The 144,179-nt window shown below is 42.9% G+C and overlaps 1 protein-coding gene across 1 annotated transcript; it reads right to left on the bottom strand.

Moving 5' to 3' along the window:
• Positions 1–62,666: 62,666 nt before the first annotated feature.
• Positions 62,667–135,611, bottom strand: TMEM182 (transmembrane protein 182). The gene is made up of 5 exons (XM_069757629.1): positions 135,332–135,611; positions 135,131–135,233; positions 116,999–117,097; positions 95,993–96,130; positions 62,667–67,596 (listed from the first exon to the last, which is right to left on the bottom strand). Exons 1-5 carry the CDS (start codon positions 135,464–135,466, stop codon positions 67,373–67,375), a joined length of 699 nt encoding a protein of 232 aa, XP_069613730.1. The 5' UTR covers positions 135,467–135,611; the 3' UTR covers positions 62,667–67,372.
• Positions 135,612–144,179: the final 8,568 nt, after the last annotated feature.

Raw genomic sequence — 144,179 nt, 5'->3', positions numbered from 1 at the left:
CTGTGCTCATCCTGGTTTCATTCTGTGTATGTCTTTTCCCTCTCCACTCACAGTCATTACTTGTGGGGGGCTATCTATCATTTGGGGATTTTCTCTGAGGCAAGATAGTTTTCCTGTTTCTATCTTTAGGGGTAGTTAGATCTTAGGCTGTGACGAGGTGCCTAGGGAGTGTCAGGAGCATCCCACGGCTACTTCTAGTGTTGTGTTGAGCTTAAGGACTGCGGTCAGTACAGGTACCACTTCCTTCAGAGCTCGTCCCATGTTGCTCATAAACCACCAGATCATAACAGCTATGCCACCTGTTTAGTCCTGTTACCAATTTTGAACTGCATTTAGCCTACTTTATTATTTGGGCCTACTAACTGTGTCTGACACTCATTACAGTTGTTCTCCACTGAACAAAGCAATGCCGCCTGTTTAGTCCTGTTACCAATTTTGAACTGCATTTAGCCTACTTTAGTATTTGGGCCTACTAACTGTGTCTGCCACTCATTACAGTTGTCCTCCACTGAACAAAGCAATGCCGCCTGTTTAGATACCAATTTTGAACTGCATTTAGCCTACTTTATTATTTGGGCCTATATCTGTGTTTCCTCCTCATCCTGCCCATTGCCCAGCCACTGCTAGATGAGTCTGCTGGTACATTGACCCAGACCACTGCATTCCCCTTGCACTCTACACAGCCAGAATTTGACCCTGCTGAAAGTCAGGTTCCCCTTCCCACATACTATACCACCTTACACGGGGACAAAGAGGAAGGTGCAGATGAAAGTGCAGGTTCCTTCATCAGGTGGGGGGCATACTTGTTGGCGACATCACTGGCACAGGGCCCCTCATAGTACGCAAAAGTGTCTCTGCCAGTGGGAGGCGCCACCCGCCGTCAAACACGCCGCCGTACTATGAGGGGTGTTATGATTAGGTGGCCTTGGAGCAGCATGAAAACCACTGGAGTAAGTGGTAACTATACTGACCGCGAACCCTGATCTTATCACCACAACTAGAAGTAGCCGTGGGGTGTGCCTAACATCACCAGTGTGACGGACTCAGTGCTACAGGACCCTTGCAGACTTCGCCTACTCCAGACTGCTTCTGCACCTTTTCTACCCTCCATTAGAAGTGTGGTTTTGACAAAGACCAGCCTTGGTCGAAACTTTAACCGTAACTTAAAGTATCCGTCATTTTCTCTGAACACTAATAAGCATTTGGTGATGCCTGTACTAATAATAAAAAATACAACTTTCACGTAAAAACCTGCAAGTCTTGAGTGTGCGGCTGTTTTTTCTATAGACACTGTAACAAAACCTAGACACCTCGACACAGCCGGAGGACTAAATTCCCCTAAAGATGGAAATAGGAAAACTTTCTTGCCTCAGAGTAGACCCCCAAAGGATAGGCAGCCCCCCACAAATAATGACTGTGAGTTGGAGAGGAAAAGACACACACAGGCAGAAAACAGGCTTAGCAAAGGAGGCCAATTCTAGCTAAATAGAAAAGGACAGGACAGGATACTAAGCGGCCAGCATAAAAACACTACAAAAATATCCACAGCAGAAAATACAAAACTCCACCACCTAACTAAAGATGTGGAGAGTATATCTGCAACTCCAGAGAATCCAACCAGACTGAGAAAAAACTACTGACACAGTCTAAGCTGGACAAATAGAAACAAAAGATCAGCACTGAAAATAAGCACACAGCATATGTGCTTCAGAAAAAGAAACAGACACTTATCTTGCTGAACTGACAGTTAAGCAGGAGAGGCCAGGCAGAGATCCAATACTTCCAAAGAAACATTGACAACTGGAAAGGGCTAATGAATCCTGCACACTTAAATATCCCAGTCAGAACAGCAATTAGCAGATACACCTGGCCAGGACTGTGACTCAGAGACAACTACATTCCCACCTACAACCACTGGAGGGAACCCAAGAGCAGAATTCACAACAGAGGGGCCCTGTGCCAGTGCCAACGAGCGGGCCCCCCCTGCTTGCTGAGGATCACAGCACCTGCAAAGTTGAAATACTTACCTCTCCCTGCTCCACCGCCGTGATGTATTTCGCGCTTCCTGGGCCCCCGAAAATCTTGAGCCAGCCCTACCCCCCACAACTTTAGCCAAATGACCCCCAGTTTTCAATGCTTAACTATTATTATAAAGTAAATTAAGATTAGCAAGCTTAAGTAATAAGAATTTATGTTTTTGGCATTAAATTTGGCACTGTAGGTGTTTCCTGTCCTCCACACACTGCTGACTTTGATTCCCCATTGACTTGCATTGAGTTTCGTGTTTCAGTCGGCCCCCGACTTTTTGCAATAATCGGCCGATTTCACCCGACCCGACTTTTGACAAAGTCGGGTTTCGCGAAACCCAACTTGATCCGGAAAAAGTAAAAGTCGCTCAACTCTAGTGGACGGCTGCAGTGACATTTGACTTTGTGGAACTTTCTCCCATCTCCCTACTGCATCTCTGAAGCTCAGTCACAGTCATCTTGGGGTTCTTCATTTACCTTTCTCACCAAGGCTCTTCTCCCACAATTGCTCAGTTTGGCTGGACAGCCAGGTCTAGGAAGACTTTTGGTGGTCCAAAACTTCTTCCATTTAAGGATTATGGAGGACATTGTGCTCGTAGGAACCTTGAGTACTGCAGAAATTCTGTTGTAACCTTGGCCAGATCTGTTTCTTGCCACAATTCTGTCTCTGAGCTCCTTGGCCAGTTCCGTTGACCTCATGATTCTCATTTGGTCTGACATGCACTGTGAGCTGTGAGGTCTTATATAGACAGGTGTGTGCCTTTCCAAATCAAGTCCTATCAGTTTAATTAAACACAGCTGGCCTCCAATGAACGAGTAGAACCATCTCAAGGAGGATCACAAGGAAATGGACAGCATGTGACTTAAATATGAGTGTTGAGCAAAGGGTCTGAATACTTATGACCATGTGATAGTTCAATTTTATTAAATTTGCAAAAATTTCTACATTTCTGTTTTTTGTTTGTTTTTTTCAGTCAAGATGAGGTGTGGTGGGACGCTGGGTCAGCTGCAGGTAGATATTGCATTGGTTTCTGGTTTTGCACATGTCTGTAATGGTTACACTATATGCATGCTAAGGCTTGGTTCATATTGCGTTAATGTGACTGCGCTAACGGACAGCGTTGCACAGCGAAATTAACGCTGTGCAACGTGTCCGTTAGCGCGCCCATTAACAGCAATGGGGACGCGCATCACTAGCGCGTGCAATTTTTGGCACGCGCTGGCGATGTGCCGGTGTTTTGTGGCGCGCCCGAGGTCCATTCCCCGCTCTCGGAGATCTGCGAGAGCGGGGACGTTTAACGCGACCCCATAAAACAACATTGCGTTAGCGCAATCTGCTAGCGCTAGGCGCTAAACGGATTGCACTAACGCAATATGAACCTAGCCTTAGGCAGCTAATGTGGATTAATACCGGATTAATGTAGGACTCTGTATTTACTACCTTGCATCATATGCTTTTAGCAATATATACTACTTGGCCTCCCATTTCTTGTTAAGGTGCTTGTGCACTATGGCACTGGATATAATTTTTGTTCCGTAATAAATAGTGTTGAGCGATACCGTCCGATACTTGAAAGTATCGGTATCGGATAGTATCGGCCGATACCCGAAAAGTATCGGATATCGCCGATACGATACCCGATACCAATACAAGTCAATGGGACACCAAGTATCGGAAGGTATCCTGATGGTTCCCAGGGTCTGAAGGAGAGGAAACTCTCCTTCAGGCCCTGGGATCCATACTAATGTGTAAAATAAAGAATTAAAATAAAAAATATTGATATACTTACCTCTCCGGAGGCCCCTGGACATCACCGCTGGTAACCGGCAGCCTTCTTTGCTTAAAATGAGCGCGTTTAGGGCCTTCCATGACGTCACGGCTTCTGATTGGTTGCATGCCGCTCATGTGACCGCCACGCGACCAATCACAAGCCGCGACGTCATTCTCAGGTCCTAAATTCCTAGAATGAGGAGTTTAGGGCCTGAGAATGACGTCGCGGCTTGTGATTGGTCGCGTGGCGGTCACATGAGCGGCACGCGACCAATCAGAAGCCGTGACGTCATGGAAGGCTCTAAACGCGCTCATGTTAAGCAAAGAAGGCTGCCGGTTACCAGCGGTGATGTCCAGGGGCCTCCAGAGAGGTAAGTATATCAATATTTTTTATTTTAATTCTTTATTTTACACATTAATATGGATCCGATACTGATTCCCGATATCACAAACGTATCGGAACTCGGTATCGGAATTCCGATACCGCAAGTATCGGCCGATACCCGATACTTGCGGTATCGGAATGCTCAACACTAGTAATAAAGCCTTATTTTAATTTCATACTGGATCTCTTCGTTTCGGCTATCTGTTAGGTTAGACTGAAGGTAGTGAGTATGTATTAGGAAGTGCCAGCTTTATGATATGGACATTGGTGGTTAAATACATACCATGTAATGTATCATTTTTCTTGTGATGAAGCAAAAACAATAACCTAAATAAAAAGTTTTCATTATCTGAACCATATATTTAGGGATATTGGACCATTTATGAACAATATGGATATGGATATTCTGTAAGGAGAAGAACCGGACCAGGCGTACCTTCTCTGTTGTGGATTCGGAACTGTTGGGGTTGTCACCCAAGTTGCACAGGGGAAAGCTTAATACCCTGGACTGACCTTTGCACTCAGTGTTAGGGGCGTGGTTATGCAAAAGAAGCTGCAGTGCGCAGGGAGCAGGGCAGACTTCGTGGGAACGTGCAGTGTGCAGGAGGACATAGTCAGGGTTCTGACCAGTGTGCAATGGGATCGTGCAGGCCCAAGCCTAAAGGGCCTCAGATCCTCAATCAGAGACTGCCTACAGAAACCAGCAAAGAATAAGCTGACACCGGAGACCGTAAGCCCCCTGTCGGGACTTAGACGCGCGTGTGCTGAGACAAGAACGCCGGGTGACCCGCTGTGATCTGTATCCTGATACACCCGCTTGCATCTGCCAAGTAACATCCTACTCTGGCAGTGTTAGAGACTATGACGGTACCTCTACTCTGTCTTCTGGACTCAGGACCCCTGTCAGGACAATGAGGATTCACTGCCACCACCAGGACCCCCATCAGGATGACAAGGATTCACCACCACCGTTAGGAGCCGGAACGCCATCTTCCTCAGGACGCCGCCGGACCCCTTATGCGCCAAAGCCTTGGTGCCACCGCTTGATTACAAGATTCCAGATTCTGACGTCATCGGACTGATAAGTGTAACATTACTGAACTTCTCCTTTAAATTGCCCACACCTCTTTTATTCCAAGTTAACATTTCCTGCTCAAATCAGTTTAACCCCTTTTCTCCCTGCGTGGAGAATCCACTGTTAAATAAATTCCACGTTAACCCTTCCTCTGCCTCCAGTCCATTACTGAATCCCACAACCTGCTCACACTTCAACCCCTGATTAAACATATATAGTGGGTACAGTAGGTAATTGTTTCACTCTTTGTTTCATTGCAGCCATTTGGTAAATTCAAAAAAGTTTATTTTTTCTCATTAATGTACACTCTGCACCCCATCTTGACTGAAAAAAAAGAAATGTAGTAGTTTTTGAAAATTTATTAAAAAAGAAAAACTGAAATATCACATGGTCATAATTATTCAGACCATTTGCTCAGTATTGAGTAGAAGCACCCTTTTGAGCTAGTACAGCCATGAGTCTTCTTGGGAACGATGCAACAAGTTTTTCACACCTGGATTTGGGAATCCTCTGCCATTCTTCCTTGCAGATCCTTTCCAGTTCCATCAGGTTGGATGGTGAACGTTGGTAGACAACCATTTTCAGGTTTCTCCAGAGCTGCTCAATTGGGTTTAGGTCAGGGATCTGGATGGGCCAGTGAAGAATGGTCACAGAGTTGTTCTGAAGCCACTCGTTTGTTATTTTAGCTGTGTGCTTAGGGTCATTGTCTTGTTGGAAGGTGAACCTTCGGCTAAGTCTGAGGTCCAGAGCACTCTGGAAGAGGTTTTCATCCAGGATATCTCTGTACTTGGCTGCATTCATGTTTCCTTCAATGACAACCAGTCGTCCTGTCCCTGCAGCTGAAAACCACTCCAAAGCATGATGCTGCGACCACCATGTTTCAATGTTGGGATTGTATTGAGAAGGTGATGAGCATTGTCTGGTTTTCTGCACACATATTGCTTAGAAATATCACCAAAAAGATCTATCTTCAACTCATCAGACCAGAGAATCTTATTTCACAGTCTGGGAGTCATTCATGTGTTTTTTTGCAAATGCTATGCGGGCTTTCATATGTCTTGAACTGAGGAGAGGCTTCCGTCGGGCCACTCTGCCATAAAGGCCCGACTGGAGGAGGGCTGCAGTGACAGTTTACTTTGTTTAACTTTCTCCCATCTCCCTACTGCATCTCTGAAGTTCAGTCACAGTCATCTTGGGGTTCTTCCTTACCTCTCTCACCAAGGCTCGTCTCCCACGATTGCTCAGTTTGGCTGGACGGCCATGTCTAGGAAGACTTTTGGTGGTCCAAAACTTCTTCCATTTAAGGATTATGGAGGACATTGTGCTCGTAGGAACCTTGAGTACTGCAGAAATTCTGTTGTATCCTTGGCCAGATCTGTTTCTTGCCACAATTCTGTCTCTGAGCTCCTTGGCCAGTTCCGTTGACCTCATGATTCTCATTTGGTCTGACATGCACTGTGAGCTGTGAGGTCTTATATAGACAGGTGTGTGCCTTTCCAAATCAAGTCCTATCAGTTTAATTAAACACAGCTGGCCTCCAATGAACGAGTAGAACCATCTCAAGGAGGATCACAAGGAAATGGACAGCATGTGACTTAAATATGAGTGTTGAGCAAAGGGTCTGAATACTTATGACCATGTGATAGCTCAATTTTATTAAATTTGCAAAAATTTCTACATTTCTGTTTTTTGTTTTTTTTTCAGTCAAGATGGTGTGCAGAGTGTACATTAATGTGAAAAAATTAACATTTTTTCCAAATGGTTGCAATGAAACAAAGAGTGAAAAATGTAAAGGGGTCTGAATACTTTCCATACTCAGTTTACGAGTGCTTCTCACTAAATTAGAAAATCATCAAAAAGTTAATTTATTTCAGTTCAAGAAGTGAATCTCTTATATAAAGTCATTACAAACATTGTGATCTATTTCAAGTGTTTATTTCTGTTAATGTTGATGATTATTGCTTAGGCTAGGGTCACATTGCGTTATGTAACTGCGTTAAACGGACTATGCTACACCACAGCAAAACGCGGTGTAACGTAGTCCGTTAACGCCGCCATAGCCTGTAATGGTGAATGCATCGCTAGCGCACGCCCACATTGGGCGTGCGCTAGCGATGTGCCGTCATTTGAGTGGTGGACCGCGAACGCTGCTTGCAGCTTTCGCGGTCCGTTCCTCGCTAGCGCAGATCGGGGATCTGCGCTAGCGTGATCGGCTAACGCGATCCCCTTTGGGACATTGCGTTAGCGCGGTCCGTAGTACTATGCACTAAACGGACTGCCCTAACGCAATGTGACCCTAGCCTTACAGCCAATGAAAACCCAAAAGTCATTATCTCAGTAAATTAGAATACTTTATAACACCAGCTTGAAAAATTATTTTAAAATCCGAAATGTTGGCCTACTGAAATGTATGTTCAGTAAATGCACTCAATACTTGGTCAGGTGTTGTGAATTCTGTGGCAGAGCTCCCTCCTGTGGTCACAAGTGGTACTTCGGCTGATTCTGTCTGTGAGCTTCCGTTGGTGGAGGAGAGTGGTACTGCGGCTTCTGAGTTTCCTTCCTCAGGTGATGTGGTGAAGTCGTTAGGTGCTGCTCTATTTAACTCCACCTGGTGCTCTGATCCTGGCCTCCAGTCTATGTTCTAGTATTGGACTTGCTTCATCCTGGATCGTTCCTGTGGCCTGCTGCTCTGCATAGCTAAGTTTTGCTTGAGTTATTTTTGTTAGCTGTTTTTTCTGTCCAGCTTGCTTATTTGGTTTTTCTCGCTTGCTGGAAGCTCTGGGACACAGAGGGTGTACCTCCGTGCCGTTAGTCGGTACGGAGGGTCTTTTTGCCCCCTTTGCGTGGTTGTTTGTAGGGTTCTGTGTTGACCGCAAAGTTACCTTTCCTATCCTCGCTCTGTTCAGAAAGTCGGGCCTCACTTTGCTAAATCTATTTCATCTCTACGTTTGTCTTTTCATCTTAACTCACAGTCATTATATGTGGGGGGCTGCCTTTTCCTTTGGGGTATTTCTCTGAGGCAAGGTAGGCTTATTTTCTATCTTCAGGCTAGCTAGTTTCTCAGGCTGTGCCGAGTTGCGTAGGGAGCGTTAGGCGCAATCCACGGCTGCCTCTAGTGTGGTTGGAGAGGATTAGGGATTGCGGTCAGCAGAGTTCCCAAATCTCAGAGCTCGTTCTATGTTTTTGGGTTATTGTCAGATCACTGTATGTGCTCTGACTTCTATGTCCATTGTGGTACTGAATTACCTGATCATAACAGTCAGGGCTCCTTTTGCATCAATCGCTGCATCAATGCTGCATGGCATGGAGGCGATCAGCCTGTGGCACTGCTGAGGTGTTATGGAAGCCCAGGTTGCTTTGATCACAGCCTTCAGCTCGTCTGCATTTTTGGGGTCTGGTGTCTCTCATCTTCCTCCTGACAATACCCCATAGATTCTCTATGGGGTTAAGATCAGGCGAGTTTGCTGGCTAATCAAGCACAGTGATACTGTTGTTTTTAAACCAAGTATTGGTACTTTTGGCAGTATGGACAGGTGCAAACTCCTACTGGAGAATGAAATTTCCATCTCCAAAAAGCATGTCGCAAGAGGGACGCATGAAATGCTCTATAATTTCCTGGTAGATGGCTGCGCTGACTTTGATAAAACACAGTGGACCTACACCAGCAGATGACATGGCTCCCCAAACCATCACTGATTTAGTGAGAAGCACTTGTATATAGTTATATTGGACCTTTGATGAGCCATATATATATAGGGATATTGCACAACTGATGCACTACATGTATGAGGAAATTGGACCACTGATGAACTATATGCATATGGATATTAGACAATTGATAAACTATCAGTTTAGGGATATTGTATCATTGATGAATCATATGTACAGGAACTTTGGACCACTGATGAATCTTTCATATAGAAATATTGGATCATTGATCACCCATATGTATATATATGGATATTGGTCCATTGATAAACCATATGTATATTAATATTGGTCCGTTGATGAACCATATGCATATGGATATTGGCCCATTGATTAACCATTTGTATAGTAATATTGGCCTATTGATGAACCATATGTATATGGATATTGAAGATTTGATGAACCATATGTATATGGATATTGGCCCCTTGATGATCCGTATATATATTGATATTGGCCCATTGATGAAACATATGCATATGGATATTGGCCCATTGATTAACCATATGTATATTAATATTGGCCCATTGATGAACCATATGCATATGGATATTGGCCCTTTGATTAACCATATGTATAGTAATATTGGCCTATTGATGAACCATATGTATATGGAGATTGGAGCATTGATGCAACATATGTATATGAATATTGGCCCATTGATGATCCGTATATATATTGATATTGGCCCATTGATGAACCATATGCATATGGATATTGGCCCATTGATTAACCATATGTATAGTAATATTGGCCTATTAAACATAACATAGTAACATAGTTAGTAAGGCTGAAAAAAGACATTTGTCCATCCAGTTCAGCCTATATTCCATCATAATAAATCCCCAGATCTACGTCCTTCTACAGAACCTAATTGTATGATACAATATTGTTCTGCTCCAGGAAGACATCCAGGCCTCTCTTGAACCCCTCGACTGAGTTCGCCATCACCACCTCCTCAGGCAAGCAATTCCAGATTCTCACTGCCCTAACAGTAAAGAATCCTCTTCTATGTTGGTGGAAAAACCTTCTCTCCTCCAGACGCAAAGAATGCCCCCTTGTGCCCGTCACCTTCCTTGGTATAAACAAATCCTCAGCGAGATATTTGTATTGTCCCCTTATATACTTATACATGGTTATTAGATCACCCCTCAGTCGTCTTTTTTCTAGACTAAATAATCCTAATTTCGCTAATCTATCTGGCTATTGTAGTTCTCCCATCCCCTTTATTAATTTGTTGCCCTCCTTTGTACTCTCTCTAGTTCCATTATATCCTTCCTGAGCTCCGGTGCCCAAAACTGGACACAGTACTCCATGTGCGGTCTAACTAGAGATTTGTACAGAGGCAGTATAATGCTCTCATCATGTGTATCCAGACCTCTTTTAATGCACCCCATGATCCTGTTTGCCTTGGCTGCTGCTGCCTGGCACTGGTTGCTCCAGGTAAGTTTATCATTAACTAGGATCCCCAAGTCCTTCTCCCTGTCAGATTTACCCAGTGGTTTCCCATTCAGTGTGTAATGGTGATATTGATTCCTTCTTCCCATGTGTATAACCTTACATTTATCATTGTTAAACCTCATCTGCCACCTTTCAGCCCAAGTTTCCAACTTATCCAGATCCATCTGTAGCAGTATACTATCTTCTCTTGTATTAACTGCTTTACATAGTTTTGTATCATCTGCAAATATCGATATTTTACTGTGTAAACCTTCTACCAGATCATTAATGAATATGTTGAAGAGAACAGGTCCCAATACTGACCCCTGCGGTACCCCACTGGTCACAGCGACCCAGTTAGAGACTATACCATTTATAACCACCCTCTGCTTTCTATCACTAAGCCAGTTACAAACCCATTTACACACATTTTCCCCCAGACCAAGCATTCTCATTTTGTGTACCAACCTCTTGTGCAGCACGGTATCAAACGCTTTGGAAAAATCGAGATATACCACGTCCAATGACTCACCATGGTCCAGCCTATAGCTTACCTCTTCATAAAAACTGATTAGATTGGTTAGACAGGAGCGATTTCTCATAAACCCATGCTGATATGGAGTTAAACAGTTATTCTCATTGAGATAATCCAGAATAACATCCCTCAGAAACCCTTCAAATATTTTACCAACAATAGAGGTTAGACTTACTGGCCTATAATTTCCAGGTTTACTTTTAGAGCCCTGTTTGAATATTGGCACCACATTTGCTATGCGCCAGTCCTGCGGAACAGACCCCGTCGCTATAGAGTCCCTAAAAATAAGAAATAATAGTTTATCTATTACATTACTTAGTTCTCTTAGTACTCGTGGGTGTATGCCATCCGGACCCGGAGATTTATCTATTTTAATCTTATTTAGCCGGTTTCGCACCTCTTCTTGGGTTAGATTGGTGACCCTTAATATAAGGTTTTCATTGTTTCTTGGGATTTCACCTAGCATTTCATTTTCCACCATGAATACCGTAGAGAAGAAGGTGTTTAATATGTTAGCTTTTTCCTCGTCATCTACAACCATTCTTTCCTCACTATTTTTTAAGGGGCCTACATTTTCAGTTTTTATTCTTTTACTATTGATATAGTTGAAGAACAGTTTGGGATTAGTTTTACTCTCCTTAGCAATGTGCTTCTCTGTTTCCTTTTTGGCAGCTTTAATTAGTTTTTTAGATAAAGCATTTTTCTCCCTATAGTTTTTTAGAGCTTCAATGGTGCCATCCTGCTTTAGTAGTGCAAATGCTTTCTTTTTACTGTTAATTGCCTGTCTTACTTCTTTGTTTAGCCACATTGGGTTTTTCCTATTTCTAGTCCTTTTATTCCCACAAGGTATAAACCGCTTACACTGCCTATTTAGGATGTTCTTAAATATTTCCCATTTATTATCTGTATTCTTATTTCTGAGGATATTGTCCCAGTCTACCAGATTAAGGGCATCTCTAAGCTGGTCAAACTTTGCCTTCCTAAAGTTCAGTGTTTTTGTGACTCCCTGACAAGTCCCCCTAGTGAAAGACAGGTGAAACTGTACAATATTGTACCATGAACCATATGTATATGAAGATTGGAGCATTGATGCAACATATGTATATGAATATTAGCCCATTGATGAACCATATGTATAGGAATATTAGGTCATTGATGAACCATATGTATAGGAATATTGGCCTATTCATTAAATAACTCTATAGGGATATTGGAGCAAAAGTGAAGTCTTTATATTTGGTATAAAACCAGTTTGGCACTTCAAGCCCCTTCCCCTCCACTAATGCAAATTTGGATCTGCATTAGAACTTTCTTTAACGGCTGTCAGACTATAAAGCATTCCAGATTAGAGTGACAGACAACGTGATTCTACTTTAGTAACTAGCTAATGTACACATGCATAACTAGTATACCAATAACAGTTAAAACAGGATTATATTAGCATCATAAAATGTGTAATTTTATTCAAAGTATCTCACAAATTACAACTTCCTTCCTGATCCATTGCTTTTCATTTAAAAATGTCTTTTTTATTATATATGACAGGTATAAAAGGAGCGCTACTCAGTCAGGCACACGAATATACATTTAACAATAGTGACAGTTAATAATTTAACTTTGAGATTACCTGGCAGGTACACCATGAAGTAATCATACTGTAATTGGAATAGACAGTGTCTATCCAACAAAGAAAAATAAATTAAAAGAAAGATAAGTGAAGAAAAAAAACACCACTGATTGCCCCACGACAGAATTTCCATCTTGACTGAATAGTAATAAATCTGTCATTATTTTATATATAAAACTTATGATTGGGGAAGTCAGTTAATGTATTACTTGTTAATGCAAAATATTACATTTGTCTTTTTTTAACAAGTGACTGGAAGGAAGGAGTGAACTGAGACGCACACTGTTAAAATAGGATGAGAATGATTATCACTTTGATGCTATGTATCATACGCCATGCAAACGCAAATATTAAGTTCTGCAGAAAGATATCAGAAATTAAATATGGAGCCATAAAGTAACAAGATGACACCCTGTTCTTTCTTTTTAACAGGTGATATAAATATAAAAAATTTCTACAATATCTGCCACAAACTGTGAAGCTGAGAGGCCAGTCCACCATAATGTTTAAAGATTGTGACATCCTACTTAATCCACCATGCTGTTATCATTTCTGCTGCAATTAAAAGACAGCAGCCGTAGCTCTGGAGAAGTATCTTACGCTCTGGTATTTTTTATTAAAAGTCTTGCATTCTCACTTATATAAAAACTATTTTTCTTTTTCAGATACAAATACAGTGCCAACCACAGTGCCTGACAAAGAACCCCTATATAAAGTGCCCAACAATACCCAATGTAGAAATTCACCGATATACCCAATAGGACATGGACAGACAAAGATTAAAGAGGGCCCCTGTGCAGAAACACCACATGGGTCACTGCAGTCCATTGGCTCATCATAAAGAACCCCTTTATGTGTTTGTGACAGAAGCTGTTTACTGCTTTGATGGTAGAAGTGGCCCCCCTTACCTCTTAGGCCCCTGTGTGGCGGCACAGGTTGTACCAATGGCATGTCTGCCACTCCAATAGGAGCCAGCCATAGACAAACTACTACAAAATTCTCCAACACACAGGGCCATATTACAGCTGCCCCTACCCCTGTATATAATACTCCCCTCCATGCAGAAAAGATTCACCCTAATCATTGGCCCTGGTTGCATGATATTTAGAGTATATTTGTTATTATTATTATTATTATTATTATTATAGTGCATTTTCACCACAAAAGAAATAAATATTATGACCGCAACCTGTGACTACAGCCATAAGTTAATAAAACCTTTACGTACTAATGGCATCCATAAACATTAAAAGACAAATATATTTTTGTGGGAAAAATGTGATTTTTTTTTTATTTTCATGGCTTAATGTTATAAACTTCTGTGAAGCACCTGGGGGTTCAAGGTGCTCACCACACATCTAGATAAGATCCCTGTGGGCTCTAGTTTCCAAAAGGGTGTCACTTGTGGGGGTTTACTCTGTTTAGGCACATCAGAGGCTCTCCAAATGGGACATGGCATCTGCTAGATATTCTAGCAAATTTTAGATTAAAAAAATCAAATGGTGCTCTTTCCCTTCCGAGCCCTGCCGTGCGTCCAAAGAGTGGTTTTCCAATACATTTGGGGTATCGGCATGCTCAAGAGAAATTGCTCAACAAATTGTATGGTGCAATTTTTCCAATTACCCTTATGAAAATGCAAAATTTGGAGCTAAAAATCATTTTTGTGGGTAGATGTGATTTTTTTATTTTCACTTTATAAAGGAATTTTTTTGTGAAAAATTAAAAGTTTGAAAATTGCAAATTGTTCAAAATTTCTGATTTTTTCACAAATAAACTTGTCACATCAAATAAATTTTACCACTATCATGAAGTACAATATGTCACAAAAAATCTCTGATGATCCCTCAGAGCACCATCAAATCAATTATCATTAAATGGAAAGAACATGTTACCACAGCAATTCTGCCAAGAGAGGTCTGCCCACCAAAACTCTCAACCCAGGCAAGGAGGGTGTTAATCAGAAAGGCAGCACAGATACCAAAGGTAACCCTGAAGGAGCTGCAGAGTTCCAAAGTAGAGACTGGAGTATCTGTCCATGTGACCACAATAAGCCATACACTTCATAGAGGTGGACTTTATGGTAGAGTGGGCAGAAAAAAGCCTTTAATTACTCACAAAAATTGTAAGGCTCGTTTTGAGTTTGCCAAAAGACATGTGTGAGACTCCCCAAATGTATGGAGGAAGGTGCTGTGGTAAGATGAGACCAAAATTTATCTTTTTGGCCACCAAGGTAAACTCTATATCTGGCTCTAAATCAACACAGCTCATCACTCCAAGAACACTATCCCCACAGTGAAGCATGGTGGTAACTGCATCATGCTTTGGGGATGTTTTTTTGGCAGCAGGGACAGGAAAAATTTTCCGAGTCAAGGGGAAGATGGATGGTGCAAAATACAGGGATATTCTAGAGCAAAACTTGTTTTAGTCTGTTGGTGATTTAAGACTTAAGAATGAGGTTCACCTTCCAACAAGACAATGACAGAAAGCATACTGCAAAATCAAAAAATCTGTAGTCAGACTTGAAGATTTCTGTTCACCAGAGAAACCATCTAACTTGAATGAGCTGGAGCAGTTTTGTCTTTGGAAATGTGCAAAAATCCCTGTGGCAAGATGTGAAAAGACAACATGAAAAAATTGTTTGATGCATTTGTCGTAAATAGTGTTGAGCATTCCGATACCGCAAGTATCAGGTATCGGCCGATATTTGCGGTATCGGAATTCCGATACCGAGTTCCGATATTTTTGTGATATCGGGAATCGGTATCGGGATTAAGATTCATGTGTAAAATAAAGAATAAAAATAAAAAATATTGATATACTTACCCTCGGACGCGCCCTGGTTGTCACCGCTGCAACTGCCATGCTTCCGTTCCTAAGAATGAACGCGTTAAGGACTTTCGATGACGTCGCGGCTTGTGATTGGTCGCTGAGCGGACATGTGACCGCTCACGCGACCAATCACAAGCCGCGACGTCATCGAAGGTCATTAACGCGCTCATTCCTAACAAGCGGTTAGAAGAAGGGAAGCATGGCGGTTGCAGCGGTGACAACCAGGGCGCGTCCGAGGGTAAGTATATCAATATTTTTTATTTTTATTCTTTATTTTACACATGAATATGGATCCCAGGGCCTGAAGGAGAGTTTCCTCTCCTTCAGACCCTGGGAACCATAGAGGATACCTTCCAATATTTGTGTCCCATTGACTTGTATTGGTATCGGATATCGGTATCGGTGCTATCCGATATTTTTCGGATATCGGCCGATACCATCCGATACCGATACTTTCAAATATCGGACGGTATCGCTCAACACTAGTCGTAAATCAAAAAGTCACTAATTGAGAGATATACCAACCAAATAACTCGTGGAAATGTAATGATTAATCAAGCCCTATGTTTCCCTGCACATTTGACTTTTATGTAGTCTGTGGTAATAAATCAGCGGAGATGAGCTCAGAAAAAGACAGCTAAAAGAGTTCAAATTGACTGTCATAGCAGGCTGACATATTTTCAGTTAACTCATTCAGCAGCCAGCAATAGAATGTGCAACACAAGCTAATGTAAAGCAAACGGTGCAAATTTTTAAACGGACCCATTTGTAAAAGTTTATTTTTAGCCCCAATTACCTGTATTTAAGTAAAACAAATTGTCCCCGAAGATCAGCAACGTCTTTTGATGATGGCTGATATTCGAATTATGTGAACAGAATCTGCTCGACTATAACTTCCAGTGACAGAATATATGTTGTTAAAATGAATGAAAACAAACTAAACACAACTTACACATTGCACATAATGAAATATGATCCTTGCTAATAACATCTGATAATTAGGCTATGTTCGCGGAGCGTTTTTTCTTTTTTGCTATGTTTGATATTAGAGCATACTCCTTATATACCCATAGGCTCACACTCTACCTTTGGACTCCATCGGCTTAGAAATAGAATGCTTCAGCAAACCTTTTTCTCTTTTTCTTTTTGTATTTGAAAGAGAAGCAGACAATTCTTTTCAAACCACTGCAAAAAAAAATGTCTACGGCACGATATATGGTGTTAAACATTAGCAGCTATAGGCAATGTAGTCCTCTGTATACTATATACGGTGACATAAATTTGTAGATTTCTTCTACTTCTTTGGAGCCTTGTTTTTGGTGTTTTCTTCCCTAGTGATTTAAATAGCAATGATTAGTAGGGGTAAATTCAAGGCTTAGCCTCTTCTGGGTCACTTATGACACATCCTCAGTGGGAAGACCCACAAGTGTCTTAAAAATTGAGTCTCCTGCCATCAAATATGGAGAGGTGGCAACTAATGATGAGTGAATATGCTCGGATAAGGTGTTATCCTAGCACGCTCGTGTACTAACTGAGTGTCTTTGGAGTGCTTGAATACTCTATTCGAGTTGCCGCGGCTTCATGTCTCGCGGCTGTTAGACACCTGAAACACATGCAAGGATTGCCTGTTTGTTAGGCAATTCATCTATTTGTTGCGACTGTCAAGACATGGAGGCGCGGTGAATCGAACATAGTATTCGAGCACGTCGAAGATACTCTTATTACCACATGAGCGTGAGCGTGTTCGCTTATCACCAGTGGCCACAAATCTATTTTTCTCTAGTGACTTTTACGGAAGTTCTAAAAATTGCAGAGCAAGCGTGCTTCAAAATGTTCAGAACTCCCTTATAAAAATGCTATGCCACCTCTACGCTCACACCTGGACCTAATGTCCGAGATAGATGCGAGTCCCAGCAGTGGGAACTACATTTATCGGAGAATTATGTCATGTCTTGTAGATATGCCTTAAATGCTTCAGATGTACCAGGTAGTGTTCAGCTTCTAATCATTGCTCAGTAAACCTCTTGAAAGAAAATATACCGTAAGCAAAACATGAATCAAAATATTGGTCCTCCCATTAGTATCAATAACAATGTTTCAGTATCCAGTCTAATTTTCTTTCTTATAAAAGCTCATACATCCTACCTGCATGTTATGCTATGTCTTAAACACAGATCATAGGGCTGCCATAAACAAAAGTAAAGAAATAGAACTTTAACAAAGGAACATGATTTGGAAGAAACGACTTAATTGAGTAAACTGTTTAAAAATTGGATTTTTTAAGACGAATGGTCATATCTACAGAATGTAAAGCGCTCAATCTATTTCTCTTAATTCACCCAGAACATTTTAAAGAGCTATGTGCAACGAACCTTCTCGCTTTATGTGCAAATGGGAAGTAAAATTACATATGCATCAAAATTAGTAATGGCAAAAGTTCTGAAATGTTAAAACCGTGTTATTTTATGACTCTACTGATGTATATTCGGAGAAGGAATATCCATGGTTTATGGTTCAAAACCCATCACTCCAATCAGCGTACCAAAAGGTTTTTTCATCATGCAAGTGTGACACCTAGAGGCCAAACGGAGAGTAACGCACTGATCATTTCACCGGTGATGACACTGAGTAACTTTTATGTTTTAGAATCTAATTTTTCATATTCTTAATAAATTTTAACTGCATAGAGGACTAACAAAATTACATTTAGGTGCATTATGTTTATCTTTGTATAATCTAATGAGCTAACAGTGAGATTAGTCAGATGACTATTAGGAGCAGCACGGTGGATTTATTAAAATCAATATCTCCAGATTGGTAAAAAAAGCAAATTCAACTGGAGATATCTACAAATGTATTTATGCGCACTATAACATTGTGGCATTTATGGACCCTGTAACATCTGATGGATTAGTAGTCTCGGTTTGGCAAATGCCAAGAGAACATTACCTGCCAACTTGCCACATTACAGTGGGCCAACTATAAAAATGTGACGGAGGTGGGATAATGCTATGGGGTTGTTTTTCACAAATTGGCCTACGCCCCTCCGTTCTAGTGCAGGGAAGTCTTAAAGGAGTTGTCCGGCTTTAAGGTGCTAGTCTGCAGTAAGTCTACGCAGTAAGGCCATGTTCACATGATCCTTTTTTTCATGCGGAATTGCCGCGATTTTCCCGCTGCGGGTCCGCAGCTGTTTTCCATGCAGGGTACATTACATTGTACCCTATGGAAAACAGGAACTGCTGTGCCCACAATGCGGAAAATCAAAAAAAAAACGCGCTGAATAGCTGCGGGAAAAAAGAAGTACCATGTCACTTCTTTTTTCGGAGCCGCAGCGGTTCTGCACCCATTGACCTCCATTGTGAGGTCAAACCCGCAGTAAAACCCGCAGATGAAAAAAATATCTGCGGGTTTTACTGCGGTTTGTGGTGCAGAACCGCTGCAGCAGGAAGTGCGGGGAAGCGGGCGGAAGTGCGTGGGCGGAGTGTGGCTGCCCCCCCGTGCTCCGATCCCGCCCCCCCCGTGCTCCAATCCCACCGCCCTGTGCTCCGATGCCCCCCCCAGTGCTCTGATGCCCCCCCCGTGCCCTAATCTCCCCACCTTATACTTACCCGGCGTCCCGGTGTCCGTCCGGCCGTCTTCTCCCTGGGCGCCGCCATCTTGCAAAATGGCGGGCGCATGCGCAGTGCGCCCGCCGAATCTGCCGGCCGGCAGATTCGTTCCAAAGTGCATTTTGATCACTGAGATATAACCTATCTCAGTGATCAAAATAAAAAAAAAATAGTAAATGACACCCCCCCCCCCTTGTCTCCCCCATAGGTAGGGACAATAAAAAAAAATTAAGAATTTTTTTTTTCCACTAAGGTTAGAATAGGGTTAGGGTTAGGGGTAGGGGTAGGGGTAGGGTTAGGGGTAGGGTTAGGGGTAGGGTTAGGGGTAGGGTTAGGGGTAGGGGTAGGGTTAGGGGTAGGGTTAGGGGTAGGGTTAGGGGTAGGGTTACGGGTACGGTTAGGGGTAGGGTTAGGGTATTTTCAGCCATTTTAAAAACTGCATAAAAAAAAGGATAAAAAAAAGGATCAAAAAAAGGATCAAAAAACGCATCAAAAAAGGACAAAAAAAGGACCAAAAAAGGACCTGCGTTTTCTGCCAAGAGCTGCAGTTTTTTAAAAAACAGTCCTGAAAAAAAAAGGATGGAAATCAGGAACGTGTGAACATACCCTAAGACTGCAGATTGAGAATCCTCACATCTCGCACATTCTCAGCCGCCTTCTTCACATCTCTCCACTGGGTCCAGGTCAGGCAATTGTAATGGCCTCTTCAGAAACTTCCAGCACTTCTTTCCTAGAAGATTCTGGAGCGGCCATCCCCTCATTTTGCTGGCAGACCACTCTGCCTTTAGAAAAACAGAAGGGGGTTTTCAGAGTAAATGATGAGTTCATGAAACGGATGGTGTGGGAAGCGTGTTTCCTATAGCTGCCTGTACTAATGATTTATGTTCTGGTTATTGAAAGAACAGTTTCCATATAATAAGTGATTTATAGAAGGACCTGTCACTTGGTCAAAAATAGTAAATTTTTGCTCTAAATGTATCCCTGCTGATACCAAGTATCCCGTTTTTGTTTTTACTTTAAATCCACCATGCGGTAAAAGATATTGGCCTTTTTATATGTATGTAATGTACTGTAAGTGCATTAATATACTCAACATACTGTATGCCAACTTCCCTGGTATCCGTGCCACTCCTGGGTTTATTTGTGATCCGGAAGTGGTTTTTACAATGTAAGTTTATGGAGTGTGAGAACGAGACTCCATAGGTTTATATTGCAAGGGTGACATCCGTCTCACACGTAAAGCGCAGTGTGATCCAGTGAGTGAAATTTAGTGACATGAGTGAGGAGAAGACTGGAACAGATCATCAAGTACATTAAAGAGGACCTGCCATGACGATTTTGCACGGGAAAGTAAAGGAATAGCCATAATGGCGCTGTTATACAAATTAAACAGATACCTTTAGTGAAGAAATCGGCATCCTTGTCTTTGTTAAATCAGCATTTGAGGTGTGGGTGAAATACATTTCAGTGCATTGGGGTGGGACTGTGGGTATGGCCCTGCCCCTGCCTCTCCGCTGCCTCTGGTGTCCGTATCTTCCTCCCATTTCAAAGTTTGCGCCATCGCTATCCTTGTCGCAGGTGATACTTTCACAGACTGATTTCTTGGCAGTCTTCAGTAAAATGTTACATAAATACAACTATTACATCAGTACAAAAGCTGGGGATAATTGTAGAAAACAAAATGTGCTCATTTGTTCATTACAAATTACAAATTGCAAGGAAATGTACAGCAGATAGTGACAGCTAAGGCTACGTTCACACTAGCGTTGTGCGCCGCTGCGTCGGCGACGCGACGCACAACGCACCGAAAAACGCTGCGTTTTTCGATGCGTGCGTCGTTTTTTGACGAAAATCGGACGCAAGAAAAATGCAACTTGTAGCATTTTCTTGGTCCGACGCTAGCGTAAAAAAAGACGCACATGTCGGAAAACGCAACAAGCAAAAACGCATGCGTCCCCCATGTTAAACATAGGGGCGCATGACGCGTGCGTCGCCGCTGCGTCGCCCGACGCTAGCGCGACGCACACTAGCCGAACGCTAGTGTGAACGTAGCCTAAATAATAGCTCAAAGCTCAAATAATATTTAACTTTAACCCCTTAATGACCAGAGGTATTTTTAATTTTGTATTTTCATTTTTTGTCCCCCGTCTTCCAGAGCCATTACTTTTTTATTTTTTGGTCAAAATGGCCATGTGATGGCTTGTTTTTGTGGGACGAGTTGTACTTTTGAACCACACCATTGGTTTTACCATGTTGTGTACTCAAAAACTTTCAAAAAATTCCAAGTGCTGTGAAATTGCAAAAAAAGTGCAATCCCACAGTAGGTTTTTTTACCATGTTCACTAAATGCTAAAACTGACCTGCCATTATCATTCTCCAGGTCATTACGAGTTCAGAGATACCTAACATGTCTAGGTTCTTTCTTTATTTAAGTAGTGAAAATAATTTCCAAATTTCACCCCCCAAAAAATTGCATATTTTCCGATACCCGTGGCTTCTCCATTTTTCATGATCTCGGGTTAGGTGAGGGCTTATGTTTTGTGTGCTGAGCTGAAGTTTTTAATGACACAATCTTTTGATCGCCCGTTAAATGTTGTGGTGAGCAAAAACCCCCCATAATTCTGACATTTTGACTTTTTCTCATTACGCCGTTTAGCGGTCAGGTTAATTCTTTTTTTATATTGATAGATCGGGCGATTCTGAATGCGGCGATACTAACTATGGGTATGTTTTGCTTTTTATTGTTTTATTTTGAATGGGGCAAAAGGGGAGTGATTTGAACTTTTATATTTTTTATTTTTTAAATATTTTTAAAAACATTTTTTTTTTTTACTTTTGGCATGCTTCAATAGTTTCCATGGGATACTAGAAGCTGCCATAATCCAATCGGCTCTGCTATATACAGGCGATGATCAGATTGCCTGTATGTAGCAGAAATGCTCACTTGCTGTGAGTGCCGACCACTAGGCGGCACTCATAGCAATCCGGCAGTGACAACCATAGAGATCTGCTGGAGACCTCTGGTTGTCATGCAAACCCATCGGTGACCCGCGATCACATGATGGGGTCACAGATGAGCGGAATTTCAGGCACACTTGCCGCAATCGCGAGTTAAATGCCGCTGTCTGCCAAATGCCAGAATTATGAGAGAGAGCAAGAGAGAGAGAGACAAAATCAAAAGACCTTGTGAAGATGATGGTGAAAGCTGCTAAGTTTGTGTCAATATCCACAGTGAAACGAGTACTGTATCCAAAAGAAACATAAAAAAGCAAGATTAATGATTGCAAATGCACACAGGAACAAAGATCTTAATTTCTGGAGATATGTCCTGTGGTCTGATGGAACTAAAATGGAACTTTTTGGGCATAATGACCATCGTTATGCTTGGAGGAAAAAGTGAGAAGCTGGGAAGCCTAAGAACACCATCCCAACTGTGAAATACAGGGGTCTCAGCATCATGTTGTGGGGTTGTTTTGCTGCAGGAGGGACTGATGCACTTCATAAAATAGATGGCATCATGACAAAATAAGATTATGTGGCAATACTGAAGCAACATCTCAAGACATCAGCCAGGAAGTTAAAGCTTGGGTGGAAATTGGTCTTCCAAATGGATAATGACCCGAAGCATACTGCCAAAATGGTAACAAAGTGGCTTAAGGATAACAAAGTCAATGTTTTGGAGTGGCCGTCACAAAGCCCTGTTCTTAATCCTGTTTAAAATTTATGGGCAAAGCTGAAAAGGCAGGTGTGAGTAAGGCCACCTACAAACCTGGATCAGTTACTCCAGTTTTGTCAAGGGGAAAGGGCTGAAATTCTGACCAACAATTGTCAGAAGCTTTTGGAAGGATATTCCAAACGTTTGAACCAAGTCATTCAGTTTAAGAGCAATGGTACCAAATGCTGATGAAATGTATGTAAACTTTTGACTTTGCAGTAAGTAATAAAAATGCCTTAAAACATTCTCTCTCTCATTATTCTGGCGGTGGACAGTTTTTAATCATTAAGGTAATCCTAATTAATGTAAAACGGGAAAGGTCTATTCTGATTTTATGTCAGATATTGAGAAAAACATGCATAGGTGTCTTTTTATATAGTGTATGTAAACTTCTAGTTTCAACTGTACATTTTGTGAGTGTGTCACTCAGGATGTTAACCTCAGTGATATGAACCATGAAAAAATGCTCCAACATACTAAGTGCTGAGAGCGGTCAATCAGCCATGTCAAGGGCTGGGTTTTTGTTAACTGAAGGTACCAAAACCCTGAGCTTTGGACAGAGGGGGAATGGTATGTGAGAAGGTCACTGTTAATATACTGGAGAGAAGATAAGCTTGGCCATCAAATCGGCAATTGACACTGTGAGGTACTACCAGCTAGGCAGAAAATTCAGGCTAGTGTTAGACCATGCACCCCTGAGATGGATGAGATAGAGGTATCAGAGGGTCTAGGGTTCCTTGGGGAGGCAACCCACTCCATACTGGGGGTCCCAACAGGGGGCTGAGGCCCAAAAGGGGGGTGGGGCATCCAAGGTCCAAAGGGTTAATGAACGTAGCACCAAAGGTCCCATATTATATGCTGGAGATGTCTCAGCCTCCCAATGCTCCTGGACCCTGACCTCTGAGCAGATGGACTGTAGACTGGGATGCCGCTGTTCATACTATGGGTATCTGACCTGCAATGTGAAAGGTTCACCTAGCGAAGGGCAACAGCTTTGTCTCCTTAAGGTGAATGGTCAGAAATTGACTGGACTGCTAGACTCAGGTAGTTTGGTGATCTCATGAAGGCCACACATCATCTTAAGCTGATTTCTGGGAAGAGGGTTGACGTCCACTGCAACCATGGAGATGCTAAAAACTACCAGTGGCTACAGTGGATATTAAGTACTGAGTCCCATGAGGTCAGCGTGGTTCCGGACTATTGTACGCTATTATCATAGGCCAGGACTTTTGTTTGTTTTAGGACTTGTAGGGTAAGGAGACAGAGCTTGGTTACCTAGATAAGAGACGGGTCACCCCTAGCAGTGTCCCCTGAGGCTGATATTCCTGAGTTAGTGAATCAGTGATCAGTGAAAATTTGGGACTGCTCAAACCAAGGACCTTACATTAAAATGGGTATTTGATGATGTTACTGTTCTAAATGGGGTTGCTCAAGAGCCAGGGGCCCGCCACCAGGTTTCTATACTTTGCAGTAAATGAGGACTTGCTCTGAGTTACTAAACTGAGGGGGGAGGTAATAAGGTAATAGAGCAACTGTTAGTACCAGAAATCCTATAGAAGTAGGGTGGCAGACCTGGCCCATTCTCATGTCAGGGTGGGCATCGACAAAACTCAAGAGTGGTTCCTTCAGGGGTTCTACTGGCCTGGACATCACCAAGAGATTGTAAACTACTGCCAGTCCTGTCCCACCTGTCAACTACCTGCTCCAGTTTCTCACTTCTGTACTCCCCTAATGCCATTACCCTTTATACAGGTCCCATTTGACCACAATGCTATGGATCTTGTCAGATCCCTAGTTAAGTCCACCAGAGTGCACCAATATATCCTGGCGGTCATGAACTATGCAACATGGTACTCTGAGGCAGTGCCACTGAGACACTTCTCCGCCTGGATTATAGCCTGAGAGCTAGTCCATATTTTTTTGTAAGGCCCTCCTGATTACGTAACTCAGGACATTGGTGCACCATCCGCAGACAACCTGGTGCACAGGTTCAACAAAACCTTGAAGTCAATGCTCAAGAAGGTCTAGGAGAAGGATGGCCAAGACTGGGAGTGCCTAGTCCCATATCTGGTGTTTTCTGTTAGGGAAGTCCCACAGGCCTCTACAGGGTTTTCTCCATTCAAGCTGCTGTACAGTCCGCACCATCGTGGACATCTGGATATTGCAAAGAAGACCTGGGAAGCAGAAGTTACATTCTACTGTAGTATCATCGAGCATGTGGCTCAGATGCAGGAAAGAATCGCAAAGGTGATGCTGATTGTGAGAGAGCGTCTTTCAGGCACAAGAGGCCCAGGCACGAGTCTATAATCGGTCGGCGAGGCTGAGAAAGTTTAGACCTGGATATCGAGTGTTAGTGCTGATTTGCACTGTCAGAAGCAATGTCAACTACATGGTCCATCTACCATGGATAAGAAATCCATACTAAATGAAAGGCGTCAACCTGCTTAAGCCACGGCAAGACAGGGAACTCGTGGAAGGCTGTTCACCATATCTCCACACCAGGGTGCGGTCCAAAAGGTAAAAGTGGAGCCTTTGGACTCAGTCAGTGTCCTGTGTGTCTGGAGATGAGATAACCAGAGCTGTGCTCATGCTAAAAAGAACTAAATCAAGTGTTTTTTTCCCTGATTGGATGAATCCCCATAGCTACACATAGTGTACTGTACGCTATTTTGTTTTTCCCATCATGCCAGAAGGTTCTTGTTTAGTTACTTAACTTTACACTGGTTTATAGAGTATGTTTTAATAAACCAGTTGAAAACTTAAATGGAAAGTGTTCCTGTGACTACCTTTTTGAACAGTTGAGTGAGCCGATTACCACAATATATATGCACTGCTCAAAAAAATAAAGGGAACACTTAAACAACAGAATATAACTCCAAGTAAATCAAACTTCTGTGAAATCAAACTGTCCACTTAGGAAACAACACTGTTTGACAATCAATTTCACATGCTGTTGTGCAAATAGAATAGACAACAGATGGAAATTATTGGCAATTATCAAGACACACTCAATAAAGGCGTGTTTCTGCAGGTGGAGACCACAGACCACATCTCAGTACCAATGGTTTCTGGCTGATGTTTTGGTCACTTTTGTATGTTGCTTGTGCTTTCACACTCGTGGTAGCATGAGACGGATTCTACAACCCACACAAGTGGCTCAGGTAGTGCAGCTCATCTAGGATAGCACATCATTGCGAGCTGTGACAAGAAGGTTTGCTGTATCTGTCAGCATAGTTGCCAGAGGATAGGGTGCTACCAGGAGACAGGCCAGTACACTAGGAGACATGGAGGGGACAATAGGAGGGCAACAACCCAGCAGCAGGACTGCTACCTCAGTCTTTGTGCAAGGAGGAACAGGAAGAGCACTTCAAGAGCCCTGCAAAATGACCTCCAGCATGCCACAAATGTGCACAAACGGTTAGAAATCGACTCCATGAGGATGGTCTGAGTGCCTGACGTCCACAGATGGGGGTTGTGCTCACAGCCCAACACCGTTCAGGACACTTGACATTTGCCATAGGACACCAGGATTGGCAAATTCACCACTGGCGCCCTGTGCTCTTCACAGATGAAAGCAGGTTCACGCTGAGCACATATGACAGACGTGACAGAGTCTGGAGACAACCGTGGAGAGCGATCTGCTGCCTACAACATCCTTCAGCATGACCGATTTGGCAGTGGGTCAGTAATGGTGTGGGGTGGCATTTCTTTGGAGGGACCCACAGCCCTCCATGTGTTCGACAGAGGTAGCCTGACTGCCATTAGGTACCAAGGTGAGATCCTCAGATCCCTAGTGAGACCATATGCTGGTGCGGTTAGCCCTGGGTTCCTCCTAATGCAGGACAATGCCAGACCTCATGTGGCTGGAGTGTGTCAGCAGTTCCTGCATGATGAAGGCATTGAAGCTATGGACTGGTCCGCTCCTTCCCCAAACCTGAATCCGATTGAACACATCTGGGACATCATGTCTCGCACCATCCACCAATGTCATGTTGCACCACAGACTGTCCAGGAGTTGGCAGATGCTTTAGTCCAGATCTGGGAGGACCGCCTCATCAGGAGACTGCCCAGGCATTGTAGGGAGGTCATACATGCACATGGAGGCAACACACACACAACTGAACATCATTTCCTTGTCTTGAGGCATTTCCACTGAAGTTGGATCAGCCTGTAATTTGATTTTCCACTTTGATTTTGAGTATCATTCCAAATCCAGACCTCCATGGGATATTCATTTTGATTTACATTGATAATTTTTATGTTTTATTGTTCTCAACACATTCCACTATGTAATGAATAAAGATTTTCCAACTGAAATATTTTATTCAGTGATAACTAGGATGTGGTATCTTAGTGTTCCCTTTATTTTTTTGAGCGGTGTATATTCCCCTTGGGCATCCCAATCCTTTTGTTTTCTTGTCCTGTCTACTTTCATTATTTGTTTTTACTTCTTCATGTATGTCCTCTTTTATCTTTTTAATATTAATTGTACCACATACAGAGTGTTGTCTATTTACAATGCTATATTCATACTCTTCTCCAGATATTTCAGGTTTCATGGCTGGCATTATGTAACATTGAGTTTCAGCTCCCGCCAAAGATTTTCTATTGTGTTCAGGTCTGGATACAGGCTAGGCCACTCCAGGACCTTGAAATGCTTCTGACAGAGCCACTTCTTAGTTGCTCATACTGTGTGTTCTGGGTTACTCTCATGCTGGAAGACAGAGCCAAGATCCATCAATGATTTTACTGTTGGAAGGAGGTTGTAGTCCAAAATCTCGAGATACATGACCCATCCATCCTCCCTTCAATATGGTGCAGTCATCCTGTTCCCAATGAAGAAAAGAACCCCCATGGAATGATGTTTTCCCTCCCATGCTTCACGGTTGGGATAGTGTTCTTGTAATTGTACTCCTCCTCCTTCTTCCTGCAAACACTGTGAGTGGAGTTGATACCAAAAAGTTTAATTTTGGTTTCATCTGACCAAGTGACATGACCTTCTTCCATGCCCCCTCTGGATCATCCACGTGGTCATTGGTGAACTTCGAACGGGCCTGGACATGTGCTGACATGAGCAGGGGGACCTTGCGTGCCCTGCACGATTTTAATCCATGACCGCGTAGTGTGTTACTAACAGAAATGCGGTCCCAACTCTCTTCCATTTATTGACCGGGTCCTTCAGTGTAGTTGTGGGCTGATTCCTGATCTTCCTCAGAATAATCCTTACCCCACAAGGAAAGATTTTGCATGGAGCCCCAGACCAAGGAAGGAAGATTGCTTGTCTTCTTGTGTTTCTTCCATTTTCCAATAATTGTGCTAACTGTTGTTGCCTTCTCACCAAGCTGCTTTGCTATTGTCTTGTGCAGGTCTCCTATTTTGTCCCTGGTGTCATTAGACAACTCTTTGGTCTTGGCCATGGTGGAGAAGTTGGAGTGTGCATGAGTGTGTGAACAAGTGTTTTTTATAAAGGTAACAAGTTCAAACAGGTTCAATTAATACAAGTAATGAGTGCAGAGTAGGAAGGCTTCTTAAAGAAAAACTAAAAGTTATTAAAGGGAATCTGTCACCCCGAAATTGGCCTATATGCGGTGGCCTCCGGCATCAGGGGATTATCTACAGCATTCTGTAATGCTGTAGCTAAGCCCCCGATGTATCCTGAAAGATAAGAAAAACAGGTTATGTTATACTCACCAAGGGGCAGTCTCAAGGCGGTCGCGGTGCGGTCCGATGGGCGTCGCAGTCCGGGTCCAGCGCCTCCTATTTTCATACGATGACATCCTCTTCTTGTTTTCCTGCCGTGGCTCCTGCGTAGGTGTACTTTGTCTGCCCTGTTGAGGGCAGAGCAAAGTACTGCAGTGTGCAGGCGCCGGGCCTCTCTGATCTTTCCCAGCGCCAGCGCACTGCAGTACTTTGCTCTGCCGTCAACAGGGCAGACAAAGTACACCTGCGCAGGAGCCACGGCAGGAAGAAAAGAAGAGGACAACATCGTATGAAGATGGGAGGCGCCGGACCCGGACTGCGACGCCCATTGGACCGGACCGCACTGGGACTGCCCATGGGTGAGTATAATATAACCTCTTTTTCTTATCTTTCAGGATACATCGGGGGCTTATCTACAGCATTACAGAATGCTGTAGATAAGCCCCTGATGCCGGTGGCTTTAGTTTATAGGCCAATTTTGGGGTGACAGATTCCCTTTAAAAATTAATTAAAAATTCTGCATGTAATTCTATGCAGCTGAACTCTCCGGTCCAACCCACCGGCGGCAGTGCCGGGTATTGAGGCGAGAGACTCGCATTGCAATTGCAAGTGGGATACCGGCCTTAGATTCTGTTTCTCACAGTTCAAGTGTGCCTATGATAAAAGTTACGAGCCTCTCAATTCTTTGTAGGTGGGCAAACTTGCAAAATCGCCAGTATATCAAATACTTATTTCCCCACTATATACAGTTAGGGCCAGAAATATTTGGACAGTGACACAAGTTTTGTTATTTTAGCTGTTTACAAAAACATGTTCAGAAATACAATTATATATATAATATGGGCTGAAAGTGCACACTCCCAGCTGCAATATGATAGTTTCCACATCCAAATCGGAGAAAGGGTTTAGGAATCATAGCTCTGTAATGCATAGCGTCCTCTTTTTCAAGGGACCAAAAGTAATTGGACAATGGACTCTAAGGGCTGCAATTAACTCTGAAGGCGTCTCCCTCGTTAACCTGTAATCAATGAAGTAGTTAAAAGGTCAGGGGTGGATTCCAGGTATGTGGTTTTGCATTTGGAAGCTGTTGCTGTGAGCAGACAACATGCGGTCAAAGGAACTCTCAATTGAGGTGAAGCAGAACATCCTGAGGCTGAAAAAAAAGAAAAAATCCATCAGAGAGATAGCAGACATGCTTGGAGTAGCAAAATCAACAGTTGGGTACATTCTGAGAAAAAAGGAATTGACTGGTGAGCTTGGGAACTCAAAAAGGCCTGGGCGTCCATGGATGACAACAGTGGTGGATGATCGCCGCATACTTAATTTGGTGAAGAAGAACCCGTTCACAACATCAACTGAAGTCCAGAACACTCTCAGTGAAGTAGGTGTATCTGTCTCTAAGTCAACAGTAAAGAGAAGACTCCATGACAGTAAATACAAAGGGTTCACATCTAGATGCAAACCATTCATCAATACCAAAAATAGACAGGCCAGAGTTAAATTTGCAGAAAAACACCTCAAGAAGCCAGCTAGCTCAGTTCTGGAAAAGTATTCTATGGACAGATGAGACAAAGATCAACCTGTACCAGAATGATGGGAAGAAAAAAGTTTGGAGAAGAAAGGGAACGGCACATGATCCAAGGCACACCACATCCTCTGTAAAACATGGTGGAGGCAACGTGATGGCATGGGCATGCATGGCTTTCAATGGCACTGGGTCACTTGTGTTTATTGATGACATAAGAGCAGACAAGAGTAGCCGGATGAATTCTGAAGTGTACCGGGATATACTTTCAGCCCAGATTCAGCCAAATGCTGCAAAGTTGATTGGACGGCGCTTCATAGTACAGATGGACAATGACCCCAAGCATACATCCAAAGCTACCCAGGAGTTCATGAGTGCCAAAAAGTGGAACATTCTGCAATGGCCAAGTCAATCTCCAGATCTAAACCCAATTGAGCATGCATTTCACTTGCTCAAATCCAGACTTAAGACGGAAAGACCCACAAACAAGCAAGACCTGAAGGCTGCGGCTGTAAAGGCCTGGCAAAGCATTAAGAAGGAGGAAACCCAGCGTTTGGTGATGTCCATGGGTTCCAGACTTAAGGCAGTGATTGTCTCCAAAGGATTTGCAACAAAATATTGAAAATAAAAATATTTTGTTTGGGTTATGTTTATTTGTCCAATTACTTTTGACCTCCTAAAATGTGGAGTGTTTGTAAAGAAATGTGTACAATTCCTACATTTTCTACCAGATATTTTTGTTCAACCCTTCAAATTAAACGTTACAATCTGCACTTGAATTCTGTTGTAGAGGTTTCATTTCAAATCCAATGTGGTGGCATGCAGAGCCCAACTCGCGAAAATTGTGTCACTGTCCAAATATTTCTGGCCCTAACTGTACATATACAGTGGGGAAAAAGTATCTAGTCAGCCACAAATTGTGCAAGTTCTCCCACTTAAAAAGATGAGAGAGGCCTGTAATTGACATCATAGGTAGACCACAGTTATGAGAGTCAAAATGAGAAAATAAATCCAGAAAATCACCTTGTCTGATTTGGCAAGATTTTTTTGCAAATTATGGGGGAAAATAGGTATTTGGTCACCTAAAAACATGCAAGATTTCTGGCTCTCCCAGACCTGTAACTTCTGCTTTAAATGGCTCCTCTGTCCTCCACTCATTACCTGTAGTAATGGCACCTGTTGGAACTTGTTATCAGTAAAAGGCTTTGTGCACACATTCTGTTTTTGCGCGTTTTTTGGCAGTTTTCCGCTGCAAAAATGCATAGAAGGACCTACCGACAATCTGCAAAGACTTTGAAGAGTTGGGGAAGAAAGTAAAGGAACTGGATGCACAGGTAGTTTTTTCTTCTATCCTTCCAGTAGACGGGCATGGCACCACGAGATGGAACAGGATCCTTGATGCAAACAACTGGCTAAGACGATGGTGCAGACAACAAGGATTCGGATTCCTGGACCACGGTGTGATTTACTTGTACGATGGACTCCTCGCCAGAGACGGACTACACCTCAACAAACCTGGGAAACACACATTCGCCAGAAGACTCGCTACACTCATCAGGAGGGCGTTAAACTAGAAGAAGAGGGGACGGGAAGAAAAACATTAGACTTGAACAAAGAAGATCCAGGAAAACATACTCAGAAGGGAGGTAAGAACATTTCTAAAACAATCCACAGCGAGGAGATTGGAACAAAACAAAATCCTCTAAACTGCATGCTCGCAAACGCCAGAAGCCTGACAAACAAGATGGAAGAACTAGAAGCAGAAATATCTACAGGTAACTTTGACATAGTGGGAATAACCGAGACATGGTTAGATGAAAGCTATGACTGGGCAGTTAACTTACAGGGTTACAGTCTGTTTAGAAAGGATCGTAAAAATCGCAGAGGAGGAGGGGTTTGTCTCTATGTAAAGTCTTGTCTAAAGTCCACTTTAAGGGAGGATATTAGCGAAGGAAATGAGGATGTCGAGTCCATATGGGTCGAAATTCATGGAGGGAAAAATGGTAACAAAATTCTCATTGGGGTCTGTTACAAACCCCCAAATATAACAGAAACCATGGAAAGTCTACTTCTAAAGCAGATAGATGAAGCTGCAACCCATAATGAGGTCCTGGTTATGGGGGACTTTAACTACCCAGATATTAACTGGGAAACAGAAACCTGTGAAACCCATAAAGGCAACAGGTTTCTGCTAATAACCAAGAAAAATTATCTTTCACAATTGGTGCAGAATCCAACCAGAGGAGCAGCACTTTTAGACCTAATACTATCTAATAGACCTGACAGAATAACAAATCTGCAGGTGGTCGGGCATCTAGGAAATAGCGACCACAATATTGTACAGTTTCACCTGTCTTTCACTAGGGGGACTTGTCAGGGAGTCACAAAAACACTGAACTTTAGGAAGGCAAAGTTTGACCAGCTTAGAGATGCCCTTAATCTGGTAGACTGGGACAATATCCTCAGAAATAAGAATACAGATAATAAATGGGAAATATTTAAGAACATCCTAAATAGGCAGTGTAAGCGGTTTATACCTTGTGGGAATAAAAGGACTAGAAATAGGAAAAACCCAATGTGGCTAAACAAAGAAGTAAGACAGGCAATTAACAGTAAAAAGAAAGCATTTGCACTACTAAAGCAGGATGGCACCATTGAAGCTCTAAAAAACTATAGGGAGAAAAATACTTTATCTAAAAAACTAATTAAAGCTGCCAAAAAGGAAACAGAGAAGCACATTGCTAAGGAGAGTAAAACTAATCCCAAACTGTTCTTCAACTATATCAATAGTAAAAGAATAAAAACTGAAAATGTAGGCCCCTTAAAAAATAGTGAGGAAAGAATGGTTGTAGATGACGAGGAAAAAGCTAACATATTAAACACCTTCTTCTCCACGGTATTCACGGTGGAAAATGAAATGCTAGGTGAAATCCCAAGAAACAATGAAAACCCTATATTAAGGGTCACCAATCTAACCCAAGAAGAGGTGCGAAACCGGCTAAATAAGATTAAAATAGATCAATCTCCGGGTCCGGATGGCATACACCCACGAGTACTAAGAGAACTAAGTAATGTAATAGATAAACCATTATTTCTTATTTTTAGGGACTCTATAGCGACAGGGTCTGTTCCGCAGGATTGGCGCATAGCAAATGTGGTGCCAATATTCAAAAAGGGCTCTAAAAGTGAACCTGGAAATTATAGGCCAGTAAGTCTAACCTCTATTGTTGGTAAAATATTTGAAGGGTTTCTGAGGGATGTTATTCTGGATTATCTCAATGAGAATAACTGTTTAACTCCATATCAGCATGGGTTTATGAGAAATCTTTCCTGTCAAACCAATCTAATCAGTTTTTATGAAGAGGTAAGCTATAGGCTGGACCACGGTGAGTCATTGGACGTGGTATATCTCGATTTTTCCAAAGCGTTTGATACCGTGCCGCACAAGAGATTGGTACACAAAATGAGAATGCTTGGTCTGGGGGAAAATGTGTGTAAATGGGTTAGTAACTGGCTTAGTGATAGAAAGCAGAGGGTGGTTATAAATGGTATAGTCTCTAACTGGGTCGCTGTGACCAGTGGGGTACCGCAGGGGTCAGTATTGGGACCTGTTCTCTTCAACATATTCATTAATGATCTGGTAGAAGGTTTACACAGTAAAATATCGATATTTGCAGATGATACAAAACTATGTAAAGCAGTTAATACAAGAGAAGATAGTATTCTGCTTCAGATGGATCTGGATAAGTTGGAAACTTGGGCTGAAAGGTGGCAGATGAGGTTTAACAATGATAAATGTAAGGTTATACACATGGGAAGAAGGAATCAATATCACCATTACACACTGAATGGGAAACCACTGGGTAAATCTGACAGGGAGAAGGACTTGGGGATCCTAGTTAATGATAAACTTACCTGGAGCAGCCAGTGCCAGGCAGCAGCTGCCAAGGCAAACAGGATCATGGGGTGCATTAAAAGAGGTCTGGATACACATGATGAGAGCATTATACTGCCTCTGTACAAATCCCTAGTTAGACCGCACATGGAGTACTGTGTCCAGTTTTGGGCACCTGTGCTCAGGAAGGATATAATGGAACTAGAGAGAGTACAAAGGAGGGCAACAAAATTAATAAAGGGGATGGGAGAACTACAATACCCAGATAGATTAGCGAAATTAGGATTATTTAGTCTAGAAAAAAGACGACTGAGGGGCGATCTAATAACCATGTATAAGTATATAAGGGGACAATACAAATATCTCGCTGAGGATCTGTTTATACCAAGGAAGGTGACGGGCACAAGGGGGCATTCTTTGCGTCTGGAGGAGAGAAGGTTTTTCCACCAACATAGAAGAGGATTCTTTACTGTTAGGGCAGTGAGAATCTGGAATTGCTTGCCTGAGGAGGTGGTGATGGCGAACTCAGTCGAGGGGTTCAAGAGAGGCCTGGATGTCTTCCTGGAGCAGAACAATATTGTATCATACAATTATTAGGTTCTGTAGAAGGACGTAGATCTGGGGATTTATTATGATGGAATATAGGCTGAACTGGATGGACAAATGTCTTTTTTCGGCCTTACTAACTATGTTACTATGTTATGTTAGATTAAGCATCCCATCAATTTAATGCATTCTGCAATTTTTGTGCCCATTTTGCTTTTTTCCGTGAAAAAAACGCATTGTGGAAAAAAAACCAGCATGTTCATTAATTTTGCAGATTTTTCGTGGATTTGCCACTATATTATTGCATTGGGAACCTCCGAAAAAATCAGCAAAAAATCCGCAAAAAAAAAGCGCAAAAAACACGAGCGGATTTCCTGCAAAAGTAGTCCGGATTTGATCAGGAAAATTATGCAAACTTTCCTGAAAGTGTGCACATAGCCTAAAAGACACCTGTACACAACCTCCAACAGTCACACTCCAAACTCCACTATGGTGAAGACCAAAGAGCTGTCGAAGGACACCAGAAACAAAATTGTAGTCCTGCACCAGGCTGGAAAACTGAATCTGCAATAGGCAAGCTGCTTAGTGTGATGAAATCAACTTTGGGAGCAATCTTGGACTCCACGCAAGATCTCACCCCGTGGGGTCAAAAAGATCATAAGAACGATGAACAAAAATCCTAGAACCACAGAGGGGGACCTAATGAATGACCTGCATAGAGCTGGGACCACCGTAGCAAAGGCTACCATCAGTAACACACTACACCGCCATGGACTCAGATCCTACAGTGACAGATGTGTCCCCCTGCTTAAGGGCAGTCCCACACGTCCAGATAATTCCAATACCGGAAAAATCAGTACCGGAATTATCCGTGTCCGTGTGCCCGTGCGTTTCTGTGGCACATCAGTGTGGCACACGGGCGGCACACGTGTGCCGCCCGTGTGCCCACTGGGTACCACACGCACCGTGCAGGAGACAGCACTAAAGTTTAGTGCTGTCCCCTGCATCTGGTGCTGAAGCCACGATTCATATCTTCTCTGCAGCAGCGTTTTCTGTAAAGAAGATATGAATAATCTTTTTTTTTGTTTCTTATGTTTAAAATAAAGGTCCATGTCCGCAACCCCCTCCCACCCCCTGTGCGCCCGCCCGCTGTTCTTAAAATACTCACCCGGCTCCCTCGCTGGCTGGCGCTGCTTCCTGTCCTGGCCGCACCTTCTACTGTATGAGCGGTCACATGGGGCCGCTCATTTACAGTAATGAATATGCGGCTCCACCCCTATGGGAGGTGGAGCCGCATATTCATGACTGTAATCGGCGGCCCCACGTGACCGCTCATACAGTAGAAGGTACGGCCAGGACAGGAAGCAGCGCCAGCCAGCGAGGGAGCCGGGTGAGTATTTTAACCCCTTCCCGACCCATGACGCCACGTAGGCGTCATGAAAGTCGGTGCCATTCCGACCCATGACGCCTATGCGGCGTCATGGAAAGATCGCGTCCCTGCAGATCGGGTGAAAGGGTTAACTCCCATTTCACCCGATCTGCAGGGACAGGGGGAGTGGTAGTTTAGCCCAGGGGGGGTGGCTTCACCCCCTCGTGGCTACGATCGCTCTGATTGGCTGTTGAAAGTGAAACTGCCAATCAGAGCGATTTGTAATATTTCACCCATTATAACGGGTGAAATATTACAATCCAGCCATGGCCGATGCTGAAATATCATCGGCCATGGCTGGAAATACTAGTGTGCCCCCACCCCACCCCTCCGATCGCCCCCCCACCCCCCCGATCTGGCCGGTACACTGCTCCGGCTCCCCTCCGTCCAGTGCTCCGCTCCCCCCCCGTGCTCGTGTCCGCTCCCCCCGTGCTCCAATCACCCCCCCATGCTCCAATCACCCCCCCTGCACTCCGATCCACCCCCCCCCCGTGCTCCGTTCCACCCCCCCGTGCTCCGTTCCAGCCCCCCCGTGCTCCGTTCCACGCCCCCCGCGCTCCGTTCCACCCCTCCCGCGCTCCGATTCCCCCCCCCCGTGCTCCGATCCCCCCCCCCGTGGTCCCCCCCCACCCCATCATACTTACCGATCCAGCCGTGGTCCCGTCCGTCTTCTCCCGGGCGCCGCCATCTTCCAAAATGGCGGGCGCATGCGCAGTGCGCCCGCCGAATCTGCCGGCCGGCAGATTCGTTCCAAAGTGCATTTTGATCACTGAGATATAATCTATCTCAGTGATCAAAATAAAAAAAATAATAAATGACCCCCCCCTTTGTCACCCCCATAGGTAGGGACAATAAAAAAATAAAGAAATTTTTTTTTTTCCACTAATGTTAGAATAGGGTTAGGGGTAGGGTTAGGGTTAGGGTTAGGGCTAGGGGTAGGGTTAGGGTTAGGGTTAGGGGTAGGGTTAGGGGTAGGGTTAGGGTTAGGGGTAGGGTTAGGGTTAGGGGTAGGGTTAGGGCTAGGGTTAGGGTTAGGAATGTGCACACGTATTCTGGTCCTCTGCGGATTTTTCCGCTGCGGATTTGATAAATCCGCAGTGCTAAACCGCTGCGGATTTATGGCGAATTTACCGCGTTTTTTTCTGCGCATTTCACTGCGGTTTTACAATTGCGATTTTCTATTGGAGCAGTTGTAAAACCGCTGCGGAATCCGCACAAAGAAGTGACATGCTGCGGAATGTAAACCGCTGCGTTTCCGTGCAGTTTTTCCGCAGCATGTGTACAGCGATTTTTGTTTCCCATAGGTTTACATTGAACTGTACACTCATGGGAAACTGCTGCGGATCCGCAGCGTGTGCACATACCTTTAGAATTAGGCTATGTGCACACGGTGCGGATTTGGCTGCGGATCCGCAGCAGTGTTCAATCAGGTTTACAGTACCATGTAAACATATGAAAAACCAAATCCGCTGTGCCCATGGTGCGGAAAATACCGCGCGGGAACGCTGCGTTGTATTTTCCGCAGCATGTCAATTCTTTGTGCGGATTCCGCAGCGTTTTACACCTGTTCCTCAATAGGAATCCGCAGGTGAAATCCGCACAAAAAACACTGGAAATCCGTGGAAAATCCGCAGGTAAAACACAGTGCCTTTTACCCGCAGATTTTTCAAAAATGGTGCGGAAATATCTCACACGAATCCGCAACGTGGGCACATGGCCTTAGGGTTAGGGTTGGAATTAGGGTTGTGGTTAGGGTTAGGGGTGTGTTGGGGTTAGTGTTGTGGTTAGGGGTGTGTTGGGGTTAGTGTTGGGGTTAGGGGTGTGTTGGGGTTAGGGTTGTGATTAGGATTATGGCTACAGTTGGGATTAGGGTTAGGGGTGTGTTGGGGTTAGTGTTGGAGTTAGAATTGAGGGGTTACCACTGTTTAGGCACATCAGGGGTCTCCAAACGCAACATGGCGCCACCATTGATTCCAGCCAATCTCGTATTCAAAAAGTCAAATGGTGCTCCCTCACTTCCGAGCCCTGCCGTGCGCCCAAACAGTGGTTTACCCCCACATATGGGGTATCAGCGTACTCAGGACAAACTGGACAACAATATTTGGGGTCCAATTTCTCCCATTATCCTTGGCAAAATAGGAAATTCCAGGCTAAAAAATCATTTTTGAGGAAAGAAAAATTATTTTTTATTTTCATGGCTCTGCGTTATAAACTTCTGTGAAGCACCTGGGGGTTTAAAGTGCTCAATATGCATCTAGATAAGTTCCTTGGGGGGTCTAGTTTCCAAAATGGGGTCACTTGTGGGGGAGCTCCAATGTTTAGGCACACAGGGGGCTCTCCAAACGCGACATGGTGTCCGCTAACAATTGGAGCTAATTTTCCATTCAAAAAGTCAAATGGCGCGCCTTCCCTTCCGAGCCCTGCCGTGTGCCCAAACAGTGGTTTACCCCCACATATGAGGTATCGGCGTACTCGGGAGAAATTGCCCAACAAATTTTATGATCCATTTTATCCTACTGCCCATGTGAAAATGAAAAAATTGAGGCGAAAATAATTTTTTTGTGAAAAAAAAGTACTTTTTCATTTTTACAGATCAATTTGTGAAGCACCTGAGGGTTTAAAGTGCTCACTAGGCATCTAAATAAGTTCCTTGGGGGGTCTAGTTTCCAAAATGGGGTCACTTGTGGGGGAGCGCCAATGTTTAGGCACACAGGAGCTATCCAAACGCGACATGGTGTCCGCTAACGATGGAAATAATTTTTCATTCAAAAAGTCAAATGGCGCTCCTTCCCTTCCGAGCCTTACCATGTGCCCAAACAGTGGTTTACCCCCACATGTGAGGTATTGGTGTACTCAGGAGAAATTGCCCAACACATTTTAGGATCCATTTTATCCTGTTGCCCATGTGAAAATGAAAAAATTGAGGCTAAAAGAATTTTTTTGTGAAAAAAAAGTACTTTTTCATTTTTACGGATCAATTTGTGAAGCACCTGGGGGTTCAAAGTGCTCACTATGCATCTAGATAAGTTCCTTGGGGCGTCTAGTTTCCAAAATGGGGTCATTTGTGGGGGAGCTCCAATTTTTAGGCACACGGGGGCTCTCCAAACGTGACATGGTGTCCGCTAAAGAGTGGAGCCAATTTTTGATTCAAAAAGTCAAATGGCGCTCCTTCCCTTCCAAGCCCTGCCGTGCGCCCAAACAGTGGTTTACCCCCACATATGAGGTATCAGCGTACTCAGGACAAATTGGACAACAACTTTCGTGGTTCAGTTTCTCCTTTTACCATTGGGAAAATAAAAAAATTGTTGCTAAAAGATAATTTTTGTGACTAAAAAGTTAAATGTTCATTTTTTCTTTCCATGTTGCTTCTGCTGCTGTGAAGCACCTGAAGGGTTAATAAACTTCTTGAATGTGGTTTTGAGTACCTTGAGGGGTGCAGTTTTTAGAATGGTGTCACTTTTGGGTATTTTCAGCCATATAGACCCCTCAAACTGACTTCAAATGTGAGGTGGTCCCTAAAAAAAATGGTTTTGTAAATTTCGTTGTAAAAATGACAAATCGCTGGTCAAATTTTAACCCTTATAACTTCCTAACAAAAAAAAATTTTGTTTCCAAAATTGTGCTGATGTAAAGTAAACATGTGGGAAATGTTATTTATTAACTATTTTGTGTCACATATCTCTCTGGTTTAACAGAATAAAAATTCAAAATGTGAAAATTGCGAAATTTTCAAAATTTTCGCCAAATTTCCGTGTTTATCACAAATAAATGCAGAATTTATTGACCTAAATTTACCACTAACATGAAGCCCAATATGTCACGAAAAAACAATCTCAGAACCGCTAGGATCCGTTGAAGCGTTCCTGAGTTATTACCTCATAAAGGGACACTGGTCAGAATTGCAAAAAACGGCAAGGTCTTTAAGGTCAAAATAGGCTGGGTCTTGAAGGGGTTAAGAACAGCGGGCGGGCGCACAGGGGGTGGGAGGGGGGTGGGGACATGGACCTTTATTTTAAACATGAGAAACAACAAAAATAAAGGATTATTTATATCTTCTCTACAGCAAACGCTGCTGCAGAGAAGATATGAATCGCGGCTTCAGCACCATGTGGGGGGGACAGCGCTTACTGTAGCGCTGTCTCCTGCACGGCACACGGACTGCACAAGGACAACGTCCATGTGCGGTACGTGTTTAACACGGACCCATTGACTTTAATGGGTCCGTGTAATCTGTGCGCTCCCACGAACACTGACATGTCTCCGTGTTTGGCACACGGAGACACAGTCCGCAAAAAATCAATGACATCTGCACAGATGCATTGATTTGAATGTGTCTACGTGTGTCAGTGGCTCCGGTATGTGAGGAAACTGTCACCTCACGTACCGGAGCCACTGACGTGTGAAACCGGCCTCAGCCAGTATATGACAGGGGCCAACTGAAGTTTGCTAGAGAGCATTTGGATTATCCAGAAGAGTATTGGAAGAATGTCATATGGTCTGATGAAACCAAAGTAGAACTGTTTGATAGAAACAAAACTCGTTGTGTTTGGAGGAGACAGAATGCTGAGTTGCATCCAAAGAACACCATACCTACTGTGAAGTATGGGGGTAACAACATCATGCTTTGGGGCTGTTTCTCTGCAAAGGGACTACGACTGATCCATGTACATGAAAAAATGAATGGAGCCATGTATCGTGAATTTTTAGTGCAAACCTCCTTCCATCAGCAAGGGCATTAACCCCTTCGTGACATGCGCCGTACTAGTACTGCGCTGCCGGCACTGCATTAGTGCCAGCAGCAGTACTAGTACGGCGCACCGATCACCGCGGTCTCGCGCTGAGCGCCGCGGTGATCGGGTGTGGGTGTCAGCTGTATATGACAGCTGACACCCCGCAGCAATGCCCACGATCGGCGCTATCGCCGATCGCGGGCATTTAACCCCTCTGATGCCGCTGTCAGTAGTGACAGCGGCATAGAGGGGGATCGCGCAGGGACGGGAGCTCCCTGCGCTCTCCCACCGGAGCAACGCAATGAGATCGCGTTGCTCCGGTGACCCGGAAGGAGTCCCCGGATCCAAGATGGCCGCCGGACTCCTTCCGGGTCATGAAGTGACCTGGCTAGCCGGCGCCTGCTGAGAGCAGGCGCTGGAGAGCCAGCTAAACTGCATGTCAGATCGTTGATCTGACACTGTGCTATGCACAGTGTCAGATCAACGATCTGATCTAATACAGAGATGTCCCACCCTGGGACAATGTTAGAAAGTTAAAAAAAAAAAAAATAGAATGTGTAAAAAAAAATTAAAAAAAATCCCCAAATAAAAAAAAAAAAACATTTCCCAATAAATCCATTTATTTATGTAAAAAAAAAACCAAACAATAAATGTGCACATATTTGGTATCGCCGCGTCCGTAACGACCTGCTCTATAAAACTATCCCACTAGTTAACCCCTTCAGTGAACACCGCAAAAAAAAAACAAGGCAAAAAACAACGCTTTATTATCATACAGGCGAACAAAAAGTGGAATAACACGCGATCAAAACGACGGATATAAATAACCATGGTACCGCTGAAAATGTCATCTTGTCCTGCAAAAAAAAAGCCACCATACAGCATCATCAGCAGAAAAATAAAAAAGTTATAGCTCTCAGAATAATGCGATGCAAAAACAATTATTTTTTTATATAAAATAGTTTTTATTGTGTAAAAGCGCCAAAACATAAAAAAAATTACATAAATGAGGAATCGCTGTAATCGTACTGACCCGAAGAATAAAACTGCTTTATCCATTTTACCACACGTGGAACGGTATAAACGCCTCCCCCAAAAGAAATTCATGAATAGCTGGTTTTTGTTCATTCCGCCTCCCAAAAATCGGAATAAAAAGCGATCAAAAAATGTCATCTGCCCGAAAATGTTACCAATAAAAACGTCAACTCGTCCCGCAAAAAACAAGACCTCATATGACTCTGTGGGCCAAAATATGGATAAATTATAGCTCTCAAAATGTGGTGATGCAAAAACTATTTTTTGCAATAAAAAGCGTCTTTTAGTGTGTGACGGCTGCTAATCATAAAAATCCGCTAAAAAACACGCTATAAAAGTAAATCAAACCCCCCTTCATCACCCCCTTAGTTAGGGAAAAATAATAAAATGTAAAAAAATGTATTTATTTCCATTTTCCCATTAGGGCTAGGGTTAGGGCTAGGGTTAGGGCTAGGGTTAGGGCTAGGGTTAGGGCTAGGGCTAGGGTTAGGGCTAGGGATAGGGTTGGGGTTAGGGTTTCAGTTATAATTGGGGGTTTCCACTGTTCAGGCACATCAGGGGCTCTCCAAACGCGACATGGCGTCCGATCTCAATTCCAGCCAATTCTGCTTTGAAAAAGTAAAACAGGGCTCCTTCCCTTCCGAGTTCTCCTGTGTGCCCAAACAGTGGTTCCCCCCAACATATGGGGTATCAGCGTTCTCAGGACAAGTTGGACAACAACTTTTGGGGTCCAATTTGTCCTGTTACCCTTGGGAAAATAAAAACATAGGGGATAAAATATCATTTTCGTGGAAAAAAAAATATTTTTTATTTTCACGGCTCTGCGTTATAAACTGTAGTGAAACACTTGTTGGTTCAAAGCTCTCACAACACATCTAGATAAGTTCCTTGGGGGGTCTAGTTTCCAATATGGGGTCACTTGTGGGGGGTTTCTACTGTTTAGTTACATCAGGGGCTCTGCAAATGCAACATGACGCCTGCAGACCAATCCATCTAAGTCTGCATTTCAAATGGCGCTCCTTCCCTTCCGAGCTCTGCCATGCGCCCAAACAGTGGTTCCCCCCAACATATGGGGTATCAGCGTTCTCAGGACAAGTTGGACAACAACTTTTGGGGTCCAATTTGTCCTGTTGCCCTTGGGAAAATAAAAACATAGGGGATAAAATATCATTTTCGTGGAAAAAAAAATATTTTTTATTTTCACGGCTCTGCGTTATAAACTGTAGTGAAACACTTGTTGGTTCAAAGCTCTCACAACACATCTAGATAAGTTCCTTGGGGGGGTCTAGTTTCCAATATGGGGTCACTTGTGGGGGGTTTCTACTGTTTAGGTACATCAGGGGCTCTGCAAATGCAACATGACGCCTGCAGACCAATCCATCTAAGTCTGCATTTCAAATGGCGCTCCTTCCCTTCCGAGCTCTGCCGTGCACCCAAACAGTGGTTCCCCCCAACATATGGGGTATCAGCGTTCTCAGGACAAGTTGGACAACAACTTTTGGGGTCCAATTTGTCCTGTTACCCTTGGGAAAATAAAAACATAGGGGATAAAATATCATTTTCGTGGAAAAAAAATATTTTTTATTTTCACGGCTCTGCGTTATAAACTGTAGTGAAACACTTGTTGGTTCAAAGCTCTCACAACACATCTAGATAAGTTCCTTGGGGGGTCTAGTTTCCAATATGGGGTCACTTGTGGTGGGTTTCTACTGTTTAGGTACATCAGGGGATCTGCAAATGCAACATGACACCTGCAGTACATGCCATCTAAGTCTGCATTTCAAACGGTGCTCCTTCCCTTCCGAGCTCTGCCATGCACTCAAACGGTGGTTCCCCCCCACATGTGGGGTATCAGCGTACTCAGGACAAATTGGACAATAACATTTGTGGTCCAATTTCTCCTGTTACCCTTGGGAAAAAAAAATTGCGGGCTAAAACATCATTTTGTGGAAAGAAAAAATGATTTTTTAATTTTCACAATGCTACATTCTAAACTTTAGTGAAACAATTGGGGGTTAAAAGTGATCACCACACATCTAGATAAGTTCCTTAGGGGGTCTTCTTTCTAAAATGGGGTCACTTGTGGGGGGTTTCCACTGTTAAGGCACGTCAGGGGCTCTCCAAATGCGACATGGCGTCCGATCTCAATTCCAGCCAATTTTGCATTGAAAAGTCAAATGGCACTCCTTCCCTTCCGAGCTCTGCCATGCGCTCAAACAGTGGTTTATCCCCATATATGAAGTATCGACATACTCAGGACAAATTGCACAACAACTTTTGGGGTCCAATTTATCCTTTTACCCTTGGGAAAATAAAAAATTTGGGGCAAAAAGATCATTTTTTTGTGAAAATTAATATAAATTTTTTTTTACGGCTCTACATTATAAACTTCTGTGAAGCACTTGGAGGTTCAAAGTGCTCACCACACTAGATTAGTTCCTTAGGGGGTCTACTTTCCAAAATGGTGTCACTTGTGGGGGTTTCCACTGTTTAGGCACATCAGGGGCTCTCCAATCGTGACATGGGCTCCGATCTCAATTCCAGCAAATCTTGCATTGAAAAGTCAAATGGCGCTCCTTCCCTTCCGAGCTCTGCCATGTGCCCAAACAGTGGTTTACCCCCACATATGGGGTATCAGCGTACTCAGGACAAATTGTACAACGACTTTTGTGGTCCAATTTCTCTTGTTACCCTTGGTAAAATGAAACAAATAGGACCTGAAGTAAAAATTTTGTGAAAAAAAAGTAAAATGTTCAATTTTTTTAAACATTCAAAAAATTCCTGTGAAGCACCTGAAGGGTTAATAAACTTTTTGAATGTGGTTTTGAGTACCTTGAGGGGTGCAGTTTTTAGAATGGTGTCACTTTTGGGCATTTTCTGTCATATAGACCCCTCAAAGTCACTTCAAGTGTGAGGTGGTCCGTAAAAAAATGGTTTTGCAAATTTTGTTGCAAAAATGAGAAATCGCTGGTCAACTTTTAACCCTTATAACGTCCTAACAAAAAAAAAATATGTTTCCAAAATTGTGCTGATGTAAAGCAGACATGTGGGAAATGTTGTTTATTAACTATATTATGTGATATAACTCTCTAATTTAAGGGCATAAAAACTAAGAGTTTGAAAATTGCTAAATTTTCATAATTTCCGACAAACTTTTGTTTTTTTCACAAATAAATGCAAGTCATATCGAAGAAGTTTTACCACTATCATGAAGTACAATATGTCACGAGAAAACAATGTCAGAATCACCAGGATCCGTTGAAGCGTTTCAGAGTTATGACCTCATAAAGTGACAGTGGTCAGAATTGTAAAAATTGGCCCTGTCACTTAGGTGAAAACAGGCTTTGGGGTGAAGGGGTTAAAGATGAAACGTGGATGGGTATTTCAGAATGATAATGATCCCAAGCACACCGACAGGGCAATGAAGGAGTGGCTTCATAAAAAGCATATGAAGGTCCTGGAGTGGCCTAGTCAGTCTCCAGATCTAAACCCCATAGAAAACCTTTGGAGGGAGTTGAAAGTTCGTGTTGCACAGCGACAGGACCAAACATCACTGCTCTAGAGGAGATCTGCATGGAGGAATAGGCCAACATACTATTAGGGCTAGCGGAACGCACCGAGTAAATAGATGAAGTTATTGGTGCTTTCGCAGCCCGAGGTCCACCGTGAAGGAGGAACCTGCTGCTAGCAAATGGCACTATATGGTGGTATAAGCGAACTCTGTTACTTGACCGAGTCGCCAACAAAAAAAAGCACTGTGCCCTGTTAGACTTACAGGAGTACACAGCTAACTGCTGAGCTGATAGCAGTCAGTGGTCTTGCATACACACAAACTCCTCACCGGAGGTGGGATTGACGTCTATGCTGAGCAGGCTCCAATGCGGCAGGAGAAGAATGGGAGACCGCAGCGGAGATGGCTTGAGATTCCCCCTTGCAGAGGCGGGAACTCAACCCCTAACAGATACTACCAACAGTGTGTGCCAACCTTGTGAAGACTTACAGAAAACCTTTGACCACTGTCATTGCCAATAAATGATATATAACAAATATTGAGATGAACTTTTGTTAATGACCATATACTTATTTTCCACCATAATTTGCTAAATAAATCCTGCCAAATCAGACAAGGTGATTTTCTGTATCTGCTTTCTCATTTTGACTCTCATAGTTGTGGTCTTCCTTTGATGTCAATTACAGGCCTCTCTCATCTTTTTAAGAAGGAGAACTTGGTGGCTGACTATATACTTTTTCCCCACTGTATATATATACATATATCCATCTATCTACAATGGGTACAGAAACTATTCAGACCCCTTTAAATTGTACACTCTTTGTTTCATTGCAGCCATATGGTAAATTAAAAAAGGTCATGGTTTTTCACATTAATGTACACTCTGCACCCCATCTTGACTGAAAAAAAACAGAAATGTAGAAATTTTTGCAAATTTAAGGAAAAAGAAAAACTGAAATATCACATGGTCATAAGTACTCAGACCCTTTGCTCAGACACTCATACTTAAGTCACATGCTGTCCATTTCCTTGTGATCCTACTTGAGATGGTTCTACTCCTTCATTGGAGTCCAGCTATGTTTAATTAAACTGATAAGACATTATTTTGAACGGCACACACCTGTCTATATAAGACCTCACAGCTCACAGTGCATGTCAGACCAAATGAGAATCATGAGGGCAAAGGAACTGGCCAAGGAGCTCAGAGACAGAATTGTGGCAAGGCACAGATCTGGCCAAGGTTACAACAGAATTTCTGCAGTACTCAAGGTTCCTAAGAGCACAGTGGCCTATAAAACTCTAAAATGGAAGAAGTTTGGGACCACCAGAAGTCTTCCTAGACCTGGCCGTCCAGTCAAACTGAGCAATCATGGGAGAAGAGTTTTGGTGAGAGAGGTAAAAAAAAACCAAGATCACTGTGGCTGAGCTCGAGATGCAGTAGGGAGATGGGAGAAAGTTCCAACTATCACTGCAGCCCTACACCAGTCGGGCCATTATGGCAGAGTGGCCCAACGAAAGTCTCTCCTCAGTGCAAGACATATGAAAGCCCACATAGGGATTGCTAAAAAACACATGAAGGACTCCCAGACTATGAAAAATAAGATTCTCTGGTCTGATGTGATGAGAATAGACCTTTTTGGTGATAATTCTAAGCGGAATGTGTGGAGAAAACCAGGCACTAATCATCACCTGCCCAATACAATCCCAACAGTGGTCGAGGCAGCATCATGCTATGGGGGTGTTTATCAGCCTCAGGGACTGGATGACTGGTTGTCATTGAAGGAAACATGAATGCGGCCAAGTACAGAGGTATCCTGGATGAAAACCTCTTCCAGAGTGCTCTGGACCTCTGACTTGGCCAAAGGTTCACCTTACAACAAGACAATGACCCTAACCACACAGCTAAAATAACAAAGGAGTGGCTTCAGAACAACTCTGTGACCATTATTGACTGGCCCAACCAGACCCCTGAAATAAAACCAATTGAGCATCTCTGGAGAGAAGCTAATAATGGCTGTCTACCAACGTTCACCATCCAACCTGACGGAACTGGAGAGCATCTGCAAGGAAGAATGGCAGAAGATCCCCAAATCCAGGTGTGAAAAACTTGTTGTATCATTCCCAATAAGACCCATGGCTGTAGTAGCTCAAAAGGGTGCTTCTACTCATTACTGAGGAAAGGGTCTGAATAATTATGACTATGTGATATTTCAGTTTTTCTTTTTAAATAAATTTGCAAAAATTACTACATTTCTGTTTTTTTCAGTCAAGATGGGGTTCAGAGTGTACATTAGTGAGAGAAAAAATGAACTTTTTTGAATTTACCAAATGGCCGTAATGAAACCAAGAGTGATATATACAGTTATATACACAAAGATATATACAGTTGTGCTCAAAAGTTTACATACCCCGGCAGAATTTTTTGCTTTCTTGGCCTTTTTTCAGAGAATATGAATGATAACACCAGAACCTTCACTTTGTTCTGCTGTAGCCAATGACAGGTCGACTTCACCCAACCACTAACCGTGAGTGGAGAAATGGTTTGGTGTTATCATTCATATTTTCTGAAGTGTTGTGCTGGAATTTATTTGCATACTCAGCCTTCAGGATGGAATTAAGTATAGTTCTGCACTTAGGTATCTAGAAATCAACAATTGCGGCCATCACCTCTGCCTAAGTTGACTGATGGAAAGAACACCATTTATCTCTAACCAACATTCAATCCATCCCTTACAAACTTTACCATTGCTAGGGTTGAAATGGAAAATGCCTTAGAGAATTAGGGGACCTGTCCCTATAATAATAATAATAATAATAATAATAATAATAATAAGTTCCCTATGGAACCTTACTATTTTTCCACATTCACACAAAACAAGTCTGCACCCCTCCATCACCCAACACACCTAAACCAATAGAAAAAAAACAATATTTACAATGCTATTGGGTTTCAAGACTGAGTTGAAGTTATGTCCTGAAACTTATATAAAACAGAGAAACAATCTATATATATAATTGTCTAAGGGTCACTTCCGTCTTTCTGTCCGTCCTTCTTTCTGTCACGGATATTCATTGGTTGCGGCCTCTGTCTGTCATGGAATCCAAGTCACTGATTTGTCTTTCCAGCTGCCTGTCATGGCTGCCACGACCAATCACATGGCTGCTGCGACCAATCAGCGACAGGCACAGTCCGATTAGTCCCTCCCTACTCCCCCTGCAGTCACAGTGGCCACCGCCCGCTTCATACTCCCCGTAGTCAGTGTGCCCGGCGCCCGCTCCATACTCCCCGTAGTCAGTGTGCCCGGCGCCTCTCCATACTCCCCGCAGTCAGTGTCCCCGGCGCCCGCTCCATACTCCCCACTCCATACTCTCCATAGTCAGTGTGCCCAGCGCCCGCTCCATACTCCCCGCTCCATACTCCCCGCAGTCAGTGTCCCCGGCGCCCGCTCCATACTCCCCACAGTCAGTGTCCTCGGCGTTCGCTCCATATTCCCCGCAGTCAGTGTCCCCGGCACCCGCTCCATATTCCCCGATTCATACTCCCCGCAGTCAGCGCCCGCTCCATACTCCCCTCCGGTCACCGCTCACACAGGGTTAATGCCAGCGGTAATGGACCGCGTTATGCCGCGGGTAACGCACTCCGTAACTGCTGCTATTAACCCTGTGTGACCAAGTTTTTACTATTGTTGCTGCCTATGCAGCGTCAATAGTAAAAAGATCTGTTAAAAATAATAAAAAAACAAAAAACCTGCTATTCTCACCTTCCGTCGTCGGACGATGCGCTCGCGCCGGCCGCCATCTTCCGTTCCCAGAGATGCATTACGAACTTATCCAGAAGACTTAGCGGTCTTACGAGACCGCTAAGTCATCTGGGTAATTTCACAATGCATCCTGGGAACGGAAGATGGCGGCCGCATCACACAGCTTCGCTGGATCCCAGGGGTGAGTATATAACTATTTTTTATTTTAATTATTTTTTTTAACAGGGATATGGTGCACACACTGCTAAATACTGCGTGGGCAGTGTTATATACCTACGTGTCTGGGCAATATACTACGTGACTGGCCAATATACTACGTGACTGGCCAATATACTACGTGACTGGGCAATATACTACGTCGCTGGGCAATATACTACATCGCTGGGCAATATACTACGTCGCTGGGCAATATAGTACGTGACTGGGCAATATACTACATGGCTCTGTGCTGAATACTACGTCGCTGGGCAATATACTATGTCGCTGGGCAATATACTACGTGGCTGGGCAATATACTAAGTGACTGGGCAATATACTATGTGGCTGTGCAATATACTATGTGGCTGGGCTTGGCTCCAGGTTCAGTGGAGACAGACCTTGCTCTAACTCAGCATGGATAGCTGTCTACAACTCTTGAGCTGTGTGACTGCAATCTCCAAGGCATATTAATTTTCACACTCCCTGATTGTGGTGAGCCACGGCTGCACAGTACGGAGGTGGGAGAATTCTATCTGCAAAGTTGGAATGCATGTCTGATTAAGCGAGAGTTTGAGGGCACAGGTGGAGGCCCTATAGGAGGTGGAGGAGCCAGAAGCAGTGGATAAAGTGTTAGATACAGAGGTTTTTCCCACAAGCCTTGGCGATTCAAAGACTTGCGGAGCAGCCCCTTGAACGTCTGCCCCCACAGCCACTAGAGTCATACAGTGCCCAATCAGCAAGATATAACATCCCTGTCCAGGTGTCAGTAGTGAAATGCACCATGGCAGACATAGATTTTTTTCAGTGAACAGGTGATGTTGTCTGTGACAGAGAAGTAATGGCAACTAGGCAACTGGTACTGAGGGACTGTGACGGCCATCAACTTTCTGAAACCGTCTGTATCCACCAGGCGGAAAGGCATCTTTTCTGTGGCCAACAGATTGGAGATGGAGGAGTTCAAGCTCTTAGCTTTGGCATATGTAGATGTAAGCATTCTTTTATGTGACCACAACTGAGGGACTGAGGTCTGGCTGATGTGCTGAGATAGGGTGGAGTACGGAGAACAGGACAAAGTGAAGGACTGTGAGTGAGATGCAGGCGGAGATGTTATGGTGGATTGAGAAAGATGTGTTGTGCTAGGTGACACAAAAGCATCAGTCATGTTTACTTTCGTAACAGGTGACGGGCTCTCACTGTAAACAATTGGAATTTCTGTGGCCTGAGACCTGTAGAAGATTTGGCATGGTGATGGAGGAGGAAGCAGAAGCAGATGTGGTTGATGGGACGGACGTTGGTTGGCGAGACTCCCTAGTCAGCATTTTAACGCAGTGAGATTGCAACACTAAGGCATGTTGATCGCGCATGTGCCGGTTCATGCATGCAGTTCTCATTTCTCATCCTTGTTTCTTCTGTTTTTTTCTCTTTCATTTTTTTTTATTGAAGATGTGTGCCTTCTTCCAAGCCAATAAACAGACCCCTGGAAGGTCACGTTTTTATGCAAATGGTTCACTAAGCAATAACATATGGGATAGCTGACGCACCACTGCAATATGCAGATATAATATATAAAGGGGGTGCAAGACTGATGGCTAATAATGCAAACTAACAAAAGCACAAGAAACAAGAGCCATCAAAATATCTGCACACCACCAAAGTTATGATAAAAATAATATAAGCTTTATTGGGAACACTGTATGCCAAAATATACATAGATATATAAACGTATGAAATCTTCCAGACGTGTCCCTGCCCTCTGCACTTAATATTATTAATGTAACTATATATAGTCAAAATTCAGGGGAAGACGAAGCTGTCCTAGAACAGCGACACGCGTTGGGCTTCTCCTCCGGTCGCATTTGCCCTGTGACTATTCAGCCTCACAGCCTCCTGCAGCAGGATTTATCCAATGGTGCTTTCTCCAGCACTATTTTCACCTTTTGACCACTCCTAGGATCAGACTATGCAGGGTATTTCAGTGTTTATATTTGGACATCTTCCCCTGTCCCTTTCTTTGGATATCTAGGGCAGTTTATTTTATCTGCTCCTCTGGGTCCATATGGGTTTTTTTTGCTGGAAGCTGCATATTGTGGTGGGGTGTTGCATGCTATTTGCATGCTGTGTGGCTTGTATTATACTTGACTGTGTGCATATATGTTGTTATATGGTTGTATACAGCGTGTTCATTTCAAATTTTGACTATATATAGTTACATTAATAATATTAAGTGCAGAGGGCAGGGACACGTCTGGAAGATTTCATACGTTTATATATCTATGTATATTTTGGCATACAGTGTTCACAGGGGCATCTGCACGGAGGTTATGTGTGATTTTAGATGTTTTTAATTATGTTCCCAATAAAGCTTGTATTATTTTTATCATAACTTTGGTGGTGTGCAGATATTTTGATGGCTCTTGTTTCTTGTGCTTTTGTTGGATCACTAAGCAATAGATCAGTGATATGTGGATGTAAAATAAATTCAAGTTGGAATATATTTCCATCACACTTTCAATATGCATTTGTGTCTCAATGTGCTCTGTAGACTTAAATGTCAGACTCTGATCTGCAAAATTGGATCAGAATAGGACCTGCTCTGAGTCACACAGATCTCACTCGCGGATCCATGTTTTTAACACATCCATGTGTGAATACAGTCATTCTGCTCTACGGGTTCCAGGGTAGACCTATAAAAAAGGTCAAACAGCACTCGAACAAGTCACACAAATATGTGAATGCAGGGTGCGGCGAGCATATGAAAATATTTACAAGTTTCATACAGAAAACAATTTTCACCATATTATCATCCTTGCACCATCCGTGTGTCCATTTATTATGTCTGTGTGGCATCTGTATGACATGCGTGTGGCATCTGATTTTATATATCAACAGTTTAACCCCTTTATCCCATATGACGTACTATCCCATCGAGGTGACCTGGGACTTAATTCCCAGTGACAGGATAGTACGTCCATAGGCGATCGGCCGCGCTCACGGGGGAAGCGCGGCCGATCGCCGCCAGGTGTCAGCTGATTATTACAGCTGACATACGGCACTATGTGCCAGGAGTGATGATGGACCGCTCCCAGCACATTAACCCCTGGAAAATGTGATTGCATTGCTCTGAGGGTCTCCTACCTCCTCCTCCCTGCAGGCCCGGATCCAAAATGGCCACGGGGGGCCTTCCGGGTCATGCAGGGAGGTGGCTTTCAAGCGCCTGCTCAGAGCAGGCGCCGGGAAGCCTCCCTGCAGTACCTGTGTGACTGCTGATCTGACACAGTGCACTGCAAAGTGTCAGATCAGCGATCTGTCACTTTACTGTGATGTCCCCCATGGGGCAACGTAAAAAAGTCAAATAAAAGATATTTATATGTGTAAAAAAAAATCCTAAATAAAGAAAAAATATATATATATATATTGTTTCAATAAATACATTTCTTTATCTAAAAAAAACAAACAATAAAAGTACACATATTTAGTATCGTCGCGTCCGTAACGACCCGACATATAAAACTGTCCCACTAGTTATCCCCTTCAGTGAACACCGAAAAAAAAAAAAAAAGAGGCAAAAAAAGACGCTTTATTATCATCAGGGGCGGATTATCAGAGGGTCAATATGGGTGGTAGCCCAGGGCCCAGTGGTGTGGGGGGGCCCTGGGCTACCGCACAGATTGCCCGCCGGCCGCCGCCATCATCAGGGCATTACTACTGGCAGTGCAGAGTCCAGACACTCAGTGACAGTGTGCACCCACCGGCCGCCCCTGTCAGACTGGTGGCGACGCGTTAGTTCCCTTCTAATGATCAAATTTATGTGCCGTGCCGTCACTGCCGTGTTGTGCCGTGCCGGGCGCCCCCCCGGACCCGGTGGGCAGAGAGAGGGAGCCCTCATCGGGCCCATCTCATCTGCTCACCGGGCCCCTACCGGGGCTGCCTGCTGCGGTTTACTATTGCCGTGCAGGCGCGCGCCCGCACGGCAATAGTTAACAACAGCCGCCAGCCAATTGGAGGCTGGCGGCCGAAGTCGGCCGCAGGCGCAGCACACACGCCGCCGGCGTCTGACGTCAACAAGTGACAGCAAAAAGTACAGCCAAGAAGCAACGAAGAGTGGTGGTGGTGGGAGACTCACTACTGAGAGGCACAGAAGCAGCCATCTGCAGACCGGACATAACTGCAAGAGAAGTATGCTGCCTTCCAGGTGCGATGATCAAGGATGTGACCGATAGGATACCAAAGCTCTTCAGCTCCAAGGACATCCACCCATTTCTTCTGATACATGTTGGCACCAATGACACGGCAAGGAAGGACCTACCGACAATTTGCAAAGACTTTGAAGAGTTGGGGAAGAAAGTAAAGGAACTGGATGCACAGGTAGTTTTTTCTTCTATCCTTCCAGTAGACGGGCATGGCACCAGGAGATGGAACAGGATCCTTGATGCAAACAACTGGCTAAGACGACGGTGCAGACAACAAGGATTCGGATTCCTGGACCACGGTGTGAATTACTTGTACGATGGACTCCTCGCCAGAGACGGACTACACCTCAACAAACCTGGGAAACACACATTCGCCAGAAGACTTGCTACACTCATCAGGAGGGCGTTAAACTAGAAGAAGAGGGGACGGGAAGAAAAACATTAGACTTGAACAAAGAAGATCCAGGAAAACATACTCAGAAGGGAGGTAAGAACATTTCTAAAACAATCCACAGCGAGGAGATTGGAACAAAACAAAATCCTCTAAACTGCATGCTCGCAAACGCCAGAAGCCTGACAAACAAGATGGAAGAACTAGAAGCAGAAATATCTACAGGTAACTTTAACATAGTGGGAATAACCGAGACATGGTTAGATGAAAGCTATGACTGGGCAGTTAACTTACAGGGTTAAAGTCTGTTTAGAAAGGATCGTAAAAATCGGAGAGGAGGAGGGGTTTGTCTCTATGTAAAGTCTTGTCTAAAGTCCTCTTTAAGGGAGGATATTAGCGAAGGAAATGAGGATGTCGAGTCCATATGGGTCGAAATTCATGGAGGGAAAAATGGTAACAAAATTCTCATTGAGGTCTGTTACAAACCCCCAAATATAACAGAAACCATGGAAAGTCTACTTCTAAAGCAGATAGATGAAGCTGCAACCCATAATGAGGTCCTGGTTATGGGGGACTTTAACTACCTTGATATTAACTGGGAAACAGAAACCTGAGAAACCCATAAAGGCAACAGGTTTCTGCTAATAACCAAGAAAAATTATCTTTCACAATTGGTGCAGAATCCAACCAGAGGAGCAGCACTTTTAGACCTAATACTATCTAATAGACCTGACAGAATAACAAATCTGCAGGTGGTCGGGCATCTAGGAAATAGCGACCACAATATTGTACAGTTTCACCTGTCTTTCACTAGGGGGACTTGTCAGGGAGTCACAAAAACACTGAACTTTAGGAAGGCAAAGTTTGACCAGCTTAGAGATGCCCTTAATCTGGTAGACTGGGACAATATCCTCAGAAATAAGAATACAGATAATAAATGGGAAATGTTTAAGAACATCCTAAATAGGCAGTGTAAGCGGTTTATACCTTGTGGGAATAAAAGGACTAGAAATAGGAAAAACCCAATGTGGCTAAACAAAGAAGTAAGACAGGCAATTAACAGTAAAAAGAAAGCATTTGCACTACTAAAGCAGGATGGCACCATTGAAGCTCTAAAAAACTATAGGGAGAAAAATACTTTATCTAAAAAACTAATTAAAGCTGCCAAAAAGGAAACAGAGAAGCACATTGCTAAGGAGAGTAAAACTAATCCCAAACTGTTCTTCAATTATATCAATAGTAAAAGAATAAAAACTGAAAATGTAGGCCCCTTAAAAAATAGTGAGGAAAGAATGGTTGTAGATGACGAGGAAAAAGCTAACATATTAAACACCTTCTTCTCCACGGTATTCACGGTGGAAAATGAAATGCTAGGTGAAATCCCAAGAAACAATGAAAACCCTATATTAAGGGTCACCAATCCAACCCAAGAAGAGGTGCGAAACCGGCTAAATAAGATTAAAATAGATAAATCTCTGGGTCCTGATGGCATACACCCACGAGTACAAAGAGAACTAAGTAATGTAATAGATAAACCATTATTTCTTATTTTTAGGGACTCTATAGCGACAGGGTCTGTTCCGCAGGATTGGCGCATAGCAAATGTGGTGCCAATATTCAAAAAGGGCTCTAAAAGTGAACCTGGAAATTATAGGCCAGTAAGTCTAACCTCTATTGTTGGTAAAATATTTGAAGGGTTTCTGGGGGATGTTATTCTGGATTATCTCAATGAGAATAACTGTTTAACTCCATATCAGCATGGGTTTATGAGAAATCGCTCCTGTCAAACCAATCTAATCAGTTTTTATGAAGAGGTAAGCTATAGGCTGGACCACGGTGAGTCATTGGACGTGGTATATCTTGATTTTTCCAAAGCGTTTGATACCGTGCCGCAGAAGAGGTTGGTACACAAAATGAGAATGCTTGGTCTGGGGGAAAATGTGTGTAAATGGGTTAGTAACTGGCTTAGTGATAGAAAGCAGAGGGTGGTTATAAATGGTATAGTCTCTAACTGGGTCGCTGTGACCAGTGGGGTACCGCAGGGGTCAGTATTGGGACCTGTTCTCTTCAACATATTCATTAATGATCTGGTAGAAGGTTTACACAGTAAAATATCGATATTTGCAGATGATACAAAACTATGTAAAGCAGTTAATACAAGAGAAGATAGTATTCTGCTTCAGATGGATCTGGATAAGTTGGAAACTTGGGCTGAAAGGTGGCAGATGAGGTTTAACAATGATAAATGTAAGGTTATACACATGGGAAGAAGGAATCAATATCACCATTACACACTGAATGGGAAACCACTGGGTAAATCTGACAGGGAGAAGGACTTGGGGATCCTAGTTAATGATAAACTTACCTGGAGCAGCCAGTGCCAGGCAGCAGCTGCCAAGGCAAACAGGATCATGGGGTGCATTAAAAGAGGTCTGGATACACATGATGAGAGCATTATACTGCCTCTGTACAAATCCCTAGTTAGACCGCACATGGAGTACTGTGTCCAGTTTTGGGCACCGGTGCTCAGGAAGGATATAATGGAACTAGAGAGAGTACAAAGGAGGGCAACAAAATTAATAAAGGGGATGGGAGAACTACAATACACAGATAGATTAGCGAAATTAGGATTATTTAGTCTAGAAAAAAGACGACTGAGGGGCGATCTAATAGCCATGTATAAGTATATAAGGGGACAATACAAATATCTCGCTGAGGATCTGTTTATACCAAGGAAGGTGACGGGCACAAGGGGGCATTCTTTGCGTCTGGAGGAGAGAAGGTTTTTCCACCAACAGAGAAGAGGATTCTTTACTGTTAGGGCAGTGAGAATCTGGAATTGCTTGCCTGAGGAGGTGGTGATGGCGAACTCAGTCGAGGGGTTCAAGAGAGGCCTGGATGTCTTCCTGGAGCAGAACAATATTGTATCATACAATTAGGTTCTGTAGAAGGACGTAGATCTGGGGATTTATTATGATGGAATATAGGCTGAACTGGATGGACAAATGTCTTTTTTCGGCCTTACTAACTATGATACTATGTTACTATGTTATTGTCAGTCGCTGGCGAGTGCTCGCTGCTGGAGGGAGCTCGCCGCCTGGATCACTGGGCAGGTGAGGAGAATTTTTTTTTTTTATATAACCTAATGGTGGAGGAGTCAGACACTGGGGCAGATTGCTGTACACACTGGGGGCAATGCTGGGAGCAGGACACAGTCTGAGACAGTCTGATTGCTGGACACACTGGGGCAATGATGCTGGAGGACACAGTCTGGGGACTAGGGCAGATGATTGCTGGACACACTGGGGCAATGATGCTGGAGGACACAGTCTGGGGACTGGGGCAGATGATTGCTGGACACACTGGGGCAATGCAGGAGACACTGGGGCAATGCTGGAGGACACAGTCTGGGGACTGGGGCAGATGATTGCTGGACACACTGGGGCAATGCAGGAGACACTGGGGCAATGCTGGAGGACACAGTCTGGGGCAGATGAGATGATTGCTGGACACACTGGGGCAATGCAGGAGACACTGGGGCAATGCTGGAGGACACAGTCTGGGGACTGGGGCAGATGATTGCTGGACACACTGGGGCAATGCAGGAGACACTGGGGCAATGCTGGAGGACACAGTCTGGGGCAGATGATTGCTGGAGACACTGGGGCAATGCTGGAGGACACAGTCTGGGGCAGATGATTTCTGGACACACTGGGGCAGATTGCTGAACAAACTGTGGGCAATGCTGGAAAATTGGACATACTGGGGCATATTGCTGGACAGGACACACTGGGGGCAATGCTGGACATACTGGGGCAGATTGGTGGACACACTGGTGGTAATATGCTGGATATACTGGGGCAGATTGCTGGACACACTGTGTGGGGGTAATATGCTGGACACACTGGGGGTAATATGCTGGACACACTGGGGATAATATGCTGGCCACACTGGGGCAGATTGTTGAACACACTTTCATGGGACAGGATGGAGACAGATGGGGCAGGATGGGGAAATCATATGGGGTAGAATGGATACTCAAGAGGGCAGGATGCGAGAACATATTGCAGGAGCCAGGAATGAGATACACGGGGCCAGGATGGGGAATATTATTTCTGTAGGGGCTAATTAAGGGATATTATTACTGCAGTGGTGTATTTATTCTATTTTTTGAGTATACTGTTTTAAATGGGGGGGCGGTCCTGTTACTGTGCAGAGTGACACTATATCACCTTTTTTTCTTCATGCGGTGTAATGTTGAAATTGGGAAAAATTAAGTAATGTGTTCTGTAAGCGGAGCTCGAGATAACTGTTATTTCCTGCAGAAACAACAAACGAGCCCTGGCTGGAAGAAATGATGGCGGTCTGTGCTGGATGACAGATGAAGGACTTCACCTAGAGACGTCACTGGTGAGTCAGTGTTACCTATACACTGACACTATACACTGTAAACTATATACAGAGCTCCTGTGTATAATGTTGCCAGTGATCGCTGTATAACCTCTACACAGACACTGCATACTAATTACAGATCTCCTGTGAATACTGGCACTTATGGTGACAGTATTTTGTTTTTTATTTTTTTATTACTGTCAGTATTGTAGTATTCAGTCACTATGTGGTGGTAATATGTGGTCTGGAAATGGTGTTGCGGTATTTGTCCCTTGTATGTGCTATTTGGTCACCAAGTGGTGGTAATATGTGGTCTTGGCATGGTGTAGCGGTATTTGTTCCTTGTATGTGATATTATTCGGTCACTGGTGGTAATATGTGGTCTGGCATTTATTCCTTGTATGTGATATAATTTGATCACTGTGGTTGTAATATGGTGTCTGGTCATGGTGCGATGGTATTTGTTCCTTGTATGTGATATTGGTCATTTTAAAAATTGAAAAATAAATCAAAATATACCTAAATTGTATTGCATATTTTAACAAATATTTTATAGGTTACAGTAGAGTAGGGCCCGGCCATTTTTCTGGAATAATCTGGTTCAGGTATAACATGACCCCCGTCACATGACCCACCTCACATGACCCCGTCACATGACCGGGGGGCCCACAGTGTCTGAACAGCCCGGGGCCCTGGCTACCCTTAATCCACCCCTGAATATCATACCTACAAACAAAAAGTGGAATAACACGCGTTCAAAAAGATGGATATAGATAACTATGGTACTGCTGAAAGCGTCATCTTGTCCTGCAAAACTGCAAAAAACGAGTCACCATACAGCATCATCAACAACAAAAAAAAAAGTTATAGTCCTCAGAATTAAGCGATGCAAAAATAATTATTTTTTCTGTAAAATAGTTTTTATCGTATAAAAGCACCAAAACATAAAAAAATGATATGATGTAATCGTTCTGACCCAAAGAATAAAACTGCTTTATCAATTTTACCAAACGTGGAACGGTATAAGCGCCACCCCAAAAAAAGTTCATGAATAGCTGTTTTTTTACTTTTACCTCACAAAAATCGGAATAAAAAGCGATCAAAAAATGTCACGTGCCCGAAAATAGTACCAATAAAAACGTCAACTTATCCTGCAAAAAACAAGACCTCGCATGACTCTCAAAATGTGGAGAAGCAAAAACAATTTTTTGCAAAAAAAAGCGTCTTAGTGTGTGACAGCTGCCAATCATAAAAATCCGCTAAAAAACCCGTTATAAAAGTAAATCAAACCCCCCTTCATCACCCCCTTAGTTAGGGAAAAATAATAAAATTTTAAAAAAATGTATTTATTTCCATTTTCCCATTAGGGTTAGGGTTGGGGCTAAAGTTAGGGTTAGGGTTGGGGCTAAAGTTAGGGTTATGGCTACAGTTAGGGTTGGAGTTAGGGTTAGGGTTGGGGCTAAAGTTAGGGTTAGGGTTGGGGCTAAAGTTAGGGTTAGGGTTTGGGCTCAGGTTAGGGTTAGGGTTGGGGCTAAAGTTAGGGTTAGGGTTGGGGCTAAAGTTAGGGTTGGGGCTAAAGTTAGGGTTGGGGCTAAAGTTAGGGTTTCGATTACATTTACGGTTGGGATTAGGGTTAGGGTTATGGTAGGGATTAGGGTTAGGGGTATGTTTGGGTTAGGGTTTCAGTTAGAATGGGGGGTTTCCACTGTTTAGGCACATCAGGGGCTCTCCAAACGCGACATGGCGTCCGATCTCAATTCCTGCCAATTCTGCACTGTAAAACAGTGCTCCTTCTGTTAGGTGTCGAGTTCCCGCCTATGCAGAGGGAGAATCTCGAACCATCTCCGCTGCAGTCTCCCATTCTTCTCTAGTCACAGTAGAGCCTGGTCAGTGGAGACGTCAGTCCCAGCGTCTGGCTCAAGCTGATACTGTGTGACTGGTTACTGCTGCCCTTCCAGGCTCTGCCTTTGTAGCCAGCACTGATCAGCAGTGAGCAGGTCTTTCTGGGACTAAGTCCTGCTTTTCCCATACTGAGCATGCCCATGGGATGACCTCCCATTGGAGGTCGGGGGTCACATGCTCATGTCCTGTTGCGGCTCTTATTGGACCATCTGAAAGGTCCTGTAGCACTGCTGCTATAAAAGGTTTGCATGGCCGCTCGGCCATGCACTAGTGTATACTTGAAAACGTGTGTGTGTAGATGTGTGAAAGTCACTCATTAATCATCCCTCTTCCTAGTGTTGTTGACTGCTCGTGAATGGTGGATGCTTGCTATCTAGCGCCCGACTGTGCTATCTGCACCTAACACACGATACTGCGTCCTATTGCATTGACCGCCAGTACAGCGCTGTGCGCTAATAGAGCGTTTTCCTGACCCAAGTCTGGGTGGTTAGTGGCGTCTGCCAGAGCGGCACTGCACGCACTCTTGTGCATTTAATTATTGTTTCCGTTTACTCTGACACCCCAGTAGCGGTGTCGAGCGCAAGAGGTCTAGAGGAACTCTTTCCCTCAGTCTTGGGGCAGAGTTCTGTGACTCTCTGCTTGCGCTCTTTGTGCGGTACTGCGGCCATGTGACACAACAGGGTTCACTTCCTTCATACCGGGTGAAGCTAACCCGTGTGTGCATCCACATTATACCGCCATATAGTCCGTCATTACTCAACAGCAGGTTCCATCTCTGCACGGTGGACCCCAGGCTGCGAACGCACCTTATACCATCTTCCTAATTATTTGGTGCGTTCCGCTAGCACTAACACCTTCTCTTCCCAGCTCTCCTGTGCACCCAAACAGGGGTTTACCAAAACATATTTGCATGTGTTTCTAATATGGTGTCCCTTGTGGGGTTTTTTTACTGTTTAGGTGCATCAGGGGCTCTGCAAATGCAACGTGACGCCTGCAGACCAATACATCTAAGTCTGCATTCCAAAATGGTGCTCCTTCCTTTCCGAACTCTGCCATGCGCCCAAACGGTGGTTCCCCCCCACATATGGGGTATCAGCGTACTCGAGACAAATTGGACAACAACTTTTGGAGTCCAATTTCTCCTGTTACCCTTGGAAAAATACAAAACTGGAAGCTAAAATATAATTTTTGTGGGAAAAAAAAAGAATTTTTATTTTCACGGCTCTGCGTTATAAGCTGTAGTGAAACATTTGGGGGTGCAAAGTTCTCACAACACATCTAGACAAGTTCCTTGGGAATATAGTTTCCAATATGGGGTCCCTTGTGGGGGGATTCTACTGTTTAGGTACATCAGGGGCTCTGCAAATGCAACGTGACACCAGCAGACCAATCCATCTAAGTCTGCATTTCAAAACAGTGCTCCTTCCCTTCCGAGCTCTGCCATGCACCCAAACGGTAGTTCTCCCCACATATTGGGTATCAGCATACTCAGCGTAAATTGGACAACAACTTTTGGGGTCCAATTTCTCCTGATACCCTTGGGAAAACACAAAACTGGGGGCTAAAATATAATTTTTGTCAAAAAAAAAAGAATTTTTATTTTCACAGCTCTGCGTTATAAACTGTAGTGAAACACTTGGAGGTTCAAAGTTTTCACAACACATCTAGATAAGTTCCTTAAGGGGTCTTCTTTCCAAAATGATGTCACATGTGGGGGGTTTCAATGTTTAGGCACATCAGGGGCTCTCCAAACTCGACATGGTGTCCTATCTCAATTCCAGTCAATTTTGCATTGAAAGTCAAATGGCGCTCCTTCCCTTCCGAGGTCTGCCATGCACACAAACAGTGGTTTACCCCCACATATGGGGTATCAGCGTACTCAGGACAAATTTTACAACAACTTTTGGGGTCCAATTTCTCCTGTTACCCTTGGTAAAATAAAACAAATTGGAGCTGAAGTACATTTTTGTGAAAAAAAGTTAAATGTTCATTTTTTTTTAAAATTCCAAAAATTCCTGTGAAACACCTGAAGGGTTGATAAACTTCTAGAAAGTGGTTTTGAGCACCTTGAGATGTGCAGTTTTCAGTATGGTGTCAGACTTGGGTATTTACTATCATATAGACCCCTCAAAGTGACTTCAAATGTGATGTGGTCCCTAAAAAAAATGGTGTTATAAAAATGAGAAATTGCTGGTCAACTTTTAACCCTTTTTTCACAAATAAACACAGGTAATATCAAATAAATTTTACCACTATCATGAAGTACAATATGTCACGAGAAAACAATGTCAGAATCACTGGGATCCGTTGAAGCGTTCCAGAGTTATAACCTCATAAAGGGACAGTGGTCAGAATTGCAAAAATTGGCCCGGTCATTAACGTGCAAACCACCCTTGGGGGTTAAGGGGTTAAAATATATGTGATCAAATACTGTATCCTAGGTCAATGATAGCAATGTATCTGTAAAAATTGGATGTTACACAGATGATCCAGATGGGATTATTTTTTGAGCACCCATAGACATGACTGGTCGAGTCTTATCCAAGACTTGATAGTACTTGTTGCAATTTTTTTCACAAGGACATTTCAGCCATGTGAAAAACTGTCATCTGATCAGTAATATTAAATCACATCATCCGATTCTTATTGCGACAGCACTAGTCCGTGTAATACACTCGTCTGAACAAGCCCTGACTCTGACTTTCATTAGAGAACTATTTAAGCAGCTTTGAGGCTATAGATATCATTCAAGCAATACAAAGTATATTTATTATAGTAAATATATAATCCACTGCAAAAATAAAATACTTTTAGAAAAAAATGTAAGCAATCTGAATACAGTATTTGTTACATTCACCAGAAATGAAATGACATTCATTATTCTTCTGCAGAATACAATACACATGTATATTTATGTATATTGTAGATGACAGATTATTTAAGACCTCTGTGCATAGTTGATATCAACTCAGTGTTTCTACGAATTGGCATAGAGGCTCATTTGCATCGATTGACCATGTTTTATACTCTTTAAAGAGAAAGATTTAGCTAAAACATGATTTAGCAGTGTACTGAAGGTGGAGATAATTACAATGAAACACAAATCACGTTGTCCAACCAGGTTAGAATTTCCCACTAAAAGGAATCTGTGACTAGGAAAAACCCTCCTAAGCCGTCTATATGGGCATGCAGGGCATAGGAAGTGGAATAAAATAATACTTTTCCTTGACATATTTGATCCGATGTATTATTCCAGATAAATTCAATTTTTTTCTTATATGTAAATGAGATGTAAGCGATGTATCACTTAGTTTACATTAGTTGTGATAAAAGCACAGTTTTCTCTTATTGGCAGCTTTTTGTGCACAATGTATAGCGAAAGAGAGCTGCTCAAGGCAGTTTGTCCTGTAGTGATAATTTTTTAATGATTATATTGAAATAGAAAACACAGCCTAGTAAGTGACACATGACTGGAATCGGGGTCTCTTTCACTACATCAAGGTGCTCTCACATTGAATAGCAAAAACCTGCTGACGTATGCCCTTTTTTTTAGGAACAATTGCAGATGCTGAGCACTATCACAGTTTTTGACTGTGAGCACAAGCTTAGTTTATGGTTCATTTTAGTATTAGTGGTACTTTGCTGGTAGAAAACTTTGACATGGTATGGGGAAAACATGCATTTTGGAGTAAACCTGCATATGGTTATTGAGCGTGCAGTAAACGACTGCTATGTCCTGTATATAATTCTACATAGCATAGAGGATCTTATGAAAAACGTGTGTCAAGACATGGGCATTTTCTATATAAACTTAGATAGTTGTACGAGATATTAACTCTCATAATACCTTATGCCAAGAAAATAAATAATATGTGCATATTTGAGAAACAAAAAAAAGCATGTAAAGCCCAAATAAGAGTGCGAGCACATGCTAGACCCGCCAAAGTTTCCTAGGCGAAGCCACTACATGGAAAAGTCTGCGGTTTTTTGCCTGAAGTGACCTAACTAGCAGTGTTGGCATCTTTTTTGCAGCAGATTGGCCACTGGCATCTTTGTTCTGTAATTTGGGCTACAGCTAGAGAGCGCCTTGCTAGCAGATGCCGCACAAGGAATGAACACGCTCCTTCTTTAACTGCCTCCGAACCTTGAAACTGTTAAAAGAAGTAACAAAACACCGAACATATGCACAGCAAGACAATTTTACATTGCTGTGCATACAGTGGGGCAAAAAAGTATTTAGTCAATCAGCAATGGTGCAAGTTCCACCACTTAAAAAGATGAGAGGCGTCTGTAATTTACATCATAGGTAGACCTCAACTATGGGAGACAAACTGAGAAAAATAAATCCAGAAAATCACATTGTCTGTTTTTTATCATTTTTTTTGCATTTTATGGTGGAAAATAAGTATTTGGTCAGAAACAAAATTTCATCTCAATACTTTGTAATATATCCTTTGTTGGCAATGACAGAGGTCAAACGTTTTCTGTAAGTCTTCACAAGGTTGCCACACACTGTTGTTGGTATGTTGGCCCATTCCTCCATGCAGATCTCCTCTAGAGCAGTGATGTTTTTGGCTTTTCGCTTGGCAACACGGACTTTCAACTCCTTCCAAAGGTTTTCTATAGGGTTGAGATCTGGAGACTGGCTAGGCCACTCCAGGACCTTGAAATGCTTCTTACGAAGCCACTCATTTGTTGCCCTGGCGGTGTGCTTTGGATCATTGTCATGTTGAAAGACCCAGCCACGTTTCATCTTCAATGCCCTTGCTGATGGAAGGAGGTTTGCACTCAAAATCTCACGATACATAGCCCCATTCATTCTTTCATGTACACATGAAGAAAGAGAGGTGCATAAAGCCATAGAAAGTCATGACACCAACTGTTGCAAAACATGCTGATAGCACTGGTTACAGAAGGATTTCTAAACTCCTGAAGGTTCCAGTGAGCACTGTTGGGGCCATAATCCGCAAAGGAAAGAACATTATATCTCCATAAACCAGTCACAACCAAGTGCTCCCTGCAAGATTTCAGACAGAAGAATGAAAAGAATTATCAGAAAAGTTGTCCAAAAGCTAAGGACAACCTGTGGATACAGAAAGACCTGGAATTAGCAGGTACAATTATTTCAAAGAAACTATAAGTAATGCACTCAACCTTCATTGCCTGTATGCACGCTCACCACGCAAGATTCCATTGCTAAATAAAAAGCATGTTCGAGCACATTTACACTTTGTTCAACAACATTTAGACAAGCCTCTGAAATACGGGGAGAATAAAGTCTGGTGAAATGAGACCAAACTTGAACTCTTTCAATGTCATAACACACACCATGTTTGGAGGCCAAAAGGCACTGCATACCACCTCAAAAACACCGTATCAATGGCGAAGTTTGGCGGTAGGAACATAAAGGTGTGGGGCTGTTTTCCAGCATACAGCACTGACAAACTTCATATGATTGAAGGAAGGAAGAATGAATGGCAAATCTACCAATATATTCTTGATAAAAATCTTCTGCCATCTACCAGGATGATGAACATAAATAGACAATAGAAAATTTATGGAAGGAAATAAAGCTCAGAGTTCATAGAAGGAGCCCACAGAACCTTTAGGATTTGAAGAGTGCTTGTGTGTAAAAATGGGGCAAAATCACACCTGAGCAATGCATGCGACTAGTTTCTCCATATAGGAGGTGTCTTCAAGTTGTCATTACCAACAAAGACTTTTGTACAAAGTATTAATTACATTTCAGTAAGCTTGTTCAATACTTTTTTCCTGTGTCATTTCTCATTCTTACGTATAACTTAATTTATGGACATCTATGGTTTGATTTCTTTGCCTGTGTGGATTGGATGGGTTGTTATTGACATCTGGTGAGAATTTCATAATTTTATGTCAATAACACCTTTAGAAATATATTTAGTTAGATTATTGTTGACATGTGCAATACTTCTTTCATCTGCTGTATCCACCTTCGTTGCATTGCTTAGACACACATTTGTGAGAAAAGCATACAATAAAATGTACCTCTTGCTATGCAGAAAAATGACTACATTAGGTTGTACAGTAACAGCTTTTTCTAAAACAGTTTTTTACAGATTCAGCCCTTAAGAGCGGCACGACCCATGCTGTTTCCTAAGTTTTCATCTCCAGTGTCATATGTGTCAATGCAATGTGATTGTACTGTACAGTTTTGTGGATGGAAACATAGGAGACAATGGCTGGTCGGTGCTTCTAAAAAAAAAAATCACAAAAGCAAGTGACTAAAAAAAAAACATTCTAGTGCACAATCCGGTAGCTGCGCATAGTATGTCTATGGAAGTACACTTTAATAGTTAACGTCCCCATCTAGTCTACTACCACTTTTGTAACTATCATAAAACAATATTCCTTGTAAATATGACTCAAAATGTAGAAATGCACTTGTGATATACATCAGCTAGACATATATTTAATGACACGTACTGTTATTGCTTTAACTACTAATAACAAGAATGCCCCATATTGTATTGCAGCTACGAAAATGCTCTGGACAATCTGGCAGAGAAGCACTATATACGTGAATCATGACTGCTGGCATTGAAACCAAGTGAACAACTGTATTCTATTTAAAGCACAGAAAACTAGATCTACGTGAATGATGGTCTGAGAACAAGCAGCAGATGAGAGGATGAAATTACATCCTACATCCTCTCCTCTTTCCCTATAATGCATTAGACACATTTCAATGCTACATTCTGTAACTTAGCTAATATACAATGAGCACTTAAAGCAAACCTGTCACCAGCAAACATGCTGTAAACCTGCAGATATGGGGTTAATCTGCAGGATAATAGCGGTACTAACCTGCACGGCACCTGCATGTCGCTGGTGGGAAAATTAACCTTATTCTCCTCGGCAGCAATTGGTTTCAGTCAAGGGGGCGACCCCAGTGCTGGTTTAGTCATTGCTCTGAGTATACAGAGAGGCGGCTGTAACCGCGCCCCCGACCCGGACTGACATCCGGCCCTAATGCATAGCCAGTGTCAGTCAGGGCCGGGTTGCCGTCACTCTATATACTCGTGCGGTGACTGAACCAGTGCCGGTGCCGCCACCGTGACTGAAACTAAATGCTGCTGGCGAGAGTAAAGTTATTTTCTCCTTCACAGAGTTTGGCTAGGTCAGGTTAGTAACGCTATTAACCTGCACATTAAGCCCAGATCTGCAGGTTAATAGCATTTTTGCAGGTGACAGGTTCCCTTTACCTACTGTGATATTTGGTCTTAGGCAGACAACAAATAAAGTTGGAAGTGACTAAACAAAGTACAGTACCAATTGACAAATGCACATAAAAACTTCTAGGAAATGTACTTCCGAAATTGCAAATGATTGGGTCCTCTCTTATAAAAGATAGCAGAAACTGTGAAGATATTTATATCTGAAACCTTGGAGAAGTCCTAACATGATCAGGCTATTTTGTATGGACAACAATAGTATGCCCGACTAAGAGAAATAGCATTCCTGCCAACAGAGAAAAAAATATTCCAAATGGTGCCAGCATGAAGGACCAGCCATAGCGAATGTCCACAGTGAATCCTGGGCAATCCTCTTGTTTCATGTCCTGGTACCCCCTCACATCGGACACGCTCTGGACCCAGATGACATGCATCACCACCACAAAAGTGAAAAAGATACCTGGAAAAAAAAAATGGAGCTGAGTTATTTTGTAATATATTCTCGGGTATGTTCTTTGGTTATTGGGTGAGCATAGTCTTTCACATGCAAGTGGTTGTACATATGATTATTAAAAAAGTTATGAAAAATATTGTGACACGTTGATTTTAAAACTACACTCAGAGGTCTGATAGAGGATGTAGGGCAGCATCTGAAACGCGTAATTGCTCTACACAATTATAATCATGGAATCCATATGAAATTATGTTTTTACATTTTCTTTTTTTCTACAATAAAGTTCACATTTTCAACTGGAGCTGGAAAATCACCTTTTCCTTGGATTTATACGTTTTGGTCAGAACGGACTTCCATGCTCCCACATCACATGATCCAATTCAGGTGAGCTGGCTGCATTTTTTCTTTAATACGATTTCTGGACTTTTGACTGGACGAAACAAGCAGCAAGCTATGCTATTCTTGCCATCAAAAATGCCAGATCATGGGCATGTGATTTTTTTCACATATTTCTCTCTGTGTTCGATGTGGTCTCAGTGTGCAGTCCATTAGAGATGTAGCCTGTGTGCTCAGTGTCGAACTGGGTTGACAAAGGCGCCCCAGTAACATTGATTGATTCTTGGGGCCCACTGTTCAGCTACATGCAAAAATAACCTGACCCTAGTACACAAATTTACTTTTGTAATCTTAATTTGGCTAGCTTGTTTGATGAATGATTAGATTGCACCTATTTCTGCAAATTGTAAATCAAGTATAAAGCACCACTCATTAGTACTCCTTCATAGGGGCCTACCGGAGGATTTTCTCCTGTTCTCCTGTGGGCCAGTCCGAGCTTGTATATACTAGGGCACATGAGAGATTTTTCACACGGGCCAAATAATCTCAGTATGCAATGAACTGGTCCATTTTATGGACCAGAATATTACATGCAATAGCATGACTGTGACTGTGTATGGTCAAAAACACGGAGCTACACACATACGGTAGCTATACTGCTCCAATCATTTGAATGCTTGTAGGAACTTGACGTTAGATGTCGTCAAACATTTCTAGGCCTCTAAAGTACATGGATATGCATTGATTTATAGCCTGTATAACAGGATAGATTTACCATTCATGGGTCTGAAAGATGGATGACATCTTCGGTGAGGGTTGTAAAGATGTCACTGTAGGATGTCACATTACATTATCAAATATACCTGTAATTTCTACTATTACAGAAATAGTGTCCAGAGATTGTTTGATATTGTTCTGCAGATTGCTGGGAAGGGTTTCTAGAAATCCCAACTGAAAGTTAAGTTATATTAGAAAACAATATAGTCGGATGATAAACTGCATTTATACAATAAATCTCAAACATGAAAAGAATAGAGTATCTAAGCGTGCCGCTAGCAGACAAAATGTGTGTTTAGTCATATTTGTGTTATGAAGCACATAAATATGAATGTGTCCGTAAACAACTCTTTGATACAATATTCTTGAAGTTTAATTCCATCACTATTAATTAAAATTGATATTTAGAAGAAAGCAATCAACTGTATGTTTTGAACAGACATTACAGAGGAAGTGTAAAATATTTTGTGTGTGTGTGTGTGGGGGGGGGGGGGTAGAAATCTTTAATTAGAATGGCTTTTAAGTAAATTTTCTTTTCATATGTATTTGCAAGTTTCCTTAAGAAAAAAATAAATAAAAAATACATCACTAACAGCAAAGGTCTTCTTCCTGTCAAGCCATCGCTAGTGGAAACATGTCTAATGAGCTGAGACCCCAAAAAGATGTTGACATTTGATTAAAAAGGCCTAAGATGTAAACAGATAATTCATTAATGATCTTTCATGAAATGTTAAAGACTTTAATAAAGTAATCAGAGTGAACTTTAAGTCCTCAGTTTTCAAATCAATGTGTCACTTTCTGCTCTGTTTAGTTTCAAGGCATTTATATTTTATGAGTCTGTAATGCACGTGGTGACATTGGTAAGTTAAGGAAATATTCAAGACAAGCGCTTCTGTTCAGTATAAGATCACAAAAAACAACAAGTTATAAAATGAAGGTAGAACAAATAAATCAGAAAATAATAAGAGTAAACTCAATAAAACACCTATCCTCTTTTACTGTCCTTTACAATGGAGTATTTTTTTTCCCTCTCTTCAACCCAACAGTTCTTTTCGTCATCTGTAAAAATTGACTTATTATTATACCTTAAAAATTGCAATCACACTTTGCGTATGTGCGCACAGTGTCTTCTTCAGGCCGATTCTGCCCAGACTCTGCTCACAAATGCATCAAAAATGCGCCACTGATATCAAAACAACATTTCTGTTCACATGTGCACATACCCTACAGGTAATTTCCACAGCAGTAGTCCAAATTGACACACAATTTCAATACGGATTTGCAGTTTGCTGTCATTCATTGGAGCAAAACTTCTGCTTTTCTGTGCACAATGCATAGAAATAAGTAGCATACTCATGGTTTGGATGAAGACATTGGTCGCCTTCCTGCAGTGAAAGGGGTGCCAATACTTTCACATGTCCTAAAGCCTTATGCCCACTGAAAACTTTTCTGTGCAGAGCATAATGGCAACACTCAGTCCTATAGGTTCTATACTTTAGCATTGTAACAAGTGATGAGCACAAGTGCTCGTTACTCGAGTTTGCCTAGGGTGCCCGGGTATGCACCAAGTATCGCAAGTGGTCGAGTGACATGCTCGAGTCCCTGCACCCGCATATTTCACGGCTGTTAGACAGCCACAAAACATGCAGGAATTTCTAGTGTTTGTCAGGCAATCCCCGCATGTTTTGTTGCTGTCTTACAGCAGCAAAATATGCGGGTGCAGGGACTCGAACATGTCCCTCAAGCACCTGCAATACTCGGTGCATACCCAAACACCCTTGGCAAACATGAGTAATGAGCAATTGCGTTAATGACCAATTGAAACCACTGAATGTAGTGATTGCTCACTTAAGAGAGAATATTAACAAAATACTGAATCCTTTGGAAGAGATTCCGATTCTATGGGAATTTGAGAGAATAGACCCCTATATGAGTTAATATGAAATGTGAGGCATGCAAAGGAACAGTATAAGCCCATTGACTTACACACTACTGACAAAAGTATTAGCATACCCACACATTACACCTAGACAATGTGTTAGGACATTTCATTTTAAATCCATAGAGATTAATATGAGCTGGCCCCTCTTTTCAGCTAAAAAATATTCCACTCCTCTGGAAAGGCTATTTACAAGATTTTGGAGTGTACCTGTAGAAATTATTTGCCCACTTATCTGAAATAGCATTGTGAAGTCAGATATTGAGGTTGGATGACAGGAACTGTCCATTCTATTTCATCCCAAAGGTATTATGGGATTGATATAGGGGCTCTGTATAGACCAGTCATGTTCTTCCGCACCAAACTCACCCAAGCAGGTCTTTATGGACCAATCTTTGTGCACTTAAACACAATCAGGAACAGAAAAGGGCCTTCTCCACACTGTGCCAGCAAAGTTGGAAGCACACAGGTGTCCAAAGTATCTTGGTATGCTGAAACAATATTTTACTTCGCTAGAACTAAAGGGTCTAGGCCAGCCCCAGAGAAACAACCCTATAGCATAGTCCCCATTTCACCAAACTTTACAGTTGTCACAATACCGTTCAGCATGTAATGTTCTCCTGGTTTTCCTTGTATTTACCAAACCTAGACTTCTCCATTAAACTGCCAGATAACTGTGATTCATCACTCTACAGAGCACATGTTAATGTAGCAGCTCAGTCATGGAAATAGGCATGAATACTTGTGTTCTTATAATGTACTAGATGGTGGCCCGATTCTAACGCATCGGGTATTCTAGAATATGCATGTCCACGCAGTATATTGCCCAGCCACGTAGTACATTGCCCAGCCATGTAGTATATTGCCCAGTGACGTAGTATACAGCACAGAGCCACGTAGTATATTGCCCAGTCACGTACTATATTGCCCAGCTACGTAGTATATTGCCCAGTCACGTAGTATATTGCCCAGTCACGTAGTATATTGCCCAGTCACGTAGTATATTGCCCAGTGACGTAGTATATTGCACAGCCCACGTAGTATATTGCCCAGCCACGTAGTATATTGCCCAGTGACGTAGTATATTGCACAGCCCACATAGTATATTGCCCAGCCACGTAGTATATAGCACAGAGCCACATAGTATATTGCCCAGTCACATACTATATTGCCCAGCTACGTAGTATATTGCCCAGTCACGTACTATATTGCCCAGCTACGTAGTATATTGCCCAGTCACATAGTATATTGCCCAGCCACGTAGTATATTGCACAGCCCACGTAGTATATTGTCCAGTCACATAGTATATTGCACAGCCCACGTAGTATATTGCCCAGTCACGTAGTATTTTGCCCAGCCACGTAGTATTTCACCCAGCGACGTAGTATATTGCCCAGCTACGTAGTATATTGCTCAGTCACATAGTATATTGCCCAGTCACGTAGTATATTGCCCAGTCACGTAGTATATTGCCCAGTCACGTAGTATATTGCCCAGCCACGTAGTATATTGCCCAGCCACATAGTATATTGCACAGCTACGTAGTATATTGCCCAGTCACGTAGTATATTGCCCAGTCACGTAGTATATTGCACAGCCCACATAATATATTGCCCAGTCACATAGTATATTGCACAGCCCACGTAGTATATTGCCCAGTCACGTAGTATATTGCCCAGCCACGTAGTATATTGCCCAGCGACGTAGTATATTGCCCAGCTACGTAGTATATTGCTCAGTCACATAGTATATTGCCCAGTCACGTAGTATATTGCACAGCCACATAGTATATTGCCCAGTCACATACTATATTGCCCAGCTACGTAGTATATTGCCCAGTCACGTAGTATATTGCCCAGTCACGTAGTATATTGCCCAGTCACGTACTATATTGCCCAGCTACATAGTATATTGCCCAGTCACGTAGTATATTGCCCAGTCACGTAGTATATTGCACAGCCCACATAGTATATTGCCCAGTCACGTAGTATATTGGCCAGCCACGTAGTATATTGCTCAGTCACATAGTATATTGTCCAGTCACGTAGTATATTGCACAGTCACGTAGTATATTGCCCAGTCACGTACTATATTGCCCAGCTACATAGTATATTGCCCAGTCACGTAGTATATTGCCCAGTCATGTAGTATATTGCACAGTCACGTAGTATATTGCCCAGTCACGTACTATATTGCCCAGCTACATAGTATATTGCCCAGTCACGTAGTATATTGCCCAGTCACGTAGCATATTGCACAGCCCACGTAGTATATTGCCCAGTCACATAGTATATTGCACAGCACACGTAGTATATTGCCCAGTCACGTAGTATATTGCCCAGTCGCGTAGTATATTGCACAGCCCACATAGTATATTGCCCAGTCACATAGTATATTGCACAGCCCACGTAGTATATTGCCCAGTCACGTAGTATATTGCCCAGCCACGTAGTATATTGCCCAGTCACGTAGTATATTGCACAGCCCACGTAGTATATTGCTCAGTCACATAGTATATTGCACAGCCCACGTAGTATATTGCCCAGTCACGTAGTATATTGCCCAGCCACTTAGTATATTGCCCAGCGACGTAGTATATTGCCCAGCTACGTAGTATATTGCTCAGTCACATAGTATATTGCCCAGTCACGTAGTATATTGCACAGTCACGTAGTATATTGGCCAGCCACGTAGTATATTGCTCAGTCACATAGTATATTGCCCAGTCACGTAGTATATTGCACAGTCATGTAGTATATTGCCCAGTCACGTACTATATTGCCCAGCTACATAGTATATTGCCCAGTCACGTAGTATATTTCCCAGTCATGTAGTATATTGCACAGTCACGTAGTATTGCCCAGTCACGTACTATATTGCCCAGCTACATAGTATATTGCCCAGTCACGTAGTATATTGCCCAGTCACGTAGCATATTGCACAGCCCACATAGTATATTGCCCAGTCACGTAGTATATTGGCAAGCCACGTAGTATATTGCTCAGTCACATAGTATATTGCCCAGTCACGTAGTATATTGCACAGTCACGTAGTATATTGCCCAGTCACGTACTATATTGCCCAGCTATATAGTATATTGCCCAGTCACGTAGTATATTGCCCAGTCACGTAGTATATTGCACAGTCACGTAGTATATTGCCCAGTCACGTACTATATTGCCCAGCTACATAGAATATTGCCCAGTCACGTAGTATATTGCCCAGTCACGTAGTATATTGCACAGCCCACATAGTATATTTCCCAGTCACGTAGTATATTGGCCAGCCACGTAGTATATTTATTGCCCAGCGACGTACTATACAGCACAGAGCATATTGCCCAGCCACGTAGAATATTGCCGTTACGTAGTATATTGCCCAGTGACGTACAGCACAGAGCCACGTAGTATATTGCCCAGTGACGTAGTATACAGCACAGAGCCACGTAGTATATTGCCCAGCCACATAGTATATTGCCCAGCGACGTAGTATACAGCACAGAGCATATTGCCAGTTACGTAGTATATTGCCCAGTGATGTAGTATATTGCCCAGTCACGTAGTATATTGCCCAGCCACGTAGTATATTGCCCAGTTACGTAGTATATTGCCCAGTGACGTAGTATACAGCACAGAGCCACGTAGTATATTGCTCAGCTACGTAGTATATTGCCCAGCCACGTATGTCACAGGTTAAAAAATAAAAAATAAACATACTCACCTTCTGATCCGAGGGCCCCTTGTAGTTCTGTCGCCTGTTCGCCAGCTTCCGGTCCCAGGGTGTGATGACGTCGCGGTCACATGACCGTGACGTCATGGCAGGTCCTTTTCGCGCAGGCGCGCAGGACCTGTGATGACGTCGCGGTCACATGACCATGACGTCATGGAAGGTCCTTCTCGCGCAGGACCTGTGATGACGTCGCGGTCACATGACGTCATGAAAGGTCCTTGTCGCATACCATCTTCAGCACCGGAGCGTCGCAAGGAGCGGGAAAGGTGCCAGAGGGTGAGTATATGATGATTTTTTATTTTTTTTAATTATTTTTAACATTAGATCTTTTTACTATTGATGCTGCATGAGCAACATCAATAGTAAAAACTTGGTTACACAGGGTTAATAGCGGCGGTAACGGAGTGAATTACCCGCGGTATAACGCGGTCAGTTACCGCTGGCATTAACCCTGTGTGAGCGGTGACTGCAGGGAGTATGGAGCGGGCACTGATGGCAGGGGAGTAGGGAGGGACTAATCGGACTGTGGCCGTCGCTGATTGGTCACTGCAGCCATGACAGGCAGCTGGCGAGACCAATCAGCGACTTGGATTCCATGACAGACAGAGGCCGCGACCAATGAATATCTGTGACAGACAGACAGACAGAAGTGAACCTTAGACAATTATATAGTAGATACTTAGGTCTACAAATATTTGGACAATGACTGAATCTTTGGGCTGTGACCGGGGGTGAGCCCAGTGACCGGAGGTAACCTCTGTGACGTCACCCCCAGTTACTGAGCGCTCACGGTGCTATTGGGGATCTCACCCCAGCGCAGCCTTGCTGGCAGCGCATTCCAGTGACCGAAGGTAAACTTTATGACATCAGCTCATTCACCAGTGGTTTTCAGCCAGGACGGTCACATCTTGGCACCGTCCAGGTTGAAAACGAATTATACCCCAGACATGGATTACGTCGTGGGACACAACAACAGACAGTTATATTGTTGTTTTTTTTATTTTACTTTGATTACAAGAGACTGTGTATTTTTTTCAATTAAATGACTTTATTCTGGCTGTGTCTTTATTTAACATATAACTATAGGATTAGTAATGGATAGGTGTCTTATAGACACCTCTCCATTACTAAGCTGTGGGCTTGATGTCACCTGACAATACAAAGGTGACATCAACCCCACAAATATGAACTCCACTTGTCACCACTACAGGGCAAGTAGGAAGAGCCGGGTAACGTTCCAGAATTGACGCATCTAACAGATGTGCCTTTTCTGGGCAGTTGTGGGCTGTTATTTTTAGGCTGGGGGGGTCAATATCCATGGCCCCTTACCAGCATGAGAATACCAGCCCCCAGCTGTGACCTTTAGCAAGGCTGGTTGTCAAAAATGGGGGGAACCCGGTTTTAAAATTATTTATTTAAATAGTTTAAAAAAAACAGTGTGGGGACCCCTCTATTTTTGATAACCAGTTTTGCTGAAGCTGACAGCTAAGGGTTGCATGCCCCTGGCTGTGAGTTTTGCCTGGCCGGTTATCATAAAAACAGGGGAACCCACAATGTTTTTTTTATTTATTTATTTATAGTCCAGGTGATGGCTGATGAATACCCCCATCAGCCGCTCCTGCTTTCATTGTTATTAGCAGCAGCAGGAATAGGCGTGTGAAGTGTGAAAGGAGAAAATGGCTAATGAAATCAATTATTAAACCTCATATAAGTCAGTTCAGATATGGTGTAGCAAGATGGCGATTGTGTCTTAAGATATCTTGGAGATCCTTGAAACTGTCTTGGAAGGAATCTTTGGAATGCAGGAGTGAAGATACTGGAATATACCATATTTGAAAATGAAGTTGGAATTAACCAATCAGAGTGACACTAACTATTCAGAAGTTGTGCGACCTCCCCTAATCTGTGTTTTTAGTATCTTCCTTTGTTCAGAATAAAGTTCAGTTGGGCACAAACCTTGACTGAGAGAGGAGTGTGTAACAGTCTCTGTGTACCTGATACATTCTTAGCCTCTAAGCTAGCTCTCAGTTTATATTTGGTCAGGTACAAGCAATCATATTGATCTCCCTTTAAGAGATCACCCTCACAGGAGTAATAGTCCCATCAACCGCAGCCTGCTCTTTTATCACTTAAATGTAACTCTCATCATTCTCCCCTGCTTGTGCCAATCACCAGCAGAGCAGGGGAGAATGATGAGAGCCATGTTCAGCACCCGGCAACATGGAACAGTGCTTACTGTAACGCTTCTTCCCTGGCACTGATGCATGTCACGCAGATGACATCCATGTGTGTTATGCGTATGCACATGTGCGTGACGTTTTGTGGCCCGTTCTGACATTAAAAATGGACATATCAGCTTGTTTTGCCCATGGACACACAGTCCGTGGAAACTCACTGACATGTGCACAGACCCATTCACTTTAATAGGAAAATAGTGCTCAGTTCCTCCCTAGTCTCTCTGTATGGCTAAGTAGTACTGTTACAGCCACATATGGAGTATTGCCACATTCAATGTAAAATCTTTGGCTGAAACTAAATTTGGGTGGTAAAAATGTAGTTATTTTGTCTTTACTTCCCAATGGTATAAAATTCTGTGACTTACCCATGGTGTCAATATGACCACTGAATCCCTAGATGAATTAATTTGGAGGTCCAATTCATAAAATGGGGTAACTTATGGAGGGGTTCTGCTGTTTTGGCACCTCATGGGATCTCCCAGTGGGTTATGGCACCTGCAAACCACAACAGTAAAATCTGGTGCTAATTGCCTTCTGAGCTTTGCACTATGCCTGAAAAATATTTCCTGATTACATGTAGGGTATTGGCGCACTCAGGAAAAAATGGACCTCATTTTGTTATAAAAAAAATTTCCTATTAAGCCTTAGAAAAATAAAAAATTTGGGGCTAAAAAAAAACATTTTAGTGGTAGAAATGTAACTTATTCTTTCTTCACCGCTCAGTGGTAAAAAAATTCTGTGAGGCACATGTGGCGTTAATATGATCACTGCATCCCTAGATGAATTCATTGGGGAGTGTTGTTTGTAAAATGAGCCTCAGGGGCTCTGCCAATGTGACATGGCACCCTCAAACCATTCCAGCAAAATCTGAACTCCAAGATGGCGTCTCTTCCCTTCTGAGCTTTGCACTGTGCCTCAAAAGTAGTATACCCCTTCATATGAGGTAGTGGAGTACTCAAGAAAAATTGCACAACAACTTTTGGGGTCCAATTTATTCTGTTACCCTTAGTAAAATAAAAAATTGGGGTGAAAAATCATTTTTGTACGGCTCTATGTTATAAACTTCTGTGAAGCACTTGGGGGTTCAAACTGCTCACCACACATCTAGATAAGTTCCTTGGGGGTCTAGTTTTTAAAATGATGTCAATTGTCGGGGGTTTTCACTGTTTAGGTACATCAGGTTCTCTCCAAACGCAACATGGTGTTTGACACGGTGTTTGACACCTTGAGGGGTGCAGTTTCTAGAATAGTGTCACTTTTCGGTATTTTCTATCATATAAACCCCTCAAAGTGACTTCAAATGTGAGGTGGTCCCTAAGAAAAAAATGGTGTTGCAAAAATGAGAAATCGCTGTTTAACTTTTAACCCTTATAACTTCCTAATAAAAAAAATTTGGTTCCAAAATTGTGCTGATGTAAAGTAGAACTGTGGGAAATGTTACTTATTAAGCATTTTGTGTGACATATCTCTGTGATTTAAGGGCATGAAAATTCAAAGTTGGAAAATTGTGACATTTTCTAAATTTTCGCCAAATTTCCATTTTTTTACACATAATCGCAAGTCCTATCAAAGAAATGTTACCACTAATATTAAGTACAATATGTCATGAAAAAACAGTGCCAGAATCACCAGAATTCATTGAAGTATTCCAGAGTTATTACCTCATAAAGAGACAGTTGTCAGAATTGTAAAAATTGGCTTGATCATTAACATGCAAACCACCCTCGGGGGTAAAGGGGTTAAAGAGCTTTTGGGATAATTGTCCAATTACTTGTGGTCCCTTTTACATATTAGGCCGGCTTCACACTTGCGAGTTTTACGGACGTAAGAGCGCAGAAACTACGTCCGTAAAACTCGCAAAAAATACGGCACAATTATTCTCTATGCCTCTGCTCCTATCTGCCGTATTTTACTGATCAGTATTATACGGCTTTGTACGGCCGTACAAAATCGCAGCATGCTGCGTTTGTCACCGTACTGCGCAAGAAATACGCCAATGAAAGTCTATGGAAGCGTGAAAAATACGGATTACACACGGACAAGCAGTGTGACTTGCGAGAAATACGCAGCGCTGTTAGAGAGAAAAGCCGGCAATTCAGTGCGGTGTACAGTAAAATCACACTGACAGCTTACAGTAGAATAGGTAGAATAAATGTGTACACATAGAATAGGTATATATATATATATATATATATGTCAGTGAGACACATATATGTATATATATTAATATTTTTTCCAGCGCTATACAGCTTGAAAGCCGGTAATTCAGTTACCGGCTTTTTCCTTCTCCTTCCTAAAACCCGACATGATTTGAGACATGGTTTACATACAGTAAACCATAAATCACCAATAGACAACTATACCACATATTACGGGACATTAAGATATTTTTAGATGTATATGAAATCTTTTTATAATTTAAATATCCCATGTGGAGACCCTATATTACGGACACATCCATAAACTACAACGTTAATTCCCATAGGGAAAAGATGATGTACAAGTCCACTATAAAAAGTATAAATCCTTTATTAGAAATTTTAAAATACACGAAGAGACAAAATCAGGTGTATGGAAGTCACACTGAAAACAATATAATAACACCAGGGGCCCCACCCCCCACCAGTCAACCCACCACATATAAAGCACCAAATTGTATGCTGTAACCTATAAACGGCCAAGAAATGGTACATATGTACCTCCGATCAGAGGGACAAGGGCTCATACTGTTAAAATTAGGAGGGGGATATGCAGTATGAGCCCTTGTCCCTCTGATCGGAGGTACATATGTACCATTTCTTGGCCGTTTATAGGTTACAGCATACAATTTGGTGCTTTATATGTGGTGGGTTGACTGGTGGGGGGTGGGGCCCCTGGTGTTATTATATTGTTTTCAGTGTGACTTCCATACACCTGATTTTGTCTCTTCGTGTATTTTAAAATTTCTAATAAAGGATTTATACTTTTTATAGTGGACTTGTACATCATCTTTTCCCTATGGGAATTAACGATACAGTAAACCATGTCTTCTCTCCATTTTTTTTGCAGATTCCACACTACTAATGTCAGTAGAGTGTATCTGCAAAATTGGGCCGTTCTAGCTCTTAAAATAAAGGGTTAAATGGCGGAAAAAATTGGCGTGGGCTCCCGCGCAATTTTCTCCGCCAGAGTAGTAAAGCCAGTGACTGAGGGCAGATATTAATAGCCTGGAGAGGGTCCATGGTTATTGGCCCCCCCTGGCTAAAAACATCTGCCCCCAGCCACCCCAGAAAAGGCACATCTGGAAGATGCGCCTATTCTGGCACTTGGCCACTCTCTTCCCATTCCCGTGTAGCGGTGGGATATGGGGTAATGAAGGGTTAATGCCACCTTGCTATTGTAAGGTGACATTAAGCCTAATTAATAATGGAGAGGCGTCAATTATGACACCTATCCATTATTAATCCAATTGTAGTAAAGGGTTAAATAAAACACAAACACATTATTTAAAATTATTTTAATGAAATAAAAACAATGGTTGTTTGAGTATTTTATTCTACGCCCAATCCAGTCACTGAAGACCCTCGTTCTGTGAAAGAAAAAACATAATAAACCAACAATATACTTACCCTCCGCAGATCTGTAACGTCCAACGATGTAAATCCTTCTGAAGGGGTTAAAACATTTTGCAGCAAGGAGCTTTGCTAATGCAATGCTACTCCTCGCTGCAAAACCCCGGGGAATGAGTCTAAATATAGATCAATGAGCTATATTTAGCTTCATTTGCGGTGAGGCGCCCTCTGCTGGATGTTCATAGATCGTGGGAAATTACCTAGAAAGCTCCCATGTTTTAGGAAGGAGAAGGAAAAAGCCGGTAATTGAATTACCGGCTTTCAAGCTGTATAGCGCTGGAAAAAAAATTAATATATATACATATATGTGTCTACTGACATATATATATATATATATATATATATATATATATATATATATATATATATATAGACAATATATATATATTTTTTTTTTCTTTTTGGGACACATGGATCACTTCTATAGCGGTATGTTGGTTTTGCAAGCCTGCGAGAAAACCACGCAGTACGGATGCCATACGGATTACATACGGAGGATGCCATGCGCAAAAAACGCTGACACACCCTGCCTACGGAGGAGCTACGGACCACTATTTTCGGGACATTTCAGCGTATTACGGCCGTAATATACGGACCGTATTTTCATACGCTGAGTGTGAAGCCGGCCTTAAAGAGATGTAATTCCTAAACCCGTACTCCAATTAGGATGTGAGTGCCCTCAAATTACAGTTGAGATTCTGCACTATAATATATAGTATATATTGATTATATATCTGTATCTTGAATATGTTTTGTTAAACAGCTAAAACGCCAAAACTTGTGTCTCTGTCCAAATATTTCTGGACTTAACTGCATGAAAGTTGTGCAGAGCAGTAGTACAGCAGTGTGTCTGAGGCATGAAGTAAACTAGCTTGCATTTCTGATCTCTTAGGCTACGTTCACATTTGCGGCTTTGGACGCAGCGGCGTCGCCGCAAAACAACGCACGCGTCATGCTTCCCTATCTTTAACATTGGGGACGCATGTGCGTTCGTTTTCATGCGTTTCGGTGCGTTTTGCGACGCATGCGTCCTTTCGACGCACCTGGCAGTGCGTTGCAAACGCAACATGTTGCATTTTTTCTGCGTCCAAAATTTTTAAAAAACGCTTGCGTCGCACTTGCGTTGTATTTGCGTCGTCGAAGCTTCAAAACCTCCATTGAAGTGTATTGGCAACGCAGAAGACGCAAGTACTTGCGTTGTTGTGCGTTGTAGGACGCATGCGTTCTTTACTTTAAAAATAGAGACACTGAAAAGACCCTATATATTAAAAAAGGGTTGAACACATGCGTCAAAAATGCGTGCTTTCTACTTGCGTCTTTCGTGCGTCGTGCGTTGCGTCCACGACGCTGCGTCCAAAGCCGCAAATGTGAACGTAGCCTTAGAAAGATGTCTAGTGGTGAAAAAAAGAATAAAAAGAGGAGTGAGTACAATGCTTTGTCATCTGGATGACAGGACATTAGTGCAGTCAGCTAAAAACAGACGTAGATGACAGAGGAAGTGATATGCACAGGTGTAAAGTATACACATAGAGACAGGTGTGTGAATGTAGCTACTAATGCTGGTTTATACAGAATGTAATGCCAGGTTTTGGACAACATACACTATTAAATCTCTAGTAATGTTCTTTATACTAAGTAAAATATGTACAAATAAATCACATTGAGTGGGGTCAGAATTGGCTTCATTTTAGCTCCTTCAGAATAGGCATAAATTGAAGAACTGTTATCCCACAGGGGAAGGATATGAAAATTGCTTTCAGAATAGAATAGCATTTGAACTTGAGCAGAATTTCAACATTTTCCTAGTTAAAAAAATAAATGGGTGTCGAAAGCATGTGTATAGAGATCCATGTAATCAACTTAGTGGGAGTGTTCCCAAAATGGACGTTTATCAGTTATCCAAAAAAGACTGGTCTCTACAGGCCCCACCGCTGGAAACCCCTAGTGAAAGGTCCCCCCTCTTTGCTGAACTGCAATGAGCAGATATTTGTTTAGAGCTGAAGGCCCACATGTGCCTGGCAGCCCCAATCAGTGTCTACGGGGATGTCACAGATCCAACTTAAAGGGAAGGTGCCACCAGTTTTCTTTTTTTTTTTTTTTGTGAAATTAAGCTTAAAATAGTAATTAAAATGTATTAATGCAATGTTTGCACTGTTTGCAAACATTTCTATATGAAAAATATTATATATTTTTCTACAAATATACATATTTACCACTAGGGGGAGCATTTTCGGTTTTAGATCTCAAGCAGATATAGTAAGATTTAGCAGCTTTACTCTTTGCTGGAAAATTGGGGCAGTAACTGCTGACATCACCATTTCCCTCCCCTTTTGGGTGGTCTAATATCCCTGGGGCAGAATGAAGAGCAGCATCACAGGGCAGCACCATTTTGTGTGTGACTGCCCTGTGACCTGCTATCACCAGCAGTTACTGCATCAGAGGCACAGCTTGTTTACAGAGGAGCAGAACACAGTGGGCTCAGCAGCATTTTTTGTGAATAACATTCTTGCCATCCCCCTTCCCCCACCTTAATCCCTGTCCTGTCAGCTGCCCTGCTCTCTCTCCAGGTGTCACCTCCCTCTCTGCAGGCTGTGAGTGCAGCTTACTGGAGATCACAGGGACTGTGTGGGAGGGGGAGACACAGCAGGAGAAGCACACAGGGCAGCTTGTGAGGAGCAGAGGATGTGTGCCCACTGTGCCCAGGACGTGCCTGCCTGGAGTACAGAGGAGCAGTGAGCGCTTCTTCTGTCCTGCGATAGAGAGTAAGTGGAGCTCGGCAGATAGCACAGGGCTATAATAAAATGGCAGCTAGTCACACCTACAGCAGTGAGTTGTGCAGCCCACAGAGACGTGCCCAGCTCACTGCTAATGCTGCTGCAATGTTACAGATGGGGTCAGCGCCGGTCTATTATCTCCTATGTCCATGGGGTGCCGTATCTGACACTGATAGTGCCCTGCTACTGCTGCAAAACCAAGATGTCAGCCCCCAGTGCATACAAACGCGGTACCTTCCCTTTAAAAGGACATTTGGGAAGAGCATTATGGGGAGAGACTGTTAGGGCTCCTACTCATATGCGTGAAACTCAGATGAGTCTCGCACGGCAATACCCGGCACTGCACCTGGCACACAGATCGGAGCGTGTGGCTGCATGTATACCTATGCGGCCGCACGCTTCGATCTGAGTGCCGGCAGCAGCGCCGGGTATTGCCGTGCGAGACTCATCCAAGTTTCGCACAAGTGAGCCCTTAGACAACTGCTCTTAGCCAGTCAGCAATGCTGGGAAAGTTCTCACATTAATGGTTTGGTTATGAGAGTTGTACAGCAAGTCTCTCAAATGCTCTTTCGGGCCTGTCCCACACATCCAGATAATTCCGGTATCGGAAAAATCGGTACCGGAGTTATCCGTGTCCGTGTGCTTACGTTGCACATCAGTGCAGCCGTGTGCTGTCCGTGTGCCGACTGGGTACCACACGCACTGTGCAGGAGAGACAGCGCTACAGTAAGCGATGTCCCCCCAGCTTGTAGTGCTGAAGCCCCATTCATTTCTTCTCTCCAGCAGCGTTCGCTGGAGCAAAGGAATGAAAAATCACTTTTTTAAATTTTTTTTGTTGTTAAAATAAAGTTCCCGGTAATCTCCCCCCTCCCTCTCCCTGTGCACCCGCCCGCTGGCATTAAAATACTTACCCAGCTCCCTTGATGCTTCCTCTCAGTGTCGCAGCTCTTCCTGTATGAGCGGTCACGTGGTGCCACTTATTACAGTGATGAATATGCGGCTCCACCCCTATGGGAGGTGGAGCCGCATATTCATCACTGTAATGTGCGGCACCACGTGACTGCTCATACAGGGAGAGCTGCGACGCTGAGAGGATGCGCCGAGGGAGCTGGGTAAGTATTTTAATGCCAGCGGGCGGGCGCACAGGGGGAGGGAGGGGGGAGATTACCGGGAACTTTATTGTAACAAAAAAGAAATGATTTTTCATTCCTTCGCTCCAGCGAATGCTGCTGGAGAGAAGAAATGAATGGGGCTTCAGCACCACAAGCTGGGGGACAGCGCTTACTGTAGCGCGGTCTCCTGCATGGCACACGGACTACACACGGACAGCATCTGTGTGCGGTACGTGTTTTACACGGACCCAGTAACTTTAATGAGTCCGTGTGATCCGTGCGCTTCCACGAACACTGACATGTCTCCGTGTTTTTCAAACGGACACACGGTCCATGAAAACACTCTGACATGTGCAGAGACACATTGATTTTAATGTGTCTACGTGAGTCAGTGTCTCCGGTACGTGAGGAAACTGTCACCTCACGTACCGGAGCCACTGACGTGTGAAACCGGCCTCAGTGAGTAGAGTTGATAGCTTCTCTTGAGAACAGTTCTTTAACAGCTGTTGTACTTATATATTAATTTCTGTTGTTATTTGGGAAATTAGACTATGTGTGGGATATACAGTATCAATATGGGACATACAGTATGTCACTACTGTTTCTAAACATGGAAGAGGAAAGGGAGATTTCACTGCTAGAATTTTGAAGTTTATAATAATCTGCTGAAAGAGGGGAACATTTTGTGTATATCTCCAGCTCACATTCTCTGTTAGGCTGGTTTCACATTAGTGCATCTGTGTGTAGTGTATGAGCCGCATAGATCCGCATGCGTCATGCGTACATATCTTTAACATGGTGTGTGCAGGGACCTGCATTTGCATGCGGTCACATGCAGATGCGTACGCATGCATTGTTTTGCGGTGTCCGGCAAACGCAACATGTTGCATTTTTTAGAAGCGTCAAATATTGCGCAATCATGCGCATGCAGATGATTGCGTCAAAACAATGCATTACTGTCTATGGAAAATGATGTCACCACCTCCACCATGCACATAAACAACACAAACGAATGCCAAAATGCATTTAACCCCTTCACCCCAAAGCCTGTTTTCACCTAAGTGACAGGGCCAATTTTTACAATTCTGACCACTGTCACTTTATGAGGTCATAACTCTGAAACGCTTCAACGGATCCTGGTGATTCTGACACTGTTTTCTCGTGACATATTGTACTTCATGATAGTGGTAAAACTTCTTCGATATGACTTGCATTTATTTGTGAAAAAAACAAAAATTTGTCGGAAATTATGAAAATTTAGCAATTTTCAAACTCTTAGTTTTTATGCCCTTAAATTAGAGAGTTATATCACATAATATAGTTAATAAACAACATTTCCCACATGTCTGCTTTACATCAGCAAAATTTTGGAAACATAATTTTTTTTTGTTAGGGAGTTATAAGGGTTAAAAGTTGACCAGCGATTTCTCATTTTTGCAACAAAATTTGCAAAACCATTTTTTTTACGGACCACCTCACACTTGAAGTGACTTTGAAGGGTCTATATGACAGAAAATGCCCAAAAGTGACACCATTCTAAAAATTGCACCCCTCAAGGTACTCAAAACCACATTCAAAAAGTTTATTAACCCTTCAGGTGCTTCACAGGAATTTTTTGAATGTTTAAAAAAATTGAACATTTAACTTTTTTTTCACAAAATTTTTACTTCAGGTCCAATTTGTTTCATTTTACCAAGGGTAACAGGAGAAATTGGACCACAAAAGTCGTTGTACAATTTGTCCTGAGTACGCCGATACCCCATATGTTGGGATAAACCACTGTTTGGGCACATGGCAGAGCTCGGAAGGGAAGGAGAGCCATTTGACTTTTCAATGCAAGATTTGCTGGAATTGAGATCGGAGCCTATGTCACGATTGGAGAGCCCCTGATGTGCCTAAACAGTGGAAACCCCCACAAGTGACACCATTTTGGAAAGTAGACCCCCTAAGGAACTAATCTAGATGTGTGGTGAGCACTTTGAACCTCCAAGTGCTTCACAGAAGTTTATAATGTAGAGCCGTAAAAAAAATTTCATATTAATTTTCACAAAAAATGATCTTTTTGCCCCAAATTTTTTATTTTCCCAAGGGTAACAGGATAAATTGGACCCCAAAAGTTGTTGTGCAATTTTTCCTGAGTACGCTGATACTTCATATATGGGGATAAACCACTGTTTGAGCGCATGGCAGAGCTCGGAAGGGAAGGAGTGCCATTTGACTTTTCAATGCAAAATTGGCTGGAATTGAGATCGGACGCCATGTCGCATTTAGAGAGCCCCTGACGTGCCTTAACAGTGGAAACCCCCCACAAGTGACCCCATTTTGGAAAGAAGACCCCCTAAGGAACTTATCTAGATGTGTGGTGAGCACTTTTAACACCCAATTGTTTCACTAAAGTTTAGAATGTAGCATTGTGAAAATTAAAAAATCATTTTTTCTTTCCACAAAATGATGTTTTAGCCCGCAATTTTTTTTTTCCCAAGGGTAACAGGAGAAATTGGACCACAAATGTTATTATCCAATTTGTCCTGAGTACGCTGATACCCCATATGTGGGGGGGAACCACCGTTTGAGTGCATGGCAGAGCTCGGAAGGGAAGGAGCGCCGTTTGAAATGCAGACTAAGATGGAATGGTCTGCAGGTGTCATGTTGCATTTTCAGAGCCCCTGATGTACCTAAACAGTAGAAACCCACCACAAGTGACCCCATATTGGAAACTAGACCCCCCAAGGAACTTATCTAGATGTGTTGTGAGAGCTTTGAACCAACAAGTGTTTCACTACAGTTTATAACGCAGAGCCGTGAAAATAAAAAATATTTTTTTTCCACGAAAATGATATTTTAGCCCCCACGTTTTTATTTTCCCAAGGGTAACAGGACAAATTAGACCCCAAAAGTTGTTGTCCAACTTGTCCTGAGAACGCTGATACCCCATATGTTGGGGTGAACCACTGTTTGGGTGCACGGCAGAGCTCGGAAGGGAAGGAGCGCCATTTGAAATGCAGACTTAGATGGATTGGTCTGCAGGCGTCATGTTGCATTTGCAGAGCCCCTGATGTACCTAAACAGTAGAAACCCACCACAAGTGACCCCATATTGGAAACTAGACCCCCCAAGGAACTTATCTAGATGTGTTGTGAGAGCTTTGAACAAACAAGTGTTTCACTACAGTTTATAACGCAGAGCCGTGAAAATAAAAAATATTTTTTTTTCCACGAAAATGATATTTTATCCCCTATATTTTTATTTTCCCAAGGGTAACAGGACAAATTGGACCCCAAAAGTTGTTGTCCAACTTGTCCTGAGAACACTGATACCCCATATGTTGGGGGGAACCACTGTTTGGGCGCACAGGAGAACTCGGAAGGGAAGGAGCACTATTTTACTTTTTCAAAGCAGAATTGGCTGGAATTGAGATCGGACGCCATGTCGCGTTTGGAGAGCCCCTGATGTGCCTAAACAGTGGAAACCCCCAATTCTAACTGAAACCCTAACCCCAACCCTATCCCTAGCCCCAACCCCAACCCTAACCCTAGCCCTAACCCTAGCCCTAACCCTAGCCCTAACCTTAGCCCTAACCCTAGCCCTAACCCTAACCCTAATGGGAAAATGGAAATAAATACATTTTTTTACATTTTATTATTTTTCCCTAACTAAGGGGGTGATGAACGGGGGTTTGATTTACTTTTATAGCGTTTTTTTGGCGGATTTTTAGGGTTGGCAGCTGTCACACACTAAAAGACGCTTTTTATTGCAAAAAATAGTTTTTGCATCACCACATTTTGAGAGCTATAATTTATCCATATTTTGGCCCACAGAGTCATGTGAGATCTTGTTTTTTGCGGGACGAGTTGACGTTTTTATTGGTAACATTTTCGGGCAGATGACATTTTTTGATCGCTTTTTATTCTGATTTTTGGGAGGCGGAATGAACAAAAACCAGCAATTCCTGAATTTCTTTTAGGGGGGGCGTTTATACCGTTCCACGTGTGGTAAAATGGATAAAGCAATTTTATTCTTCAGGTCAGTACGATTACAGCGATACCTCATTTATGTAATTTTTTTATGTTTTGGCGCTTTTACACAATAAAAACTATTTTATATAAAAAAAATTGTTTTTGCATCGCTTTATTCTGAGAGCTATAACTTTTTTATTTTTCTGCTGATGATGCTGTATGGCGGCTTTTTTTTTGCGGGACAAGATGACATTTTCAGCGGTACCATGGATATTTATATCTGTCGTTTTGATCACATGTTATTCCACTTTTTGTTCGCCTGTATGATAATAAAGGAATGTTTTTTGCCTTGTTTTTTTTTTTTTTTTTTTTGCGGTGTTCACTGAAGGGGTTAACTAGTAGGATGGTTTTATAGAGCGGGTCGTTACGGACGCGGCAATACCAAATAAGTGTACTTTTATTGTTTTTTTTAATTTACATAAATAAATGGATTTACTGGGAAATGTTTTTTCTTTTTTTATTTGGGGATTTTTTTTTTTTTATACATTCTATTTTTTTTTTTTTTAACTTTCTAGCATTGTCCCAGGGTGGGACATCTCTGTATTAGATCAGATCGTTGATCTGACACTGTGCACTGTGCAGGCGCCGGCATGACCCGGAAGGAGTCCGGCGGCCATCTTGGATCCGGGGACTCCTTCCGGGTCACCGGAGCAACGCGATCTCATTGCGTTGCTCCGGTGGGAGAGCGCAGGGAGCCCCCGTCCCTGCGCGATCCCCCTCTATGCCGCTGTCACTACTGACAGCGGCATCAGAGGGGTTAAATGCCCGCGATCGCGAGACCGCGGTGATCGGTGCGCCGTACTAGTACTGCTGCTGTACTAGTACGGCGCATGGCGCGAAGGGGTTAAACACATGCACATGCAGCTTTTTTTTCGTCATGCGTAAGATGATGCTGAGTAAAACTGCAGCGTAAGCATGCGTTTTGGCATGCATTTGTGCATGCAGATGATGCGCTGTGCACAGAAACGCTAATGTGAACCTAGCCTTAGTCCCAGGCATGTACTATTATAATACTGCATGTGTACTGACGTGAGAGTATGTTACAGAGCATCTCAACACAGTGACTTAAAGTTAATTAAGCAGATAATTAGACATCATTGTTGTCACTTGCTAGTTGCCTTTTTTCAATGTGTCATCAGTGTCCTGGTAATTAGAGGCACCACCAAGGGGGTGATCCATATGTAATTTAAGGAGATTCCAGAAACCAGTCAATGTCACATTGCAGACAACATTCTGACATGGCTCCAGTAAATCTAACATGAAATCCTGAAACAACTTTACAAGTACCGTATTTTCTGGTGTATAAGACGACTGGGCGTATAAGACAACCCCCAACTTTACCATATAAAATATGGAATTTGGGATATGCCCGCCGTATAAGACGGGGGTCATCTTATACGCCCAGTCATCTTATACGGCGTGTAGTTCCCAGGGTCTGGAGGAGAGGAGACTCTCCTTCACGCCCTGGTATCCATATTCATGTAAAAAATAAAGAATAAAAATAAAAAACATGGATATACTCACCCTCGGACGGCCCCTGGCTCACAGCGCTGCTAGCGTCTCCCTCCGTTCCTAAGAATGCAGAGAGTGAAGGACCTTCGATGACGTCGCGGTCACATGAGCGGTCAGGTGACCGGTCACCTGACTGCGACGTCATCGAAGGTCCTTCACTCTCTGCATTCTTAGGAACGGAGGCAGACGCTAGCTGCGCTGTGAGCCAGGGGCCGTCCGAGGGTGAGTATATCCATCTTTTTTATTCTTTATTTTTTACATGAATATGGATCCCAGGGCCTGAAGGAGAGTCTCCTCTCCTCCAGACCCTTGGGAACCACACGCCGACATCCAGGATCGCTCCCTGCACATGCCGTACCCGGCGTATAAGACGACCCCCGACTTTTGGGACAATTTTTAGGGGTCAAAAAGTCATCTTATACGCCGGAAAATACGGGTAGTTTTATTTTTAGGTATTACACTGGTTTGTGCACATAACTCCTATACAGACCCATGTGCACCAGGTAATTCAGATCCTACTGGATTGATCCTTTAAACTAGGGGTACACCGCCTTTTCTGGCTTGAGGATCACATTTTCATACTCAACCGCACTACAAGAGTAATAGTAAAACTGAAGTGGGTTTTTACTATGTGCATCATTTTTTGCTCCAGAAAAATATGGCATCACTGATAAATGCAAAGTACACTTCCGGAAAATGCAATTGTCATGGAATTGGGAGTCCCATTCTTCCTCAATCATCACTCCAGCAAGGAGGAGACCATGAATGCATGTAGCTCTTTATTGGAGATCAGAAGTGATGATTTAATTGCTCCCATAGATTAAAAAATAATTTAAAAAAACTCTGTCAAAAATAATCTAAAAATCTGGAAGAAATAGTGGAAGGAGAAAGGCTAATCTATTAAGCACCATGTAAACAGTATTTACAGAGCAAAATCCAATGACAGATGACATGATCAGAGATACCATAAATTCTCCATTAAATGTCACCTGGGTCTGAATGGCATAGACCCCTTACGTTCAGAAAGAATTAAGTACTTTGGTAGACAGACCGTTAGTTCTAATATTTAGAAATGCCCCAGCAGCATTCACCTATGTATGAGTAAATTCCCTGCCTAATCAGTCCTGTATAACGTTATTCAGTGAAAACAAGGTATAAAAAAGCATTTATAATGTCCCTTTTTCCTATGCTAATGGGGGTTTGACTATTCAATTGGGCATTAGTTTCCCTTGACTAGTCATCCCTCTTTCCATGTCATTACATATATAGCCTTGTGGGCATGATAACATAATTTGCAAAAGCCAGAATAATCCCAGCTAATGCAAATCTCGCACATGCGTGCCACTTATTTCGGCAGCATCACTGTGTCTCTGAAGCCGAGTGTACGCTTCCCAGTTTCAGAGGCTCTTGCCACCGCCACAGGCAAGAACAAGGCTACGTGCCAGGTTTATTCATTTCTGGGGCGGCTGAGGGCTGATGTTGGTAGCCTGAGGGGGGCACTATCTCTGATCCCATCCCAAGCTATTAAAGGGAAGGTACCGCATTTGTAGATCATTAATAAATCAATGTAATGTAGCATAACATGCTGTTATAACCAAGTTTTGATTGCATTTGAAAAACATTTTGTGTTTTATAGGAGTTTAAAGAAGGCACTGGGGGCTGACATCTTGCTTTCACAGTAGCAGCACAATACTTTCAGTGTCATAATACGGCACCCCTTGGTCATAGGAGATAACAGACGGACTCCGACCCTATCTATTGTAATAGAACTGTCACTGCTGTGAACTGGTCACGCCTCTGTGGGCTGCACAATTCACAGTAGTGGGAGTGTTCTGCTGCCATATTCATGGAGCCCTCGGATCTGCTAACATAAGCAGTAATGCTTCTAGCAGAACAGATCCTAGATTGACAGGAGTAAAATGCAGGAGAAAAGCAGGGGCAGAGTATCAGAGACTGCAAAGACATCAAGGAGGAATAGTGTACCATTAGCATTATCGGACCAGGAGCTGCCAGCTGCTCAGCAGGAGTTGTGATTTATCCCTCAGTAAGATAAGAAGGAGCTACAGATATGCAGTGAATGGCCATACATTGTGGAGGGGGGTGAGAGAATCATGTAATCTGGGTGAAAGAGACATATAAAGACTGATGGGAGAGAGAGAGACAGTAACTACTGGTGATAGCAGATCACAGGGAAGTCACCCACAAAATGGCGCTGCCCTGTGATGGTACTCTTCATTTTGCCCCAGGGATACTAGAACACCCAAAAGGGGAGGGAAATGGTGATGTCAGCTGCTACTGGCAAGCTAACAGTACAGCTGGTAAGCTTGTCCCCAGGTGCCTTCAGCTAAATACAACTCCCATCACTGTCTCCTGGTCACGTTGATCTCAGTGCGACCAGGAGACAATTATAAGAGCTGCCTTCAGCAGCTGGCCAGTGTCTTGGATTACCACAAACTGCACCACCTGTTCCCAGGCACTGGTACATGTCACGCTGATTACACACAGATGTCGTCCTTGTGTCATTAGTGTGCACGTGTGCAGCAGGCATTTCGTCCATGCTGTGCAAAAGAAACTGACATGTCTGCAGGTTTTTCACACGGACACATGGTTCTTGTGAAAAACCTGACATGTGCGCACCACCATTGAATACAGTGGGTGTGCATATGCTCGTATTTGTGATCCTTAAAAAAACGGAACACATGCGGACACTAAAAAATCACTTTTGAAGAAGGCCTAAAGGGCTTCAAAGGAGACCATGATTTTTATTATATCATCAATACTGTGGTACTGCTGCATACAGCAGAAGCAATCAGACGATCGTAGGTTCAAGTTCCCTAAGCAGAGTAATAAATACAGTGAAAAATAAAAAAAAGTTTAAAAAAATGACAAAAATAAAAGTTCAACTCACCCCCCTTTTGCCCATTAAAAGTAAAGATAACAAAAAACAAACAAATACATGTGTGTGGTATCATGATCAGAAAAGTCTGATCTATCAAAATACAGTATAAAAATAACTGATACAATTCGTAAAACATTGGAAGCAAAAAAAATCAAAAACGTCAAAATTACAAGTGAATAAAATGGCATATGTATCCCAAAATGGTATTAAAAAAATGTAGTCTTTCTCCACAAAAATAAGCCCTCATACAGTTGAATCAACCTAAAAATGAAAACATTATGGTCTCGGAAAATGGCAAGACAACTCCCTCACAAAATTTTTTTTCCAAAACTCCTGACTTTTTTTTCAACTAAAAAACAATTTAAAAAACTGTTTTTGTTTGGTATCACCATAATCATACTGATGAGGAGAATTTTATTGTGAGGTCATTTTTACCACACAATATACACCGTAAAAACAATTCCCATAAAACAATGTTAGAATTTTGTATTTTTCACAAATTCACAGCACTTGAAATTATTTTTTTCCCATTTTCAAGTACACTATGTAGTGTGCTATTCAAATGTACAACTCGTGCAGCAAAAAACAAGCCTTAATTTGTATATAAAGACAGAAAAATGAAAAAAGTTATGGCTCTGTGAAGGAGAGGAATAAACGAAAGCATGTTACTAGGCGGGGTAAGGCCTTGCTCTATACAAAGTTTATGAAGCGAGGACACACCCACTAGTCGGCTCTGGCCGGGAGTATGCATAACGCATACATACCGGTCGGTCCCGGCTCAGAAACCAGCGAATCCTCGCAGGGCACAGTGCGTACACTGGGGGGATTCGTAAGTCTGCAGTCACACAGAGTGACCGCAGACTTACCAGTTTAGACACGACAACTCCCCTTCATGGGTGAATTGCAATACTAAGAGGCAATCTAACTACAGTGTACAAAAATATGAATGATCAGTACAAAGATAATGGTAATGATCTTTATATCGAGGCCTGTAACGAGGCATCCTCCTTATCTAGAGGAAAGAATGTTTATTCATCATTACGGATGGCAATTCTTTACTGTAAGAGCAGTGAAACTATAGAACTAAAACCATAATTCAATGTTTGATTCACTAATCAAGTTTAAGGACAGCCTGGATGTCTTTTCTAGTCTGACTTCTGTATGTGGAAATGGAAAATAATTTTTCTCCAATATATAAGGTAATTGCTTAGCATCTGCCTCAAAGTGTAATTGCTTAGCATCTGCCTCAAAGTGTTTTTGCCTTCCTCTAGATCAATATGTAAGAGCATAGGTTAAACTCGTTCGACTTCTTTCAACCTTAATCCCTTTTTTCATTTTTACATTGCCATTTTTCCCTCCCCTTCTTCCAAGAACCATAGCTTTTTATTTTCATTTTACCATTGGCATAGCTATATGAGGGTTTGCAATTTCTATGTGATGAGTTTTGATATGAAGAACACCATTCATTTTACCTTACAATTTACTATAAAAAAAACACGCAAAAATTCCAAATTGGGGTTATTTGGTTATTGTTTATTGGGGTTTTGTTTTTCTTGTTCAATGTATGGGAAAAATTAAGAAAAATGATTTTCTAGGACAGTAAGATTACGGTGATACCAAACTTGTATAGATTTATTTTATTTAAGTGGTGAAAAAATATTAGAAATTTGTAAAAAAACAAACAAAAACATTGTGGTTTTGTATTGCCATTTTTCGAAGACCATTTATATTTTTCCATCGAATGAGCTATGTGAGGGCTTGTTTTTCCTTTGGTGAACTGATGGTTTTATTGATACAAATTTGGGGAACACAACTCAGGGAGTTATTCACATCTTTTCAAAGACGTTGTGCAGGATAGTTTGTGTATTAAGACCGCGCAGCCACAATAAGGCCGGTTTCACACGTCAGTGGCTCCGGTACGTGAGGTGTCAGTTTCCTCACGTACCGGAGACACTGACTCACGTAGACACATTGAAATCAATGTGTCTCTGCACATGTCAGCGTGTTTTCATGGACCGTGTGTCCGTGTACAAAACACGGAGACATGTCAGTGTTCGTGGGAGCGCACGGATTACACGGACCCATTAAAGTCAATGGGTCCGTGTAAAACATGTACCGCACACGGCTGTCCGTGTGCAGTCCGTGTGCCATGCAGGAGACAGCGCTACAGTAAGCGCTGTCCCCTCAGCGTGGTGCTGAAGCCGCCATTCATATCTTCTCTCCAGCAGCGTTCGCTGGAGAGAAGATATGAAAAATCCTTTTTTTTTCCGTGTTTAAAATAAAGATCCCTGTCCCCTCCCCCCTCCCACCCCTTGTGCGCCCGCCCGCTGTTAATAAAATACTCACCCAGCTCCCTCGCAGCTTCCTCTCAGCGCCAGCTTCTCCTGTATGAGCGGTCACGTGGTGCCGCCGATTACAGTCATGAATATGCGGCTCCACCTCCCATAGGGGTGGAGCCGCATATTCATGACTGTAATGGTCGGCACCACGTGACCGCTCATGCTGGAGAAGGTGCGGCGTGGAGAGGACGTTTCGAGGGAGCCAGGTGAGTATTTTAGTAACAGCGGGCGGACGCACAGGGGGTGGGAGGGGGTTTGGGGACAGGGATCTTTATATTAAACACGGAAAAAAAAAAAAAGGATTTTTCATATCTTCTCTCCAGCGAACACTGCTGGAGAGAAGATATGAATGGCGGCTTCAGCACCAGATGCAGGGGACAGCACTTATCTCTAGCGCTGTCTCCTGCACGCTCCGTGTGGTACCCAGTCGGCACATGGGCAGCACACGGCTGCCACACGTGTGCCACACTGATGTTCAAGGTAAGCACTCGGACACACGGACAGGGATAATTCCGGTACCGATTTTTCCGGTACCGGAATTATCTGGACGTGTGAGACTGGCCTAATACAGAGTCGAATGTAATGAAAAGCTCTGGTGGTTTATTCGACGCGTCAAGGTCTATCAGGAAAATACCACAAAGACATCTTGTATTATCTGTATTATTCTGTATTATTGTGGCTGTGCGGACTTAATCCACAAAGTATCCTGAGAAGGTTGCGTGGGCGGCCCGTGAATCTGCAGCAGCCGATACGCACATGCTTTTGCTTTACACCATCAGGTGAGCAGCTCCCTGTTAAAAAATGGCACTAAATCAGAGGATAAGACCCTATATGCGCTTTTTGTCTCCCTAATCTACTCACATCTTTTCAAGGTATTTCTAATTTTTGGAAAAAATTGGTGAAGCCTGCAAATACGAATTTCAAAATATTTGCTCATCTCTAGTTACACACAGCTAGATTATCCCAAAGATTTTCACATGAATGAAGAGCAACAGAAAAAATAATAACACTTGAGGTGTTGAAAATCCATGCTGTGTCCTTTAAATATGGAATTATATGCACAACAGTACACACGAGCATCAAATATAGTACATGTGATGTGCTTATCAAACTTTCTTACCTGCAGTAATAAAAAGGCCACCTCCTGCTTTATAAAGTCTGTAGCTCACAAAAGGAGCTGCACAGATGATGATGAAGCCTCCAGCTACAACTGTGACCACACCGATAAGCATGAAAATGTTCCAAAATCCTCGGTATACTGAAATGAAAAGATGAAATGCATCATAACAAGAAGAAAATTTTTCTTGTAGCTCAAGAAAATCCACCTGTGCAATGCTAGAAGAGATATCTGGTTTGAAGGCAATTCATTAAAACAAGGGTTTGAAGTGCGGCCTAAATATGTCAGAAAGAAATATACAGTATAAGGATCATTTTGTCTGTACCTATCTTATGTTTATGTCGGTAGTTGACAGGCTTTGATTTTAGTTAAGGGGTTTTCCACTTTTAGAGTAGTGAACCCCAAATAATTCCTGTAATTTAAAATGTTAAAATCAGAGACCAGAACAGAGACACGGAGCTGGCACTGGAGCGGGCGAGGGTGAGTACTATCTTAGTTGTTTTACATTACAGGAATCTTTTGGGGGCCACTTTTCTAAAAGTAAAAAATGGCTTTAGAGAACGTGCATATGTCTTTTGAATGTCAGCACTGTTTTTCTTAAAGCATTTTTTTAAGACTCTTTTGAAACTTTTTTTTTTTAATGTTTGTATTAATAGTGAGCAGCTTCCAACCTGAAGCACTAGTCAAGGGCTTCTTTATAATGAGTTTACGGCTGTATCTTTATTTATGTATTTCAATATACTCCGCCTTTGACTTCATTCACTATCTTATTTATTTTTCTTTTTTCATTTTTTTTGGTGCACTTCCTCACTTTCCTCACTTTGTTTCACCTATATAGTCACAGGTATGTGCACTCCACTTTTCATTTTGCTTTTATTATCCTTTCCCTATTTGTTTTCCTTTCATTTACTTTGTCTATCTCTACTGTGACTATCCAGCTCTTTACGGCACTGTCCATTCCCTCAATCTTCAGCGGCATGCGCTTCTCTGTGCCGACGTGGCTTGGTTGCCATGGATACGTGTCCTTCTTGCGTCACACTTCTAGCCTGCCTTGCTGAGGCGTCAGCGGTGGGCGGGAACCTGTGATGTGGGACGCCGACTCTTGTGCTTCCGGTCACTGTCGTGCCATGCGAAACGCCACATCAGCCGCTCTAATTAGGTATGATATGGGGTATTGAAGCCGGTCATTCTGTCCCTGACATCACACCCCCCCCCAAGGAAGCAAGTGTGCGAAACGCGCGTTGGGGTTCTTCAGGTTGGTTCAGTATGCCTCATCATCTCTTTCCCCAGTAGTGGATTTCACTCTTTCCTAGCTTCACTACCTATAGTGCTACAGGATTTATTTCTCTCACATGCCTCCTGTATAAGTTACAATATATTATTTTGAGTATTCATGATCCTCTGTATATTTTTCATTAAGGTAATTTACCTTGAGCATTTGCAAATATTTATACATCGGGGCTATATTACCTATTATTATATGGCAGCACTTTACATTTTAATGTGATTCCATGTAGTGTTTTTATTTGATGTGGCTACTTGAGCCTTTTTTGCTGAGATATATATATATATATATTTTTTTATTTATTTATATATATATATATATATATATACAGGTTTACCTCATCTATTATACAATTAATTGTGATGTGACATTGTCATGATTTTCTGTGGTTTACCTATACTAGTGTTGTGGCTATTCTGTGACTATTCTAGCAATACTGTGTTTCTGCACGTGGCACTAGGATATTCGTTCTTCACCTTGTAATTGTGTCTTTTTTTTAAATATTTATCTGTGATTGCCATCTATTATGGATTTTTAAAGAAATAACTGTTCTAATAAAAATTTATAGCATTTTACTCAACTCTATTGTCCAATCTTCTTTTGGGTTTCTATATTGTCTTTGGTTGAGCTTACTACGTTACGCCCTGGTTTTTTAGTTAATTCCAACCTGAAGCCACCTGAAGAATGTATGGGTCACTTCTTTTTACCACTTTATGGCTTTAGAAGCCTGAAGAGGTTAAAATAAAGTTGGAAAAGGCAGAAATTTGCACGGCAAGTTATTTTTACTTTGCAGTGCATATGATCACTCTTTTGAGATTTTTTGGCACACCAGGATAGGGATGAGGAGCCATGCAGACCAGGATGGGGATTAGGCACCATGCAGACCAGGATGGGGATGAAGAGTCATGCATACAAGAATAGGGATTAAGAGCCATGCATACAAGGATATGGATGAAGAGTCATACATACAAGGATAGGGATGAGGAACCATGCATACCAGGATAGGGATGAGGAGCTATGCATACCAGGTTAGGGGTGAGAAGCCATGCAGACCAGAATGGGGATGAAGAGCCATACATATAAGGAAAGGGATGAAGAGCCATGCATACAAGGATAGGGATGAGGAGCCATGCAGACCAGGATAGGGATGAGGAGCCATGCAGACCAGGATAGGGATGAAGAGGCCATGCATACCATGATAGTGATGATAAGGCAATGCATACCAGCATATGGATGAAGAGGCATGCATACCAGGATGGGGATGAGGGAGCCATGCATACCAGCATATGGATGAGGAGCCATGCAGACCAGGATGTGGATGAAGGGGCCATGCAGACCAGGATGTGGATGAAGGAGCCATGCAGACCAGGATGGGGATGAGGAGCCATGCATACCAAGATAGGGATGAGGGGACAATGCATACCTGGCTCATACTCAAGTCAATAAGTTTTCCCAGCGTTGTGTGGTAAAATTAGGTGCCTCCGCTTATACTCGGGTTGGCTTATACTAAAGTATATATGGTAGCTAGTAAGCAGTAAGTTAGTTACCGCAGGTCACACATTACTGGATCACACAGAAGTTACCGTGAGAACCGCCGCCTGTGACCTGCGGTAACCTTAATGATGTCACTGCTCATCACTGCAACGCGTTCTTACACTACTTTCAGTGTGTTCTGGCTGCAGAACTGAGTGGTCACAATACTGATGTCACCGCTCAGCACAGCATCTGGATGTAGCAGAGTTGGGGATCGTCATGAGACATAGGATGGATTTTACGGCAGATCACTTTGGATTACAATTTTTTTGTATGGTAATAAATGGGTAATAGAGAGTTGTGGAGTGCTTTTCACAATTAAAGGTTTTTACTGTTCTTATGTGTTTATTACTTTTGACTACAAGGTTAGTAAAGGGGGTGTCTGACAGATGCCTATCCAATACTAACCCCTGGGCTTGATATTACACAGCTGACATCAACCTCAAATTCATTATCCCGCTTGCCAACGGACCAGGTCAAGCAGTAAGAGCCAAAGCTAAGTGCCAGAATTGGGGCATCTAATGGCTGTGCAGTTTCTGGGATGGCTGAGGGCTGGTGTTTTCAGTCTTGGAGGGGAAAATATCCATGGCTCCTTCCTGGCTAATTAAGATCAGCCCGCAGCTGTCTGTTTAGCCTTTGCTGGTTATTAAAAAAAAAAAAGGGGACCCCATGTAATTTTTTTGGGGGGACCCCCTTTTTAATTACCAGTAAAGGCTAAATAGACAGTTGTGAGCTTATATAAATAGGCTGGGAACCTTTATGAATGCTGGCCCCTTCCCAGAGTAATAACACCAGCGTACAGCTGTCTGCTCTCCATTGTTTATTTATTTAATTACTAGATAAATACAAGTACAGAAAATTACACACATAAAGCACTGACTATATATATTTCACTAACATATTTCTATGTATCTATCTATCTATCTATCTATCTATCTATCTATCTATCTATCTATCCCTATCTTTGCACATCTAACACCTAAGCACTTCATCACATTCAAACAGTCCCTCACTACTTTCAAGGCTACACTCGCCATAGCTAAACAAACCTACTTCTCATCTCTCATATCCTCCCTGTCTCACAACCCTAAACAGTTATTCAACACCTTCAATTCTCTCCCCCCAGCACCTCCTCCCTCCCCACTCATCTCAGCTGAAGACTTTGCCTCATTTTTCAAGCATAAGATTGATAACATCTGAGACAGTTTTGGTCAACAACCCCCAGAGCCCTTCATCCCAACTTCCCAGCCCTCCACCTCCAAAACCAACTTCTCCACCATTACAGAAGATCGACTCTCCACTCTACTCTCAAGATCACATCTCACCACCTGTGCACTTGACCCAATCCCATCGCACTTCATCACAAACCTCACCACAGTCTTCATCCCAACCCTAACACATCTCTTCAACCTATCACTAACAACTGGTGTTTTCCCCTCAAGCTTTAAACATGCCTCAATCACACCTATCCTCAAAAAGCCCTCTCTTGACCCATCCTCTGTATCTAGCTATCGCCCTATATCACTTCTCCCCTATGCCTCCAAACTACTGGAACAACATGTCTATCTTGAACTGTCCTCCTATCTCTCTTCTTGCTCCCTCTTCGACCGCTTACAATCTGGCTTCCGGTCACACCACTCCACTGAAACTGCCCTAAATAAAGTCACCAATGACCTATTAACTGCCAAGAGCAAGCGACACTACTCTGTCCTCCTCCTCCTGGACCTGTCCTCTGCCTTTGACACAGTGGACCATTCCCTATTACTACAGACCCTCTCATCCCTTGGCATCACAGACTTGGCCCTATCCTGGATCTCGTCATACCTGACCGGACAGTCAGCGTTTCTCACTCACACACCACCTCCTCACCTCGCACCCTATCTGTCAGAGTCCTAGGTGTTATGATAGGCAATTCAGTATCACAATGGACATGGAGGTCAGAGCACATACAGTGATCTGACAATAACCCAAAATAATAGAACGAGCTCTGAGACGTGGGAACTCTGCAGACCGCAATCCCTGATCCTCTCCAAACACAACTAGAGGCAGCCGTGGATTGCGCCTAACGCTCCCTATGCAACTCGGCACAGCCTGAGAAACTAACTAGCCTGAAGATAGAAAAAATAAGCCTACCTTGCCTCAGAGAAATACCCCAAAGGAAAAGGCAGCCCCCCACATATAATGACCGTGAGTAAGATGAAAAGACAAACGTAGGGATGAAATAGATTCAGCAAAGTGAGGCCCGATATTCTAGACAGAACGAGGATAGGAAAGATAACTTTGCGGTCTACACAAAACCCTAAAGAAAACCACGCAAAGGGGCAAAAAGACCCTCCGTACCGAACTAACGGCACGGAGGTACACCCTTTGCGTCCCAGAGCTTCCAGCAAAACAAATAGACAAGCTGGACAGAAAAAATAGCAACAAATAGCAAAGAAGCACTTAGCTATGCAGAGCAGCAGGCCACAGGAATGATCCAGAGAAACACAAGTCCAACACTGGAACATTGACAGGAAGCATAAATCAAAGCATTAGGTGGGGTTAAGTAGAGAAGCACCTAACGACCTCACCAGATCACCTGAGGGAGGAAACTCAGAAGCAGCAGTACCAGTTTCCTCCACAAACGGAAGCTCCCAGAGAGAATCAGCCGAAGTACCACTTGTGACCACAGAAGGGAGCTCTGCCACAGAATTCACAACAGTACCCCCCCCTTGAGGAGGGGTCACCGAGCCCTCACCAGAGCCCCCAGGCCGACCAGGATGAGCCACATGAAAGGCACGAACAAGATCGGGAGCATGGACATCAGAGGCAAAAACCCAGGAATTATCCTCCTGAGCATAACCCTTCCATTTAACCAGATACTGGAGTTTCCGTCTTGAAACACGAGAATCCAAAATCTTCTCCACAATATACTCCAATTCCCCCTCCACCAAAACCGGGGCAGGAGGGTCAACAGATGGAACCATAGGTGCCACGTATCTCCGCAACAATGACCTATGGAAGACGTTATGTATGAAAAAAGAATCTGGGAGGGTCAGACGAAAAGACACAGGATTAATAACCTCAGAAATCCTATAAGGACCAATGAAACGAGGTTTAAACTTCGGAGAGGAAACCTTCATAGGAACATGACGAGAAGATAACCAAACCAGATCCCCAACACGAAGTCGGGGACCCACACGGCGTCTGCGATTAGCAAAACGTTGAGCCTTCTCCTGGGACAATGTCAAATTGTCCACTACATGAGTCCAAATCTGCTGCAACCTGTCCACCACAGTATCCACACCAGGACAGTCCGAAGACTCAACCTGTCCTGAAGAGAAACGAGGATGGAACCCAGAATTGCAGAAAAATGGCGAAACCAAGGTAGCCGAGCTGGCCCGATTATTAAGGGCGAAGTCAGCCAAAGGCAAAAAGGACACCCAGTCATCCTGATCGGCAGAAACAAAGCATCTCAGATAGGTTTCCAAGGTCTGATTGGTTCGTTCGGTCTGTCCATTAGTCTGAGGATGAAAAGCCGAGGAAAAAGACAAGTCAATGCCCATCCTACCACAAAAGGCTCGCCAAAACCTCGAAACAAACTGGGAACCTCTGTCAGAAACGATATTCTCTGGAATGCCATGCAAACGAACCACATGCTGGAAGAACAATGGCACCAAATCAGAGGAGGAAGGCAACTTGGACAAGGGTACCAGATGGACCATCTTAGAAAAGCGATCACAGACCACCCAAATGACTGACATCTTTTGAGAGACGGGAAGATCTGAAATAAAATCCATAGAGATATGTGTCCAAGGTCTCTTCGGGACCGGCAAGGGCAAAAGCAACCCACTGGCACGAGAACAGCAGGGCTTAGCCCGAGCACAAATCCCACAGGACTGCACAAAAGAAAGCACATCCCGCGACAGAGATGGCCACCAAAAGGATCTAGCCACTAACTCTCTGGTACCAAAGATTCCAGGATGACCAGCCAACACCGAACAATGAACCTCAGAGATCACTTTATTTGTCCACCTATCCGGGACAAACAGTTTCTCCGCTGGACAACGATCAGGTTTATTAGCCTGAAATTTTTGCAGCACCCGCCGCAAATCAGGGGAGATGGCAGACACAATTACTCCTTCCTTGAGGATACCCGCCGGCTCAGATAAACCCGGAGAGTCGGGCACAAAACTCCTAGATAGAGCATCCGCCTTCACATTTTTAGAGCCCGGAAGGTACGAAATCACAAAGTCAAAACGGGCGAAAAACAGCGACCAACGAGCCTGTCTAGGATTCAAACGCTTAGCAGACTCGAGATAAGTCAGGTTCTTATGATCAGTCAATACCACCACGCGATGCTTAGCTCCTTCAAGCCAATGACGCCACTCCTCGAATGCCCACTTCATGGCCAGCAACTCTCGGTTGCCCACATCATAATTCCGCTCAGCAGGCGAAAACTTCCTGGAAAAAAAAGCGCATGGTTTCATCACTGAACAATCAGAACCTCTCTGCGACAAAACAGCCCCTGCTCCAATCTCAGAAGCATCAACCTCGACCTGGAACGGAAGAGAAACATCAGGTTGACACAACAGAGGGGCAGAAGAAAAACGACGCTTCAACTCTTGAAAAGCTTCCACAGCAGCAGAAGTCCAATTGACCAAATCAGCACCCTTCTTGGTCAAATCGGTCAATGGTTTGGCAATACTAGAAAAATTGCAGATGAAGCGACGATAAAAATTAGCAAAGCCCAGGAATTTTTGCAGACTTTTCAGAGATGTCGGCTGAGTCCAATCATGGATGGCTTGGACCTTAACAGGATCCATCTCGATAGTAGAAGGGGAAAAGATGAACCCCAAAAATGAAACCTTCTGCACACCAAAGAGACACTTTGATCCCTTCACAAACAAAGAATTAGCACGCAGGACCTGAAAAACCGTTCTGACCTGTTTCACATGAGACTCCCAATCATCCGAGAAGATCAAAATGTCATACAAGTACACAATCAGGAATTTATCCAGGTACTCTCGGAAGATGTCATGCATTAAGGACTGAAACACTGATGGAGCATTGGCAAGTCCGAATGGCATCACTAGATACTCAAAATGACCCTCGGGCGTATTAAATGCAGTTTTCCACTCATCGCCTCGCTTAATACGCACAAGATTATACGCACCACGAAGATCTATCTTGGTGAACCAACTAGCCCCCTTAATCCGAGCAAACAAATCAGATAACAATGGCAAGGGGTACTGAAACTTAACCGTGATCTTATTTAGAAGGCGGTAATCTATACAAGGTCTCAGTGAACCATCCTTCTTGGCTACAAAAAAGAACCCTGCTCCTAATGGCGACGATGACGGGCGAATATGCCCCTTCTCCAGGGATTCCTTCACATAACTGCGCATAGCGGCATGCTCAGGCACGGACAAACTAAACAGTCGACCTTTTGGGAATTTACCACCAGGAATCAAATCGATAGCACAATCACAATCCCTATGCGGAGGTAGGGCATCGGACTTGGGCTCATCAAATACATCCCGGTAATCAGACAAGAACTCTGGAACCTCAGAAGGGGTGGATGACGAAATTGACAAAAATGGAACATCACCATGTACCCCCTGACAACCCCAGCTGGACACCGACATGGATTTCCAATCCAATACTGGATTATGGGCTTGTAGCCATGGCAACCCCAACACGACCACATCATGCAGATTATGCAACACCAGAAAGCAAATATCCTCCTGATGTGCAGGAGCCATGCACATGGTCAGATGGGTCCAGTATTGAGGCTTATTCTTGGCCAAAGGCGTAGCATCAATACCTCTCAATGGAATAGGACACTGCAAGGGCTCCAAGAAAAACCCACAACGCTTAGCATATTCCAAGTCCATCAAATTCAGAGCAGCGCCTGAATCCACAAACGCCATGACAGAATATGATGACAAAGAGCAGATCAAGGTAACGGACAGAAGAAATTTTGACTGTACCGTACCAATGGTGGCAGACCTAGCGAACCGCTTAGTGCGCTTAGGACAATCAGAGATAGCATGAGTGGAATCACCACAGTAGAAACACAGCCCATTCAGACGTCTGTGTTCTTGCCGTTCAACTCTGGTCAAAGTCCTATCGCACTGCATACTCTCAGGTTTAAGCTCAGGTAATACCGCCAAATGGTGCACAGATTTACGCTCACGCAAGCGTCGACCGATCTGAATAGCCAAAGACATAGACTCATTCAAACCAGCAGGCATAGGAAATCCCACCATGACATCCTTAAGGGCTTCAGAGAGACCCTTTCTGAACATAGCTGCCAGCGCAGATTCATTCCATTGAGTGAGCACTGACCATTTTCTAAATTTCTGGCAATATACCTCTATCTCATCCTGACCCTGACAAAGAGCCAGCAAATTCTTTTCTGCCTGATCCACTGAATTAGGCTCATCGTACAGCAATCCGAGCGCCAGGAAAAACGCATTGATATTACTTAATGCAGGATCTCCTAGCGCAAGAGAAAATGCCCAGTCCTGAGGGTCGCCGCGCAAAAAAGAAATAATAATCAAAACCTGTTGAACTGGATCACCAGAGGAACGAGGTTTCAAGGCCAGAAATAACTTACAATTATTTTTGAAACTCAGAAACTTAGTTCTATCTCCAAAAAACAAATCAGGAATAGGAATTCTTGGTTCTAACATAGATTTCTGATCAATAGTGTCTTGAATCTTTTGTACTCTTGCCGAGAGCTGATCCACAAATGAAGACAGACTTCTAATGTCCATCGCTACACCTGTGTACTGAACCACCCAAATGTCTAGGGGAAAAAAAAGACAAAACACAAAGCCAAGAAAAAGAAATGGTCTCAGAACTTCTTTTTTCCCTCTATTGAGAATCATTAGTACTTTTGGCTTCCTGTACTGTTATGATAGGCAATTCAGTATCACAATGGACATGGAGGTCAGAGCACATACAGTGATCTGACAATAACCCAAAATAATAGAACGAGCTCTGAGACGTGGGAACTCTGCAGACCGCAATCCCTGATCCTCTCCAAACACAACTAGAGGCAGCCGTGGATTGCGCCTAACGCTCCCTATGCAACTCGGCACAGCCTGAGAAACTAACTAGCCTGAAGATAGAAAATAAGCCTACCTTGCCTCAGAGAAATACCCCAAAGGAAAAGGCAGCCCCCCACATATAATGACCGTGAGTAAGATGAAAAGACAAACGTAGGGATGAAATAGATTCAGCAAAGTGAGGCCCGATATTCTAGACAGAACGAGGATAGGAAAGATAACTTTGCGGTCTACACAAAACCCTAAAGAAAACCACGCAAAGGGGCAAAAAGACCCTCCGTACCGAACTAACGGCACGGAGGTACACCCTTTGCGTCCCAGAGCTTCCAGCAAAACAAATAGACAAGCTGGACAGAAAAAATAGCAACAAATAGCAAAGAAGCACTTAGCTATGCAGAGCAGCAGGCCACAGGAATGATCCAGAGAAACACAAGTCCAACACTGGAACATTGACAGGAAGCATGAATCAAAGCATTAGGTGGGGTTAAGTAGAGAAGCACCTAACGACCTCACCAGATCACCTGAGGGAGGAAACTCAGAAGCAGCAGTACCAGTTTCCTCCACAAACGGAAGCTCCCAGAGAGAATCAGCCGAAGTACCACTTGTGACCACAGGAGGGAGCTCTGCCACAGAATTCACAACACCTAGGGCCCCTGCTCTTCTTCATTTACACCTTTGAGCTGGGACAGCTCATAGAATCTCACGGCTTTCAGTATCACCTCTATGCTGATGACACACAGATCTACATCTCTGGACCAGATGTCACCTCCCTACTAACCAGAATCCCTCAATGTCTGTCCACTATTTCATTCTTCTTCTCTGCTAGATTCCTAAAACTTAACATGGACAAAACAGAATTCATCTTCTTTCCCCCATCTCACGCGACCCCCCAATGAACCTATCCATTACAGTAAATGGCTGCCCACTCTCCCCAGTCCCACAAGCTCGCTGCCTCGGGGTAATCCTTGACGCTGATCTCTACTTCAAATCACATATCCAAGCCCTTTCCACTTCCTGACAACTTCAACTCCAAAATATTTCATGGATCCATATATTACTCAACCAAGAATCTACAAAAACCCTAGTCCATGCCCTCATCATCTCTCGCCTTCACTACTGCAACCTCCTACTCTGTGGCCTCCCCTCGAACATTCTCACCCCCCTCGAATCTATTCTAAACTTTGCTGCCTGACTAATCCACCTGACCCCCTGCTATTCCCCGACCTCTCCCCTCTGTCAATCTCTTCACTGGCTCCCCATTGCCCAGAGACTCCAGTACAAAACCATAACCATGACATACAAAGCCATCCACAACCTGTCTCCTCCATACATCTGTGACCTCGTCTCCTGGTACTTACCTGCACGCAACCTCCAATCCTCACAAGATCTCATTCTCTACTCCCCTCTTATCTCCTCTTCGCACAATCGTATACAAGATTTCTCTCGCGCATCACCCCTACTCTGGAACCCTCTACCACAACATATCAAACTCTCGCCTACCGTCGAAACCTTCAAAAAGAACCTAAAGACCTACCTCTTCCGACAAGCCTACAACCTGCAGTAACCACCGATCGACCAAACTGCTGCACGACCAGCTCTACCCTCGCCTACTGTATTCTCACCCATCCCTTGTAGATTGTGAGCCCTCGAAGGCAGGGTCGTCTCTCCTCCTGTACCTGTTGTGACTTGTATTGTTTAAGATTATTGTACTTGTTTTTATCATGTATACCCCTCCTCACATGCAAAGCGCCATGGAATAAATGGCGCTATAATAATAATAAATAATAATAATAATTTGCATGATTCATTCAATTCCAGTACTTGTCACACTGATGCTGCATATGGATGACATATGGATGGCACACAGATAATACACACGTACATGAATACTCGGATATATAGTACTTATGGCACATGGACACAGACCATGGACCTCACTGTTACTGGTTTTTCCACTACAGGAAATATCAGGACGTGTGAAGGGGGCAATAGTATTCGGCAAGCTGCAGTGAATGTTGAAAATTTCACCAGGGGTAGACCACCCCATTAATGATTTTATGAACTCAACTATTGCTACACCTAAAAAGTGAGGTACTTGGATTACAGTTTTTATGTTTATGAGCTTATCCACCAGTGACAAGGTGACCTCATGTCGGATGGGACACTGATTCTACAAATTTACCTTTACTTGTGCCAATTCCTAAAATGAACTGGGAAAAAATAAATCTCAGCTAAATTTTGGTCTAGTTTAACAACAAAAAAGCCTGGGAATGATGTATGGATAGAGTGTGAGACTTTGGAAGTAGTAATTTTCTGTACTATGTGTTGGGGGGTGTAACCACAACTAAAGTCACATCTTATCCACAAAACTTTACCAGACCATTTTAAATGAGAGCAAAGTATAGCTGAATATTATTCTTCCCCAGGTCATTTGAGTACAGCGTACATGGACAGTTAAGTATGTAGAATCATGGTCCAATCTCAAATGTGACCACTTTGTCATTGGTAAAGGAGTTTACACACTTTTGATCAAACATATAAACTTAGTAACATTGTTTTTTTAAGGTTGTCCACTACTAGGACAATCCCTTCTTAATCTGAATGTTTGCCCCCGTTAAATTAAAAACACCTCCAGTTGCTAAAAATAACATTTTTCTTTTCTGTCATGCCACTTCGAATGAATTCCTGAAAATCACCTGAAGGGTTAATAAACTAATTGAAAGCAGTTTTGAATATGTTAAGGGATGCTGTTTTTAAAATGATATTACTTTCGGGGTTTTCCATTATATATGTCCCCCAAAGTCACATCAAAACTGGATAGGTCCCTATAAAAAAATAGGTTTTGTAAATGTCCTTGAAAAAATAAAAAATTACTACTACAATTTCAAAGCTTTTAACATCCTAACAAAATTAACAGACATTTTACAGATCGTGCTGATGTAAAGCAGACATGAGGTAAATACTATCAATTAACTATTTACAGTGGGTACGGAAAGTATTCAGACTCCTTTAAATTTTTCACTTTGTTTCAATGCAGCCAATTGGTAAATTCAAAAAAGTTCATTTTTTTCTCATTAATGTACACACTGCACTTAATTTTTACTGAAAAAAAAACAGAAATGTAGAAATTTTTGCAACTTTATTACAAAAAGAAACTGAAATATCACATGGTCACAAGTATTCAGACCCTTTACTCAGTATTGAATAGAAGTACCCTTTTGAGCTAGTACAGCAATGAGTCTTCTTGGGAATGATGCAACAAGTTTTTCACCCCTGGTTTTGGGGATTCTCTGCCATTCTTCCTTGCAGATCCTCTCCAGTTCTGCCAGGTTGGATGGTGAAAGTTGATGGACAGCCATTTTCAGTTCTCTTCAGAGATGCTCAATTGAGTTTAGGTCAGGGCTCTGGCTGGGCCAGTCAATAATGGTCACAGAGTTGTTCTGAAGCCACTCCTTTGCTATTTTAACTGTATGCTTAAGGTCATTGTCTTGTTGGAAGGGGAACCTTCTGCCAAGTCTGAGTTCCAGAGTACTCTGGAAGAGGTTTTCATCCAGGATATCTCTGTACTTGGTCAAATTCATCTTTCCTTTCATGGCATCCAGTTGTCCTGTCCCTGCACCTGAAAAATACCCCCATAGCATGATGCTATCACCACGTTTCACTGTTGGGATTGTATTTGTCAGGTGATGAGCAGTACCTGGTTTTCTCCACACATACCGCTTAGAAATATCACCAAAAAGGTCTATCTTCATCTCATTAGACCAGAGAATCTTAGTTATCATAGTCTGGGAGTCCTTCATGTGTTTTTTTAGCAAACTCTATGCGGTCTTTCATATGTCTTGCACTGAGGAGAGGCTTCCGTCGGGCCACTCTGCCATTAAGTCCAGACTGGTGGAGGGCGGCAGTGATAGTTGACTTTGTGGAACTTTCTCCCATCTCTCTACTGCATCTCTGGAGCTCAGCCACAGTGTTCTTGGGATTCTTCTTTACCTCTCTCACCAAGGCTCTTCTCCCACGATTGCTCAAGTTTGGCTCGACGGCCAGGTCTAGGAAGACTTCTGGTGGTCCCAAACTTCTTCCATTTTAGGATTATGGAGGCCACTGTGCTCTTAGGAACCTTGAGTACTGCAGAAATTCTTTTATAACCTTGGCTAGATCTGTGCCTTGCCACAATTCTGTCTCTGAGCTCCTTAGCCAGTTCCTTTGACCTCATGATTCTCATTTGGTCAGACATGCACTGTGAGCTGTGAGGTCTTATATAGACAGCTGTGTGCCTTTTGTACATCACGTCCTATCAGTTTAGTTAAACACAGCTGGACTCCAATGAAGGAGTAGAACCATCTCAAGGAGGATCACAAGGAAATGGACAGCATGTGACTTAAATATGAGTGTCTGAGCAAAGGGTCTGAATACTTATGACCATGTGATATTTCAGTTTTTCTTTTTAAATAAATATGCAAAAATGTCGACATTTGTTTTTTTTTTCAGTCAAGATAGGGTGCAGAGTGTACATTAATGAGAAAAAAATGAACTTTTTTGAATTTACCAAAAGGCTGCAATGAAACAAAGAGTGAAAAATTTAAAGGGGTCTGAATACTTTCCGTACCCACTTAATGCACCACAGAGAAACCACAGTCGATAAGTCCCATAAAAAATTTAACCTTTATTAAATATATATATAAAATACACAATACCACAGCAAAGGAAAAGGTACAAAAGGAAAAATAGGGCTGGTGAGAACAACTGTATCACAATACCATAGTACACGTAGGGCTACAATGTACCCCCCACTGAATCAGCACATCATAAGAATGGCAATCTATATCACATTATATAGATGGGAGTATGAGCATTGTATATCTGTATATTATAATGGCGACTCAAAGGGGCCAGCAACAGACTTTACAAAAAAGTATACTGCCAATGCAAAAAAATTCCAACTCATCTATATATATAATTGCCTAAGGGTTTTTCCGTCTGTCTGTCTGTCTGTCTTTCTGTCTGTCTGTCCTGGAAATCCCAGGTCTCTGATTGGTCGAGGCCGCCAGGCCTTCGACCAATCAGCGACGAGCACAATATCGACGTAGAAATCCCGCGTCTCTGATTGGTCGAGGCCGCCAGGCCTCGACCAATCAGCAACGGGCACAGCGACGATGATGTCATAAAGGACGTAGAAATCCCGCGTCTGATTGGTCGAGGCCGCCAGGCCGCCACAGCGACGATGATGTCATAAAGGATGTAGACATCTCACGTTTCTGATTCAGCGACGGGCACAGTATCGACGTAGATGTCATAATGGTTGCCATGGCGACAATTATGTCATAAAGGTTGCCTCGACCAATCAGCGACGGGCACAGTATGCCGCGAATTCTGGAATCATCATTGTCCATATACTACGGGGACATGCATATTCTAGAATACCCGCCAGGTCTCGACCAATCAGCGACGGGCACAGCATGGCGACGATGATGTCATAAAGGTTGCCTCGACCAATCAGCGACCTGCACAGTCTGCCGCGAATTCGCCTCGACCAATCAGCGACGGGCACAGTATCGACGTAGATGTCATAATGGTTGCCATGGCGACGATGATGTCATAAAGGTTGCCTCGACCAATCAGCGACGGGCACAGTCTGCCGCGAATTCTGGAATCATCATTGTCCATATACTACGGGGACATGCATATTCTAGAATACCCGATGCGTTAGAATCGGGCCACAATCTAGTTATCCATAACCGGCCATATATCAGCTAACACAAATGCTCCCACGGTGTTTACCTGATGTGTGCCAACAGTGGGGGATCCTGAGCCCACCCCGACGTGTGTTTCGGAGCGCAGCACGGCTCCTTCTTCCGTACCCACTGTATATCTCAAAATCACTGGGATATGTTGAAACATTCCAGTGTTATTGCCACATAAAGTGACACATGTCAGATTTGAAAAATTTGGCTTGGTCACAAAGGGGTTAACAGTCCTATGATGCCACTCAGTCAAGATTACGGGCAGGAGCTAGAGAAGCACAGTGTCATGCAGTAGCAGGCCCCTCTCACTCCCTCTCATAACCTAGTGGATACCCAGAGTCGGGGAGAGTGCAGGAGTTCAAAAATGGGGTGTGTCATGCAGGAAGAGATGCAGGCCAATGAACTCTTTCCACACCAGACTGATGGGAGCACTCACTGGCTGCCGTCTCTATTTTTCTGCATGGCGTGTCCCAATGGTGAGTGTTCACTTATAGTCAGGAGGCCCAGGCCGCTCCGCATACTGGAGACAACAGTGGAGGAAGAGCAGGACTTACAGTGTGTCTTCTGCTCCCTACACTGCTCTATTCCCAGCAGCATCTCCTCACAGAGAAGTTGGGGGAGGAGGCGACAGCATGACAACAGGGGTCTGATATCAGTCCTCTCTGCTGTGTCCCCATCCCCCACAGTGGGTTCTGCAGCCCTCTCCAGCTGATCTCTGAACTATGTGACCGGCCTCCTCCAGGGCTCATCTGAACACCTGATGTCATAAATTAGTATGTGTGTGTATGTATGCACAGTATAATATATATATATGTGTGTATCTATGTGTGTGTTTCTATCTGTTCGTGTGTATCTGTGTGTGTGTGTCTGTGTATTTGTGTGTATCTGTGTATGTATGTATGGTATGTGCATGTATGTACGGTATATGTATGCGTATCTGTGTGCATGTATGTACGGTTTATATGTGCATGTATGTACGGTATATGTATATATGGTGTATGTGTGATAACTGGGGATTTGACCACTGGGCTCCCCAGAGATTCTGAGAACAGGGGTCTGCAGTCTCGTTCTGGATGGAGCAGAGTTGTGCATGCTTGGCCTCTGCTCTATTCATTTTCTATAAAGCTGCTGCACTCGGCTATGTCCATCAGTTCCGTAGACAATGAATAGAGCAGATACCAGATGATACAGATACCAGACATATAATGTAATATAATATACACTGTACATGGTCGAGCCCTGCCGGTTCCAGCAGATATCACATAAGCATGAGGAGGTGCTTTGCACACTTTCTGTCATGTGCCAACTACACTCTATTTGTCACTTGACTGCAAGTATGACGCATGACTGCGCCGGAACCAGCAGAACCGAATGCTAATGGATATACAGTATATATATATATATATATATATATACGTATCCATCTCAATGAAGAAAAATATAAATTTATATATTTTTTTGAGGTGTGGGGAGGCCCAAATAGAACTTTTGCTATGGGGCCCTGTGATTGCTATGTACGCCCCTGCATGCAGGGCAGTAATAATGAGGGCAATGTGCCTTGTTTCTCAGTGCCCAAGGCTCCAGGGGTCTCATTGCCAAATTGCCCTCATCATAAGCTGCATAACAGGCAGGGGCAGGGGCTAGACACATTTCTTGCACAGGGGCCCCAAGATATTAGTGTCCAGCCCTGCATAATCAGTCACACATTTAGGAGGATCTCCACCATATTCTTAATCCCATAGTAATAGAGCTAATTTTGACCTTAATGACAAAGTCAAATTTTTGAACTCTTCAAGGGATACCAGTGATTCTTAGGCCGGTTTCACACGTCAGTGGCTCCGGTACGTGAGGTGACAGTTTCCTCATGTACCGGAGACACTGACTCACATAGACACATTAAAATCAATGTGTCTCTGCACATGTCAGCGTGTTTTCACGGACCGTGTGTCCGTTTGAAAAACACGGAGACATGTCAGTGTTTGTGGGAGCGCACGTATCACAGGGACCCATTAAAGTTAATGGGTCTGTGTAAACACGTACCGCACACGGATGCTGTCCGTGTGCAGTCCGTGTGCCGACTGGGTACCACACGCACCGTGCAGGAGACAGCGCTAGAGTTAAGCGCTGTCCCCTGCTTTGGGCGCTGAATCCAGAATTCATTCCTTCTTCCCAGCAGCGTTCGCTGGAGAGAAGGAATGAAAAATCAGGGGGGGGGGTTTGTGTGTGTGTTTAAAATAAAGTTCCCAGTCAGCTCCCGCCTCCCTCCCCCTGTGCGGCCGCCTGCTGGCATTAAAATACTTACCCAGCTCCCTCGATGCTTCCTCTCAGTGTCGCAGCTTGTTCTGTATGAGCGGTCACGTTGTGCCGCACATTACAGTGATGAATATGTGGCTCCACCTCCCATAGTGGAGCACACAGACACACGGACACAGATAACTACGGTACCAATTTTTCCGGTACCAGAATTATCTGGACGTGTTGGACAGGCCTTAGAATGTTTTTTGTGACATACTGTACTTTATGATAGCGGTAAAATTAGTGTGATATGACTTGCGCGTATTTGTGAAAATATCGCAATTTTGTCTATAATTTTGAAAATAAATGCAATTTTCAAGCATTCAATCTTTATACCTTTAAACCAGTTAGTCATGCTGTATAAAATAATCAATAAATAACAATTCCCATATGTCTACTTTACATTTGCGTCATTTTTCAAACATCATTTTATTTTGTTAGGATGTTAGAGGGGTTAAAAGTTTAGCAGCAAGTGCAAAACATGTGTTTTTAGGGACCAGATCTGAATGTACGTTGAGTGGCCTATATATTGGAAACTCCCCAAAAGTGATAACATTTTAAAAACTGCACCCATCAAATACTTCAAAACTGTTTTCAAGAAATTGTTTTAACCCTTCACGTGCTACAGAGGAAGTAAGGCAAAGTTGAATGAAAAATAAAATTAAATTTTACCTTTAGCCCCAATTTTTTTTACATTTGCAAAAGGTAACACCAAACAGTGGATCCCACAGTTTGTTACCCACTTTCTTTCAAGCGTGGCAATATCCTACCCCCGGAAGAAGGCACATGGCCGAAACGCGCGATGGGGTGGGAGGCATCGTGGTCCCGCAGGTAAACTTCCTGTGGCATAGTCTCATTGAAACCTGTTTTGCAATCTATGCAATCTATGCAATGTATATATCTTTTGTTTGCCTGTTGGGTACCACTCTGCCATCAATTTTGGTGAGATCCTTTGTCATTTTCCTGTTCTCTCTACTTTTATCATGTTTGTTATTACCCTCTTTTGAATAATACAATTTCTACTTTTATAATTAATCAGGTTCTTTTGGTGCTATTTTTCTTTTTGGTTCTTCAATATCCTACATGTAGTCAAAAAGTTCTGTTTGGACACACAGCAGGGCTCGGAAAGAAAGGAGCAAATATTTGAATTTTGGCTGAAATAGATTGTAGGTAACATGTCATATTTGCAGGGCACCCAAGGTGCCTAAATAGCAGAAACCCCCCACAAATGACCCCATGTTGGAAACTAGACCCCTCATGGATTTTATCCAGGAGTATAGTGAAGATTGTGAACCCAAAGGTACTACACATTATTTGATAACATTAGGTCATCATACTGAATATGTCATCATCTCTGTTGACTACTTGAGTTTGCATCAGGTGCTCGGGTACGTGCTGAGTGTCACAGGTGCTTAAGTGACATGCTTGAGTCCCCACCCCTCATGTCTGTTAGACAGCCAAAAAACATACAAGGATTGCCCGTGTATGGCAAGCAATCTCCGCATTTGTTTTTTGTTGTCTAACAGCCTTAAAACCTGCCGGGCAGAGACTCAAGCATGTAACTCGAGCACCTGTGATATTCGGTGAATTACCCAAGAACCTGATGCAAACTCGAGTAGCAAGCATTTGCGCTCAACACTAGTCATCATATGGTCATCTTTTTTTTTTTTTAAATAATGAGTTATGATTGGCTTTTGATCACTGTGATAGGGTCTGTCTCCACTCACTGCTGCAGCACATGCTGCTTATTCAGAGTGTTCGTTATTGCCTGTATCCTTGTGCCCACTGCAATCTGTCTAACTGCTGAAGGTCATTATATGATCGAAATGTCTTCTTTATTATTGGATTGACTGCCAACATTTACCTGAGTGTCAAGTTTTCTACAAGATATCACAATGATCAAGTCAGGAACCAATAGGAAAAGTCCCTGCTGGGTGCCGGCCAGCAGATTTCAGCGGGCGCGTGCGTCATTTATTTTTCAGGAACAGGACATTGTGGCCAGAGGATGGAGCAAGAGGCCCAGGGGATGGCAGAGGTGCCGGTGGGGGGGGGGCTTTGCGACATTATTTCTCTCTCCTATGACATGTACAATCCTTCTCATCGTTATTGGCACCCCTTCATTTTTTTCACAGACTGAAAATATCTTCAGAAATAAATGGAAATGTACCAAACTTATTCATTGGCTAATTCATGTCACATGGCCACTGACAATTAATCACAGGTGATTCTCAGTTGTAATTATCCACAGGTCAATCGAAATGTTTTTCCATACTAATTTAATATGAAGGGTGCCAATACCAGTGTCACAGCAGCTTTAGGTTTTTCTATTTTCCCTCCCATTGTTTTTTTTTTGTTTTAAATTATTGTTTATCTTTTGCGCTTTTGTATTTAACACAAGTGCTCTATACATTAAAACTTTCACTTGATTATTTTTTTTCAGGAGACATTCCACATTATGTACTTAAACTTCGTGGGTGCCCATAGCGATGAGTAAAACTGTATATCTTGTGAGAATGTAGAGAAATTACTTTAATAGCTGGCATACTTTTCATTTTACGTGATCACCATTGTTCATTTAATTCATTGATTTTTGACCGGGGACCAGAAAATCTGGCCCTGATCATTTTCTCCAGGGTCTCAGTTACTCCCAGTAGCTGAAACTCTGAAGATTTTTGGATTCTGGGGGGGGGCGCTATAACCTTTTTCCCGATTGCCGTTGAGCGAATAAGGTCCCATAGCGGATGCCGTTTTAATGCGCATCGGTGGTCATTAAGGAGTTAAGGCTCTTGGCCTCAGCAATAATAGCAATAATAATAAATCATTTTTTTTTTTACAAAATTTCAATGTTTTCTGCAGCTCTGTCCAATGAGTTATACAGTGACAGTGACATACAATTACAAACAGATGCAATCATACAATATAAACAATAAAGTTGGGACCACCTCTGGCAACTTAATGTAGCCTAATGGGCCATATAGAAAAGCATTATCTACAGTTGAAAACACTTTATCTGTGTCCTGGATTTAAATCACATTTATGTTAATGCAATCTAAAACAACAACCGCTGATGAAATTATAAAGAAAACATTTTTATACATACCAACTGCAGAATGATATGCTGTAGAGTTATTGTCATCTCTGGTCCTTGGAAATGGGGAAAGATAGGCGTGTGTGCAATTCTTAGTTGGAGCTTGATTTGCTGCAGAAAAGATTTAACAATTTCAGAATACAGAAAGGAACAACTACAGTAGGGTCTTCACATTAAATTATTATAGTTGTAGTTTTGAATTACTGCATTCTCTTTACCACGTAAGTATTTAAAAATAGAATATAGCTGTAGTTATTAGTTTTATCATTTCAGGATACGCATAGTTTTTAACGCGTTTCATTGCATTTTGGTGGGCAGCGCATTAGCTGAAAACTAGCATTTCAATTCTTTTTCTACGAGTCTAAGGGGTAACGTTTCTCTTTGTGGAGAGTGACATACCGGCTCTGGCATGCCACGTTAAGGAGGCTTATTTGCCGTGCATTGCTCTGCTGGGAAATTTCATATGCAAATTGCGTCTTCAGAGAGGAAGAGGACTTGAACTCTATAGCACCACCTACAAGTCCCTATTGACCTTTTAACGAGTCTTGAAATGTGACTCAGGACAAAAGCCAAATCAGAATCTCAATTTGCAGATACAGTGTTCTGCGGTATTGCCCCTCATCAGCGCAGAGTATGAGAACTGATTTGGCTAGGTGAGAAGCTCTGGACTGAGGGCCTTGACTTTTTTAATGATTTCTGGACTACCAATAGATTATAAACATCAGGGCAGTTTGTTTTCTATTAGGCAGTGACATTTTAAAGCATCACTGCATAGTTAAGCAGCTGCACTACATCATGGTCCCTGAGGAAGCGAGAAGCCTGCTGACAGACACAGGCAGACAACCCGTAGAGAAAGAGATATTGTATTTTTCAGACTATAAGACGCACTTTTTTCCTCCCAAATTGTGGAGGAAAATGGGGGGTGCATCTTATAGTCCGGATGTATGGGCTCTGACTATGGTGGGGAGGTGGGGGAGCGGTTTAGGCAAGAAGCCGGCGGCTGACAGTGCGTGCTACTGAAGAGGGATACTCACTACTCTCTGAGATGAACGGTCCCGGTGAGTATTCTGGCAGCTGTGCTCTGCTTGTGAGCAGCGCATGACGTCCCTGCCACTGCAGCTGCTGGCACCGTAGCAGGTCGCTGTGAGGGAGCGCTGTATATGTGAGTGTAATGGTATTGGATTTTTAATCTTTCCTTAAGATGCCATGCATACCAGGAACGGGATGGGGCCAATTATAAAAGAAAAAGGATAGGACCAATCATACCAGGAACGGGATGGGGCCAATTATAAAAGAAAAAGGATGGGACCAATCATACCAGGAATGGGATGGGGCCAATTATACGAGAAAAAGGATGGGGCCAATCATACCGGGAACGGGATGGGGACAATTATACCAGAATAAGGATGGGACCAATCGAACCAGCACCGTGATGGGGCCAATCATGCCAGGACTGGGATGGGGTCTTGCATATCAGGACCAGGATGGTGCAAATCATACCAGGATAAGGAGGGGGCCATGTATACCAGGATAGGGATGAGGGGGCCATGCATACCAGAATAGGGATGAGGGGCCATGTGTATCAGAATGGGGATGAGGGGACCAAATATACCAGGATAGGGGATATTACAGTACAGAATTGACCATTTTTTGCTTCAATTTTTTTTCCTAATTTCCTCCTCTAAAACCTAGGTGCATCTTATAGTGTGAAAAATATGGTAGTTTGTTACCATCTCTGCCTTCCCTATCCCTCCATACAAAGCTCTGTACAAGCACACAGTAAAAGGAATCAAAAGATTCAAAGATTGTGATGGACCTTCTCCTCTTAAGTTCCCAAGGCACTACGTCAATTTCACATTTTCATTAATCTGACCACAGAAGAGTTTTCCATTTTGCTTCAGTCCATTTTACATTAGCTTTGGTCTGGAGAAGAAAGCAGCATTTATGCATTGAGTTGATATATGGCTTGTTTGCATGATACAGCTTTCATTTGCATTTGTGTTCACAGACAATGATTTTTGGAAGCATTCCTGAGCCCATGCAGAGATTTACACAACCAATTCATAGTTGTTTATAAGACAGTGCCACCTGAGGGCTCAAATATCACAAGCATCCAATATTGACCATCAGCATTGTTCCTTGTGTACATGGCCAGAATCTCTGAATCTTTTGAAGATGTTATACACTGTTCCACAATTTTTAGCCTCAGTTGTTCACTGATTGGCGAACCCCTGATATTATTTGCTTCTGAGAGACTCTGCCTCTCAAACATGCTCTTTTTTATCGTCATGTGAATTGAAAATTGAGTTTTATTAGTACCACTTAATTTTTCCATCTCTTGGTTAACGCTGCACCAATTTTTTAACCTCTTCACCCACGAGTCTGCTTTCACCTTCCTGACCAGACCAGATTTTACAATTCTCACCAGTGTCACTTTATGTGGTAATAACTCTGGACCGTTTTACGTTTCCCAGTGATTCTGAGCCTGTTTTTTCATGAGACATTGTTCTTCATGTTAGTGGTACATTTAGTCCGATACTTTTTGTGTTGATTTGTGAAAATATTGGAATTTTGGCTAAATTCTTGATTATTTCAAAATTTTCAAACTTTTAATTTTTATGCACTTAAGCCAGATAGTAACATCACATATCACACAAAATAGTTAATAAATAACATTAACTGCATGCCTAATTTACATAAGCATTAATTTTTAAACATAATTTTTTTTGTTAGGAAGTTAGAAGGGTTAAATGTTTATCAGCAATTTCTCAATTTTCCAACAAAATTTACAACACCAATTTTTGTAGGGATCACATAACATTTGAAGTAACTTTGAGGGGCCTATATGACATAAAATACTCAAAAGTTACATCATTTTAAAAACTGTACCCCTCAATGTGTTCAAAACTACATTCAATACGTTTATTAACCCTTCAGGAGCTTCACAGTCATTAAGGCAATGTGGAAGAAAAAAATGAAAATGTTACTTTTTCCCTCAAAAATGTCGACTTAGTCCAAAATTTTGCATTTTAGAAGGGTAACAGGAGAAAATGGATGGTATAATTTGTTGTTCAGTTTCTCCTGACCACACCGATTGCCAATATATGCTGGAAAACTACTGTTTCAGGACATGGCAGGACTCAGAAAGGAAGAAGCACTGCTTGACTTTTAGACTGCAAAATTGACTGGAATAAATAGCGGATGCCATGTTGTAGAGCCCCTGACAGTGGAAAACCCTCACAAGTGACCACACTTTGGAAACTACACACCTCAAGGAACTTATCTAGAGGTGTGGTGAACACCTTTAACCAACAGGTACTTCACAAAAATGTATACCGTTGAGTCGTGAAAGTGAAAAAATATATTTTTCCTGCTAAAATGTTGGCTTTGCCCCAATTTTTTAATTCTCACAAGGATAACAAGAGAAAAGGGACCACAAAATTTGTTGTGCAATTTCTCCTGAGTACGCTGATACCCCATATGTGGGGAAACTCTGGGCACACAGCTGGGCTCGAAAGGGAAGACGCACCAACTGGATTCTTGAACTCAACTTTGGCTGCAATAGATTTTGAATGCCATGTCAAATTTAAAGAGTCCCTGGCATGCCAAAACAGCAGAAACCCCTACGAATGACCCTATTTTGGAAACTACAATTTAGCTGCAATCGATTTCAGATGCCATGTCACATTTGAAGAGTCCCTGACATGCCAAAACAGCAGAAACCCCTACGAATGACCACATTTTGGAAACTACACCTCTGGAGGAATTCATCTAGAGGTGTAAAGCGCATTGTTAACCCTCAGGCAATTCACAGAATTGTATAATATTAGGCTTCAGTAAATGGAAAATTACATTTTTTTTCCTCTAAAATGTTGCTTTGTCCTCAAGTTTTTAATTTGCAAAAGGGCTAATAAGAGAAAATGAAATATACAATTTGTTACACAATTTCTCCTGAGTATGCCAATATGTCATATGTGGCCAAAAACTACTTTGAGCCACAGTGCAAAGCTCAGAAGGGAAAAAGCACCATATTGGAGTTCAGATTTTGCTGGAATGGTTTGAGAGTGTCATGTCACAGTGACATTGGCAGAGCTCTGAGGTGCCAGAACAGCAGAATCACTCCATAAGTGAGCCCATTTGACAAACTACATCCCTTCCAATGAATTCATCTATGGTTGTAGTGAGCATGTTGACATCACAAGTGCCTCACAGAATTTTATACCATTGGGAGGTGAAGAATAATTTCATATTTACCACTAAAATGTTGTTATATTTTTATAAGTGCTAATAGGAAAAAATAGACCTCACAGCTTGTTGGGCAATATCTTCTGAGTGAGTCTTTGCCTTAGATGTATTCGGGGAGTACTTTTCAAGCACAGTAGAAAGGTCAGAAGGAAAGGAGCGCCGTATTATAGTGTAGATTTTGTTGTTATGGTTTGCGAGTGCCATGACCCACTGGAAGAGCCCCTGAGGTGCCAGAATAGCAGAACCCCCCATAAGTGAACCCATTTTACAAACTACACTGCTCAATGAATTCATCTAAGCGTGCAGTGATCATATTGACATGGGTGTGTCACAGAATTTTATACCATTGGACAGTGAAGAAAAAAAAATATATTTTTACCTCAAAAATTTAGTTTTAGCCCCAAATATTACATTTTCACATGAGGAAATAGGTTAAAATGGCACCAAACTTTGTCAAACAATTTCTGCTGAACATGGAAATACCACATTTGGGTCTGTAAAGTACTGATTAGCCATACGTCGAGGCTCGGGAGTGAAGGATCGCTATTTCACTCTTGGAGAAAAAAATATTGTAGAATACTTTGCAGACTCCATATACAGAGCCCTTAAGTACCAGAAGAGCAGAATCCCATATAGTGACCCCATTTTGGAGATTACACCCCTCTAGTAATTTATCTACAGGTGTAGTGATGATTTTGACTCCATGGGTATTTTTCAGAAACAAGAAGTAGTGGATGTTGCTGATTGAAAATTGCAAATCTGCCAGTGTAGTGCCCATACATTATGCCCAGCTCGTGCTTCTGGAAACATGCACCAGTAAATTAAACGGTCCTCATTGCTATATAGAAATACTAAACATGGGGACGCTAAATGTGATTTAGGCACACTGGTGCTCAGACGTGAGGGGGTATTTGAATTCTGGTAAGCAAAAGTCGCTGGATTTCTTTTGGTGGGCCAAGAGCCATAGCGCTTTTCCAAAACCTTTGTACTACCAGTAACACGGAAGCCACCTATATTTCCAATGACAGGTTATGGACCTGAGTGGCGACTTCCTTTTTATGGGGCTTGAGTTGAAGCTTTTATTGGGGAACATTTTACATAACATTTTGGATCACATTTATCATGCGTTTGTCATGCCAGGGCAGACAAATGCCTGACAAGCGGCACAAATGGAGAGGGGGAAGCAGGAAAAGGAAGTCCCTGACTATAGGGAGAGGGGGAGATTATAACCCTTCAACATTTACCTAATGCAAAGACAACACAGGGAAGGAGACAAGCAGGGGAAAACACAGAAATAGAACTCCACGGCTTCATTGGAAGACACAACAGTTTGTCCAGGAACACCTTCTCCAGAGATGTCAGGCTCAGGATAGAAACTCTATTGCTGGCAAGAAAGGAAGCCAGGAATGGGCTAAAATATTGACGGGGAGGGCTCCCAATGAGCAGCAGCTGAGACAAATGCCAAATGGAATTTCAGCAGATTTAAACCTGGAACTCTTCTGGACCATAAGAAACAGTAAACCTGCACCACTCATGTGAACAGTCACATACACTCCAAAGAGGACCTGTGATCAGCTAATCTCTTTGATTCTCTGATCTAAGGCTCACGACATGGTCCAGCAGGGTGCGACACATTAGTGGGTAGAGGTGAAGAAAAAGCTGTATACATACCCTAGTGTATCGACCAGTATGCACCAACTTTGGGAATGTGTAGAAGAGACCTGGGATCAGATTATGGTCAACACATGTTTGAATTTGATCAAGACCATGCCTAAAATGATTCAGGCAGTGTTGAAAGCCAAAAGTAGATTTACAAAATACTAACAAAATAATAAAAATTTAAATTTTAGTTTTTAGGAGCAAAACAGTAACAATGTAATGACATGACATGAATCTACATAGCTAGTCATATGCAAAATAGTTGCAAGTCAAATTTAGATATGAGATTGCCAAGATGATGGTCTATAAAATTATGATAGTCACACGTTCAAAGCTGTAGTGGATGGTGAGATATGGAGCCTGAAAATCAAAAGTTCAAAACATAGTTACCCTTTTGCTCCTCACTGTATATCGGGGTTTCCCTCTAAATCTCTGAATGATGTAATTCAGATGAAACCCGTTGTGGCCGATTGCACTTTTATACAAGCTTAAAAAGATTGAAACTGCTGGATCACAGGCAAGACAAGGTTCAAAGTGTCTCCGTTTGTCAATCTTCTACTGGGGTTCCATTTGAATCACGTAGTTCAGAGATTTGCATGGAAACTGCGGTGTAAGTGCTCAGTGACAAAAGTTTTGGCATTTTTTTAGCTATTTATCAAAATATATCCAAGATACAGTTACATAATCAATATGAGCTTTAATTGAAGGGTATTCACATCTTAACTGAAGTAAGGGTTTAGGAAGGTTTTTTTCCGCGCAGAAACGCTGCAGATCCGTAAGTGATTTACAATACAATGTAAATCAATGGCAAAAAAAATGCTGCGCTCATGGTGCAGAAAAATCTGCACAGAAAACGCAGCAGATTCAAAAAAGGACCATGTCAATTCTTTTTGCAGATCTGCTGCATTTCTGCACCCATTCCATAATAGAAATCTGCAGGGGTAAAAAAGGAAGAAATCTGCACAAAAATCTGCAACGTGTGCACATACCAAAAAAAGGCATAGATTCTGACCTGCGTTTTCTGCCAAGAAATTCAGAATCTACACAGAAAACTCCATAGTCAAATCTGCAATGTGTGCACATACCCTGAAAGTTCTTTAATGGGCTGCATTGACATTTTACTTATCAATCCTTTATCATCTTAGCAGGCAAAAGGTATGGCTATGATTCCAGGTGTGGTATTTGCATTTGGAAACTGTTGCTGTGAATCCACAACATGCAGTCAAAGGAACTCTCAATGGAAGAGAAACAGAGCATCACTAGGCTGAAAAAAAGAAGAAATCCATCAGAGATAGCAGAAATGTTAGGAGTGGCAAAATCAACAGTTTGGTACATTCTGCAAAAAAGAAAACTGTATAAACAACAAGGCTTAAATAGTGGCGCTTCCCACATCAATATGCAATCCAAGCCGAAAAAAACGGGAGCAAATGCCAATATAAAATTTCCAATGATTTTATTAACAATAATTTAATTAAAATAAAGTACAAACAAATTAAAAAATGAAGAAACTAGTGCACAATATACAATAACCACCCGACTGGGTAGTACACCCTTACACATTTTAACAATCTCACCATAAATTGGCATCCATGTAGCTAGACCCCACATATAAACCGAGGGCTCATATAAATGCGTATAGTGCCTTAGTGTATAGCTCCCTATGTTCAAAGTGGCTTATCTCAGCCTATAACCCTCCTATAGGCGTGTTCCCAAAAAGATACTAATCTATCAAAAAGCAAGGCTATGTGTGATTCTTATAATGCATATAGGTAACTGTTTGTTATAGAAAATGCAAACTGGTTCCATAAGGTGCGATGATGCGCTTAATGCGCGCCGGTGCCGCCCTCTGACTGAACAGTCACAGCCAGAGGAGCCGGAAGATGGCGGCGCGCAGCGCTGGAACGGGGCCAGGTGAATATAGCAAGTGCTGGGGGGCCTGAGCTAGCGGCGATACCGGCACCTGACCCCCACGGCGCGCCGGTGTGCCCGCCTGCTCAGGCCCGCCAGCACTCGGCGCCCAGGAATGATAGGTGAGTATGGTATTTTTTTTTTATATATATATCGCAGCAGCATACGGGCCATATACAATGGAGCATCTTATGGGGGCCATCAACCATAATGGAGCAGTGTACGGGGGCATATACCTTGGAGCATCTTATGGGGCCATAAACCATAATGGAGCAGTGTATGGGGGCATATACAATGGAGCATCTTATGGGACCATCAACCATAATGGAGCAGTGTACGGGGGCATATAATACCATGGATCATCTTATGGGACCATCAACCATAATGGAGCAGTGTACGGGCCATATACCATGGAGCATCATATGGGGCCATAAACCATAATGGAGCAGTGTACGGGGGCATATACCATGGAGCATCTTATGGGGCCATAAACCACAATGGAGCAGTGTACGGGGGCATATACCATGGAGCATCTTATGGGGCCATAAACCACAATGGAGCAGTGTACGGGGGCAGATACCATGGAGCATCTTATGGGGCCATAAACCATAATGGAGCAGTGTACGGGGGCATATACCGTGGAGCATCTTATGGGGCCATAAACCATAATGGAGCAGTGTACGGGGGCATATACCATGGAGCATCTTATGGGGCCATAAACCATAATGGAGCAGTGTATGGGGGCATATACCATGGAGCATCTTATGGGGCCATAAACCACAATGGAGCAGTGTACGGGGCCATATACCATGGAGCATCTTATGGGGCCATAAACCATAATGGAGCAGTGTACGGGGGCATATACAATGGAGCATCTTATGGGGCCATAAACCATAATGGAGCAGTGTACGGGGGGCATATACCATGGAGCATCTTATGGGGCCATAAACCATAATGGAGCAGTGTACGGGGGCATATACCATGGAGCATCTTATGGGGCCATAAACAATAATGGAGCAGTGTACGGGGGCATATACAATGGAGCATCTTATGGGAGCCATCAACCATAATGGAGCAGTGTACGGGGGCATATATTATGGAGCATCTTATGGGGGCCATAAACCATAATGGAGCAGTGTACGGGCCATATACAATGGAGCATCTTATGGGGGCTATCAACCATAATGGAGCAGTGTACGGGGGCATATACAATGGAGCATCTTATGGGGCCATCTATATATATAATTGTCTAAGGCTTTTTCCGTCTGTTTGTCTGTCCTGGAAATCCCGCGTCTCTGATTGGTCGAGGCCGCCGTGCCTCGACCAATCAGCGACGGGCACAGTCTGCCGTGAATTCTGGAATCATCATTGTCCATATACTACGGGGACATGCATATTCTAGAATACCCGATGCGTTAGAATCAAACCACAATCTAGTAAACTATAATGGAGCAGTGTACGGGGGCATATACCATGGAGCATCTTATGGGGCCATAAAACATAATGGAGCAGTGTACGGGGGCATATACCATGGAGCGTCTTATGGGGCCATAAACCATAATGGAGCAGTGTACGGGGGCATATACAATGGAGCATCTTATGGGGCCATAAACCATAATGGAGCAGTGTACAGGCCATATACAATCGAGCATCTTATGGGGGCCATCAACCATAATGGAGCAGTGTACGGGGGCATATACAATGGAGCATCTTATGGGGCCATAAACCATAATGGAGCAGTGTACGGGGCATATACCATGGAGAATCTTATGGGGCCATAAACCATAATGGAGCAGTGTACGGGGGCATATACAATGGAGCATCTTATGGGGGCCATCAACCATAATGGAGCAGTGTACGGGGGCATATATTATGGAGCATCTCATGGGGGCCATCAACCATAATGGAGCAGTGTACAGGGGCATACACACTGGAGCGTCTTATGGGGGCCATAAACCTTTATGGAGCAGTGTACGGGGGCATGCACACTGGAGTGTCTTATGGGGGCCATAAACCATAATGGAGCAGTGTACGGGGGCATATATTATGGAGCATCTTATGGGGGCCATCAACCATAATGGAGCAGTGTACGGGGGCATACACACTGGAGCGTCTTATGTGGGCCATAAACCTTATGGAGCAGTGTACGGGGCATACACACTGGAGCATCTTATGGGGGCCATAAACCATAATGGAGCAGTGTACGGGGGCATACATACTGGAGCATCTTATGGGGGCCATAAACCTTTATGGAGCAGTGTACGGGGGCATACACACTGGAGCATCTTATGGGGGCCATAAACCATAATGGAGCAGTGTACGGGGGCATACACACTGGAGTGTCTTATGGGGGCCATAAACCATAATGGAGCAGTGTACGGGGGCATATATTATGGAGCATCTTATGGGGGCCATCAACCATAATGGAGCAGTGTACGGGGGCATACACACTGGAGCGTCTTATGGGGGCCATAAACCTTTATGGAGCAGTGTACGGGGGCATACACACTGGAGCGTCTTATGGGGGCCATAAACCTTTATGGAGCAGTGTACGGGGGCATACACACTGGAGTGTCTTATGATGGCCATAAACCATAATGGAGCAGTGTACGGGGGCATATATTATGGAGCATCTTATGGGGGCCATCAACCATAATGGAGCAGTGTACAGGGGCATACACACTGGAGCATCTTATGGGGGCCATAAACCTTTATGGAGCAGTGTACGGGGGCATACACACTGGAGCGTCTTATGGGGGCCATAAACCTTTATGGAGCAGTGTACGGGGGCATACACACTGGAGCGTCTTATGGGGGCCATAAACCTTTATGGAGCAGTGTACAGGGGGCATACACTATGGAGCATCTTATGGGGGCCATAAACCATAATGGAGCAGTGTACGGGGCATATACTATGGAGCATCTTATGGGGGCCATCAACCATAATGGAGCAGTGTACGGGGCATATACTATGGAGCATCTTATGGGGGCCATCAACCATAATGGAGCAGCGTATGGGGCATATGGATGGGAGAAGCAAATTAAAGAATGGTGGTGCAGGATGGAAGCAGCACATGACAGAACAGGGGCGCAGGATGGGAGCAGCACATGACAGAATAGGGCAGCACATGACTGAACGGGGGTGCAGGATGGAAGCAGCACATGACAGAACGGGCGCAGGATGGGAGCAGCACATGACAGAACGGGGGTGCAGGATGGAAGCAGCACATGACAGAACAGGGGCACAGGATGGGAGCAGCACATGACAGAACAGGGGCGCAGGATGGGAGCAGCACATGACAGAACGGGGGCACAGGATGGGAGCAGCACATGACAGGATGGGGGCACAGGATGGGTGCAGAACATGTCAGAATGGAGGCGCAGGATGGGTGCACCACATGTCAGAATGGGGGTGCAGGATGGGAGCAGCACATGACAGAATGGGGGCGCAGGATGGGTGCAACACATGACAGAATGGGGGCGCAAGATGGGTGCAACACTTGGCAGGATGGGGGCGCAGGATGGGTGCAGCACATGACAGGATGGGGACGCAGGATGGAGCAGCACATGTCAGAATGGGGGTGCAGGATGGGAGCAGCACAAGTCAGAATGGGGGTGCAGGATGGGTGCAGCACATGACAGGATGGGGACGCAGGATGGGAGCAGCACATGACAGGATGGGGACGCAGGATGGAGCAGCACATACCAGGATGGAGACCATATACCAATATAAATGCTCGCCACCCGGGCGTAGAACGGGTTCAATAGCTAGTGTATTTATAATAGGGCAAACGCCTCAATATAATCTTAATTGTAGCAGGCACAAATAAAGATAGATTTCAACATAAACATACAGGTTGCTTTGAGATATATTGCATGTGCCAGATAGATGGAGCAAACGTCTCCAGCATAGTATTAATAACAGCACACCTCCATCCGACACGTCAAGACGAAAGGGCGGGGTCAGCCGCAGTACAGACACGTCTCCAGGGCTAAGCATACCTGGAAGTCTGCAGAAGCGCCCACCACTGCATGATGCTGGATCTATATGTTAGTGTCCTCTATGATGTAAAAAGTCACATTAACCCTAGAGTGAATATTACTAAATAAACCACCAGATGGCCTGTTTTACATATTAACCCTAGAGTGAATATTCATGGGTAGATAAAAGCACGCTAGATGATGCTCACACACACGGTAGATCCCCCAGGAAGAAGCGGAATGCGAAATGCGCGTCGGGGACCCACGTTGCCTGACTAGGTCGTATACCTTTTTACACTTGTACACATGTTGATTCAGATTAACTCAGACTGATTTCCTATGTTTATCTGTGGTTGCTGTTATTAATACTATGCTGGAGACGTTTGCTCCATCTATCTGGCACATGCAATATATCTCAAAGCAACCTGTATGTTTATGTTGAAATCTATCTTTATTTATGCCTGCTACTATTAAGATTATATTGAGGCGTTTGCCCTATTATAAATACATGTGCAATATGACTTGAAGCAGATCTTAAATAAGCACTGTGCACTTTACTTTATGGAATCAGTTTGCATTTTCTATAACAAACAGTTACCTACATGCATTATGGGAATTACATATAGCCTTATTTTCTGATAGTTAAATATTTAGTACCCTTCTGGGAACATGCCTATAGGAGGGCTGTAGGCCAAGATAAGCCACCTTGAAGTGTCTGCTACAATTAAAACTATATTGAGGTGTTTGCCCTGTTAAAATATATGTGTAATATGATTTGTAGTGGACCCTAAATCAGCACTGTGCACTTTACCTTATGGAACCAGTTTGCATTTTCTATAACAAACAGTTACCTATATGCATTATAAGAATCACACATAGCCTTGCTTTTTGATAGATTAGTATCCTTTTGAGAACACGCCTATAGGAGGGTTATAGGCTGAGATAAGCCACTTTGAACATAGGGAGCTATACACTAAGGGTACCGTCACACAGTGGCATTTTGATCGCTACGACGGCACGATCCGTGACGCTCCAGCATCGTAACAATATTGCTCCAGTGTCGTAGACTGCTGTCACACTTTGCAATGTACGACGCTGGAGCGATAATTTCATGATGTATGTGCGATGTAGAAGCCGTTGGTTACTATGCCACATCGTATACAATATCGTGCACACCTTTGTTACACCATGCGATCATGCCACCACAGCGGGACACTAGACGACGAAAGAAAGTTTCAAACGATCTGCTACGACGTACGATTCTCAGCGGGGTCCCTGATCGCAGTAGCGTGTCAGACACTGCGAGATCATAACTATATCGCTGGAACGTCACGAATCGTGCCGTCGTAGCGATCAAAATGCCACTGTGTGACGGTACCCTAAGGCACTATACGCATTTATATGAGCCCTCGGTTTATATGTGGGGTCTAGCTACATGGATGCCAATTTATGGTGACATTGTTAAAATGTGTAAGGGTGTACTACCCAGTCGGGCGGTAATATTGTGCACTAGTATCTTCATTTTTTAATTTGTTTGTACTTTTTTTTATTAAATTGTTGTTAATAAATTCATTGGAAATTTTATATTGGCATTTGCTCCCGGTTTTTTCGGCTTGGATTGAAAAAAGAAAACTGGTACGCTTGGGAGCTCAAAAATGCAAGGACGTCTATGGAAGATGGTGGTGGCTGATTGCACAATCCTTTCCATCGTGTAGAAAAACCACTTCACAGCATCCATCCAAGTGAAGAACACACTCCATGAAGTAGGAGTTTTAGTATCTTAGTTTGCCCTAAGGAGAAGTCATCATGAGAACATATACAGAGGGTTCATCACAAAGTGCAAACCATTAATTAGCCTTAAAAATAGAAAGGTCAGATTAGACTTTGCCAAAAAAAATCTAAAGAAGCCAGCCTAGTTCTAAAAAATGATTCTTTGGACAGATGAAATTAAGATGAACCTGTACCAGAATGATTAAAAGAAGAAAGTATGGAGAAGGCTTGGAATGGCTTATGATTACAGATGGGCGTAAACAGTAAAGTTCGCAGTCCGTACTGAACACCTAGTGTTTGGGCACAGACCCCAAACACGGACTTCTCCAGGAAGTCCTTGCTACGGTTAAGGTTTAGCACCAGGAACATAGGGTGTTTTCGATGCTGTCATCTGCATGACAGCGCAAGAAACACCTATGGCTCCCACGCTGTCTGATGACAGCATGAGCCAGCAGCTGTGACTGTCAGTACTTGAAGTTGTGTTCCCACTCTTCACTGTGAGCTGGTACGATGAACTGTGGTGACCTCAATGAGATCCCGTAAACACCATGATTATTTCCTCATGATGCTCGCGGTGATCTCATTGAGGTCACCCAGTTCACCAGGCTGCTCACAGTGAAGTGTGGGAACACAGCTTCAATGAATAGCGGTGAACTCTATGACGTCACAGCTAGTCACTGAAGCTGCGCTAGCAGCACCTCATTCTCCCATGGTTTTTAGCCTGGACAGTCGCATCATGTTACCGTCCAGATTCTAAACCACATATCGCAGACAAGATTACGGTGTGGAACATCTTCACTTTGGACAGGTGAGGGATATATTTGTTTATCATTTTTCTTTTTTTACAGGTGGCAAGAGCTTCAATTGAATGGACGTAAGGTGAGTATAACAGTGGTGCCTGTTCTTGCTGACAGAAGGCGTAGGCTGATAGGAGTAGTACTCACATCCGCCGATGCGTCTTTGACTGGGGTTTCCGTGTAAATATCTTAAATACATGATTCAGACGGAACCTCAGGTGGAAAATTTTCTAGGTAGATGAGGCAGATGGAGCCCCTGTGGACACTGTTTGACCTATGATCTGGCGGTTTCTGTGTTTTTAAGTCTGCATAAAAGTGTAGTCAGCCACAGTTTTGTGCACCTCTGAAAGGGACACTGCTGAACAGAGGCTAGATGGAGCCCAGAGTAATGCTGCTTCCTGAATATAGTGATTGGATCAATTGTGAGTTTCATCTGGATCCCCTAATTTGGAGAATTAGATGGAAACCCCATTGTGAGTGCTCAGCGTAGAGCACAGGATAAATGTGATCCAAAATGTTATGTAAAAAGGTTAAACTCAATCCACAAAAAAACCAAGTCCCACTCAGATTAACGGAAATATAGGGGCTCAACAATACTGGAAACACAAAGGTTCTGTAAAAGCTAAATGGCTTCCCTAACAAGAAATCCAGTGAATTCTGTGCTCCTGGATCCAACTGTACCCCTTATGAGCCCCAGTGTGCCTAAATCACATTTAGCATCCAAATGTTTGTCAGTACTGTACCAATGAAAGCCTACTTAATTTACGGGGTGCATGTCTTCAGAAGCACGAGCTATGCACAATGTATGAGCACTATAAGGTTCGTCCATTACAACAACTGAGTACTTCAATTTATGGACACTACAACGTACTGGGCACTGCGATGGCAAAATTGCAATTTCACTTAGTAACATTCAATCATTGCTATTTGCTCCTGGAAAACACCCATGCAGTCAAAATCGTTAGTACACCTGTAAATTCCCAGAGGACTGTAATTTCCAAAATGAGGTCACTTGAGTGTTGATTCTGCTTTTATAGAACTTTAGGGGATCTGTATATGGAGTCCCCAAACTATTCTGGATAATTTGTTCTCTGAGAGTCAAATATTACTCTTTCCTTCCTGAATCTCGCCATGCAGTACTGTACAGGTACATTTGGGTTATTACCACGTTCAGCAGGAATTGTGTGACAAATTTTGGTGCCATTTTTCCCTGTGTGAAAATGTAAACACACGGTGTGTGTTGTGACAGACACACAGATTGTGTCCAGGGAATGAACGCTAGGGGGAGTGAATGGGGAGACAGCAGTAACTAATAGAAGTATATAGCTGCTGCAGAGAGCGAGCTGCACTAACAGGACCTGAGACAGGTGATCACAGGGGGAGTGGCTGGAGAAGGAGCAAAGCTTCCTGCAAGGGAGAGAGAGAGTGGTCAGATAAGCCGGGTACAATAGCCAGAGGGCAACGCAGTGTCCAAGGGCACAGACTTAAGAATGGTCAAATACAAGCCGAAGCCAGAAAAGTCAGAAAGGAACGCAGTACCCAAGGGCATAGACAAGGAGAGCAGTCCGAGAGCAAGCCAGAGATCAGAACCAGAGAAATAGCAGAGGTACAGAATCAGAGCACAGACACAAAATGAGGGACAAGCTGGAACATACACTAGAGAAGCACATGGGAACAAATGGTATACACAAGTATAGCAAGGTCAGCTGTTCAGCCGAGGAAAGAACTATCACTGACAAGCCCCCCACAGGAGAGTGGGTTACTATTGCCCTCCCCAAACCAAAAAGAGGGCAACAAAGTTAACTCTGTACAGCCCTGGACGGCAAAAGGAATTCCCATCCAGAGCCATGACAATAAGGTTCTGTGACACACCTGTAGTGTCATCAAGATCTGATAATGTATTCATTGAGGGGTTCAGCTTGAAAAATGGGGTCCCTTATTGGAGGGTTCTGCTTTTCTATCTCTTCAGGGGCTCTGCCAATCTAACATGGCACAAGCAAACCATGACAGCAAAATTTGCACAATAACATACCGCTCCTCCTTCCCTTCTGAGTTTTGTACTGTGCCTCAAAAGTAGTTTTTGACCACATATGGGGTATTGGCGTACACAGGAGAAATTGTGTAACAAATTTTAATATTTGTTTTCTCCTGTTCACCCTTATGAAAATGAAAATTTGAGGCTAAAGCAACATTTTTGTGGGAAAAAATTTCACTTTTTTGTATTTTTGCAGCTGAATATTATAAACGTCTGTGAAGCACCTGTGGGTTTAACGTGCTCACCACACCTCTAGGTAAATTCTATTGTTTAGGCACATCAGGGGCTCTCTAGACGCAACATAGCGTCCGCTACCTATTACATCCAATTTTGCACTCCAAAAGTTAAATGGTGCTACTTTCCTACCGAACCCTGCTGTGAACTAAAACAGTTGTTTGTCATCACATATGGGGTATCGGCGTACTCAGGAGAAACTGCACAACAAATTGGACTGTCCATTTTCTCCTGTTACCCTTATGAAAATTTAAAATTTGGAGCTAAAACAACATTTTTTGAGGGAAAAGTCTTAAATTTTATTTTCAAGACTCAACTTACTAAAATTCAGTGAAGCGCCTGTAGGTTCAAAGTGCGCCGCAGACATCTAGATAAATTCCTCGAGGGGTGTACTTTCCAAAATGGGGTCTCGTATGGGGGTTTCCCCTGTTAAGACACATCAGGGGCTCTGCAAACACGACATAGTGTCCACTATCTGTACCAGCCAATTTTGCGCTCCAAAAGTCAAATGGTGTTCCTTCCATTCCAATTGCTGCTGTGCACCCAAACAGTAGTTTTCCACCACGTATGAGCTAAAACAATATTTTTGGGAGAAAAATAAAAAATTTCATTTTTTCCTTTTACATTGCTGTAATTCTTGAGAAGCACCTAAAGGGGTAACAAACTCCTTTAATGTGGTTTTGAGGACTTTGAAGGACACAGTTTTTAAAATGGTGTCTCTTTGAGGTATTTTCTGTCACAAGTTAAAGTCACTCCAAACGTGATGTGGTTCCTAAAAAAATGGTTTTGTAAATTTTGTTGGAAAAATAAGAGATGGCTAGTAAACTTTTAATCCTTCTAGCTTCCTAACAAAAAAAATGTTTAAAAAATTATGCTGTTGTAAAGCAGACGTGTGGGAAATGTAATTAATTAAATATTTTTGTAATATATATGGTAACTCTCTGGTTTATGGGCATAAAAATGAAAAGTTTGAAAATTGCGAAATTTAAATTTTTTTTGCCAAATTTCTGATATTTTTTACAAATAAATGACAAAAAAATCGACTTAAATTTACCACTACTATACAATGTACAATGTGTTGCAATCCACAAAAAGTGACACTGGTCAGAATTGGAAAATTTGGCCATGTCAGGAAGGTGAAAACAGGCTTCAGGGTGAAAGGATTAATTAAGTAATTAATTTTGAATGATTTTTACATAACACACCAATACTACTAATAATTAAAAACAGGGTAATATATTAGGTGATTATAGCGAGGGATACTCTGCTAAAATCTGTTCTTTAGGTAAAAAAAAAACTTGTGAAAAGAAAATGTATTACTATTATTACTTAGTTGCTGTAAGCCAAAAACCTGTGATATGTTCAGACCCAAACAATCTGCATACACACAAAAATAAAATTGTTAGCAGGAATGGAAACCATCTTTTAGGATTTTAGGTTTGTCAGATCTGTATACATTCAAATAGTATGAATGATAGCCAATAAGTTAAATAGTATATAGAATATGTATCTTACTGATCCAAAAAGCAGTCATGGTGTTATTATCTGTTCCTACATCTCCATGAAACCAGCATCTCCAAAAGAAACCTTCATGATGAAGTAAAACTGGGTCGACAACCTACAGATGACAGAAAAAAAATACATAATAAAATATATAATGCTTATACTACAGCATAACAAATTACGACAGAACACTCTAGCAGTAATAACACAAACCCCATCTTGGTTTTTTGAACATTTTTCAACCTCCTTGGCAAGTAGCCAATAGTCTGATCCAAACGCCACCAAAAGGACTAAAATTCCCAAAGCACCAAAAAGGCCACCAAAAAAGATCCCAATGCTGAGCTTCATGCTTTATGTGGAGATCAGTGTTTTAAAATCGCAAACAATTCCTTCTAGATAAGATTTTTCTCTTCTGTTTGTTACGCAGTATGTCCTCTATCAGTTTGCAGGCAGCTAACTAGTACAGTGAAATATGGGTAAGGGCTGCTATTTTGGGATTTTGATCAAGCAGCTCTGCTATGTAGCTATGACTAGGGAGTGTCCAGTCAAAAATAACTGACCTTTTTTTCAGAGTCAATGGACAGCTTGCAGGCTAGTTTCACTTCATACACTGGTAAAACACAGGTCATCCAACAATATTCATTCCTTGTGAGAAACATTGAAAAAGTGATCAGATTTGTCAGATTGTACACTTCACTGTTTAATTTGTTGCAAATTAACAAACTAGCAACCTGTTTCCAATATGGTACAATACAGATTGTCATGTTCCTCTACTATGTCTCCTAGAAATTTATGAATAAATTTGACAACTAGGTGTTACTATTCCACCTGTTAATAGACCATGTCTTTACACGCCCTGGGGCCCAATTCATATTACTATATTTTCAGTCTGTGAAAAAAAACTAAAACCTAAAGAGCTGAACTGGAATATAAGTTGGTTTGGATGCAATATGTTGGAAAATGTGTACACTGGCCAGATAAAGATAAAAACAAAATAAGCAAATACCCTGCAGTAAATAAAAAAATAGCAATGGTGCATGAAAATAACATAGGATACTTAGCTAACAATTTTGATTTAAAAAAAACGTAAACGCCACCTCACCTCGTCAAGGTGACTCTATTCGGTACTAATCTCTAGTATTAAAACCTCTCTTAGACTAAAGTCTCCATCTCTATGGGAAGGTAGGATCCTGCTGTAATTAAAAACACCTGCGGCTGAGTGGGCGGAGTGATCAGTCAAAGAGCTAATGCATACAAATATCAAAAAAGTAACCGTCACTTCCAAACAGAAATCAGGTATGAACAGGTGCCTACTAGACATGTAGACTTTAGTCTAAGGAAGGATTCACATTAGGCAGGTCCTGGCAATGAGAGTTGCCTTACCGTGGCTGCCGGGTACACATGAATTGGCCAATTTATGTAACAAGTATACTCAATTTTTCATATTTTCTAGTGCAGTAATGCAATTCAATTTTCATATTTCATGTTTGCATGCCATAGTGCCACAGAGTGCTACTTTATTTGTTTAGTTGTATATGGAGATGGCTGCTCTTAGTAAGTACCTGTTCATACCTGATTTCTGTTTGGAAGTGATGGTCAGTCAGATATTTGTATGCATTAGCTCTCTGGCTGAACCTCAGGCATTTTTAATTACAGCAGGATCCTACCTTCCCATGGAGATGTAGACTTTAATCCTAGAGAGGATTCACATTAGGCAGGTCGTGGCAATGAGGCGCCTTATCATGGCTGCCACGTACACATGAATTGGCCAATTTATGCGCTAAGTATTCTCAATTTTTCATAATTTTTAGTACAGTAATGCAATTCAATTTTCATATTTCATGTTTTCATGCTATAGCGCTACAGGGTGCTACTTTGTTTGCTTAGTTGTACATGGAGAAGGCTACTCTTATTTCTGATTTCTGTTTGGAAGTGACATCAGTCTTTTGATATTTGTATGTTTTGGAATGCAGACTTTGATGGAATGGTCTTCCTGTGTCATGTCATGTTTAGAGAGCCCTTGATTTAAAAAAACCCCACAGGTGACACTATTTTGGAAGCGAGGTCCCTAAATAAATGTATCTAGATGTGTGGTAAGCACTTTGAAACGCCAGCTGCTTCACAGAAGTTAATAACTTAGAGCCGTGAAAAAACAATAACACATTTTTCCCACAAAATTTTTTATTTAAGCCCCATTTTTTTATTTTCACAAGGATAATGCAGCACCCCGCCAGGGCCGTGGGGTACTCGGATCCGGTTCCTTTTTCTTCTGTACTCAGTGGGGATGTCACGGCGGCTGACCCGGTCCGTGGCCCTAGGGGAACGTCCGCGGTGAATGGTGGGAGGAAAGGTCTTTAAAGGGATAATGTTCGTGACGCCACCTGTGGTGTTCGGTCAGGGTGACCGACGCTGCTTAGGGGTCCGCCGGGGTGGTGTGATGGCAGCTGGATGGTGTACCTTCCCACAGGTGAAGTATGTCCCCAGGGCTTCCTAGAGTGTAGATGGTGAATGGTGGATGTTGTAAGGTGCAGTGAATAACGAGGACACAAGACGAGGACACAAGGTTGCAGTCTCTTTACCTTTACTGAAGGCTTCAGCATCCACAGTCCAGGGTAGGGACCATGGGGTAGGCAAAGTCCGGCCGGTCTGAAGGCAAACCAAGAGTCCCCTTATCCAGGTGGAATTCAATAGCCTTCCTCTAGTGCCTGGGCGTTGTAGTACCTCCCTGCTGAGCAACTCGGCAAGGTCCTAACAACTATTGTAGATGTTAAGTCTCTTCTCTCTGTCCCCCTGACGGATAGGACAAACCCGTATGACTGGTGGCCTGAGGCTTTTTACAGGGACCCTAGAGATGCCCCGGCCCCCACAAGTTGCCACCCTGCCTCCTGGGTAAATGGTCGGGCAGCTAACGTGGAATTAACTGTCCTGCCAGTCTCTAAAGTAACGGCATAGAGATCCTTACTCCCTCGGTGTTCTGGCTACATGTAGTGCGCTTCAGAAAGAGGCAGCCTGCTTCTAGCTGGTCTCCCTCTGATGTTCCTCTCCTTTTGCTATGACTTCGTTGCTCACTCACTGCAACACAATTCCTTTCGTGTCCTTTCCTAGGATTCTACCGCATGGGATGCAGGCGCAGCTCCGTGTACCTTCCTCTTCCACAAGCCGCAGTCTGGAGCTGGCTGGAACTCACTCCAACCAGCCTCTGCCAAACTCGGTCGGGTGAAGCCCAGACAGCTTCTGCCTAGGTCGATGCCCAGTCAGTTTCTGTCTCACTTCCTAACCAACCCACCAGTTTTACCTAAGTGTGAGGAGTGCCCCAATAGATAGAAGCATGGTTCCCCCTGGCGGACTGGAGTGTGAAGTGTGTTTTGTGGTTGTGATACCTGGACAGAAGATCTCGTTCATTGCCTTCGGACGTAACATCACTCTCCCTGGTGGAAGAATAACATTACTGCAATGAACCAGGACTCTGGGGCGCTGCAATAACAGGAGAAAATAGACCCCAAAATTTGTGGTGCAATTTCACCTGAGTATGCCAATTCCCCATATGTGGTCGAAAACTACTTTTGAGGCACAGTGAAAAGGTCAGAAGGGAAGAAGCGCCATACTCAAGTTCACATTTTGCTGGACTGATTTGGGAATGCCATGACACATTGGTAGAACCGCTGAGGTGCCATAACAGCAGAACCCCCCCTTACAAGACCCCATTTGACAAACTACACCTCTCACTGAATTCACCTAGGAGTGCAGTGATCATATTGACAATATAGGTGAGTCACACAATTTTATACTATTGGGCAATGAAGAAAAAAATAAATACATTTTCATTACCAAAATGTTGTTTTAGCCCTAGATTTTACAATTTCACACAGCAAAATGGGTACAAATAGCATCAAAATGTATCCCACAATTTTTGATAAATGTAGAAATACCCCATATGCGGCTGTGCAGTACTGCCTAGCCATATGTCAAAACTCGAGAGGGACGGAGCGCTATTGGCAAATAGAGCTCCATCCCTCACGAGTCTCGCCATGTTGCTAAGCAGGAGGCATCCTGGAGAACATTATTTTGTATAATAGTTTGCAGACTACATATACAGACCCCATAAGTGTTACAATAGCATAATCTTCCTTCAAGTGACCCCATTTTGGAAATTATACCCCTTTTGGGAATTTATTTACAGGTGTAGTGACGATTTTGACTCCATTGGTGTTTTCCAGAAACAAGCAGCAGTGGATGTTGCTGTGTGAAAATTGCAAACTGCCATTGTAGTGCTTGTCTCATCGCTACAGAAATGTGGACACTAACTGTGGTTTATAATGTTTGAAATATAGCCATAGGCACTACTATAGGTTGTGGTGCTCAAGTAGGTGCCCAAACCGTACAATGTTAAAGATAAACTTGGCACACATGTAGTGAGATGCAGTGAAGATTTTAATAGAAGGAGAGTACATACAGTATGAGGTTTCGGTCACAAATTAGACCTTCATCAATGTACTAAACAAAAAGAAAAAACTAAATCCAATATAATGCAGCCCCCGGACATTCACCCCACACACTGGACGAGCGGTGGATACCGCGTCCGCTAGTCGCTTCATTTGGTAAGTCCAACATACCTTTCACCATCTGGTGATATGAGACTACTCCTGCATCACTGCTTATTAATTACTGCGGCCTGCATTAAGATTCCGTTCTTTAACCCCACAGCGCCGGATACGGCTTTTACTCGAATTGACCCTTTGCTTGAAGTGGGGTATGTAAACTCTAACTTATATCACCTACTAGAGACATGAGTGACCAACAGCCTGTTCTCCTATATTATTACAGATTAACCCCCAGTTGACCCAAATAACTTTAAATGCTCTAAGAGAGGGTAGGTTTTCCCCTTTATTTCCCTTTTCTTTACGTCTTCTCAGTCAGCTCAGATCTCACCCTAACAGTCACAACCACTAGGTTCACCTAGTTACCCCTATATCACATTCGGATTAGTTCCAACATTCACATCAGTATAAGTGCATGATTATTAGGACGTAGAACGGTCTCACACGCAATGATTTGCCATTTCCAATGTACCGTTTAATTTATACCAGTGTTTATCGGCCTTCTGTTTGGACCCATATTGATTATTTGTTGTATATAATCTGTTGTATATACTTTATTTATTTAGTTTTTTCTTTTTGTTTAGTACAATGATGAAGGTCTAATTTGTGACCGAAACGTCATACTGTATGTACTCTCCTTCTATTAAAATCTTCACTGCATCTCACTACGTGTGTGCCAAGTTTATCTTTAACTAACTGTGGTTTAGGCACACTGTGGGGCTTAGAAGTGAGAGGGGCATTTAGATTTGGGGAGCACAGAATTTTATGAATTTCTTTTGTGGGGCGAGAGCCAGTTCACTTTTACCTGGAAGCACCGTATATTTCCGTTAACAGATGACAGACCTCAGTGGGGACTTTTATGCACTACTTATAAAAAGACGAACACCGCTGAATCACAGAAACACAGTGCCCTATCTGCTTCATCATAGGGAATCTTCCACCAGGGATTCCGTCTGAATCACATATTTCAGAGCTTCACAAAGAATCCCCGATGTAAGTGCTCAGTGTAGAGAACAGGATAAACATGCACGAGGCCTTACTGTGATCTTTGGGAGGCAGAATGAACAAATCAACAGCAAGTGAAGAATTGGCTTTATTTTTTACACCTTTCCTCATGTGGTATAGGTGATTAGACTACTTTATTCTTCGGGTCGGTGCAATAACAGTGATACCAAATTTATGTAGTTGTTTTATGTTTGGCTGTTGTTACACTATAAAAGATGCTTTTTTTCAAAAAGTTATTTTTGCATCACCATATTTTGAAAGCTATAATTTTTCCATATTTTGTCTGACAGAGTCATGTGAGGGCTTATTCTTTGCGGGAGGACTTTACGGTTTTATTGGTACCATGTTCGGGCTCTTGACGTTTTTGGTTTGCTTTCTATTCTGATTTTTGGGAGGCAAAATAAACAACAATTCAGGAAACGCTTTATGTTTGCTTTTTTAATGCCGTTCAATGTATGGTAAAATTGATAAGGCACCTTTATTTTTCTGGTCAGTATGATTACAGCGATACTACATTTATATTTTTTTATGTTTTGGCGCTTTTACACAATAAAAACTATTTTAGGGTAAGTTCACACAGGGCGTTTTTGCTACTTTTTTTGCTGCATTTTTTACAGTAATTTTCAGCTGCTTTTTACAGTACCAGCAAAACCTATGAGATTTCAGAAATCTCATGCACACACATTAGTTTTTTGTGTGATCAGTATTTTGTGCTTTACTGCGTTTTTTGAACATAGAGCATATGTCACTTCTTTCAGCGTTTTTGCTGCGTTTTTTCAGGCTTTTTCACCCATTGACTTGAATGGGTGTTGAAAAAACGCTGCAAAAACGCAGCAAAAATGCAGTTATTATTTGCTGTGTTTTTGCTGCTGCAAATTCAAGGACAACGAGAAAAAAAAGCAACAAAAACCAGCACCAAATACGCAACAAAAATCGCACCAAAACCTGCGTTTTCGACGCAGCTTCTTCCCTGCCAATAAGATAAGGTTTTGCTGCAGAAACAAAAAGCAGCAAAAACGACCTGTGTGAAATTACCCTTATAGAAAAAATAATTATTTTCACCGCTTTATTCTGAGAGCTATAACTTTTTTATTTTTCCACTGACTAAGCTATATTGTAGCTTGTTTTTTGTGGGATATGATGACATTTTCAGCGGTACCATTTTCATTTACATTTGTGTTTTTGTTCACATTTTATTGCACTTCTTGTTCGGTGGTATTATAATTTTTACCTTTTTTTTTACAGTGTTGGGTCGTTTCGAATGCGGTGATACCAAATATGTGTACTTTTATTGTTTTCTTTTTCAGAATGTTTATTTATGGGTACAATATACTGTATATGTATTTTTAAATTATTTTGTGATTTTCTAAAAAAGATTTTTTTTTTTTACTTAGTCCCACTATGGGATTTTCACTTTCTGCAGTCTAATTGCAGTTATAAGGTATAGCAATGCAGGAGCAGATAGGATTAGTACAGTTTAATTACATTAGTGATTCGTGGAAAGTAAACATTGGCCCACAAAGGTGTGAGATTAAACAATGCCTCAAGAGCTGACCAAAGTGTGAAAGGAAACTTTGTCCTACAAACTCAATGCATTGCCAGGTCAACTATTCCCCACCATTCTGGAGAAACTCTGCCCACAGCCCAGTCAGTCAGGAAGGGTGCACATGACTGGGTGATGCAAGGCTTTCTGGTACTTAACATGACATCAGTGGATGACAGAAGCGGTTGCAGCTGGAGTCACATGATGCCGAGTGAGCGGTCAGCAATAGCGCCGCTCACAGGCACAGATGGCAACTTAAGGTATTTACAAAAATACTTCTTTACAAGGTTTAAATTGGTGGGGACATTATAGAATGTGTAGTGGACAACTTATTTTTAATAGTTTTAGTTTAGGAGCTAAAGATGCCTAGGATATATATTTGTGTGGAGCACAGCTATTACATATTCATAATATATAACTTTATGATGTACTGTATGGTTTCCAGTCTGGTGGACTGGAGCTATTTTTGTATTACAATGTGATACATTTCCCCTGCATCTGCCACTGTGTGGGAGATAACTGGCTCGCTGACTTGATGGGAGTCCTGGGAGCAGTACCCATTCAACTAATACTGGGGGGGGGGGGGGGGCAAGGCTGAAATAGCCATCTATGCTTCAAGGAGGAATCGGAGGGTGGCTTCTGACCTATAAGAAAAGTGTCAATTTTAAAAGCTAGTAATGCTACTTAATACTGAGGTATTATGGAAGCCCAGGTTGCTCTGACAGCAGCCTTCAGCTTGTCTGCATTGTTGGGTCTGGTGTCTCTCATCTTCCTCTTGACAACACCCCATAGATTCTCTATGAGGTTAAGGTCAAGCGAGTCTGCTGGCCAATGAAGCACAGTGATACTGTTGTTTCTAAACCAGGTATTGGTACTTTTGGCAGTGTGGACAGGTGTCAAGTCCTGCTAGAGAATGAAATTTCTATCTCCAAAAAGCTTGTCAGCAGAGGGAAGCATGAAGTGCTCTAAAATTTCCTGGTAGATGGCTGCGCTGACTTTGATCTTGATAAAACTCGGTGGACCTACACCAGCAGATGACATGGCTCCCCAAACCATCATTGATTGTGGAAACTTCACACTAGACCTCAAGCAGCTTGGATTGTGGCCTCTCCACTCTTCCTCCAGACTCTGGGACCTTGATTTCCAAATGAAATGCAAAATTTACTTTAATCTGAAAACAACACTTTGGACAACTGAGCAACAGTCCACTTTCTCTTTTCCTTGGCCCAGGTAAGGCTACTTTCAGACATCAGGTTTTTGCCGTCAGACTCAATCCGGCTAATTTTTAAAAAACTGGATCCAGCGAATGTTGCCGCCGAATCCGTTTTTTTCCCATAGACTTGCATTAGTGCCGGATTGTGCCAGATAACCTTGCATTTTGTCCGGTTTTCACCGGATCCGGCAAATCTGCCGTTTCTGGAATAATCGTCCATAGCAACATTTTTTGTCTCTGGCAAAAAAGCCGTGAGCGCTTTCGGCTGTTTGCTAGAATGGAAGTCTATGGGATCTGGGAGGTGCCGGCTCCAGAAAATGATGGATTCCGGCGCCGGATTCTAGTTTTTTAAATTGAGCATGCTCCAAAATTTTTTGTATCAATTATCTGGATACATTAGTCGGATCGGTCGAAAAAACGGATTCGTTGCATCAGTTTTTCACAATCTGCGCCAGATCCGTTTTTTCCAACATTCCCCGGATTGTGCCTGATGCAAAGAACCTGATTTGTGTGAAAGTAGCCTAAGACTCTTCTGGCTATTGGTCATGAGTGGCTTGACACAAGGAATGTGACACTTGTAGCCCATGTCCTGGATACGTCTATGTGTGGTGGCTCTTGAAGCAATGACTCCAGCAGCAGTCCATTCCTTGTGAATCTCCCCAAAATTTTGGAATGGCCTTTTCTTAACAATCCTTTCAAGGC

This window comes from Ranitomeya imitator, chromosome 3 (genome assembly GCF_032444005.1).
Source record: "Ranitomeya imitator isolate aRanImi1 chromosome 3, aRanImi1.pri, whole genome shotgun sequence".
In the NCBI taxonomy this organism is placed as follows: Eukaryota; Metazoa; Chordata; class Amphibia; order Anura; family Dendrobatidae; genus Ranitomeya; species Ranitomeya imitator.
The sequence above is the reverse complement of the archived record's forward strand: the minus strand, read 5'-3'. Positions and strand labels throughout refer to the sequence as shown.

Coding starts and splice junctions, on each gene's coding strand:
- TMEM182 (XM_069757629.1), bottom strand. CDS start 135,466: ATGAAGCTCAGCATTGGGATCTTTTTTGGTGGCCTTTTTGGTGCTTTG. Junction 96,131..116,998: donor AGCATATCATTCTGCAGTTG/GTATGTATAAAA, acceptor TTTTCATTTCAG/TATACCGAGGATTTTGGAAC. Junction 67,597..95,992: donor TGGCCTTTTTATTACTGCAG/GTAAGAAAGTTT, acceptor TTTTTTTTCCAG/GTATCTTTTTCACTTTTGTG.